Genomic DNA, 144,179 nt, shown 5'->3' on the forward strand with positions numbered 1-144,179 from the left:
ACGTCAGCATCTTGAAGGCCTGGGCTATCAAAAGCGTGTCGCTTTCGCGACACAGATTCAACACACCAAAGCCCCCCAATGCAGGCTTACAGTAAAAGAAAGCGCTGCACGCCCACCTGGGAAGACGCCACGCCACCTTCAAACACTGCAATACCAGTCGATCGAGCTTCAGAAGCTCATACTGTCTGAAGCGCCGCACTCGCAGATGGTATGACGCGGACGGAAGAATGATAGAATTAAGTGCCAGAAGTTTCTGGCTTGGAGTAAGGAAAGATTTCATTAAAGAGGAAATGTGTTTCTCCAGGGTGGAGATGAAAGGTTGGGTAAGGGACGCATCCGAGGCGTAACCGGTTCGAGCGCCAAGATATTTGTACGTTTCGCCTTTGGGGATGACTCGGATTTCCTCCCCGGCTAGGGAGAAAGGTTCCGGGTCGACCCGCAGACGAGACGCCGACGCCTTCCTATAGGATAAGGTGCCACACTTGCGTGGGTTGAACCGTAGCCCGGACCAGGAAGAGAAGGGATCAGTAGTAGATAAGAGGGAGATCATCTGCTCGCGATCGGAAGAAACGAGACAGATGTCGTCCGCATATGCCATACAACGTACTTTGACGTCTTCTTTAGCAGGAAGGTTGTAGCCGCAATCCGTTTTGTCACGGACGCCCCTGAGGAGCACCTCGATGACCAAATTGAATAGCAGCCCAGACAACGGGCAGCCCTGACGGACTCCCCGCCCCACAGGGATACGGTCGGTTTCACCATTGCCACAGCGGACGGTGCAGGTGTTAGCGACGTATATGTCGGAGATGCACTCAATAAGGTCTGTGGGGGCGTCGAAATGACGCAGGACCTCGGCTATGCATTCGTGCCGGACACTGCCAAAGGCGTTTCGAATGTCCAGAAACGCAACCGACACAGGCCTTTTGCGTGACTGTGCATCCGAGAGGATGGTGTCGAGCATGAACACATGCTCGTAGACGCCCTCCGTGGGCATGAATCCCTTTTGCTCTCGGCTGATAACATTCCCCTCCACCGCCCATCGCTGCAGGCGTCGGGCCAATACGGCGGCGTAAATCTTATATATGTTTCGGCAGATGGAGATGGGCCGCCAGTTGCTGACGTCGTGCAGATCACCCTCAGGGTCTTTGCATATGAGTGTGATCCTGCTGGTTCTCCACTGGTCCGGTACACGACGGTTGATCCGGCAGGTCTCGAAAAGGCTGGCCAAGAGTCCCCCTCTTGGGTCCAGGGTCTTCCAGAAACCGTAGGACAATCCGTCAGAACCAGGGGCGGAACCGACATCAAGCGACTGGAGGACCGCCTCCACCTCCCGGGCCGTAATGGGACCTTCACCGTCATCGATGAGGGAGAGGTTTACATTGCCATACTCGTAACGGTGGGCGTTCATCCACTCAGGCATCTGCGAGCAACTCCCAGCTTTAGGAGCGGCCATGTCACGTCGAAATCTCTCCTCAATTTCTTGAGGGGGAATTTCGCAGTGAAGGTCGCAGTTTTTTCCTTCAACGATCCGACGGACCGTTCCCTTCGCATCCCGCGAGAAGGCGGCTCGCAACTCCACTCCCCTACGATATCGGGCTCCGTTCCCGCGCGAACCCCCGCCGTCCGACCGAGGAGAACCCCCGTTCGAACGACGGCGAGCCGCGCGAGCCCGGGCGCCACGATTGAAGCGTGGTTTGCGAGGACGTGTCCTCTTGGGCGGCGAAGTGCCAGCGGTCCACTCTTCCAATTCAATGCAGAACTGGTCGAAATTTATGCCACCCGCTAAAGTAAGGTTCACTAAACTGCAAAGAGCCCGCCTGGAGCTCTTCGTCTTACTTTCCCTGACCGGTTCAACAGGGTCTTGGATGGATCGTTGAGTGTTGGGTGTGATGGACATCCCTGGGGTAGTCTGTGGGAGTCCGGGGTCATGCATGGCTTGGTTGCATGCCATGGTGTCGCTTCGGGGTCGAGTCAAGGTTTGGGAAGAGATAGTGGAATGGAATTCATTGTGGGTGGTTTGGGTAGGTGGGGTAAAGGGTCGGGCTTCGGCAGACAGCGTCGAGGTACAGGATTGTATAGGACAGATGGAAACAGGATTAAAAGATAAGGAGGAGTGAGATGGGTAGTGTTGGAGAGACTTGGAAGAAGAGGTCTGCATGGGCGGCTTGGAAGAGCTGATTGAGTCCCCAGCTTCAGCTCCGGTGGTAGCCGTCCGAGGCAGAGAAGATGGGCGCGAAGCCGGCTTGGATAAACCGAGCGAGTCCACTGCCACGGCTCCGGTGGAGGTCGGCTTGCGTAGAGGTGCATATAGAAAAGGATTCGCACTGACAGTAGGGCCGTAACCGTTCGTGGTTGGGCTATCAGGCGAGGAAGTGGAGGAAGAGGAAAGAGATTTTCTGTTCGACGAGTCGGACGAGTCCCCACTTTCCGACCCAGGTCCGGCCGAAGACAGGCGAGGAAGAAACAGCACATCTAGATCAGGCAAGCTGTCAGCATCAGCTGGGCTGAGCGAAGTCTTGCCTGAATGGGATAGAACAGTACGGAAAAGTTCTGGTATAAAGTCAGGTGGGGGGGGCAAAGTGGAAGTGCTTTCCAGGTCTTGGCGCCAGAAGACTTGAGAGCGGATGACAGAGGAAGAGGAAGGAAGGGATGACCCCTCGACCGATGCGCCTGCAGTCGAGGGCCGGCGCCTTCCATGCATAACAACAGAGGAGTAGGAAGGCTCAGGCTTGGTCATCATAGGGGGTCTGGTTTGGCTCTCCGACGGCGTCGGGTCATTGCTCGGCCAGGGAAGGCAGGTTGGCAATTGAAGGCCCTTGGGGCAGGATCGCCAGTGCTCTAAGGCCCCATCCAGCTTGTAAGCTCGAGGGAGAACACGGCAGCACCTGCTACAGGTGATCAGGAACTCGGCGCGCGAACCATGGAATGCTCGCATATGGTCCTGATACGCCTGCACATCTCGGTAAGGTCGAGATGCCCTCCTGCAAGTGGAGAAAGGACAGAGAAGGGGGAATAGATTGGGGAGGGTGAGGCGAATAGGGCAGACGGACTGCAGTCTATTCGACCTCAGATATAGTGGAGCTGACTCGTGGCATGCGACAGGTAAGCCACTGTGTGGTGTGGGATCACGGATCGGACACTCGTCGCCACGACGAAGCAACGAGTTCGTGAAAGCAATAGAGTCTACCGGTGAGGCTTCACCATCTGGGTTGAGTGGGACTGAGTGCCCACTCACAGGAACCTGCTTCCTCGTCGGCCAGCCTAAACTAGTGGACTCAGCAGACGGGGAGGTAACATCAACACCGGCCAGGTTATCTTGAAAAGTCTTTGAACCTGTGCGACTTAAATGGCGTGACATATTCAGTAGAAAATGTATAAATATAATATATAAAAAGTTGGTTAAGTTTAAGATGTTTCGGAATTTACAGCGACAGCTCAAAGTTTAGAAATTGAAAGTAACGGATTACAAAAACAAAGAACTACTGGCGGATTACAAGAGGGTTGAATCAGAGGTTACTACTTAAAATTTGATAATTATTTTTTTTTTTACATAGACTCAACGTTACTAAATGCAATTAGAATTAGGCTTTGAATATCAGTTAATTACGGTACTGCAAATAAGTTTGATGAGCTAGGAGGTTAAAAAATGCTTTGAGAACAATTGACTAAAAAGTCAATTGTGACGTCACTACTGAAAACTTAAACCAACAAATAGGGTGACCCTTTGATTTGAAGTACGATTAGTTAGGATCGATATAAATAATTGTTCAAAAGACTTTAAAGATAAAGAGAGGATTATTGTTCAAATTATACGGTATAGAATATTAACAAGATAAGGTTATGATTCAAGTGAACACTTCAAGGAGAAAGGAAGTTATGGAAGATGCGTGTTTCAGATGCAAGAAAAGGAAGATTTGGCAGACAACTGGCAACACTAGATTACCAATGCAGGAGTTTGAATGCCGAGATTTCGAAAATTAACTGAACAAGGGTGTTTAAATTGGGTAAAAAAAAGGATTTTCGGATGGATTTATTATTGCAATAGAGGCACAAGTCTACGAATTAATTAATTTAAGTAGCAAGATACTAACTGATTAGAATTAAGGTTAAAAATGAAACAACAAAGTGAAATGGAAAAATAGGCTAAGAATTAATTTAAAACTCGATAAAGCTAAATTTAGGTTAAATAATGAACATATAGCAATTACTGTAGTATACAATTAACACGACATCAATAATTACAGTTTTATATGATTCCTTTCTTGTGAAATGTTTTTCCTTTTCTTCTTAAACCTTGTTCTTCGGGGGAAAAGATAGGGATACCAAGCCCGGGCTGGAATTGCAGATCCCAGGGTTTGATTGGGGTGGAAATAGTTAACTAGGATGGGGGTGGGGATAAAAAAAAAAGGGGGGGATTTTCAGAACAACTCACTTTTTCTTTAAATTCTTTCTTTTCTTGACTGAGATTTGGAACTAAGCATCCGCACGACAGAACGGTGATCTGAATCTAACTTTAAGCTTTCTTTGTAGCCTTTTCTTTATTTATTTCAGCACTTTCGCAAAAGATCACCTGGCTCACTTACTAATCTCTTCACTTTTTCTTTAAATTCTTTCTTTAGTCTCCTCAGTTTTGTCATTGATTTGCAATATCATTCAGTTGCTGTTTTCAGTCTCATCAGTATCGCACTTACAACGACTTAGGAGGCTACATTGCATCAGGTACAAAACGACGTTTTAACTTTTGATGCTCTATTTAGAAAAAATTGCTATGCATTTGTGGAACGCTGCAAAAGATCTATTAATCCACTTTTGCGCAATGTTACGTCTTCTGATTGCCATTTCACTTCTGCATTTCGTAATTACTGCAACAGTATTTTGTACATTGTTTGATGTAGCATGCATGTTGTTGCATTAGTCTGATGATTGTTAAAAATTTGGATTCTATAAACTTTGTGTCTGATGCAAACAAATAATAATAATATATAAATTTAGTAATTTACTCGTATTTTGTAATTGTCCATCCATCGAGAGGTGTCTTGCCATGCTGTCACGAAGGCCCGAAAATCAAATTGATACCAGGCCCAAAATATGTGTAACAGCTTTGAGGGGAAGCAAAAAGAGCAAAATGTATAAAACTGAAAGTTTAATCCATAACAAAGGGAGGCGAAGGTCACCACATGATGGCGCTGATGCGACAATTAACTCAAATAGATATTTTAGTCTAATGAATAATTATTCTTATTTACGGCACACACGGTTTTCTTTTTATACAAATTTTATTTCAATTTCTATTATTCACACAAATCGACAAAACACATAAAGAAAAATCAGAAAGCTTCGATGAGCTTTTACCAAGAAACCAAAGAACTGCAAAACTGGTTCGATTATTTGTTGCTTTCAACGTTAAGTGTGTTGCTGCATTAAAAGAGAAATCTGAATAGCTTCGTTCACACATTGGAGAGAAGCAGGCAAGACAATTTTTTAGCGTCATATTACATTAAAAGCACACACAGCTACCCAGACAGCAACATCCGTCATTTTTACATTGATTCAACGTCTGCAGACATTGAATCAACGTAAAATTGACGGATGTTGCTGTCTGTTTAGTTACTAAGAGAGATTCAGGTTGTTCAATATTAAAATTATTTCATTTCGACGCAAAATTTCTTGTCGTGGTTTCTTCGTCTTGATTTTACTTCGCTTCACAAAAGCTTTTTTTTGAGCAAAATGCCATTTCATTTCGACTTTCTTTTCCGGGGTAAAGTTTCGCTTCGAGCACCACTAACGCTAATTTACACGTGAAAAATACTAATTCTAAGAAAACTCGTGCTTTTTCCAATGTGAATACAAAAGAAAACGACTCAAGGAATGAAAGAAAATATTCTGGTTGTGAATCATTACAAAGTCATTGTTATTACGCACATTGCAATAACCACTAAGTTGAACACATTAAGCAACAAACATTCAACAAATTCAAAAACAAAGATCCCAGCATTCAAGATCAGCTAGTAAAAGTGGATTGTTTTACCTCGTTTCAATGTGTAGCGACTTTGAAACGAGGCAAAAAACGAATTTTACTGGCTGGAAAGTTTGCAGAATTTAAAAGCGGACACCAAGATCAAAACAATCGCACAAGTTCAGTTACATTGATTAGACGTTCTCACAACGCACAATCAACATAAATTAGTGGTTTGCCGTATGGAATTATCAACTTGCAAAAACGTTGGGCAATGTTAAAATGTCTTCCAATAGTCAGCACTAAAACGTGCTTGTGAACGGCACATTCATTCTGGCGAAAAAATCAGACCTTATTGCATTGTTTTAAAGTCTGTAGACGATGAAAAAAAAAATGTAAGAACTAGTTTGCTGGCTGGGGTAAGGCTATGCTCTGATAACAAAGAACCCAGACGGCAAAATCCGTCAAAAAATCAACGTTTGCAGACGTTGAATCAATGTAAAAATAATGGATTTTGCTGTCTGGAAAACGGTAAAAACGGCGAAAGAATACTGCTTCAAATCAAAAAGAGAAGCGAGTCAGCGAGGCTGTGCAATTTGCAACTTCGAGGGAGCTACAAGTTAATAAATACTTCAGAGTTCATGATAGCAAAAGTAAATGCTGCTATAGGACGAGAAAAAACTGAAAAAGCTACGTCAGTTGCTGCAACAATTCAAAGTTCAGTGACGTAATAAATGTAACTCAGAAACGAAACAATTGTTTAGTACTGGGCAGTGCTGATTCTGCAGTGGTCGTGACAAGTAAAAAGCAATTATTGAAAAAAAGGGATTTTTGGCACCTGGCAACGCCAAAAAAAGTAGGGAATACGGCACTGCTGATATGGAGTAAGACTGGGAAAAGGTTTTCACTTTTATGCTGTTCCAACGGCGAATCAGCGAAAGACGACGTTGGATCAACGAACAACAGCAAACGAGTGCTGCGAAAGCTTATAATAGAAAATTGTTAGTCTCGTTAAAAACCTTAACAATAATAAGGCAATGCAGCTAGAAGACTAACGATAGAAAAAACTAAAAAATGCAAATCATTATCAAAGTACAAAATTATGATAGATTATATTCAAGAAAGCCTTTCATTCCAAATACAAGCACATCTTTCAAAATTATAGATAGTTTATATGATCAGTTAGCTACTTGTAGTGGATAACATTCTGTTTTCTTGTCTACAAATTATAAGATGTCCACCAAAGCTCTGAATAATGCATGATTTTTTTGAAAGCTGTATATGTTGAATGATTTTCAGCGTCAGGTTTGGATAAATCAGTGGTCATGTTCTAAAATTGAAACTTAAAGTTTTGAAAGCTTTCTTGTCATAGGCAAAGCTCACCCTGCAATACAAAATATTAGAAAAATTCATGTCGACACGATTCCAGAAAACGTAATAGTCTTTGCACCATTGCCGCGAATTGATTAACAATACCGAAAAACTAAACGAATAAAAAATATAGAGCAAAATTTTGGCTAAAACGAATCAACTGCTAGACTTCGTACCAAGGACGTTCTATAGAAGCAACCTAGGAAATGTGAAATTACAAAATAAGAAATGTGGCATTTCGCAGGACTTGTACACGCAGGAAGCCAGAGTTGTGAAGCCATCTTCAAAATCAAAGGTCGAATCAACCTACATGATCTCAGAATGGAAAGTTGTACAAGTTTCTTGTTATTTAAGCGATGCTGACAATTTTCTTCTCTTCTTCTGACCTCTTGTAGGGAAAGGCGATTCGACGACAAAGACAACCCAATCAGTAAAAGTTGCCGTTTTTATGTCGTTTCGATGTTGATAGACGTTAAAACGATGCAAAAACGGCAAATTTGCTGGCTGGGATGGTCTGTTTGAAGTTAGGGGTGCATGTTTCCTCCCATCGCCCCGTTTGAGGGGAACGAGGGATCGATCTGAGGCAACTGCTGCATGGACAACAACTCTTGGTTGATATATGACGAATGTTGATCAGAGTACATCATCGCGCCGTCCGACGTCATCATGTTGTCTGTGACGTAGGAAATAGAAGTTTAACATTGTTATCGCACTCAGATATTATTTGAAGAATTGATTGGTGGTACAGAACTTCTACTCGCTTTTTTCAGTTGTTATTGTTTTCTGATCGCCCAGTAGCTTATAACAGAATACAATTGAGTTACCTGCATGGCTAGGATATGGTTTTATAGATTGTTGGTAAGGGAGTTGTGATCCAGACACTGATGCCGGATCCACCGAATGCAGCGGGGGCTGGTGATGGTGGTGCATTCCGTGAGGAGAAGAATACACAGAACTAGCTCCAGGCACGTTGCTTCCACTGTGGGGCCTTCTGTTACCCTAAAAAGATCATTTTAACTCGATACGTTATGTGGATAACAGGTTAAAGTCTCACTGCCTGAGATACGGTACACCACAACCTCTACTTTTACCTTTATTTCAGTATTTCTTTACAATAACGAGATACACAGAGAGAATGTGAATTAGTAACCACATTACCATGGGAGGCCTTCCACCACCATCAGATACCGGGGATGGCTGCATGGTAGAGCTGCTTGCTTTATCCTCTTCGCGCTTCTTGATGCAGGCTGCTTTTGGATTTAAGTTTCTCTCTGAACAACAACAACCACGTTATTTGAATTATGACTACGTGGACAAGTGATTGAAGTCGGCAACGTTGTCAGGTGGTTCGAGCGTCTGACTGACGCTCCAAAGGTTGTCGGTTTGATACCCTTTGTGAGCACATGGTTGTGCATTGGCAGTTCACCTACCTTTGATCTAAATCAAGTTTAAACCAAAGACGAAAGTTTCAGAAGCTTCAAGAATGAAAGTTCAAAATCATTTTAAGTCGGTTGAATAGGTCTTATATTTAATGCAGATCAAATTATCTTACAATTATTCATCACTTCATTTTCTTTAAGGTCAAAACAAATTTATTGAGATTATATTGAAGCTGATCAGCTAACACAGTCTGTCGGTCAGCAATTTTGCAGCAATGTCAGTAGATGATTCACAGCAGCACTGCACATGAATATGCGATCTTACTTACCTTTGTTTTTATTTGTTTATACTATGTCGTTTTCAACAGAGTTTTGAAAACCAGATAGTTTCAATGCAACCGAGCACATAGTCACAAAATACGTTCTTTTAAGAAGATTGGGAAGTGCTGAGCAGAAAGGAATTCTTCACTTCATGAGATCTTATAACCTTGGTATGAATTGCTGGGGTAACAAACCCACGTCTTTCGACTCAGATGTGGGCACCCCCCCAGGCGGGTGAGCCAATAAAAACCGAAAATCTCCGACAAACTATAAGAATATACACAATACACATTCAAGTATGATCTCAACCCAGCAATAACCGTGTAGGGTCACAAAATAACAACGCTTTACGTGTGGCAAAAGTGTGCTTGTACTACCTCTGACTTCGTGTTCAAGTGTCAGTATCACTTGCACTGCGTGGTGAAGGATGGTCAGCTTGGTCTGCGGCTTTTCTTGATTCATATGGATTTGGACCATATGGCCCAGTTCCTTGAATGCCTCGTTGATGTCCCGGACGCGTAGCCTCTCTCGCGCGTTGTTGGCCATCCTCCTCTCTTTTTCTCTCTTCTCTCGTTCTTCCGCTGTGAGATCTTCATCGTCTTCATCTTTGGCACCGAGACTAGAAAAGCTGAAAACAAAAGAATTGTTAGTTTTCATGGCGTTCTTGACTGAGTCAACGTTCATTCAGAAGAAAAAAAATTGAACTAAAACTATGTCAAGTAATGCAAACGCATCATCGTCATCACTGTCGGCAAAAATGTCAATCGATTGTATCGCCCATGGATACGAAAACCTGTTTAATGCACTCACACTTCGTCTGCGGTAACCGCATAAAATAGCATTTACTGCCAGCGCAAGTTACTTAAACAAGAATCGCAAATGAACCTTCGCTTTCTTGAACCGGCGGCATCTTTGTCGTCGGGTTTGCTTTCTGTCGGTTTGGTGGCTGCTTTTCGACTCTGCGAGGAAATTTAAAAGTGACTGTGATAAACGTCAGACAACATAGACAGAAACTAAATCAATGCAAATTATACTCTTAAGTTTATTTAACTTAATGACACACACAACTCGACTTGAACCGCTGCTTGATCAAAGTCATGGACAATATGAATGGTTGAAAGTTGGGTGGTTGAAATGTACAAATTCGACTACCGTTGGTTTTGCTTTGGTCAGTTTCGTTGCTTTCGGCTTTACATCGACGTCTTTCTCTTTCTTGATGCTGCCGAGGCTTGACTCACTTCCCGAGTCGTTGCTTTTATCTGGGGCACCTCCGGGAAGGGCGGCACTGTTTTCTAAAAAGTAAAGATTTTCGGTTCGAGTAAGCCGAAAAATGTTGATGGTTTATTGTAGTATTGAATTATTGGAAGCTATTCAATCATTGAAATATATGAACCGGCAGTTGAAATATTCAAACAGCCTGTGAACATCTCGCCACCAAGGTTGACCGTATGAAAAAATGTTGCCAATAAATCGTCCATCTATTAGTTTTGGCTTCCTGGAAATCTGATCTTGTAAATCGCTGGTCAGTCACACACCGCCGTCGCTTGACCTTGTTGCTTTCTGCTGGCAAAACTCGGTGTAAACAGTATGAGCAAGTTGAGCGGGGAAGGGATATCTAAAGAAGGGGATACGAAGGCTCGCAACGATTATACCTTACTCTCACGACACTACCAGGGCGGTAGTTTGTAGCGCGTTAAACATGCAGTTCTTTTTTAAATTGCAGTAAGTTTGTTTGGTAGTACAGTCAGCTACGCAAGCCAGCAACTGTTATGCAGAGTATACCGTATATAAAGAATACGTGTTTGGAAAGACAGTTAAAAAGTTACCAGTAAACTGTTTTTCTTTACAAAACCTTTGCAGTAGGCTAGAATCTAGATGTAAAGCAAGTATACGGGTAGTTGAATTAACAAGTTACCATGGGCATGCAGTGAACATCCAGGCCTGATACTAATAGCGCATTGCAAGTTATCATAACAAGATTTATTAAACCACTATCGGTGCCATTTGTCATTTTACAATAAACAGAGATTATTTACGATAAACAGAAGTCCTTCTATTGTCGGACGTAATAAAAGCCTTCGTACCCCCTTCTTTAGATATCCCTAGAGCGGGAGTATATAAACGGTAAACTTACTTTGTGAATACAAATTTAGGGATGTGGGAACGAGAGTGCCAGTGGTGGGCGCCATGGTATTGTGGTTGAAAGGCAACTGTCCGCCATCAGGAGTGGAGATCATCGTTGAGGCGGGTAATGGAGCCTAGAAACGTGTCAGGATTAGCAGAGAAAATGAACTGCTTCGGGATACATACAATGTTTACTTCAAAATAAATACTGTGTTAAACCGTTGAAACTGAAGTGCACTTCCAACAAAAAAGGTTTCACTTTCAGCCGAAGGCAGTGGTGGTAACACACAAAGTAAGATTGCGACAATTTCTTGTCATTGTGAACTAATTTACCTCTGCCTTGCTTAAAGACAAGTGTTTAATATTTGATGAAAACAAGAAGCTTTTCAGGTCCAACTAACATTAGGAGTTGACAATAACAACAAAACCCACACAATTGATCTAGTTTATGTCAAACTACATAGCAAACATTAAAAATTAAGATCATGTTAAACGGTCGACCCTATCAGTCGGAATATTTCTCATCAAACAACAGGTATTTATTAACGTATATAAAGTAAAAAAGCGGCAATAAAGTTGACGGTTGAATGTGCACCTCCAGGCAATTTTGTCATATTTGAGTGATTTTTCTGAATTATTGATAAGGCAATAGCAAGCAGACACGCACAGGCAACAGCTCTAGATAGAATGTTCGCTTGGTGATCACTAGTAAAGCAACATGAATAATAAATGAAACTTCGCTAAGAATAGAAAAAATAATGTCAACTAATTTTAACTATCTCCAACCGTAGTAACGTAGTGGTTGGGTCCAACGACTATTCTCCAAGTTGCTAGTGGCCCACAAATTTTTTATTGTGGCTTCACGGTGGTTGTCGAACAGCAGATAACTGCCATGGCTAGTTTTGGGGAAGTTTAAATTTGCAAAAATTTGATTTGAAAACCGCTGCCTGTGGCCCTCGAGAAGCCATACAAGGATCATGTGTTGCCTTTTGTTAAAAAGATGGGAGACCTAACGACTTCGATGGTAGAAAATTAATAGAAACAACATCGACAAAGAAATCAGTAATCACAAAATACTGAAAAGGTTTTTATTTTGAAAATCTGATGCCACTTACGTTTTAGCATTTTTGAAGGGGTTTCAAGAGAGTAAATACACGTGGCACTAAGAGCACAGAAATACACATCATTTTAAATTTAGCATACAAAGTCGAGAAAATTTGTTGACTGGGCTACGTAGTACAGCTAAAATCAGCAGCTGTAACTAAAAAAAAGTTCATGGCTTCGTACTTTCGTGTTAAATTAAAGGATAAAGCATAATTAAATTTATAGAAAACTATGTGACGTGGTTTGATTCTATGTTTGTGCAGCACAAGCACTCTCTAGCAAAGCTCAATGTTTTTTTAATGTGCCAACGAAAACATTCAGTGAAGATGAACAAAAATTGCTTTCAAAATTCAATATACTATTTAACACGCGCGTTGCTGATGCAGAGACTGGTGATGGCTGAGAATGATAGAACTCTGCCTCACTAGTCCCGCAGTTGAAACAATTTGCAATTTGATACTTTAATGGCTCATGCCATTTCAGTTCAATCTGTCTCAACGCTTGCACTTTTCTCCTTTTAATTACAGATATAAATCTCGGGTTTACGAAACAAACATTGCGTGTTGCTGTCATTTGTTACAAACCGAGGTCAATAAAAATTCAGCAGTGAAAGGTAATGATGACCTTCAGCGACCAGATCAGGCATCCCATAAATGTTGTAGTTTATTTTTGTCGCTATACAACAGACAAGGCCTTTAATGTCATTACTGCAACCATTTTCACGACTGCTTATTGCCCAGACTTATCTTCGGTGCACAACGCGTAAAAGATGGCACACCTTGACTAGGAGGCCGCTGCTGTGCTGATAAGATCTCAAATCAACTTCAGTAATTTAACTAATCACAAGAGATAATCAATCACGCAAACGACCTACTGCTGAAAATCAAGTTGGTCATCACAGAAATTCAAATCCACTCTGCTTCGCTCACAGCTGTTGCTACCTCAAGACTATTTTAGGAATTCGACTAAAAACCGAGAAGCAAATATTATGACAAACTTGAACTCGAATTTGTAAAAAAACTTATTTTTTAAAGCAAACTATCACATTTTGGAAACGCACAAACCCGAGTGTTCCGTTCCGTTCTGATATCTATATTCTTTTGAGAAAATGGGAATCCTGCGTTGTGAATTTCAGCAAGATGTTTCGAGATGCAGTAAATTGGATTTTTGGTCAAAAATAAAACAACAGTAACTTACAAACTCGGCTGCACGTTGTATTAATATATATGTGACCAGACGATTCATTGGATAAAAATACAATGTATATTTAATTTTAAATAATTAGTATATATTTCAATTTTATATTTAGTCTTAATTTCAATTTGTAGAACCGAAGACAATATTTCATTGAAGAGGAACCGCTCATTGCAGGAAGGTGATTATTTTCACATGGTTTTCTTAGTGGAATTTACACGAAACGTCGTTTCGATTCCAGTCGCCTTTTTTTCATCAAACCGCCGTTTATCGATAAATATCATCATCATCGGTATCATCACCACCATCGATAAATAGTATCATCAATAAATACGTTAAGTAACGTAAGATCGCGGGTTCTGGTACAATTGCAGACAATTATGATCCAAACAAAAACGTCAAAAACCGTATCCTCACAATCGATGCCGGCATTCCAATGGATTGGAAGTCCACGTTTCGACCACTTTGATTTTGCCACGACATTTGGTTGGTGGATGGGTTGCCATGGTAATTGGCGGGTTGTGGGGTTCGTACGTTGCCCATGTTCGCGTGGTCTCCAAGGACAGACGTGACGTCATCGAAGCTCTGAGCACACAACCAGATGTCATCATAAATGCGAGTGTGATCTCACTTAATGTAACGGAATATTACAAAGTCAACGAAAAATAGGCAACAGCCTTATGAAAGGTCTCAACCCAGACAGAAAAATGACGGATTTTGCAATCTAGGAAGTAATGATCAGTAAGTGAAAACAAAAAATATAAGCAAACTCCCAAGAAATTAAGATTTTCAGAACAGAATAAATAAGATCATGTAGGAATATTATAATAAGACATATGAGATTTTTAGAATCATCGGTAGGTTTGAAGAATAAGGGTTTTCAATAACACCTAATGAAACACCAACGGTATGTAAAAGCTTATTAAATACTTGCTTTGGATTAAACAATAGATTGGTTTAAAAACTATTTTTCTTTTTCTTTTAAGTTTAAAGTCTTACGCTGCCAAAAGGATCCATTTTCGTTTTTTTATAAAAACAGCTTGTGTAACAATTTAGTAACACCTTTTTTTAAAAACATTAACATCTAGTGGTGCACCAAGCCTATAAAATAAACAACTTTATTTTGTCGTTAAATGCTAAAAAAGTATGAAGACCAAGCACATACCTGTTGCATGGTGTAGGTATCTTGCTGCTGCGAAGTCGGTCGCCACTGGCTGGCACCTCCAGGTGTCACCATTGCGGATGGACTTTGTTGAAATGTTGAGCGGTTGTCAGTGTACATCTAATCAGGAAACTTCGTTGGTTCAACAGCGAAAGTGAAGTTTCCTTTGTCATTTTACAAAGCAAATTCCACAAAAACAGATTCAAGAAGAATGATATCAGAGTGGACATAAAAGCCACACAGTGCACAAGCGGTGAAATTAACTCTTAAAGCTCCATAGTCCATATGACCTTGCATGTTTGCATGAACTATATTTCCATTAAAAAAAAAATTGATGATTTTGAATGGTGGCACTACGCACTTTGGTATTAATTTAAATTCCAAAAATTTATTGCAGTTTTTATTGCTACGCTTTCTAATGGCAAAAACCAGTTTCATATGGCTTGCTAAGATATTTCCTCGCATGCATATACAGAAACTACGCAATTTATGCCAACTCCAACGTTTCCAATTCTATTGCAGAAAAGATACATTGGTAACCATTTGTTATTTTTCAAGCAACTTGTCATTCACCAACAAGCAACTCACATTTGAGTTGAATCTTTCATTGCTGTGTTTGTTGGTCTGAGATGCATCTGTCATGTCCGGCATTGTGTAGGGCGATGTTAGGTCAGGGTACGAACCCATAAAATCTCCCATCTGTGAATTGACGTGCGGGGATGCGGTGGAATGGTAAGACTGCTGGGAACAGGACGGAATGCATTTAGTCAACAATACAGCCCAGTTAAATGCGACAATGTCGACTTAAAACAAATTCCAATTCTGAGATATCTTTTTAAGCTAAAATTATATAGCAAAGCGTCAATTTTAAGAAAGCATTTTGATATTAAGCTGATCTGTACAAGCAAGGTACCATTCTATCTGTTGAATGGGTGGCTCCAAATTGTGTTGAATTCAGGCCAGATTGGAAATTCGATGACCAGTCAGAATTTCCATGCATGTCATTGGCATCTGCAAAATACACATACTCGTCAACTCATGATAGAAGAGTGTTTAACGTCGTTTGTCCGCTGCAGGTAAGAAGTCAAGAGCTGTTGAGAGCTTTCAATGCAGGGCAATTGAACAACGTGTGAAGACAAAATCCTAACCACACGATAACATATAATAACACAACGGATTGTTAATAGTTTTTACCATCATCAAGTACCCACATAACAAAATCCGTACAGACGTTGAATCAATGTAAAAATAACGAATTTTGCTGTCTGGGTATAAACTCACTCTGCTGCACTCCCGTGTAGCCAGATCCAGGAAAGAATTCTTCTGGTCTTTTTTTACCACCTGAGAACATAAACTATGAAAGAAACATATCGGACAAAATGTATCTACAAGTTTTACAAGGATTTTTAAGACACATTGTAGAGATGCAAATCTAGTCAGTTGGATCTAAATAATTCGGATTAAACAAATCATAGCCTCAGCATAAACCAAGCAAAAAAATGGTGACAAGACATACAAACAACACACAAGCACACTCGTCAGTGACAGCCAAATATTAAGCAATCTTTTACAAAACTTTTTAGAATTATTTTGACAAAGCCAAAGCAATTAAACTTCAACGTAAGCAAACAAATGAAACGGTTTCACTCATTTCACTGAACGAATGCAACAACTTCCACTTTGCACCGGTGGCTAGACCTCAAAAACGCACTTAAAACAACGTATACGACATACGCAAAAATGTTACCATGGCGCTTCATATTTGGAAAAAAAGAAAGGATGAGATGGTAATCTCGTTAACAGCCCGAGTTGCCCTGGCCATCAAATAGCCTCTTTTAACATTGATTCAATGTCTGCAGACGTTGAATAAATGTTGAAGAAGACTGATTTGCTGGACAAGACATTCCGGATGGGCAAACGCATCATCGCTAAGAGAAAAAGAAAGCAATTGGTGGTTTTTAACTAAGAGCGTCACTTCAGGACTTTAGTCAAAACGAAACAAATGAAGACGTTTACAATATGACCAATGCTGACAGCAGCAACTCCAGCCGTTTCATTGTCCATATGCATTGAATCGACTATCTAGCAAGCAATCCACCCAGCAAAAATTTGTTATTTTTACATTGATACAATGTCTGCACATCACGTTACATTTTATCAGGCTTTTCGACGTTCGTTACGCCAGACTGCTGGGTAATCGCATAGCGTCATTTTGAAAAATGCATTGATATTGAAATTCACGTATTTTCATATCAACATTTTGTTAGCAATGCAATATTTAAATAAAAAATATTTAGGTCAGATTTCGTCGATATGAAGTCTGGGACAGGAAGAAGCTTTTACAAAAAAGTGAATTTAATTGCCAATTTATATATATATATATATATTTTAAGAAAATGAGTAGAAACTTATCAAACTCTTAACTTTCCACTGGCATACTCTTAAAGTCAAGTGTATGCAGCGTTGCCATATCATCCATATTTGTAAGATTTGTCGTTGTTTAGAAGGAAAATCTCTTACAAAAAATTGTTGCCTTTATTTCTAAGAAATGTCCTTGTTTTTGACTTGAGTCCTTATTTTCAATAATTAGTGAACAAACTTAGTGAAATGACAGTTAAATCCCTGCTACACATAACTGTCGTGAGATGTACAAAGTATTTTCAACGAACAAGCAGTTGCTGAAATAGATTTTTTCTGGCAAAGACTATGGCATGCGATACGTCATGGCTCGTATTAATTGAATGCAAAGATTTATTCAAAATCGTTGGTTTCGTTTCGTATGAAAACTTAATATATCGGTTGTCCTTATTTTGGGGTCCATGTCGATGGCAACCCTGAGTATATGTGACGGTAAACTAAATTTTTGAAGCTATGTCTGTAAAAACTGACGCTCTGTGACTTTCAAAACTAAATTCTTTAATTGAAAAAGCCAGTAAGACAGAAAATTGTACTCTTGCACATTAAAACAAGATGCAGCCAAGTCCAGGCAGTTGATTGCAATTCAAGGTTAGAGCCTGAAAGGAGCCCAAATTGCTCAACAAACAAACAGCTACGCCAAAAAGTGTTATAAGGCATCTCAGTACAATTTATCACCTCATATTACAGAAGCAGAAAAATAAATGTTATGGAAGCGAAAAACTAACTGATCCGACCACTAATTTCACTGCAGTGGTTGAGAGATAGAAAAAATACTTTCAGCAGAGTGGTTCCGCTGGCCAATAAAATATACTAACTTTTCTAAGAAACAACGATGCAGAAGAACGGAGCTGCATATTGCTGAAAGTAAAGCATAATTGAAAACGTAGACATTTCTGAAAGCACAATCTTACTCGATGGCAGTTCTCCCTGGTGTCGCTTTGTAGGAAAAGGTACGTTGTTGTTATTGCTGTTGTTCGGTGAGGAGTTGCCAGGTTTGTGGACATTCAGCATCGCATTTGACTGCAAGAAATAATTTCATATTTGCATTACAAACTAATTTCTGAAAAGATTAGCAAACCTAACCAAAAACACTAGTGCTATCTTGGGTATCATTCAGCAATAGACACATGTCACATACATACCCAACGAAAAATTAGTCTTTTTTACATTGATTTAACGTTTGCAGGCTATGAACATTAATAGAACAACAAAGGTTTCAATGCGATGAAGTAAATCTGATTATGGAGAGTTTTCTTCACAAAATGCAATTCTTCATATACCTTGTCGTGTACAAACATAATCTCTTGTTCACCATAAAAGAACAATGGCAATACAACGAAAGAAAGAATACTCAGTATGGTTTTAGATCGAAAAATACACAAACACCTATTTTGAGTTTCAATGTGCATCATTTTGCATGCAAAAGGTAACAATTGCTAATAATAGGATTTTTTTTGGTAGAAAGATTTGCTTGCTTTTATTAGGTTTGACGTTTAGGTAGGCTATAGCATGAATATGCGTAATGCATTTTAAAACGCACGTTACAGCTATGTTCAGCAGGCTTACAGTAGGTTGGGCTGATGTTACTTGTCCTCGGTATCAGAAAGGATTCCATAAAAAAAATAAAAAGTATCTCGAGGTTGAGATAAAAGGATCGCGCAGTGGTCACAATATGGAAGAATTAATTTTGCCAGGGTTTGGGCAAAAATGACACTATAAAAATTCACATTTTCATATACAACTTTTAAATAGCAAAATGAAATCACTCTGTCTAAAATTGTAAAACAGGGTAGCCTATAGTAGCTATGTAACGGTTTTACTGCGTTGGTTAGATGAGGTGCTCATGAACGCTCAACGGGGTAGGAGATTTTTCACGTACCGGGTTTTTGTGACGATATCTCAAATCACCAAAAGTTGAGTGCACCAACAGTATATTTTTGAAGCTGCTGATCAAGCTAACTATCTGATTAGTTAATCGAGAATCAATTTGTCCGAAGGTCATCTGTGAACCCGTAAAGCGATATTAACCAGTTGATTACTGTTTAGGGCACAAAAAATATTAGCCCACTTATTAAGCTGTTTAATCAGTGGATAGCTAAATTCGATGGATGATGTGCTGTTGGTGAGCCAATTCCCAAAAGTCACAAGGTATATGCAGGATACTCAAATTCTGACTTCAATAAAAAACAGATGGGTGTAAGAAATCTTCATGTTCAGATACCTTGCCTTCTTTCATCAACAAACAAAACATGAGTGCTAAGAGCATCAAAGGCTATTTTGTGTCGCCAAGTGGGGCCTTTTGTGATAGGTGTCAGATTTACTAAATGTTCTAAATAGCATTGTCATTTTATTCTTCACCAACACAAAAGTATGAAACAGCACTTGCTTGCAGATTTACTAACAGAACAAAAGAGCTAAGAAACCACATTGATCGAATTGTAAAGAAAGCAGTGGAGAAGAGAGAGCCAAGACTGAAAAGTAAAGTGCCATGCTGTGTGAATAGCACAGCAAAACAGTAAGCAGCCACAGGTAAGCAGACACACAGTGGCATAATCAAAACTAGGTATTTTTTCATTAACTTAACGTCTGATGACAATGAACTGACGTCAAAAAGAATTCGTTTCGTTCACAATTTAAAAAACGAAACGAAGAGACTAGAATGAGAATAACATCCACGCCTCGCTGGTTTGAGCTCTTAAATGTTGAGTGAGTCACGAACGGAGAAAAAAGCTTTCGGAAAATGAGTAATACACCTAAACTCAAAGCTCTTTCATTAGGAGTAACAAAGAAACAAAAAATCCTCTTCTTTGTATCTCTTTAGTAAAATCTAACACGCCATCTGGGACCCGACATCATGGTTTAAAAAAATCAAATAAAACCGTGTCAGATGAAGGGTCGAGCTAAAACACGTCAATTATCACCAGTAGTTTTCGTCTATGTTGGATTGGTACAACGTTTGCAGACGTGAAACTCCTTTAGCCCAAGCTTTATGTCAACTTGCAACATTCCAATTCACGTCTATATGTGTTAAATATAGATGACCGGTCACAATGAAGACGATTTTGACGCAGCATTGCAAATATTGAAAGTCTTCCTAGATGGCATTTCATCATTTTATAGCTCAGTGTATCAAGGACAAGTTGGCGCGGTGCATATGTGTGGTGTGAAGGACATACTATTCATATCAAAGTTTGCATGAAACTGCAGTGAAATTCAGCAAAAACTATTGAAATACCATGGAAAGGTGTTGACAACTACTCAGAACGAGCAGCCAAACAAAAATGGAAAATATGCATCATAGTCCACAACCACCGTGCATGAGGTATTTAAAGACTCATAAAGCCTGCTTTAGAGCGGTGGAGCCGAAGTTGGAGGGGTTTTGGCGCTTCCGGGTCGGTTTCTCGCATGAAGTACTACACTGGAATGCATCGCTACTTCGCCAAAATTGTGTCATTTTCCTTGTTTGCAACAGAAAAGATGCAAACGCTTTATGTTTTCTCTTTTTCAAAATTTTAGCCTTTTAATGTCAATTTTTAAGCTACAATTATTACGCTGCTGAATTGTCTTGCATCTGCAGATTATAACTTCAAAAGAAGTTCTTATGTTAAACTGTACCGGATAAAGCCAACATGCATGTAATGCTTCTGTCATCCTAAACTTTCAGTTTTCAGGACTTCTGCAACAAACCGTTTTATTTTTCTACCAACATCCAGGAGCGAAGCTACCATTTCCTGGGTTTCTATTACCAGTCCTAATTTACGCAAAGAATAATCAAAAAGTCCAAATGGAGTAAAAAGTGTAATCAGCAGATCAAGTTGAAAATTTTGAACTCTATGCTTACCTCACTTTTAAAATTATCATCTTAAAACTTTCGTAAAAATTAAATGTATCATACATATACCGCTATAAGTATAGTCATGGTTAAAATAAAATACTCTACGACAGTTCGAATTTCATACAAAAAGCGATGGAGCAGTATAAGGCAGTACCCACAAAAATGCATAAAGTTTAGGGCGTCTATTTCCTGGCTGGTGTAGGTGAACTCATACATGTGCGCAGAGCATCGCAGACAAAGACTACCATGATTTAAACATTATGAAACGTTGAAATGAAGCACAAAATTATTTCGCTAGCGGTGAGAAGCCAGACTGACAATAGAACAAACAACAATGACTGAAGATAATCAGCAAAAGCAAACATGACCAGAAATATGGGGTAGGTTATATAGGTAGGCTTTAATTAGCAATCTTTGCTTTGAGCGATAAGAAAGCTACACTGCTTCGTTTACATGCTGCACAAGGTGAGACTTTTGTGTGGCGTTGATAACGTATCAGATCAGTGCAAGCACGTATTGCAAAATTACTGTTTATTGTTATTTGACATCGGTTGATGTTAAATAGACGCAAAAACTAACAGCATATGTTGTGTCGTTTGTATCGCCATACAGTTTGCAACGTAAAATGCGTTTGACTATTTCACAAAGTAAAACCACATGGGGCAACAATCCAGCCAGTAAGAGTCGCCGTCAGTGCCTTTAACATTCTCTGATCATTCGAGGGTCGTCTGTTCTAGCACCTAACCAAGGGACCATGGAGATCTTATTGCAAATGTTCAATACACTTCCACCAGATAAAAAAAAACTGAAGCAGCTACAACTTGTAGCACGCAAACAGAAAGTAACATGAGATATTCAAAAAAATTATATTCTTTACTTGATGTTGCAAATAACGTAAAACGATATCAAAGCAACCTTCACCAACTATGCCGCAACGTTTCCTTTTAAAAAAGTATGAGCAAGACGGAGTTTTCATTTGTGGCTTTGAAAAAAAGTTTTTGGTTTCCGTTTTTTCCAACGGAACCGATAAAAAAACTCGAAGCGCCCACAAGAATATTATCACCATTAAGCCTCATTTTAATGTTGAAAACCTTCCCGTGAACTATCGTAGATAGTCCAAATAAGAACATCTTATATACTTGCATCATACTGTAGGCAGTTTTGATCGCAGTTGTATCAGCTAAGAGTTAAACTTACACGAAGGCAAAATCATAAAACAGGCAACTTTTCCATGACGAAGACTCTTGTCTTCAAGTCTTAAACCGCCGGTGTGTAATCTCACAACATCGAAGGAACATAGAAACCAAGTGCAAAAAAGTACTAACTGCCAAAAGTCCGACGTTCTTGGAAGGGCAAGGAAGGTACTAATGAGTTTACCAGGGCGTCGAATGCCAACTTCACATTAGTTTTTATCTTATTACTTCATGTTGGTACAAACAACGTAAAATTGTGTTGGAATTTTGCAACAGTCAAAAAATGTCATGATAAATTCCAGACCAAACTCTCTTCTATGATATTTTTTAGCCTTAAAGTAATGTATTCTTACATTGCAACAGCATAATTTAGTACTGAAACTCTGAGAGAAGTCAAGTGACCTTAACATAAATGTCTAATAAAAAAATGAAAATCCGCTCACCGATAGTTCTCTTGCATAAGTGTACGGTCCGTTGCTTGCTGCTTGTGTGCCTATAAATGTAAACAAAAAACGCTTTAAGTCTGGTTACTCTTCAGTAAATTCAGTATTGTACAAGTAAGGATTTCTTAATCCTATCACCAGCTGAACCACAAACAATCTGTAGATGGCCGAAGACAACTACATCCTGGTCGTGGGGGCGACGTCTTCATCTTCCTCGTTATTACAACTAATTCGCCGCCAGAAGTGTGGTCAACGCCGGATATTGCCATCAAACAACACAAAAATGAAAGAGAATTTAGTTGAGGAAAGTTGCTTTATCGTCACATCGAATAAACGTTTAAATCAACGACTTCTATTTGCATCAAACTTGTCGTGCAGGCTCCAATTGCAAAGAAATTGGCAGACACAAAATCTTGAAACAGTGTCATGATTAGAGATGTAAATGCAAAAAAAACGAACCGTTTTTTTTAAAAAAAAAACGTGTTTTTTTTCAAAAAAAAACTTGAGCCAAAAAAAACACTCGTTTTTTGGTTTTTTTTTATATTTTTCTGAAAAAGTTGCAATTTTTTTGCAATTTACAGCTTAGTTTCATTATAGTGCTCTTGAAACACATTAAATTACTAAAAATAGTTTTATTGGTGTGCTGAAATTCCTAAGTGTTTGTGTTTGGCAGCATATGTTCTTGCATAGTCCTATGAGGACCTATGTTGTTTCGCTTTCTTCTTCATTCTCTGGCATGTTTGTGGCAGTAGACCTGACAAACATTGAATTAATGAAATTTGATACATGACATAATGTAGATGAGTTAATTTCTTTTTCCTTTTATGGAAGTTAGCCTATGATGTTAGTATACTGTGGTACTGGTTATTCTTGTACACACTCAATGGGTTGACGAAATTTTGACAAAACAAGGTGGCAGTATTCAGTACACACATTTACCTTGTTTGTGGACGTGGTAATTTACTAATGCAAGCTATTGCCAATAGCTTGTTTAAACATGTTTTGTAACTGATAGCTTGCCAACAATGTATATGCTTTATAAATGTTGAAACAGAAGTATTCTTTTCGTGTGTTGTAAGATCTTGGATTGGACACTTCGTCATTGATGCTTCTTGCAGATTATTTGGGACATATAATGCAAGAGACCTTATCACTGATATTTTTAGCTGTCAAAAGTTAGTGCATTTGTCAGAAAAGGTTTAGGTTAATGTTCCTTTCAAATGCCCACCACCCATGTTGACTACTGCTAGTAACTACCATTCTACCAACCTTGAATGAAGAAAATCTTCCTTTAAAGTGGTGTTTTTCAGCACTGCTCAGTGCTCAGTGTTCACATAGTGAATAAATGCTTTATAATGCTTTTCCTGACAAGAATAAAGTTTTACCCATATTCCCACAATGCAGGATAAAGATACAAAACAAACATCAAAGATGAAAACTTATTTTATTTGAGAACTAGGCCTACTGTTTTTTGAGATAAAAAGAAATTGACCTCTTGTCGTTACGCACCAATAAAACCATGATGCAAACTTTAATTTTTTTTATTGGGCAGAGGCAAGATTGACGAAAAGTTAGGCAAAAACAAAAAAAGTGCTAAAGTCTCAAAGTTCTGCAAACTAGTTCAAATTGGATGGATTAAGTGCAACCAATAACCATACTTCTTTTAAACATGTCTATGACAGCACAATGGTGTGATTAAGGGAAAACAAACATGACTATGACGTCACAAAGGATTATTGAATCTCTTCAGGGAAAATAAAAAAACATCAAAACGTTTCCATCTTTCACTACATTTAAATGTGATTTGGGCTAAAAGTTGGGACTTTAGCACTACACTGCTTTTGCCAAACTTGTCATCAATCTTTCTTCTACCCAATTATTTTTTTTTTAATTTACGCACCATGGTTTTATTGGTGCGTAACGACAAGAGGTTAATTTCTTTTTAGCTCAAAAAGTAGTAGCCAAAACTTGTTTTAATATTCATAAACAGATAGCCCACCCCATAAAACATGGGGGTAGAGCTAAAACTTATGTAAATATGTTGAGCGGTTCTTGAGATATGGCCGTTTTTCTATTGCTCCTTATCTATAAAGCCACTTAGTGGCTAAGGTTATTTCACTTATAACTCGAGAACCGCTTGTGTGATTTTCATCACGTTTGCACCAAATGCACATCAACTGGAACAATCTCTTGACGTTGTACTGGTAATGGTGTGGTGTGCTGGTGAAAAGTGCCTTTGTGAAGTAGAGAAACAGGACCCTGACCACCTGGTCCTAACGTAACATGCCCATTAACCAAAATCCCAGGTGGCTTCGAAACTGTACACGAGTGTGGTACTGCATTTAACAACTGGCTGAACCAAATTACAGACAATACTTGAGATGTGCCAACCATAGGACACTGTGTTACTATTTGAGACGATGAGAAACCTTTATGGCTCGTGTGTTGAGACTTGAGAGACATATTGTCTCATTTGAAAGATGTTATACGAGTTATGAGACTATTTTTTTGTTGAAAGAGACGCTATTGCAATGAGTTTACCCTAATTGCTGCATATTGTGACATTTAATAAAAAATAGGTAAAAAAAACAAAAAAAACCGTTTTTTTACATCTCTAGTCATGATGCATTTTCTCAAGCTACAGTAAGTAAGTACATAGTACAGCAATATTGCAATCCAAAACTGTCTTGCTCAAAAAGGCCTTCAGACTAGTTACACAACAAATGTCAAATACAGCATGAAACTTCGTTCTTACTCACTGGGTCATCTGCTGGTTAGAACACAACTATGGTTCATTCATGGTTTTGTTGGTCACACACTGTTTATTCTTATGTGTCAAAAAGGAGAGGTTTTTTGTTAGTGAAGTGCAAATAAGTAAACTGAGTCACAATGCTTGAGCCAATGGAAATGATCAATAGAAATAGTGAAATCTGGTGTATGAACCAGTTAACAAACATTCTTCAATAACGAGATTATGTACCAGCAACAAGTTAGCAAGAAAAAAACAACCCTCCACATTCCACAATCTCTTACGGAAACAAATCAGTTGACATCTCATGGAAAATCAGCAAAGAATTGTAAGAAGGGGTGATCACAAAAAGACCACAAGCATCATGCTACAAGGAACAAGCAATTTGAAAGATAAAGAAACACAACTCAACGTCACAAGTGGTCAAAGCTTTTCTTGATTGAGTTCAACTTCCAGGTTAAAAAATTAAACAAAAACAAATATGTTACAAGACAAAACCAACAAACAACGCAAACAGTGGCATAGAAAGGCGCGAATCAGTATGGAATATTGGAAATTACAAAGTAGGCACACTGCCTATTCCCCTCCCTCCGTCTTTTTACCCAGGCGTAACCCAGGCTTACGCCTGGTGATTGAAGATTGAGATTAAGTGGATGGGAAAAAAGGAGCCATCTTAATGTCCACCTTCAGGCATGCCATTAAGTATTTTGTCAAAAGCACAGTCGCATGCTCCTGAGTAGTGTCGAACCGACATTCCGACACCCTTTCGGGTGTTGTACCAGGACTCTCACCAACTAGCTATGCAGTCAACACTTCCCCTTTCATGGTTAGATTAAAACAAAACACAAATAAAAAACAAACGATGAGCGACTTATTAAACTAACTTTGAACGTATATTTTACGCACCATAATCATCTGCAGTTTTGCTGCTGGTAATAGCTACACAAAAACATTCCTGCAAATGTGGTAAGGTTCGAATACGAGCATGATATGGCAACACTCATAAACAGCAACACACCACTTAATTTATGAACTCTCAACGCAGCATCTTCACAGGTGTATTGTTGCTCGTTGATGACGTTGACAACAATAGATACTTTTTTCCTTTATTGATTGTACAAAATAGCAAAGAGAACTGTAGATATATTTCATGATGATTTAAGATATGTTTTTACCTCGACATGTTTTCAACATAATTCTCCGAAAGGTTTTTAGTGACTGGTTAATTGCATTTGATGTAATTTGCTCTGGTGGGCTTTTTTGCTTGGTATTTCAGAGCACTTTTTGTAGACTATTGATAGTATTCATTGTTTAATTCTCTTACCTATTTATATTTTTTGGTAAAAAAAAAATTATTCAGAAATCAATCAATCGCCAATGAAATGCTCCAGCAGCGTGTGCGATACTACAACTCAGCATCCAACAACTGCTTCAGCAACGTAGGCCTACTGGCATTTTTGTCTCAGCTGCTGGTTATTGGCAAACACGAAACAGAGTAAATAGCATGTGTGTGTGCACAGAAAATTTAAGCCTCAAATGTATCAGCTTTCAAACCTGTTTCAACAATTTGTTCTATTTTTTTGCTTCATTTAAGTCAATAAAAGTTATTGTTTTAAAATGAAAAAGCCACTATTCACGTTTACTATAAAATCACTAGTAGTTTATGTTGCTCCCAATTAGCATTTTCAAAACACTAAAGTTACCGGTACAAAGTGCAAATGAGGGCAAATAGTCCTTCTGTTAAACGGACCATCGACTGATACTCTCGTTGCATTAACTATGCACTCACACAGCAAACGGCACTTAAAAGTAACCAGATGACGAAAAGGCAAAGTAACAGAATTCCTTCAGCCTTCCATACTGGACAGTGCGACACAGCGAAATTGGTCACTCTAATGTCGATTGAACGTCGGCAGACGGGAAAAGAGTGGGGTTTGCCTTTCGTTGTAACAACAAACACATTTTCGAAGCATGCCTGCATGCATGCCAAACACATAAGCTTAGTGTGTTATCAAAATCGCTACATGAAAACGTGTCCACTTTCCATCGGTTTTATGTCAAAAATGATTATTACACATAAGCGATAGTACAGTTGAACTTGGATATGCCACAAATAACACGTTAATGTTCGGGTCTCATCTGCCACCCAGATAGCAAATCAGTCGTTTTTTTATATTAAACGACTGATTTGCTGGCTGTGATGCGGAGAAAGGCAGTTACAAATCATGCCGATTCAACACTAGTAAAAAACAGCCTCACAGCAAAAAAAGATGATTGAATGAATCTTTATCCTCGGACTGGGAAAGCTTCTTTGATAGCTTAATCCTGGCAGTTTCGCATACATGTAGTTAGAGGCTTTGAACCACTGACGCAGGCCCGGTCACCGAGTTTGAAAGAGTGAAGTTTCCGATTGTTGAAGTACTGTTGCCGGGGAATTATTCCATCCATTAGATGCCGCTGAATGGAGAGCAGTCCTCAACGTGCGTTGTTCAAGCGCACACCCCGACCCAGAGAGTCGATCCAGCGCCGCTTGATCCAAAATGCAACATCGACCAAAAATTTTAACTCTTCTTGCGCCGCAGCGATGTGCCTATTCGCGGCCAATCGTGCACCAGAGGAACAGCTTTCATGTATGAGTTAGTTTTACTTCACAAGAAAATGTCTGGTGTTAAAATCCATACCACGAACTACTTCATCAATTGAATGGTATAATCGAGCCAAACAGCGCCATGCACATTTAAAGGATAAAAGACACAACGTAATCAACAGCAAGCCGTTTGATAATAAAATGTAACGCGCATTGCTATCTATCAACTGTTAATAGAAAGAAAATTGATCTACTTTCGCGATAATTCAATTTGAAGGTGCGGAAACCAACATCAAACAAACATAATAACCGATCGGCAATTGGAAAAGCTTTGAACAAGTATAGCAAAAACATGTCTAACTTCATATCAGGGCAAATAATACTTCAAGAAACCGGACAAATTTCCAACCAAGTGTAAGATAAAGTTTAAACGACAATGGAGTAGCGGCAGACTTAGCTGTACAATTTAACAATACTAAAAAAAAATGATAGTACTGAATGGCCATCCCAAAATAATAACTCGTTAATTCCACATTTTGATACAATAACAATGAAAACGAAAGCTCTATAAGTCTATAGTAATCAGTTGCCAGTAAAAATTCCAGACAAAGCGAAACACATAGTTTACACACTAATGTATAATATGCAGTAAAGCCAATACATTCATGAACAGTCAACCGTGACGGCAAAGGCATTCGAGATGAGTTAGACAGCAAAAAGTAATCGAGAGGTTAAACACAAATTACAGACCGTCGTTTCTCGTCACACCTGTCGACTGTTACGGAGTTACCAGTGACAGCTTTTTGTGATCTTCTGAACACGCTTATTAACTCGTAGTAACGTTTACCACCAACCCACGATTTTTTGTTTACAAGAGATGGCAGCTGGGTTTAGAAATGTCTCGACACATAAGTGAAGTAAAAAAATATCAAACACAATTGGTGAAAATTACTCGCAAATGGAAATCAAAACGTCAATACGATTTCACCTTGGCATCAATTTAACTTTTAGGATATATAATTCACAGCAAGAAAACCTGCCATTATTACTTTGATTCAACGTTTGTAGACGTTGTATCAGTGAAAAGGACGATTTTTTCGCTTTTCAGGTTGAGACGATATTGGGATAACACCTGAATTGCAACATTTATTTACTATGACTAACTTTTTAATGTCAGGTCATTTCGAAGTGAAAAGGTTTAACTCGATGTCTTGCTGTTGCTTTGGAACAACTTTCCTGCGATTGCGATCAAACTTTATAAAATCTCATCAACCAACAGTTCTCTCTGGACATCAAAGACCACCTTAGTTATGTCCACTATGTCCCTGACTGGATAACGGATTCACGTTAAGACGAAAGAATTTGTTCATGTATCTACGGAGTAGTCCATAATACTTTGCTAATGTCAAACAATAGTGAACCAGGCAAGTATAAACAATATAAAACATTACAATACAAATTGTCAACACTAACCAGTGTCTGGTCAAGTTTTTGACAAGGTAGACATTTTTCTCTATGAATCTTTGCTGAGCTCGCTGCAACCAACCTTGCCGTAAACTCATCCGTGAAGCTTTAACCATTAAGAAGAGTGTCTGAGTGACAAACTACTCAGGAAGACGAAATTCAACAACAGCCGAAAAATAAACTACTGATACAATCTCAAGGTTTTCCACCACATGTCTGACACGTCCCAACATTTTCTATGCTGCTGAAATGGATTTGAAGCATCTTCAAACTGGCCGCATGGGAATAGGTCCATAAATATCACCGGCATTAGAAAAAAGAACTTATAAAACGACCAACTAACAGTTTGCCAATTACTACCGATCGGTTACACATCAAAGATGTGCATTAACTCGTCTGCATTCCACTGCTTACGCACTGCTGCGAAGGCCGTGGTTAATGGTTACTTACGTAGAAATATAAAACATGCGTCTGATGGCACGTTGGGCTGGAGCCAAGCCATGGCTGGAGCCATTTACTGCAATAAGTCCGAAAATATCACTGAACAAATGTCACAGTCATTGTAAAATTAAAACTAACCTTAAAACAATTTGCCAAGTATCTAAATGGCTGTTAAACAACATGATATCGAACAGCAATGAGTCGATAACTCTTATTGAAACGAACAATAAAGCGTTTGCACTACAGTTAATGTTCTCATAATTAGGTTTTAGCTGTGGGTTCCCTACAGCAGTATTCCGGTGCCCAAAGCGGCAGGGAGTCATAAGGCTGTAGCAAAATGCCATGAAGCTATGACGTTACAATAATTTATTAGAACATTTTCCGCAGACATACAGTTCGGCCATTCGCAGTACACTGGTTACGAATAACTGAATGACGCGCACACAGAGTCTCAAACGAGTTTGAAGCTAATTTTGATCGGAAATAGTGGCCACAGCAAAATCCGTCATTTGTAAGTGCCTTAAAAAAAGTTGCTTTTCTTAAAATCATCACTCACCACTGGGCCCGCCTGGTTGGCCTACTACAACGTTGGGGTTTCGCACAACGTGATTGTTACTTGTGTGGTTTGGAAAACTCTAGAAAAACATGAAATATGATGAACATGAGCTTACGAATGTAATAAGATGCATGTTCCATTATTGCAAGCTTTAAAAAGACGACAGTGTGATAGAAAACTTTTTTTCACTTTTTATATTGTTTTACAAGTTCCGTCAAATCATAGTGAAAAGAACGAGTTTTGGTGGTTAGGGTATAGTAATGGTAAAAACAAAACAGAAAACAACCTTCGGCTCGCATCAACTACGATATGAGAATCGTTATTCAACAGCTTTTGTTCTTCATGATTTCTTTCCCTTACAACGAGCAAAACTGACAAAACATGACACGGACAAAACAAAACTTTAAAAAATTAGCCACAAAATTATGGACAGTTAATTTTTTTAGCATCAGCTTTCCAACTTTGTGTACAAACCAACGTTTGTCTACAAAGATGAATAAGTATTAATGTATAATAGCAAATTCTATCTGCATGTAACAATCAATGTAAAGAGATATATGATGGTCGTGCAAACATCGATGTTTAGAAGTAAACGGATGGAAGCAAATTAGCAGTACGAACTACCATGGAATGAAAACCATCGTAAAACTCATCCACTTACATAGGAGAGTTGATTGTGATTGCTGTCTGACGGTTCTCCCTGACTATGCCAAGCTGAAATAAACATTAAAAAATATAAACCTGCCCTTCCTTATCCGTCCTGCAACTGATGAGAACCACCACACTGTACAATGATGGCTTATTCTTAAAGAAGATTTAATTAGATGAGAAAGTGGCATAATAATGAACTGAAACTTAAATACTTTAGTACGGTATGTAAAGGTCTTGTTAAAACGAATACTGTTGTGAAGAAAGTGATTGCTTTGATGTAAACTTGTTTTTTGTCTCATTTGTGACTAGATTTGCTCACTTCAATGAAAAGTCAAGTCATGTGATCAGTTTTAAAAGGGACAAGACTGCTATCTTCCAGCAAGGCAACACAGTCAAATAGGTCAACCATGCTGGAGTAAAAATTCCGTTTACACAGCTGTCTACCAAATTATGACCTTTTGTTGACAGAATAAATCTCCTTCAACTAAGAGGTTTTTCTCTGTTGTACAAGAAATAGTGATGGCGGCAAGCCAATACAATGTTGATACTTTTGCATACTGCTTAACAATTCTAGCTTGTAAAGTTTAATGTACTTCAAAATAGGTAGCATATTTTATCGGTTTCTGCTGCTTTTTGGAACTGTAGAAGTTGTTTTTCAAATTAATAAATCAAGTTGTAGTTAATCTGTTGATTCACAAAAAATTGGTTAGAGAAGTAGTTGACATTACTTGATACCGAGGTCCAAGTGAAAATTGAACACTAATTACCTGATGAGCCGTTGTCTATGCTGGAAACACTACTTTTAGAAGAAAACATCTGAAATAAAAAGAAACATTTAAAATCCAAAATAATCAATAGCCTATGAGTGATTATTTGCACCATGCTCTGTTAAGGTGCTACTCAGACAGCAATACCCATCATTTTTACATTCATTCAACGTCTGAAAATAAAATTAATACATGTTGCTGTCAGGGTAGTACAAGCCTAGGTAGCTAACTACATGGTTAGTAGAAGTCTTTCCAACAAGGCACTTCAAGTTTACAGCTTGTGTTCACAAACTGTATTCATAATGAACGTTTTCAAGGTTGCCAACCAGGCTTCAAGTGTGTGTGACATATATACTGGCATTTAATCAAAGCTCAGAGAAAGTATGCTTTGGAAAAACTAAAATTATGTAGGACAAAAGAACAGGCACTACAATGAAAATTGAAAGGCAATGGATCAGTGTGTCAAGTATTTTCAGTCGCTTTTACATGGTTCTACAAAAATGCATTGACCTTGTAAATACTTTATTATAAGACGGTCTGCAGGCAATAACTAACTCCACTTCCTCAATTGGTTGAAGCAGGAAACACTTGCAGGTCTACGCTTCCAATTTTGACATTTAGAATCACTAATGAATAATGCCAACCAAAAAACACATGACCCATTGCAGTTATTAACAATTAAACATTGCAAGCAAAGGTTGCCTCTGTATTGCTTTGTGAACTTTAATACCATTACCAACTTAAAGAAGCCTTTCCAGAAAGATCACAAAAATAAAAACTCCTTAAACTAAATAAAACAATGGAATTCAAGTTCACTCATTTAGTAGTTATAAAAAAAAGTAACAAGGCTGATTCTGACAACATGCGGTAAACACAAAAATGAAGTTGATACTGAACTGAAAGTTAAAGTTGTAAATGAAGGCCTTATATTTAAAAGTCAACACAGGCCAACCTTATATTTTAATAAAGACTTATATACAATTTAAAAGTGACAAACTCGTTACAGTTGTGCATACATTTCTCATAATGCAGTAAAAATTGTACGGCTTATGTCTGATAGTACAATGAAAAATGTGCACAATTTTTGTGACAGGCCTCACGAGGCTAAAAACAGTGGATGTGCTGGAAAGTGCTAAAATAATAGAATTTTCAACAAAGTTTCTTTCTATCAAACCAAATATATTTTTCAAAATATAGCAATGTGCTAACCGTATAAATAAGAAAACTTCTTAACTGCTCAGCTTGGCAACGTCAGGTCAATGGAATCTCATCGAATGAACTAATCAAATTAAACCTTACAAAAAGTGTACCTAAATAATATGTAAGATTTTATTATGAAAAAATCCTTGTCTTTCTTTTTCACATACCATGTGTTATTTTTGTGAAACTTTGTTATTTATATTTGTTTAAACTTAAAAAGTATTAGGTTCTATCTGGATAGATATAAAACAATTCTTTATTAGTAGGGATAACTTGTCTGACTGAAATAAAACTACACCTATAGTCCTATATGTATATATAGCAATACTATTAATCAGATAGGTATTGCTTAACAATGATTAAACAAAAAATTCACCTTATTTAAATCAAACTTGAATGAATATTTGTCAAATTTGACATTGCTACACACCAGCTAGTTATTTGATCAAGCAGTTTATGTTTTAGTACTTACCTCCAATAGCCTATTTGAAAAGTGTAATAATGCGTTAGTACAAAATACTCAAATTTGAGACAGGACTTGTACAGTGCCTACAAATAAAATGTTTACAAAACAAAATTTGACAAAAATCATGTTTTTATGGAAGAAAAATATTTACACAATGTAATTAAGAAAAAAATTGGTTTCAAAGCATTACAAGTTTTGATCAAATACGGCAATTTTTTTAAATATTCAATGTTTATGGTAACCCACAACTTTATCAGCACTTTTTAAAGTTCATTGATATTTGATGGTTGAGCTTATTGGAACTAACTGTCATGAAGCTAAGGATTAAGGTCTGGAAAATCACCTGGTCATTTTAAAGCAGGGATATTTTTTTGAAAATATGCCCTCATTAAAACTAAGTCATGTTTCACCTCTGAACTGCCAAAACATGACAGCCCTGGAAACCATGTAATTTAATCACAGCAACACCAGAGGTGTGAAAACTGGCATTACGTCTGTATACCATACCTTTACGACCAAAGACCATTCAGAAATGAGCCACACAAAGCAACAAAAAACTGTATGCAAATCCGCATGTCAACACTTTATTGGGCCGACTTATGAACACTTCATTCGCGGCACTGTAGTTACTTTAGTTACTTTTAAAACTAAAAATTTTGAGTGTCAAAAACTTAAAAAAATTTCTGGAATCACTTTCAAAATAAGAAAATAGGCTACATAAACAGAAAAGTGTTACTCAGCCTTTACACTGCAATGGCCCATTCCATTGACTTGTTAACTTTGGCATAACCAAACCAGGTGGGGTTCAGCTTTAAAAAATAATTGAATTGAATTTTGGTCTTGCAAAACAAAATTATACAAGCCATATAAATACCAAGTGAACGAACAACTATAGCAGGTCTACTCTATCAGAAGTGCTGTGTACCAGAGTTGGATCAATTACAATTGTAATTGAGATTGTATGTTGTTGTGTAATTGTAATTCGAAAAAAATTGGTCCAAATTACAATCACGTTTGGTAAGTTGCACGCATAGGCTATCAGTACTTTTGCTTAGCCGCTAGCTGGGGTTTAAAAGGGCGGAATGGCCCGTTTCGGTGAGTCCGATCCCTTAACGGGGTATTTTTTCAATTTTTTTTTTTAAATTATCGGGTACCGTAGCCTAATTATCATTGTCGTTTTAGGGTTAGGGGTTAGAGCAGACATGGGCAAACTACGGCCCGCGGGCCAAATCCGGCCCGCCGGCTCTTGTATTCTGGCCCGCCGGATGTTATCGACATGTTGCAAGTTTTATTATTGTGAAGTTTCAATAGGAGGATTAGATACCTCTTGTCTCTAAATAGCGATACAATGTAGAATGTAGAGCATTATGATGTCACAGGTACATTTGTGCGTCGCTTGACGCAACAGTGCTTTCTGCTTTTAACCAGTAATGTCTCGTTCTGTTGCTCAACACAACAAACAGTTTACCAGCCTCATTTTTTTTAAAAAATGAGGCTGGTAAACTGTTTGTTGTGTTGAGCAACAGAACGAGACTATAGATAAGAGACAGTCAACCGCTTCAAGTGGACAGTTTGCTGGGAGGTTCACTAAAAACAGAAAGTTTTATTAGTCAATTTAACCAGTAATGTACCATATTTCTTAGTTTAGTGTTTTTATCAACAGTTTCGTCAGTGTGGAATGCTAAGCGAAATAGACATTGCTAAGTTGTTAATAAATTATATTGTTAAAATGAGTGCAGCGAAGAAGCGTAAAGTCGATAGTGAGCGCAGAGTGTTCAAAAAGGAGTGGACGACGAAATACTTTTTTACCGAAGTGGGATCAACTGCGGTATGCCTTATTTGCCAAAAAAACGTTGCTGTTTTGAAAGAATACAACATCCGCCGCCATTTTGACACCAATCATGCAAACCATCATAGCAGCCTGTCAACTCAGCAAAGAAAGGACGTTTCTCAGAGATTAGTGGCAAATTTTCGGATTCAGCAAAGCACTCTTTTTCAGCAGAGTGCAGTTTCTGAGTCAATCACCAAGGCAAGTTTTTTACTGGCTTTCAAAATAGCACAAGCAAGCAAACCATTTTCCGATGGAGAATTTATCAAGCAGTGCATGGTAGAGACAGCAAGTCTCTTGTGTCCAGATGCAAAAAGCAAATATGAACAAATCAGTTTATCACGCAGAACTGTAACTCGCCGTATAGAACAAATTGATGAGCACTTAGCTAACGAGTTGAAAGGAAAAGCAGATTCTTTTGTATTTTATTCGTTAGCGCTGGACGAAAGTAATGACGTAAGAGACACGGCACAGCTTTTGATTTTCGTCAGAGGAATTAATGACAAGTTTGAGATAATAGAAGAACTTTTAGCAATGGAGTCGTTAAAAGGGACTACTCGAGGAGAGGACCTTTTTCTTAAAGTCACTAGTGTGATCGACAGGTTTAAATTACCATGGAACAAACTTACGAATGTCACCACTGATGGATCACCAAATTTGACAGGAAAAAATGTTGGACTGCTAAAAAGACTTCAAGATAAGATGAATGAGGAAAATGCTGGGGTGGATATAACTTTTTTGCACTGCATTATCCATCAGGAAGCCCTGTGTAAATCTGTACTGCAGCTCAATCATGTAGTGAAGGCAGTAGTAAAACTGATCAACTACATAAAAGGGAGAGGACTTCACCATCGCCAATTTATCAAGTTTCTTGAGGAAATTGATTCTGATCACCAGGACTTGCTTTATCATTCTCATGTGCGCTGGTTAAGCTTGGGTAAAGCATGTAAACGAGTCTGGAACCTTAAAGAGGCAATTACCTCATTTTTGAAGTCAATCGGGAAAGCTGATGAATTTCCTGAGCTGGAGGACAGAGATTGGCTCTGTGATTTTGCTTTTTCTGTCGATATATTAACACATATGAATGAGCTGAATGCAAAGCTGCAAGGGAAAGAACTCTTCGCTCACGATATGTACACAAGCGTTACGGCTTTCAAATCAAAATTGGCTTTATTCTCAGCACAAATGTCCAACAATTCTTTTGTTCATTTCCCCACATTACTGACGATGAAAGAAGCCCCTAAACATGCAAATAAATACAGCAAATCACTAAATGATTTGCACCACGAATTTTGCCGTAGATTTCTTGATTTCGAAAAACTCCAAAAACCATTTCAGATTATTTCGGCTCCACTTTCACAAGTCGCTGCAACAGCACCACAAGAACTGCAGTTGGAATTGATCGATCTTCAGAGTGACTACGTTTTAAAGGAGAAATTCGAAGCCCTGAAGCTAAATGAGTTTTACGCATCGCTAAGCAACACCAGATTTCCAGAAATTCGAAAGGTGGCACAAAAAATGCTGGTATTGTTTGGTTCCACATATATTTGTGAACAGACGTTCAGCTTGATGAATTTTAACAAATCTAGCCACAGGTCTCAGCTGAGTGATGCGCACCTCAAATCTATCCTGACTATCGCCACAACCAAAATGATGCCAAATTTCGATGCTTTGGCAAAAAATAAAGCTTGACAATCCTGTCAGACGTCGTATTTAAATTCGATTTTGTTTTTTGGTTGTATTTTTCAGTTATTTGTTAATTTAATCTTCCGTTTTTTTTGTCCCTTTGTTATTCGTGTGACAAACTATATGTAAGTGGCGGCTCGATCACTTGGCCCGCCAGTCTAAGAACAAAATAATTTTGGCCCCTAATTCAAAAAGTGTGCCCACCCCTGGGTTAGAGGTTAGGAACTCACCGAATCGGACTCACCGAATAGTAGCAGACCCTCAAAAGGGACTTCTACAATCACTGCAACCTAATCTTTATCCAATGCAATTCTAATTATTTTCGAAAAAATTAAACTGTACAAAATCATCAATGAACATAAATATTGAAATATATTTTTGAAACATGATGGAACGTGCAATAATTGTAACGAAGTTGAACAGAAAATTGTGTAATTGACAGAGGTGGGCATTTGCTACTTTGAAAGTAGCATGCTATCGCTACAATATGCTGAAAAAATCGAGCTACCGCAACCAGTCGACAAAAAGTAATATGTAACAGGCTAACCGCTAGTTTTGTTTTAAAATGACATCAGAAAGCTCTCTTCAAGTAGCTTGTAAAGTTAAAATGAGCTTAAAAACGAATATCACCTTTCAGTGCTATTGCAACGTCAGTATTAGGGATGTCCAAAGTAGAATAATGCCATGATTCTAAAATTATTCTAGAATTTATTTTCATATCTAGAATTTCGAATCCTCAGCGTAAATTTTTAACCTTTTCTCTTTATTGAGAAAATGAAGTGAATAAACTTTTGAGCAAATGACCTCTTAATGCACGTGGTAATCGTTCAAAAATTTTTGGCACACGTTTTCTTCTTGCTTTTGTTCTCTCAAAACAACACACGCACACACACACACACACGTAAGGGACTTCTGTTTATTACATGCAGAAACGGTTTGGCATGTACGACGCATGTGACTTGCAGGCGTTTTGCGGATCGGCAGAGCATTTTTAAAAAAATTTTTTTTTTTATAATTATTTTCCTTTCTCCCTATTATTTCTAAATACAATTACCAGATAAAAAAGCGGTTTTTAGATTCAATTCTGGATGAATTCGAATCTTAAGACATTCTACTTTGGGCATTCCTAGTCAGTAGGCTATGTAAAACAAGTTTTAATTAAGTGTATGTAAATTTATTTTTATGCTCCTTCTTCCTTGTGCATCACGCCTGTTTTAGGCTTAGGTTTTTTTTTCGGTCATTTATCGGTCATTGACCAATTTTTTAGCAAAATGTCCGAAAAAAATACAGTCAAATTTGATCAAAATGTCTGAAAAAATATATAGTCAATTCGGTCAAAATGTCCGAAAAAAACAACATTTCTCAGTGAAACTTAATATTGTAGCTAGTCAGGAAGTGCAAATTTTGGTTTGTATCAGCTACTTGAAAGGAAATATTTTCATCAGAAAAAATGACCAAAATAAATAAAAAATGACCGAATTTTTTCAAGTCATTTCAGACAAATGAGTGAAAAGTCTCAGCAAAAAAAAAAAACCCAGGTTTGTACATAGTTCTTTCCATTTATTCCAGTATTTGACAGTATTATGATCCTTATGTATTTCCATAAAAAATCCGTAAACACAGTTTATTTTTTTCCACGTTAAACCGGAAAATAATAAATAACGAAATAACGACTAAAGCAAATGAAGCGCCTTTCCGCTATATTTAAAAAGTAAGTGTTGCTACTGCAACCGCTACTCAAACTAAAATATAGCACTACTACCATAACAGTAGTGCGCTTCTGCCCACCTCTGGTAATTGGACCAACTCTGCTGTGTACCACCTGTATGGGTCTGCTACTATTCGGTGAGTCCGATTTGGTGAGTTCCTAACCTCTAACCCCTAACCCTAAAACGACAATGATAATTAGGTTACGGTACCCAATAATTAAAAAAAAAAATTGAAAAAATCTCCCGTTAAAGGGATTGGACTCACCGAAACGGACTCACCGAATCGGACTCACCGAAACGTGCCATTCCGCACCTGTATACCTCATCTATAAGAATGAAATTGCAAAAATTAAGCTCAATACAAAAGTGAACATCTGCTATTAATCTCGTAATTGCCCGTTTCGGCAAATCCGATTCAGAAAAATCCCAATTCGGAGACAGCCTTTTTTGGATAAAATCCTTTTCAGAGAATTTTCGAAAATCCAACAATGCCTTCTGTTTATTTAGAGAATTTTGTATCATTTTATACCACAATATTGTTTCTTTCGCATTTCGACAAACAAAAATAAATTGAATTGAAATTTAGCAAAACATAAAAATAAAAAGCAAATTAAATTTATTTTTGAACTATTATTTAATCCTGCGTCACCGTCTTAGTTGATTATGTCAAACGCTATTTGGTAACTGTCTTTTTTTGTTGACACTTTTTCGCTGAGACTTTATCTCATTAACCTCCATTGTTAATCATGAAACGCTGTTGGAGCAAATCGGTGTTGCAATTGATCGGCGAAATGACCATTGCATTCACAAGCGCGCCGCGCCAGTCAGTAAAACAGTCTTTTTACATTGAATCAACCTGTTCAGACGTGAAATCAACGTAAAGAAAAACAATAGGCCAACTGAGTGATTCAACGTATTCAGACATTGAATCAATGTAAATACGAACTGTTGGGCTAATTCGGTTCTTTGAACAAATCGAATGGCTTTTGTAAATGCTTTTCTCAGTTACAACGTATCCTAGTCAGCAAAAGTTCCCTTGTGTACACGATTTCAACGTTTGGCGATGTTGAAACGATGTAAAAATGACAATTTTGCTGGGCGGGAGCTAGGCTACCGTACCGAAGTTGAACTTGACCAATTTAAATCATCCCAATTTGGATTTATCCCACAATCCTCATGCACAACCCAACTTCTTGAATTTCTGGAAGACATCACATCTATTGTTGATAAAGGTCAATGCGTTGATGTTGTCTATTTGGACTTTTCCAAAGCCTTCAATTCGGTTCCACACGAAAGACTAATGAGGAAACTGTCGGCTTTGGGTATAAAAGGCAATGTTTATTCGTGGATACGTTCCTTCCTTTCTGGTAGGAGTGAAGTCGTTGTGGTGGATGGAGAGAAAAGTGATCCGAAACCCATGATATCCGGTGTGCCTCAGGGAAGTTGCCTTGGGCCTCTGCTGTTTATTGCCTATGTCAATGACGCTGATGACTACATTAGTCACAGCACCTTGTTGAAATACGCGGATGACATGAAAATCTACACAGAATTGAGCAGGGATGATCCCGATCTTGCCTCATCCCTGCTACAAACGGACTTGAAATTGTTAATGGACTGGTCTGAATCCTGGCAACTACAGTTTAATGTTGACAAGTGCTCCACTCTGCACTTTGGTCATGGCAACTTAGAGCATCAGTATGTTCTAGGTGACATGCCAATTGCCCCTAAAAAGAGTGAAAAAGACTTGGGCGTTATGATAACGACTGATCTTAAAACATCCACCCATGTCTCGTATGCAGTTAAAAAGGCGGAGATGGTCCTGGGTGTTTTAAAACGAACACTGGTCAGCAGGGACAAGCATGTCTTTTTAAGATTATATAAACAGTTGATCAGGCCCCACTTGGAATTTGCAGTGGCGGCTTGGAATCCCCATTCTGTTCGGGACATTGATTTGCTAGAGAGGATGCAACAACGAGCAACAAAATGCATTCATGGACTGAAAAACCTAACCTATGAACAAAGACTGTTTGAACTAGACCTTCTCTCGTTGGAAAAACGGAGATTAATTTTTGATTTGACAGAAGTTTTTAAATTAGTAGGCTACACAATGTTTCGGTATCACCATGTTCCAAATATTTCCTTTTTAACTCTAATTCAACCAGAGGCCATAATTTTAAATTGCATAAACAGTTTGCTCAACTGAACTGCCGTAAATTTTCCTTTGCCAATAGAGTAGTCGATACTTGGAATAATTTACCATATTCTGTAGTCAATAGTATGTCTATTGCGACATTTAAGCGACGTGTCGAAAACTATTTATGATAGTGTCTTATCTTTTTCGTTCCTTGTGATTTTTGTTTTCTCTTCAAAATTTTCTTATTTTTATTTATTTATGTTTTCTTATCAATTGTCATCTGCGAGTATGTTAATGTTTTTCTCTGTAGTACCATGTGTACTGGACCAGAATACATTATTATTATTATAATTAGGCAGTTGGAAACACATTTCCTTTTGATGAAACCTATAGGCTACCACGTTTGGTTTGCATTTACATTACATTCAAAAGTTTTGTTGACATCAAAAATTCTTTGACTGTTTTGAGTTACAGCATCTTTATGTGAAAAACGTTGTTTTGATATACAACAAATATTTTGAACAGTCTGTTCAAAATACTGTACTAACTTAACAATGACATTGACAAGCTTAACAGCTGGTAAAATTGTAAAAAATAAATTAAATCTCTCATAGGCTACATCAGTGTTCTCCTACGGTGCATTATAATGCCCTGGTGCGTTGTTGAAAATTTTAGGGTATTGGACATTTTAAAATGATGTAAAAAAACAACTTTTGAGTTAAATGTCATTGCTGGTACTTTAAAACCATTTAGCTGTAGTTATCATACTTCACTCTTTTGATTATTATGGCGCCAGAAAAGCAAAGAATACAAATATAACATGTGTGTTGTGGACTATCAAACTTAGTTGCTTCATTGTATGTCATGATGATGTGGCACTTGCTAGGTGGTGGGGAAGCAAGAAAATTTAAAAAAATTAAGCATTCGATAGTAGGCCACATGCAATACAACGCAAAGACCTCTCTGCCTAAAACAGTGCTAAACGTATTTTTTGTCTTGTCGGATGTATATATGTATGCAAAGTATTTCCTGTTGTGGCTGTGATTGAAACGTTAATATTGATTAAAACTGAAATATCTCAAAAGAGAAAGAGAGTAGCAGTATCACAACTTCTAATAAGACTTGAAAAACTTTATAGCAAAAGAACTTTCACAATTCACATCACATATTTTCAGTGTGTTCTTTGCTTTCCTGCTGTTTCAATAAGTAACACTAGTTAATATGAGTCTTAGAAAGTTCACCGTTGGTGTGTCACAAGGAAAATAGTGGGGCATTGCTAATCAAACTTAAAAAAACTCTCAACCAAACAGATGCAAACATTCACAGTAACTGTTTTAACCCTGTGCCATTGTTATTTTTTTTCAAAACAGAAGCTTGTTGTGATGCAAAAGTTATCCAATTTGTTTTTAGACAACACAAGCTATGAAAAAACTCTTCGGACTTGCCCGTTATGGCAAGTCCGATTCGGCGAGTGCCCTGTTCGGCGAGAGCCCTTTTTGGCGAGTTCCCTATTTGGCAATTTTTTCATTTTTTTTTTTAAATTATTGAGTACCGTAGCCTAATTATCATTTCCGTTTTAGGGTTAGGGGTTAGAGGTTAGGGGTAAGGTGTTAGGGTTACAGTTGGGAGTTAGGGGTTGGGAGTAAGGTGTTAAAGGTTGGGGTATTATTTTAACGTTTATCGTTAAAACAATGTAACAGCGGCAATGATAATTTAAAAAATAAATTCAAAAAATCGCCAAATAGGGCTCTCGCCGAAAAGGGCTCTCACCAAACAGGGCACTCGCCGAATCGGACTAGCCGAATTGGACTCGCCGAATAGTAGCAGACCCTCCTGGTGCAGTGTCTCGATAGTGTATTGTTTGTGTGTATGTTTTGCATGTCTGTAGTATGCTGTACATTCGCCTGCATTGCTGTAATGCTGTATTATGAGTAACTTATTATATATAATAACTTTTTGATTTCTTTTCAATGAGTACCCTTCTTTGTGCAATATTACAATTTTTTGACCTTTTAACAACTGATATGCTCTTTTTTTTGCCCATATTTTTCAACAAAAAATTGAAAAAAGTTGAATTGTTTGGTTTTAAAAAAAACAAAAACACTTCATTTATCATGGTTGGGACAGAATCATCTGTTATTTAATAGTATACTTACACCATAACATGATATATGACATAGCATAAATTTGGGATAATTTTTCTACCATACTGTAAAAATCCTAAATTTTGACAGGTGGTCCTAAACTTTTGAGCGTGACTATACTTTGACACTTTAATTTTATCAGTTATTGTTTGCTTAAATTTGATATCCGTTGAGGCTGAAATGAGAGGTCAACAATAAAAAAATTAGGTTACACAGTTGGGTGTAAATGCGCTACGAAAAAGATATATGTAGTCACAGAAAATAGTAGGTATCTAGGATGACATCTTGAAAATAAAAAGATGGTCACAAAATATTTTAAACCAAAACAGCAGATACATCTTACATTACTTTAACTTATTGCCATGACTTATTAAATATTAGGAGTGTAATCAAAATTTAATTCAAGTTATTGGAAAATCAAGATCAAATCAAATATCAAAAGAAAAATATTAAAATATCAAAAATCAATAGAAAAATCAAATCAAAATTCAAGTTATTGGAGTGTAATCAAAACTTGAGATTGTGTTGTATTTAAAAGTATGTAGTCTAAGTCGGGTGCAACCTAGTTCGTACCCTGAAAAAATCGAGAGAAAAAATTCAAAAAAGCCGAAGTTGCTCTTTGGAGTTTCCGCAAACAAACAAACTGAAAAGATCGATAGAAAAAAATAGAACAAAGCCGAAGTCGCTGATCGCAGTTTCGGTTTTTCCACAGTCTTCGCAAACAATTTAAAATTTTTGGTAATGATCATAAGAGTTTGCCGCAGTTGCTGATCGCAGTTTCTGCAAACATTTTAAAAGTGTTAGAGTTAGGTAAAGATCGAGAGAAAAAATTAAAAAAAGCCGAAGTCGCTGATTGTAGTTTCCGCAAACATTTTAAAAGGGTTAGGGTTAGGTAAAGATCGAGAGAAAAAATTAAAAAAAGCCCAAGTCGCTGATTGCAGTTTCCGCAAACATTTTAAAAGGGTTAGTGTTAGGTAAAGATCGAGAGAAAAAATTCAAAAAAGCCTAAGTCGCTGATAGGACTTTCCGCAAACAAACAAACAGAAAAGATTGAGAGAAAAAATAAAACAAAGCCTAAGTCGCTGATCGCAGTTTTGGTTTTTCCGCAGTTTCCGTAAACATTTTAAAATTTCCGGTAAGGATCCTGAGAGGTTTTGTTTGTTTGTGGAAACTGTGATCAGCAACTTCGGCTTTTTTTAATTTTTTCTCTCGATCCTTTTAGGGTACGAACTGTTCAGGTTACGAACTAGGTTGCATCCGTCTAAGTCTATGTTTTCAGACAGGACAACTTATTTTGTAAAGTGTTTCATTAATCGATTTGAGAATGAATGACCAAGAAGATTTGTTTGTTAAAGTTCTTTAAATAAAAATTTGTTGTTACTTGTTAATGTTTCTTTAGATAAAAACTTTATTCATGTTCAAAGAATGATCTATGTTGATTGGATTACCTCTTTCTCGCCAGCATTGAGAACAAAAAAATAACCTACTTGACAACTACCAGTAAAATTCCAATGTCAAAGGTGTAGAATATGTTGAATTTGGTGTATTTAAGCAGGTAAAACAATAAACCTGAAATTATTTGGCAAAAATCAGAAAATGGCTTGCTCTAATGTGGAAAACAGCCTGTCATATTTTGTTGTAAGGCCCTGGCTTGTTACCAAATAAACTCATTTTTTCATGACAGTTTGACATCAGCCTACCTATTCAATCTAAGCTATGGTTTTACTCGAAAAGAGCACCTTAACGATTCAAAGGATTTGCGTTAATCATATGCGACAGAAGGCTTAGTTACCTGCACTACATTATTGAGTAAATTCTTACAAAATCAGACCTCTCTGTCCTGAAATAACTTGTTGAAAGATGAAAATCTATCGAACCAGAGTTGCCAACTCGTTTACAATAGAAAGCAAAAAATGTCAAATGTGCACAAGCAATTTTTTTTTTTTTTTTTAAATCTTTATCCTGCATTGCGGAAAAGCGGACTTGAGCGCTATGCATCGGTGTACGCCTTCTGACGTACACCTGACCCCACGCCGCAACCGACTGCAATGTCTGTTTCCGGTTGTCTACTCTACTTATGACTTAAATTTTAAAATGAATGCTAAATAAGTCAACTGCCAACTGGATGTCTAAATCATACAAAAATGAAAATTTAAAAAAGAATTAATAATCAAATAAGCACAAATGTTTGTTTTTTGGGTTTTGTGGCCATGCTAACTACAACCGTATAGCCTACTTCATATCTACTGTACTATTCAGGCAAGTTTTAAACCTTTCAAGGTTTTGCCACCTTTTCCCGTTCATTGACGTGCTGGTAGGCCTATATCGACTATTGTTGTTGGTAGTATCTGTTTCGTCCCGGACGCGTTAATGACGAAAATTAAAATGAATGAATGCTTTCTTAGCTGCACTAATTTTTTTCGTTAAAATGAAGCCCCTTCCTTGCAACTTCGATAAATTTGCTCATATGCATCGTCAGGGAAAGTGGAGCTGGTCAGTGTTACAGGGCAATATTCTAGGCAAGCAAGTGAATCTAGTTATTTTGAAAAACGTTTTTCACATGGTTTGAGCGAGAAACCCATTCAAAATATATCTGCTATTCATTAAGACATAGCCTAAGCTATACTAAGACTAATGTTTTGCCAATTTTGATTTTTGTTGAACAGTTTCACCATTCATGATTAAAGATTAAAGATTCATGATAAAAGATGTGTATCACGCTTTGATTTACTGTCATTTGCAATATTGTATTTCAAGCTGGGGAAAGGCCTGTGGACAGTGCACTGGATCCATTAATAAAATTACAAAAAAAGGTTATAAGAATAATTACGAAACAAAATTACTATGCTCACACTAATTTTTTATTTTTCAAAATGAACATCTTGAAACTAAAAGACATACATAACATTGAAATAAAAAAACATATGTACATAGTTCATATGAATGAGTATCCGTCTACGTATTGTGATTTATTTACAAATGCTTCATCTATTCATCAGCATAACACAAGATATCAAACAGGCAACAATTATTTTATAAACAGATCAAACACAGAATTTGGCAAGAAGTCCATGCAGGTATTGGGACCAATGCTCTGGTCAGAGGTTCCAAGTAGGCTATGCTAAAAAACTTATCATTTCATTGTTTCAAAAAAGAGATCAAAACGTTAATTTTACAAAGCTACAGTGCATCGTAAGTGATATGTTATGGAAACCAACTTGTCAGTTGCTTCGGAAACTTTATTATTCTCTGCTTGCTTCATGGAATTTTGTGTTTTGGCCTACGTTATCATCAATATGTTTTTTTTTGTGCGTATGCTGTTGTTGAAGCGCGGGAACGTTTCAATTATTATTTTTCTCTTGTAAGCTTATTTTAAATGGCAAAATCGTAATTTCCGTAGGGTGGCAATTGACTAGTAGACCGTATGGTCGTCTCGTTGTCTCCCTGTCGGTATGGGAACTTGTGTAACTTTTGTACTGTGTATTTTGCATATTTCAAACATGTACCTATGTTCCTGTTACTGACAAATAAAACATTGATTGATTGATGATGTGGGCCCCTGTGGGGGTTCCTGTGGCGTTCTCGTTCCGTCAGGTTCCCAGCACTCCATTACGAAGCAAACAGGACTGTTCTAAGAAATCGGTATATAACGAGAAAGACGATATATGGAGTATGCCTCTATTTACAGCTGAAATTTAGCCTTGTTGGCAGATGTGCTTTGCGTAAGTGTTATTTGGGAAGGGGCTTACTTAGGCCTATTTGTAGCCAGGCCAGTAAGAATACCAAGATAGGCTATGTATTTTTTGAATAAGCGTTTGTAAATGAAGCTGCACGTGTCAATGGGCTGTCATTACTGTGACACAGTGAAAGAGAGACTAGAGTCTGATTTTATCATGTTACAAATTGGCGTATTAATTGCAAGCTACGATACCATAGGGCATGGCGGCTGCAATAAACATGTTATAAAACGGTAGCCTACTGATGCATTGATACAGAACAAACGTCTGATACACATTGCACAAAAGCAGTAACGTTGACAGAGGGTACTTTAGGACCCGGGCCTAGAGACGCATTTAGGGGTCCGTAACCTTTACAATGCTCTCGAAAAATTGAAAAAAATCCAAGTATTTTGTGAATATAATGCGTTTTTAGAAGTGTCTTGATTTGGAGCCCGAAGATCTCATTGGTACCAGAACCAAAGTTCTGCACAGATATTTGTTTATTTTAATTTTAGTTACCCCAATGAAATGTTGTCTTCCTGAGTGTTCAAAGCCGATAGATGGATTTGTAATTATTTGTGAGTTGCCACTGTAGTCAGAAGATACCATGTCACAAAGTGATGAGCTTCAGCTAAACTGATTGCAATCACATTCAGTAAGTCGGATCCCGTGCATATAGCAGTTTTATTGTCCGGTGAGTGACCACGCCATTCAGTCGTATCCAGGCTTACGGCCAGTTGTTGAAGATTTATATTAAATGGACGGGAAGCCAATCTTCGTGTCCACCTTCAGGCATGCCTTTGTCTTGCCAAAGACACATGCTCTTGAACAGGCGACCTTTCGAACGCGAGCCAGGGGTCTCATCACTCGGCTATGCAGCCGACACTGTGCCATTTGACGTGACAATTTGTCATTAGGCCCAGGGCCGTGTGAGCACCATCTCCCACCCCGAAATCCACTAGTGGGCTCCTATGTTTAGTGATTGCTCTTAAAAATAGGACCAGACAGCGTTTAGGGCCGCAAACTGTTTCTATGAGGGTTTCAATATTAATTATCAGCCAGCTGCTTTGGGAGGAGTGAGTAGATGATTGCATTGATGCGGTTTACAATGTCATCGGGTCTTACAAGGAATTGTCATGTCTAACTCGATTTATAACTGACGGACTCAAACTTCAGTGTTACCAGACATTTTTTTTTAATTTTGCTCTTTTTCATTTTGTTAAAATTTATTATCACTGAAGTTGCGATCAATATTAAAGCGGGAACTTACACAAAAACTGACAATAAACTAGCTGTTCTTGCATTTAAGTTATTAGGTTTGAACTGTCTTGACACCGTTTCCCCACACAATCCCATTTGTGATCTGAAATCACAATCAAATGGAAGTTTGAGTGCTTGCGTTTTTACGTTTGTTTGCTGAAGAACTTGAGTCATGTAATTTGTCATGCATCAAATTCCTTGCTACTGGCTGAAGAACGTCATTTTAACAAAGTAGATTACATCTTTGAACTTCCATTCATGCAATCTGTCACACCACGTGTAGTGCTAACACGTCAGTGAAAGCAATCCTTGCGGAATGCGATAATTTGTTACTATTTGATGATCCGTCACCTTGTTTCAGCGCAAGGTTTCTTAAGTCTGATTGTCGTTCTTTCACAACTGAGAAAGGAACCGTTTACTCTTCCAGCGTGGTAGATGAATAGGCGAAGGGGTTGTCAAAACATAGTTGGATGAAAGAACCGTGTATAGATTATTCATATTGCGTTGTATAGATTGGAGTAAGTCACGAGTAGCATCTTATCAGAAGGCAAAGAAAAACAAGCAGAAGGAAAAATCTTATACCAGCCCGATCCCAATGTTACTTCAACTTTTTTTTATCAGAAGTTTTGCAGTAAACCAGTAGGCTAAGAGCTCAACTCAATTTGTCGTGGTTCCACAACACAAACACCGTTGCTTTGCGCGTTGTAATCTGCTTATAGGCGACAACAGGCTATCGTAGACGGGAGACAGCAAAAATCGAAAATATAAGCATGTTAGTCATATGGGTGCAGCTTCGAGACAACGCTGTTTATGATTGGCAGATAAATACAGGAAAAGCGAAATTGACCAATCAAACACTGGAAAAGGAACGTATTTCACCAAGCTTCGTTTAAGGCAACTTCAGTAAAAATGACACACTCAAAACGAAGAACAAATTTCCAGCAGCCAATACACAATAATATTGCAAAAAGTAGAAGTAACAATAATTTTTGTTCTTAATATTAAGAAAATGAACTTTTGTTGTGTTGTTATTGTGGCGTTCTCTTAGGCCGACCAATTTGAGAAAAGTTGCATAAAATTCATTTCATTCGATCCTAAAAAAAAAAAAAAAAAAACGAGAAAAAAGTGTTAACTATATACAGAAAATTGACAAAGAACAGCCAACTTTGCTACGGTGTGGATGAGATGCAGACAATCTCGCTTTCGCCGTGGAAGTGACGGAAAAATGCGTCACTGCTAATTCTGCCAACATGACAATAGAATTATGAACACAAAAGCTACAAATCTATTTACAAATGTGAAAGTTAGAACACTATGACAACAAGTTTTAGGGAGGCCTATACGATTCATTTGTGGAATTTGTACAGCATTTCATCTTGAAGTAAATTTAAATGAAAGTTGATGGACACGCATACAATGATTGGATTTTGGTACGCAGCAACATGATGCAAAAAGAAACAACTTAATGTAATAATTAGAAAACCCGGTTACTGGAAAATATTCATAATTTTAGAGATATAATACGACATACTACACAACTATTGCGAAAATTCATCTGCATTTCAATATTTTCTTTACAATGGATAGGTGGCGTTAAGTAGGCTATATCTACAACACATCACAGCAAGCAATGCAGCAATCATATGCCTTTTGTGAGCGAGCTTGAAAGTAAAGCAGTTTCCGACAAAAATTTCATTGTTTTTTTACATCAACTTAACAAAAGAAAATTTTACTCCACACGCACGGACGAGCGACAAGCTTTCAGCGTGATGCGGATCACAAGGATAACAGCATCTCATCAATCCGATTCAGAGTCATCCTTGTAACGCATCCTTCTAATCTGAGCGAGTTTCTGCCTCGCAGATTGCAGCTCTCGCTCTTTACGGAGGATTTCCTCTTGCGCCATCATCTCCTGCGCAATTCCTCCAACTAAGCGGGCGTTAATCACGACTTCTTCCTCCTCATCGGAGTGAGCAGCGTCTGTGGCCGCCTTGACAAGATCCTCTGATGCGTGCTTCACTGCGTTACCAGCGATCTTTCATGGAGAAGAGAGTGATGAGGAAAAACATGCAAAAATAAAAGCAAACAAATTAAAGAAAACGATCATAAAATTTAAACTTCTCACTGATGAAGCGTTAGATGATGATTCGTAAAATAAAGGTTAACATAAAGCAACCATCTGGAATCAGTGGTCATTCGTTAGCGTCCATGCAGGAAAACAAGGTTTAAATCATTCTGTTACACAGCGGAAAAATGTTTTTTAATACAGCTTATCTCATTGCACACAAAATAATAAAATGAAAAGATTTCAATGGGATCCACCTTATTGTGAATGACTGACAGTGTCTTTGATGACTGAAATACTGGAACATGATTGATGACAGATGACTTATTAACAGTGGGATCAATTTGTATTAAACAAAACCTTCCGTTCCGAGTTCTGTTGCTAGACAACTGTGTTAAATTGCTTCGGGTTGTATTTGTTGGTTTAATTTTCAATGATAAGAAGAAATCTCGAAAGTAGGCTCAATCCACCTCAAAATAATATTAGGTTTTTGTTGATATATGATGCCTCAGTGTACAATGAACCGATGTATTGTGTAAAGACGTAGGCGCTGAGGCAGGGGGGCTTTAAATATTGAGAATTTTGTTATGTGTTCAATTAACATGTTTTCTTTTTTTAATCTGACATTAAAGCTAAGTTGTTGTAAAATTAATTTCAAACAGAGTCGTTGGAACAAAAAGCGGTTGGAAAATCAGGCCAGTCAAATAAAATCATGCATTGTCGTCGACCTGCAAGTCAAAGTGCAGCAGCCCGGACTCATGCTAAGAAGCTGGCTTCGGCTGCAAAATAAAAATGACTGATTCTTTGCAAAGTTCTGAATAAATAAAAGAAAAACAAATGGTTCTTTAAATACAAAGTGGAGTCTTCAGTGTTTGACGATATTCAGTGGTAGGCGGCGGATATGGATGAAGAGGATTTACAGTAGAGTTGTTATTGTTGCTGGTATTTCTTCTTGCGGATGTTGAGGAGACGAGATTGAGCTTCTTTCAGCTCTCTTTCCTTGGCCAGAATAATTTCCATGGCCTGCATCTCTTGAGCGATACTTTGCACCATCCCTCCAGGGATCTCAACGTTCACCTCCTCCTGCTCCTCAAAGGCAGCTTCCTTCGCTGAATCGACTAACATTTGCGTGGCTTTATTGACCGCGTTTCCAGCCGTCTTTAACCAAACGTTACAAGGTTAGACAAAGACATGCATGCCGCATATAAATTAAACAGCGTTGGTTTTCAACATTTAAGATTGTTGCTCCATAGAAGTTAAGTTTCAAACAAAGTTGAGCAATTCGCTTTTTTGTTATCACATACATGTGTTAGAAAAAAAACATAGCGATTGTAAGAAATGTTTCAGCTGTCGTTACTGGTTAATCATAGAGGCAATTGTTAAAGTACGAAAAGGTGAAGCCTTTGCTTCAATACGCATGTAGCTAATTCTTGAAGCATTAAGCACAATATTTTGGCACAATTTCTTAAGCGTTAGGAAATGACAGAAAGTTAATAAATTTGTTAAACTTGTGTCCAATACCTAAAGCTTGCAACTTAAACTGTTAATTCTCGGCAACAACAAGCCTACAGGTCGTAAGTATAAACAATATAAAATTTGTCACCTGCAGGCGCTTCATGTTTTCACTGTTGGGATCAGCCTTGACTTTGCAGGCGACAAGCAGCTGGGCTGTTGAGGAAGCAACTTGCTTAGCTGATGTGACTAACTTCTCTTCGCTGGCCTCTCCCTGCACGGCTTGATTGGCAGCCTCGCAAAGGTTGCCTGTGGCGCGGGCCACCATCTGTGCGGCCGATATCAAACCCTGCGACCACTGCCCGTCATCGTGACGTAACGCAGCCACCGCTCCAACCTGGAGATTATATAGTCGGTGGTCATTGTGTTTCTTGAATATTATGATCGGAGTTTGGCTAAATTACGTGTCAGTCGCATTAGGTCAGGGGTTCTTAACCAGGGGTGCACGCACCACTAAGGGGTGCGAGACCTGTGCCTAGGTGGTGCGGGGATGCTGAATTATCAAGGTTTGTTATAATATGACGTAAGAAGCAAAGTTGTTTTACCAGGTTTCAACAAAAATTTGGAACTGCAGGCGTCTATTACTTTTCAGCCAATCCTAGGAGGGGGTGCGAGAATTAATTGGTAATTTTGAGGTGGTGTCGACAAGGCAAAAGGTTAAGAGCCGCTGCATTAGGTTGATACCGGTACCTAGCGAGTCATTTTAGAAACGATACAAACCTTTCCTTGGAGCACTAATTCCTTCTGGGCAGCAGAAGCAGCTTTAACAAGGGCGGTGGTTGCAGTTGCGATTGACTTTGCTGCTTCTAGAATTTGTTCTTCAAAGTTCAAGCTTTCGTCTGCACGCTACAAAACAAAACGTGGATTGTTCATCCAAGAACGATCACCAAGTAGATTTAAACAGAACACAATAAGCTATTTTTTCTTCAACCGTCCCGTTCTGTCGTTTAGATGGAAAACCTGTGGTCAAAAGCGATGCTCGAAGTTTAATGCTAAATTTTGAACTGAAGACATAAAGTTGGATCAACGCAATGACCATTGTAATAATCTTCCAAAACATCTTTTAAGCAGCCGGTGGTCGCTACCTTCGGCATCTTCCTTGGTCGCAGCTGAGCAAGTTTCTTCGCGGCTGCTTCGATGGATGCGGCAGCGGCGAGTAGTTCCTGTTCGGCGATGACGTTCGGGTCATTGGGGTCAACCCAGTCCGAGCCTGTTAGAGGTAAGGTTTCATTTTTAGGCGAGAAATTGTAAAAAAAAAACTTGAAAGTCAGTATTTGAGCAACAAACATTTACTTTTCCGCACTAAACTAAATATACATTTCAAAGAAATCAACAAAATTCTTTTCCAGAAGACAACGCACCTTTCATGCTTTCACCGGACCTGACCAAGTTGCTGACGGCAGTCGCAACGTTCTTCGAGAGCGGCACCAGGTTCTTCTTCAACTCGTTGTTGCCGGGTTGCTGGCTGATTGCGAGCACGTTGCTCATCAACGAAGCGTACGACTCCGCTACAGAGCGGCCGAAGTTGAGAGTTTCTTGCTGCTGCGCAGGGTCCTCAGTGTTGGCAGCCGACGCCTGTGGTATCGTGCAAATGAACACAATGTTTTATTATTTGCAAGCAGAAAAACAAAACTATTTTTTTTGTGGCTTTTGTAAAAGCATAAAAGTAACTTTTTACTAATAGTTTGCAGCTTACAGTGACCCCACATTATGAAACTTGCTTTCTGTATTCATCATCATAGAGTCTACTAGATTAAATGGGCTATTTTTGAGAAACAGTCCAAATGCACAAATCCAGGCGACGATCTCGCACAAGCTAAAGTATGAAACACAAGCAGCTGAGAAATCTATCCGTTCTTTCACAAGATTTCTTTCTCAGGTTGCAAAATCCTTCCTTTTTTATTGATTTATTGTTTGCTGAAAAAGGCATCAAAAAATCGATGCAAAAAGGACGGATTGTGTGAGCTGGTTTAACCTTGCGACCAGCCTACATATGCTGGTAGTGGAATAACGCGAGTTTTAGTTAACCAACCCTGCAAATGTGGATCATGTCAAAGACAGCCTTGCGACCCATGTTCGCGCAGATGATCATGTCCTCCTGCCGACACGACTTCCCTGCGGCCACAGCCTTGGCGGTGGCGTTGGTGATCGGCTTGGTGACGTGGATGAGCTCTTCAGGAGTCGCTCTTCTTTCTTCTCCTTCCACGGATTTGAGAGACTGTGAAAAAATTTGGTTGTCATAAAATCGAAATTGTGATGAAATATCTTACAAACACATACTTAGAAATGGAAATCTTCAAATCTGGCATTTTGTCACTCGGTATATGGAAAAGTCTACACGTCGACAAAGCTGCTACAAGCTTTTTAATAAATGATTTGTTGAGCAGCATGACGAGTAGAAAGTAAAGTTTTGAAAAATCACCTAATCTTGAAAACCTCCGAAAAAAAAAGACAGTCAATAAGAAATCGCAGCAGCGTTTCATGATCAACTAATTGGACAGCAAACAAACAATAAGCACTAAACAGCCACTGACCCGTATTTCCTGCTTGATAGAGTTGATGGTTTGTTCCAAAGCTCTTGGTCCCTTCACAGCTTCGTCCTCAACCGATTTGACGGTTTTCAGCAGTGACGTCACGTTCGTTACCATTGCCTGAAAGTTGTAACGAATAAAATTGATATGTCAGTAACTATTTGTCGACATTTGTTGAGCGTTTTTCATGAACGTGATGTTAGTGATTTGAAAAAGTAGAATACTGAACAGAACAACAAAAGCAACGCCTTTTCTTAAACATAAAGCGACAATTTATCAAAAGATTGTTCGTCGAAAAGAGTCGGTTCTGCAATTTGCCAAACAAGGTTCCATGTAACCTATTGTTACTGAGGACCAATCCATCGGTGCGGCTACCTGGGCGGACCACCAATGGAGCTCGGAGTGGAAGAAGAACTCCTCAAGACTCCAAAGTTTCATCTCCGACACCAGCAACCACCCAATCGGAATGCATTTTCCAAGGAAGGCCTGGGTGCGGCTCAACCGCCTGCGTACTGGCGTCGGACTATTCCGCTCCAACATGCACAAATGGGGGATGGCTCCATCCGCGATTTGTGAGTGTGGCAAGGAGGAACAAACCGTAGACCACACCATTTGTAATTGCGCCATCTACCATGCGCCAAATGGTGTGCGTGGTCTGCGTGAACTGGATGACAAATCAATTGAATGGCTGCTCGACACCTGCCCAAACATCTAGACCGCGTCGCCGCCACTGCCCAAGGGTGGTAAAAGGCAGAGCCCCTCGACCCTTGGAGTGGCGAAGAAGGTTCAAACGAAGAAGAAGACTGAGGATTGTTACCATACGAGATATAAGTATCATTGACTGCAAGAAACAATGTTTCGATAAATCGACGTGGATCTAAACTAAACTAATGCCTGCAACACTCCGAAAGTCTTGGCTGCTTTTTACAATTGCCACTTTGAACAGACGTAAAACAACGTATCTCAGTCAAACCTTCGCTGAAGCTTTGAGATGGAACATGGCGTTGTCCGATGACGATTTCCCAGAAGCGTCCTTGGTGGCATTGATGAGGTCAGCAAGAGCGGAGGCTACGTCACGCACAGCATTGATCAGCACAACCTGGAAGAAGCGATGGGTTGAAGCTGGTGAAGCGTTTGCCCAAAGATTAAAATTCAACCTTTTTGCATCAATTGAAAGTCTGCAGACGTCCGATCGGTGCTGCAAGGAACATAAGATCGACACCCTTCGAAAGCACACGGTTGTAGCTCAGTGATATGCTTAAAAAGTGGACCGAGCAGTTGGCTTCATTGCTTCCCATCCACTCTATATAATTCTTCAGCAAACAGACATAAACCTGTACACGACAAAACATTGTTGCACCTGAGTGTCCGGGTCGTCGGATCCGAGACTGGTAGCTCCACGCTTCACGACATCGGCAAGCTTGTCTATGGTGGAAGAAGCAGATTGGGCTGCAGTGGCAAGCTTCTCATGGCCACTTGCGGCGCCATTCACCAGTTGCTTGGTGTCCTCAACCAAAGCCTTGGCAGTCGAGAGTATTTTTTCTCTAAAACAAAAAATCGATAGATAATTTACTGGTCACGAAACAAATCCAATGCCTATGACGTCGTTCAAGTAACTTGTAGAGCGATACGTCAAAACGTAACCAGCGTAAAACGTGTTAAATAAAAAGTCGCGTAAAACCATAAGCAATCACCAACCTGTGATCTGCAAACGTCTCGCCATCCGACTCGGTGTTTAAAGCACCAGAAGAGACAAACATGAGAGTTGTGTCGAGATCTCCAATGATTCCTTGGACATGGGTGTGCGCAGTGATGCATGCTTGCGTGCCCCTTCCACCTTGCTGCAAAGATGACATCACGTACGACACCTGTGGAAAAATGGCGTCGGTTGAAAAGGAAAAGTTACGTCAAATTCTTAACGCATAGGTTGAGTCTAACGCGAGCTGAACTTTACCAACACGTTTCAATCGAGCATATAATATGAGACACACAAAGAGCGTAGAAACAATTCTTTAAGATAGGTTGGTAGAGATGACATTTGATTGTTTGATTCTGTATCTCACCTTCTCTTTAATATTCCTTCCTGCTTCATTTAACTCTTTCTTCGCATGAATGTCTCTTGGATCTCCTTGGACTTGTCCAGAGGCGTTCATCAGCTCTTTACACGCTCCTCCTAAATCTTGGATGCTCTTCTGAATGTGAGCACTTACCTGCACAAAATTAAAAGAATAAAAGTAACATAAAACTTTGTCCATTGTTCAAATACACAATCACAAAGGTAGCAATACCACAACCACATAAAGTTTACTTGAATATCTACGACCCTCTTACACACGGGATGAAAGGAGGTTAAAGGTTTATAGCAACCACCAAATTTCTTAACAAAAGACTTAAGCAAAGCATGATTGCCACAGACCTCGTTGGAGTCAGCAAGAGCCATCGCATATGCGCCATCGGTGGTGAGCGCTCCATATTCCTGGGCGACCTTCTTGGCGAGTCCGCCCAAGTCCTCCGGTCTGTTGTTCATCGCCATACCCATCTCACTGCTGGCCACCACAATGGCGCGGCACCTTTCCACGATGTTGGTCTGGTAGTTGGCGAACGTGTCGTTCTCGTCAGGATGAACGTTCTTGTTAAGTGTCTGAAATGTTGTTCGATATTAAAAAAGCATCAAACGCGTCATTTTTTCAAAATAAATGAATTTATTGCTCTTCGCAAACAGCAAAACTTTCCAGCTTTAGTTATCTCGACATCCGGGTTACCTCTGTTGCCAAAGCAACTGAATCAACGAGACCGCTCATCAGCGCCTCCGGTGCCTCCTGCACAGATTTGAGGAGGTCCTCGATCGCTTCCTTGGTCGCATCGGCCGCCTCGTCGATGGCTTCGTGGGTGTTTTCCGCCTGTTTTTGTGTTCACAGCAGAACTTTGTTAGTTTATGCAAAATCAACGTCTACGACAATCAACATGTTTAAAAGGGAAACTTCAAGAATCTGTTATCACGTGGTCACGTTTTACTACAATTTACGTCACTGGACTCAAAACTACCTCAGACTTTTTACATCCACTAACACTGCAAGCGTTAAATTTCTAGATTAATTAGAATCTCAAACAAACCGTATTATAATAAAACTTTAATTGCAACTGCCAAAAGTTTTGTCAAAAAGCAATAAAAATACATTTACTGGAAAATCAAAGATTTGAACCAACACAAATTTTAAAAACAATGTGAAATTTACTGAGAAATCACATCATGATATAAAGAATGAATTAAAATTTTGAAAAACTATGCAGTCACCATTAGTGGTTCTACAATTACATAAACGGCGACTGATTGTTGTAAACATGGCAGTTAGACACTTAGATTCATCAATCAAGTTAACTTCACTCCATTCCATGAATTTTTCTTCATGAAACTGCAGCAGCAGCAGCGATTCTAGCAACAACTGAAATTTCACCGAAATTAAACAAATTCGTATTAAATTTTCAAGGTCGTTGTTAAAGCATCGTTATTTCAGAATACCGGTGAGCAATCACAAAAGGCCAGTCATACAATTTACTTGGATTTTATCATGCAAGGTGAAAAGTGCTGCAGGTTCAGCAATAGCATTGGTTGAAAAAAAATAGGTTTAATCTACATGGTCAACAACAGCTAAGAACTACAGTACAATGCGTGCTTAGCATAATTTGCTCGTTTTCACGTTAAGCGTGATAATTCAAAATGACAAATCTAACAAAATCACGATGAAAATCACAAATGATGACCATGAGTCATGAACCAGAATCACAGATGATGATCATGCAAGAAAAATCACGCTCACATTTCGTCAAAGAATTCTCTACTTATTGTATGTCACACTGGTCGTAATCTTCAAATTCGATTTTCACGTTGTTATTATGTATTTATGAGCATGTTGCGCAAAGGATTAGGAAAATGTAAGAAAGTTCCGATGTTTGCAATTTTATCCTTGATCATTTAACAAAGAACTTGAGATTTCTGAAAAAGTGGGAAGAACTCACGATGCATAGAAAGTGGTTGAAACCAATTAAAAAAAAAATTAGAAACAATTCATTTTCTGGAAAAAATGATTAGTAACTGGATTTTACTTACTCCAACAAAAGTCGTGACAAATCTTGGTTATATTTTTGTTGATCAAACGTAAAAACAAACCAGTTTCATTGTTTCAGAACACTGATCACCAATCAAAATAGAAAGAAAAATTTGAACAAAAACGACATGAAATAGAAACATGTACCCAACCTTTCTACCTCCTGACCCATGAACGGCAGGCTAAAAGAAAATGCTTTCAATTTAGAGTTGGCATTAGGTAAAATTTGTTAATTTGTACTTTAAAAGCTGTGTACCCAGCTAGTAAATCACTCATTTTTTTCTCACAAAATTGAACGGAATAACAAATCTAGGCGTAAAATATATGCAAAAAGGACTTATTAGATGGCTGGATACACAGAGTGATAAAACTTGTATGCTCTTCAAGCCTTCAATATGAAACATTCCAAAGAAATGGTTGAGTTGCTACTTGGGTGAGCTTCTTACATACAAGTCGTACGTTAAGAGCACGCAAACATTTCTACAAAATTGTTAAGTTAGTATTACGGTTCTTACAAAGTTTAGTATGAGTCATACTTCCAGTGCTAGGTTCAGAGCAATAAATCAACGTCTAATGCCAAACTACAGAAGTCTACCGCATGCAAATTATTGGAAAAGACAAGAAATTAAACACAAGAGTCACCAGACGAGTCGAGTATGTCAACAGGTACATATCAACTCGCTGAGGCGTGATGTTAAAAGCAATGTAAATTACATTCAGAAGTTTTTAGTAGAAGTTGTTTTTTGGGAAAAAATGGCCAAAAAATAACAATGTTGATCTTGGAAGCTTGAAAAAGTTATTTCTTGTTGTTAGAATTACAATCAAATTTCACCAATTTTGGATCAATTTACGAGAAGTTGGTACAAAATTGTGAAACAATCTACACAGCCCGGTTAGGGTAAGCAGCGGTCGCATACACACCAGTACGCGGTGGTTTGGTTCGTGGCGAACAAACTCGCCGCTCGCGTTATTGTGCATGTGCAACTGAGGGTCCTGTTGTGCAAAATCAATAAGAGATTAAAACAATGGCTCCTCCTGAAGATAACATCTTCCTCAACGAAGAAGACATTGGGAATTTATAACACAAATGGAGCAGAAAGCGTTCTTTATAAGTTACAGGGAATATTTCTTAACGCCGATAACTGTTATTGTTGGAAATGGTTAAACCATGCTTCAGCAACTGGACGTAAAGCAGCTCCGATTTTTTTTTTGAAACTATTGTACTTTGGTCACCTGTTATTACAAGTAACTTCGTCTTACAGAAATAGCATATTGTTCAATCTATTCAACTTTCGAAAACCTATTTAGAAACCAATGAAAGTTGACTTTTATGTTTGTTGAATGTCGTTGCTATTTAATGCATGTATTGCTCATAAAAAGCATGAAAAAACTACAGCATCCATTTAAAACTTAAGGCTGTTCAAGTGTTCAACACACACGATATATATTTGCATAAGCAGTTAAGCATACATTCAAATGTCCACACGACAACACTCAGTTGCGTAGTATAACCAGACGCCAATATGTCAAGACGTTAATCATGTCGTCAACCATTAGTTTGGTTATCAACCGCCCTTCAACACCACCAGTGCCTGGTATGTGCTCAACTGGTCGTAGCAGCGTATCAGCTCAATGCGGTTAGCAGCGACAGGCCGGTCTGCCATTGTAATGCTCAGACATCGCGAGTCGACGCCTTCGACAAAGAGTGGAGCCGGGTTAGATAAGTTAAAGAACGAAAGTCAACGACAGTAGACACATTGTCGCGAGAAGATTTCGTGAAATCAACCCACTCCTCTGTCAAACACTTCTCGTCCAAAGTCTTGCAGAAGAATGCAACCGAAAGTTGGCATTATGACATCGTATGAACGTCGCTAGACGTTGACGTCAAAATGGCAATTTTTGCTAGGTGGGAAACTACGGCCATACTGGTCCCATTCGTCATAGTAAATGAACGACTGTGATATTACCAAAAGATTTAAATTTATAAACGGAGCGAAGCAATGAAATAAGAAATCACCTTCGGGTTGCCACCGCCCTCCTTGGCAGCGTACATGAGTTGCAAGGCGGATTCTGCCAAGGTCTTGCTGTAGTCTAAAATATCCATCTGCCTCTGGTGGTTGGCCGAGTTCGAGGCAGCACCGATCGTGGCGCTAGCAAGCGGCTCAAAGTAACTCGCCATTTGCGCAACCTGCGAGAAAAAGCGTTTGAGCTCTGGCACAATTGGATTTACCATTTCATCAAAAAAATTCTTTTCAGATTGACGACTAACGCAGCACAGACGTGGAACGAAGCTCATGAAGGGCAGTTTCCTTGATTGACAACAGCAAAAAGACCCTATTGTCGTTGCTTATTGTCATCTGGAGTTCAACGATGATGTACACAATTACAAAAGAATTGCAAAGAATTCCCGACAACGATGCATAAAGAGTGGACAGTGAAATGATCTTCAAATATGAAGGTAAACTGATATGAGACCCAACAGAGGCAGGGTTATGCAGTGGGAAAAAAACTATCGAAGGATGCCAATGGCCGCATGCGGGTTTGACTTGGCCGCATTCTTGCATAAGTCAAGCTCTTAATGCCGAATTCAACAGGCTATTGCAGAAATAAGAACAACTCTACCAGAAACTCAGGGGAAACAATGACAACCATTCTAAAATCTTTGAAGAAGGTAGCCCAGAAAAAGTGTAGACTCAATTACTGTCCGTCAAGTTAATGGTTTTCATATTCAACTCACCTGCCGTCCAAGATGGGCGGCGTCACCCTTTGCAGCATCAGCCAGCGGATCAATGCAGGTGCTGATTTGGTTAACCGTGTCCACTACCTGTCAGGTTAACGTTGTTTTAGTAAATAATCACTAGTTTGAAGACTTAAGTATGCTCAATTGCTCAAGCTAATACTACGTCAGAGGAAAAAGAGCAAGAAACACTTTAAATTTTTATTGACTGCAACTTTGTGTAAAAACTTTGTGATTACAACAAAAAAAGATTCTTGGGTATTACAAAAGGAGTTGCAAATATAATGAGAACGACACTCTATCCAAATTAGATAACGTACCAGCAGCGTTGATAACAACCAACACAGAAAAGAAAAATCGAAACTGGCCTGATAAAATTGTGCCAAGCAGTTGGATTTCCAGAGAATTAATCATTCTGCTTATCGTAAGAAAGTATAAAACTTAAGACAGTTTACCATCGCTTGGAATCCGTTGAGTGTGTTGTCTCCTCTCGGTGGCAAGGCTTGGTCCATAGCGGCGAGCGAGGCGTGGTTCAGCTGCTTGATCGAGTCGTTGATGACGTCAATCGCTTCGTCACATTCCCTCTGGCCTGGGGCGTTGTCCCTGTGTTTTGTATGAAAGATGTCGAAACAATGTAACCGCCATTTTTGTGTCACTGCTCTCGGTCAACTTTGAACTGGCACATCGCTACCATCTACGTTAAGACACGTCATGATCTTTGGCTAGAATCAACTTCCACAAAATACAACACTGAACCTGTGGCTATTTATTTACTTGCTTACAGCTTTAACCTTGTCCAATCAATCAGCAAACGATTTCTGGCGCTGGACAACTGTAGAGTTCTTGCATCACTCACCTGATGTTAGCAATGAGCTTCTTGATGGAGTCAGATACCACACGAGAGTGGCCAGCCATCACTTGCCAGGTGGGGGGATCCTTCGGGTTGTTGGCGAGCTTGCGGGCGGTTTTGATCAAGTCGCTCGAGCTCTCTAACATTTGCTGTCCGGACTCGATGATCGGTTGTTGAGCTTCGCGAGCCTGCATGATGACGTAGGCTGGTTAGTTGCTTTCGAAAAGATTCTTTGATACAAGACAACCAACATAACGTCTAGAGACGTTGAATCAATGTAAAAGCGAGATTTGTTGTCTGAGATGGAGCATTTGTAGCCGAAGGGCGTTCAGTTACCATTCGACAAATTAACACAAAGTTGCTTTACGCAAGTTCAACGTTATTAGACGCTTAATCAACGTGACTTTGAAAAAAAAACGCACATCGTCGCTGATCTTGGCCGGTACACTTGCAAACTCCGGGTTGGAAGCAAATGTGGTGAGATTCTCCACGGCGTCGGTGAGAGGTCTGGTGGCTTGTGCGCAATTTGCTCTGTTCTCCTCCGAGAAGTTGCCATCGAGGGCCTGGTGGATACAAGAGAAAGATTAGCCAGGTATGTTACGATCTCACTTATTCTTTTACAAAAAGAGAAAAAAGTTGGTTGTGAAAATTGTTACACGTTTATAGCAGTTTTTACAGATTTGATACCGTTGTAAATCTGATGAGTTAAAATTAAGCCAAAGTGTTGCGTTTTATGAACAGCGAGCTGGTGGCTTTCTCAGTGTCTGCAGACGTTGAAAAAGAACAGAATTGCTGGTCAATTTCCAAACCAACCAAAAGTGCCATCTTAGGCGTTTCACTTGGCTAAGTTTTCCATCGGTTTGCTCATCCGTGTTACACAGACCAAGAACAAATTATTAACGTTAACAAACGTTTAAGATACAATCATCAAACTATCTTCACCTTGATTGTCCGTACGAGGTTGGCGGTGGCGTGGGCGACCTCCTTGGCCGACTGCACAAAATGCTTCCTGGCCACCGCGTTGTTTGTCTTGTTGGAGGCCACCCGGCATACGTTGCACAGCGCGGAGGTGTGCTTGGCGACGATGGTGGCAGCAGAAAGCACCTTTGAAAGCGACCAAATTGAAATTAACATCAAACAGAATACCGGAGTTCGTTGGTTGTTACAAGCAAAAACATTTTAAAGAAATATTTCATTTTTACGTCATAAAACAGTCGAGATTGCAATGAAAGAAATTTTGAAGTAAATTGACGCAAAACATCAAAAATTGCAAAACGAATCCGTTACTTGTGTTTGGTTGCTGGAAGGGTCAATAAGGCTTTGACAAGCCATCTGTATGGCCTGGTTGGCGCGAGCGAATTGAGTCTGGTCCACTAAGCCTTGAGTGCCTGCTTCACTGTTCGGATCTGCTATGCCTACCAGGTAAGCAGCCTGAAAGTAAAAATTAATTATAACAAAAAAGATCCATCCAAGCATAGTCAGGTTAGAGGTACGTAAAAGCGTTAGAACAATATACTGCATGGTGTATTAGCACGGTAGTGGCTTTAAAGATTGTGAAAGGCTAAAATTTCATTTTCAGTGCAAATGAAGAATACTTCGATTAATCTGAAGTTAAACCTGAGCGGCGGCTTCAGTGAGTCCAATCAGCGACTTCTGCGTCGAGACAACCGCTTCACCAAAGCTCTCTAGCTCGCTCGCGCGGGCGTGTTGAGTGATGCCGCTCATCGATTCGCCGAGCAGCTTGGAGTTGTCCATGACGCTCTCCAGGCAATCGAAGTAGGAGAAATCGTTTACTGGCTCGTTTGGATTTTCCAGCATTTCTTTGACCGTCTGGAGAATATGTTGCATGAAAGGATAACAAGGCTAAAACAGTTATTAGTCCAATAAAGTTTTAAAATTGTATTATCTTCTTGCGTACTAGACCGCAGCAGCCACGCTATTCCATCCAGGCGCAGCAACCAGTGGACAGTGTTGCTATCAAGAAAAAAAACTGTACAATGAATAAAGTTTGCTACAGCACACGATATATGCAATCTGATGTGCATGGAGGAAAAATGAGTTACGTTGCTAGCAAATAAGTCCTTCTTACATTGATTTAATGTCTAATCAATGTACAATGGAGTGATTTGCTATTGCTGGCTGGGTAAAAGTATCAAGTTGAAAGCGAACAAACAGTTGCCTTGAGTTGGCGTAAGGCGTTGTCGCATTCCTTCTGTCCCGGAGCGGTTTGTGTGCAATGAGTGATCAGATTGTTGATGCTTTCTGTGACCGCCCTGTGGACGACAACACCGATTCATGATAGTGGTGAATGGCAGTCAACATCCCAGACGGCAATATCCGTCGTTTTTACATTGATTTAACGTCTGCAAACGTTCATTATAAAATGACGGATTTCCCTATCTGGGATATAATGCTAGTTAAAACAAAACAGTCTACATATGGTGACGATTTGTTGAACAATTACTCGCATGTTTTGTTTAATCAAGGTTATAACAAGACTACGTTACTAACACTACTACTTAAGACTGTCTTTGCATTAGCAGGATGTGTGAAAGCCGAAATTGTACGAGAAAAAGTTGGTAAAGTAAGATTTCACTATTCAAATGTCATGTTAACTTCTTATCTAAGCTGAGATCCCCACACTGTAATGTTTTAAGTGACAATCAATAATTTTCACTTTACCGAGCAGCTGCAGCCAGTTGGTTCTTGGCATTGGGCGCGCCAGGATCAGCCGAGAGAGCCTTGGCGGCCAGCAGAAGTTTACTGGAAGCCATCGATATGCTCTTCAAGTTGCCAACCACGTGGTTCTGGTCGTCACTGTCCTGTGGTACGAGATGATTGTATTTGTTGTGACGTCATTTGCTTATTCGTAACAAGGTTTTGACGCATCAATGATTCCATCGCATTTACAGACGACGTGCTCACAAAACTACAACGTTACAGCCACTTTTCAGCAAACGTCTTGCTCTTGCCACCTTCTGTTGCAATAAAATTTTAAAGCAAAAAGAATCGATTAAGAAAATATCTACTCACTATGTGAAATTAACTCAATATAGTCGCTCTTTTTCAACTATAGATAAAATATCTCACTCTTGACTGTCCGGCGACGTTGAGACCGGCGTCGAGCAGCTCCGTGAAGCGGTCGTTGTAGTTGTTGCTTGAAGCTGCCAGCTCGGTCGGCGTGCCACGACAGGCACCGACCAAGTCGTTGGCCGCTATGTTCAGTTCCTCAGCAGTCTTGTTCAACTGGGATTGCGCGGTTTGGAAGTTCGATGACGTGGCGGGAAACTGTGAACGATTAGTCAGCAATTCTTGAGCCGTGAGTCATGAGTGAGAAAGTTTGAAGAGAGTTTTGAAAAGTGAAAAAAAGTCAAGATATAGAGAAATGATGGAATAGAAAAGAGAAAATGAACCTGTTGTTGAAGTTTGGAGTTTTTCAAGCGAATGTGTTTCTTGTTTCGCTTCTTCAATTCATCATGATACTGGATAGGATGAAACGGTATCAAAGGTAAGCGTACGTGAAAAGTAAAAATGAAATATGACATCAAGAAAAAGGAAACTTTACAAGAACCTTCAAATCAACATAAATGATAAAAAAAAATTAAATAAATAAAGGTCCATGAATCTTCAAAACTTGCAAACATGATTTGTCGTTACAATTTCTATCTTCTAGTTGAATCATATTGTTAAAAGTGTCAAATACCTGGTTAGCAAGCAGTCGCTTGCTGCTATCAGCAATGTTCTTCAGGGCCTCATCAACATCCCTCTGACCGGGCAGACAGTTGATGCAGTTGTTCAAGGCATGCGACACGTCTTTAGCAACCTGCGAGAGAACATCAGCATGCTTTAATGATTTTTGCGATTTTTGCTCCGCACTGACATATAGAGCTTCACTATCGCTTGTTTGCATATGTTATTGGGAAGTGGGAAGGGCAGCAACATACATCAAATGAGGCGATTATATCATATTGTGCTATGCTTGCTACAGATGACACCTCCCTGGCTGAGTGAATATAGCATGTCTCAGAGTCGGTAAATGAGAGTTCGATACCCTGATAGATACACTAGGTACCTTATGGCACTAAATAATGTAAATATAGTTCTCGTTAATTTACACAGCAATAAGGAAATGGATTTGGGGTACAAACGCAAGCAACTGCACTGAAACTATCTGCTTGTAAGCAATGAGCATCACGTACGTTTGCGCTGTACACACGCTGTTGTTAGACCAGCGTTAGCTCAACGTTTATTGAAACACTTTACTATTATTGGTAGTAACTCAATATCTGGCCAGATTGATTGCGACATGTGTTTATGTGACAGTGCAATGAATGCCAATGCAAAAAATCGCATGTTCTCAGGCTAAACCTGCCACACGTACCTGAGCGAGTCGCTGCCTGTTCTGAGGGTTTTCCGGATCTTCAACAGCAAGTTTAGCTTCTTGCATGAGATTGACGGATTTCTCCATCACATCCCGACCGGTCTCCAACAAGTGAAGCTGCGAATCGAGATCGGGAAGATTGGCGGACACACCTCGAGCTGCTCCGACCAGCGTCCGAAGAGCATTGGCTGTGTCCCTGGCAGCCATGCCGGTGTAGTCTTCATTTCCCTTTGAAAGCAATCACACTTGACAAAACGTGGACGTTTCACAACGCTGAAACGATGTAAAATGGCAACATTTGCGAGCTGAAAAAACATGGAATTTAGACACTTAAGTCCGTACCTGAGCTGCGGCGGTTAAAAGTTGAGCCATGGAAGCTCCAACTGTTTTAGAACTTGATCCCAACTCTTGGGCGCACGACTTCATGGTCTGGCCGGGTAGTGGTTGGAGTCTGTCGTCCCTGGCGTCGCTGCAGTAATCCGACAACTGCCTGTCCAAAGCGTGGACGGTCTCCAAGGCCGCATCTATACCGCTCGGCCCACACACTTCGGCAGCCTGTGGTTCAGTTGATTTGTTGAAGTAGTGAAAGCGGGAAATACGTTTGATAACTGCACTCACAGCTCTTCAGTTAGCTTGGTTTTTAACGATTTGACGAATTTTTGTTGTTGGTCTGATGATAACTGTCTTATACAACATCTATTGACCGCATTAGAATGTTAAAGTAATGTTTTGTCGGGCAGCAGTCTATCATTTACCATTTACACTTAATGGGTTGAATATTAACCCTAACCACTATACGTATAAGAGTAGGATAAGATAAAGTTGCAGAATGGCGGCCAGCCGGCCACTGACCTTAACTGTAGCGTTCTTCAGTTCGGCTATGGAAAGTGCCAGCTTCTTGGTGCAATTGGCCAGTTGCAATGCAGTGGACTGGTCATTGACGGTCGGCACGATGGCCTTTGAATAGCCAACCATTTTTGTGCCAGGCTGCAACAGGAAGTAAGTTAATACTGAATAATAAAAGTAATTTGCGTTCTTCTGGTGACTATTTACTAGGTTACCTCCTGATGTTAAAGATGATAACTAGCTTTTGTATTTCCGACGTTTCGTCAGTCAGCACGACTGACTTTATCAAGGTGGCTAAAACAGGTTAACACAACCTGTTCAGCAACGATGGCACAACACAAAAACGTACTGATAAAATGAATAAAGTAAGCAGCAAGAATCAGAATTAAAACACGCAACAAGACACCTAGAGGTTAAACTGAATGCAGTGAATGCCTAAAACCAGTAGGCTGCTTTCCAACAGCGTAAATTTATCTATCTATTGGGCCACCGTCAAGAAACATTGAAAAGTCATCAGACAAGACAGAAACCAAGGGAATTGGCAATAACAATGATAGAGAAGACGCACTGAGAATGGAAAAGGTGAAGTTAAAGTTAAAGTAATTTTTTGTACACAGAGGGAAAATTCTGACCATCTTTCTGGTTGAGAGCATGTTGTGCTTTCTGGTTTATGTACCACTTTTCTGTAAATAATCTTTTTGTGTAATCCTTTTCAGTTTTAAGAATGGTAGCGTTGGTCCAAGTAATTTTATGGTCTGAATTTATAGAATGTTTGCAAAGAGCGGAATGCTCCGGACGTTGAAATTTAATAGCTCTTTGGTGCTCGTTGATTCTAGATTTAAGGTCACGTTTTGTCTGTCCAATGTAGATTAAATCACAGTCATGACACGGAACTTGGTAGATCAATCCAGAAACTTCACCTTCTTTCATGGGGTCTTTAGCCGAGGGAAGGTATTTACCTATTGTCAGATAGGGTTTCATCGCAACTTTGATTCCTATGCCATAAAGGATACGCTGAATTTTGTCGGTTACCCCCCTTATGTAAGGAAGACAAGTAAAAGATTTATAAGGAGGAAGCGAAGGTTTCGGTTTGGGTCGCTGTATGCAAGCAAGTTTTCGTGGTGACTGACGAAACGTCGGAAATACAAAAGCTAGTTATCATCTTTAACATCAGGAGGTAACCTAGTAAATAGTCACCAGAAGAACGCAAATTACTTTTATTATAAAATGCCTGGTGAACAGTCTCTCTCTGTTTTAATACTGAATGATGGAACATTGAGCAAAACTATTCAATAAAATTAACAGAATTTTGTGTTACTGGCGATATTGGAAGATCTGTGAATGGACGAGCGGGTAAGAATGAATTGAGCTCTAAATTACAAGACCTGGTGTTTCTCGTTGTTTTCCACCAAATGTTTTACACTGATTCCTTGCCCGACCAATACGAAAGCAAGCATGAGGCGGTCATACATGCCAAAACATAACCTTTCGCACATTCGCGTTCAAGCGGATTGACAATTGTCACGCCAAGAATTAAGGAAAATCAAGGAAGGTCTATAACTCATCACATTAACGATGTTAAAGATCATAAATACAAAACATCCATGCCGCATGAAATTACCGGCACGAAATCGTTTGAAGCGTTTATGAGGTTCTGTTGAGCAGTGGCGCTTTCCGGGTCTTCATAGGCTTGATGTATGCCTTGAAGGAGCTTGGGAATGTGCTCTTGTTGGAGATTCTGTGTTGTAAAAGCAAAATATCTTATTTCGTTTCAAAGCTATAAGATAAAAATGATGCAAAACCAGATTCCTTAAACATGAATTTGAATTAAAATTGTCAAATCCAAATGTGACTCAGCCAATACCAAGTTCGATTTGCCGTTATTATACCACCACTTAAAATGTGGGTAACTGCGGGTGGTTCAATTGTTTTAAGATCAAACTCACATCAGCCTACGCAACATCGGCCCAAAGCGAGCTACTCGTCAAACGTGTAAAAAAGCATTGGAAGCAAACGGCGTTTCCTGCTTTTCTATGCATTTATTAACAGAAACAGTTGACAAACCTTGCTGTGGGCTACAAGCTGGTGCTGACTGGCCTTGTTGGTGTTGTGAGGCTCGGCAGCGTTGGCAGCAGCAATGGTCTGGGTGGCGGCGACGGCAGCTTGTCTTGCGGCTGCTTCCAAACGATGGACGAGTTTCTTCCGCAACTCATTCGACGTGGCAGCGTTGGTGGCCGCGCGGAGGTTCTCGGCCGCCGCTTTGAGATTCTGCTGCTGTTGGGAATCGTGCGGGTTGCCTGCTGCACCCTACAAAAGAGCGGTCATTATTGCACGTCTTACGCAGGTTAAGTATAAGTGTAGAAATCCGTTTTTGGCCTTAAAACTTAAACTTAAAGCGACACAGATGAGCTTCAATTGTTGAATTCAACGCACTCGACTACGCGTTTACATGACTGTTACTTTTATCAGTCACAGCGTTTCCTTTTTTTCGAAGAAAAATGTGCTGGTTCCGTTTAATTTCACGTCACAATAAAATACGCATTTCAAACGCATCTTTTACCACAGCGTTCTACAATAAATTACTATCAGTATTTAAAAATATGAACAGTATTTGAACCATAAAAGTTTACGCAAACTTTTAACAAAATTGAACATGGTTTCATGTCAAACAAACAAACACTTAGCAATACCTTGGCAGCTTCAACCATCTTGGCAGTGGCATCAGCGAGTAACTTGGCAGCTGCGAGCAGTTTCTTTCTCTGGTCATCGTCTCCAACCTCCTCCGCTTCCAACTTGAGCATGTTGACAAGGTCTGATGTGGTCTGCCGGAAGATATCAAGACAAGCATTAGGTTGGTAGCTTTCACAAAAAATAGCACATTATGCCAGATCGCAAAAAGTGAGCTTGATTTTGTGACAATCATGAAACAAAACATAATTAAAATGTCACGGTTCTTCTTGGAAAACAAATTACATTTTAAGCGAAGCAATACAACGCAGTTTCATTGTCGATCGATAAAATCCCGCGTTGAAAGTCAGGTAGGTTTGAAAGCAGCCATCAATTATTGTTACCAAGACAACAAAAGCTGATGTCAGACAACTGCTGCCGACTAGGTGGTGAGAACAAATCTACATGACAATGGAGTTCAAGAAAGAAATAATGAAAGATATCGATTCTGCCATCGATTTATAGACGTGGACAACTTGCACTGAAGGCAGCGGGTGTTGGATTTCAAAGCGATGGTAATGTAACGAGAGGAGTGGAAAGACACTTCTACCAATCAAAAAGGCGTCGACTTTTGAATTTGATTACCCTTACAACATTGCACCCTTGAGAATACACACGCGTTTGAAACAGGACAGTCCGCCCATGCAACTGCCCAGACAGCAAAATCCGTCATTTTTACATTGACTTAACGTCTGCAAACGTTGAATGTAACAATGATGGATTTTGCTATCTAGGTCACACCAGTGTAGTAAACATACCTGTCCCAGCAAACGTGCTTGTTTGACCATGACCACGGCATTGCCCATGCTATTGCACAGCTTATCTGTGGCGTTCAAGATGGCCTCGCACTGGTCGTCATACTTGCCGCCAGTTTGGTCCGATCCCTGCCGACACAACGCGAATATCAACATGACGAAAACAATCAACATGATGAATTAAAAAAACAACGTACCACCGCACAGAGATAATATAAATTAGCTAAGAAGGATTTAAGTTTTCACCAAACACAAACGCGACCTTCTACAATCCTTCGACATGCCATCCACTCTTTTTGTTTACACAAGTCATCTCGCCTAAATTCGCGCAAGCGCGTCACAGCTTGAGAGTTAACCAAGTAACCGATGACATTACCCGCTTGATGTGGTTGATGAGATCGTTCAGTGCCTTCCCGACACCGGTGGCCGCGTCACCGAGCGCGTTCATCAGGTTCTGGTCGTTGGTGGCGAGCTGCGCGGATTCCACGCACCCGTCCACGGCCTGTGACACCTCCCTCGCCGAGTCTATCAGCTGTTCTTGGCAGGTCGGGTTTGCTATGGTAGGCCCAACCACCTTGAAAAGACGGGCGTTATTACGTTATTTTTTCACATGACAGACGTTGGTTTGTGATTTGTCAGTAGGGTTGTAACGAAATCAAAAGTTTTTTTTTTATATAAATCCATAACGTCAACAGCGACTTGTGCACTGCAAGCAGCATACCTTCGTGCAGGCAACGAGTTGTGACGTCATACCTTCGTGCAGGCAACGAGTTGTGACGTGGACAGTGCACACTGGGTGGCGCTGGCAATCACTTGGTTCTGAATGGGCTGGTCGTTGCTCCTGCTGGCCACCGTCTTCGCCTTCATGACCAGCGCTGCTGTTGCGTTTGCCACTTGCTTGGCCAGGTTCATTAGAATGTCCTATGAAAAACATTTCTTTGGTTTGCCAAGCGATGGTTATTCCGGGGAGATCGGTGATGGGATGACTCACCAAGCTAAATTTACTTACAAAAAACAATATAGTAAAAAGTTATTAGTACAAGCTGAGGGAACGACTTCCTTCTGTCGTTTCCCGTAGGCAGTATCCGCTTCGGGTGGGTTTGCAAAATAAAAAATTTATTTCATATCCAGCCGAACAAAAACAGGCCTAAAGTTGTACTGGTAGTGAAAAATACAAAAGTCAAGTTTTCAGAACTTATTTCCAAAAAATAGGCCGAGTCGTTATTTGTTTGCATGAAGACATAACAAAAATCACATCACTCGTAGATGATATTTTCAACCTACTTGGAAATGGTCGTCGCCCCCCTCTCCGATGTACTTCAATATATCGTGGCTGGCGTCGCCCACTTTGCCGGCGGCATCAAGAATATGTTTTCGCGGCTCTCCGCTACCGGGCTGAGCCACTCGCAGAAGATCGTTGATCGCCGCGGTCAAGTCCCTTGCAGCCTGGAAGAAGGGTTTCGTTGAATACAATCGAAACTAGTGACGTAACTACCAACTACTGACGTAGCTTTCCGAAGGAAATCAAGACGCCTTGTGGTGTCAAGAGAAACCAATAACGCCTGGCTCGTCTAAGTAAAGTTCAGGACTTTTCAATATCAACCAGCGAACTACTTACAACACGCGGAAGAATATAAATAGTTTTCATGGGATTGTAATCACCCGGAAGTCACCGCTAAAATAAACAAGGAATTGGAAAGCGAGTGACTCAACCATCAGACGTTTATTAATGTGGCAACTAAATGTATGCTTGATGGCGGGGAAATGCATTGAAGGTGGTTTTATAACATGTTATCCTTCGCAATGACGACATAGTATTGTTAGGCATGCATGAGTGACGTACAATCTCACGACAACCTAATTGAACAATGCCTAATTACAGATTAACACACGGCGAATTATTCAAATTGAGTAAAAAAAAGCCGCTTTAAAATAGGGCGTAAATATTTAATAAAAAAAATCTAAATAATGATTGAGCTCAGTAGATTGTACGTCTGTACGACGTACGTTGAAACAAATGTGTACCAAAATATTGCAAGAAATTAACAAAAGCGTGAAGTGTTCTGTTTTTATCTATGCAAAGTATGATAACATTGAAACTAAACGACTAACAAGTGAAAAGTATACCTTCATTAGGTTGTCCGAATCATTTTCGTTATCAATCAAGGCCGCCATGAGCCTCAGACCTCTGGTCATGTCGTTCAAGTTGGATGAGATAGTGGTCACTGCAGAACCCACCGTGGTGTAGTTGATTGCATCAGGGTCACCTGTAAGGATCCAATTCGAGGACTTCAAAAGACAATCTCAATATCCAAACGTCTGCAGACGTTGAATCAATATAAAAAACGATTGATTTGCTGTCTGGGTAGTAACAGCTCATTTGTAGTCATCAAAGTTCTTTTTAAATTTTACATCCGCAAGCGTTGAATCAATGTGAAAAAAGGTCTGATTTGCAGATGGGTTCATGGCTATCGTAAAAACATAGGTCATAGACCAGTATGAGGTTACAGATGAACTCAACAAGATCTTTGGCAGCTTGCACTGTTGGTGGTGTAGTTTAGTCAAAGGTCACGAACTGACAGCTTGCAACATCAGAAAGAAATAGCAACAGCAAATGTTAGGAGCAAAATACAACAGTGAGTTCATTAGGAACCGCTGCATCGAGAGACATTTTGGTTAGCTGTTAGAAAAAAAATCATCTTTCTCCAAGGAAACGTCAAGAGTCCATACAAAAAGCCATTTTCATTGATACGTCATCGAGTGACGTTGAATTGACGAGCTAGTAGGCCATTAAATACAACTCACCGGACGTTTTCGTTATGACAGTCGCTGTGGCTGCGTCAATGGCGGCGAGGTTTGACTGGATGTTATGACGATTTTCCTCAATCGCGTTCAGCTTCCACTGCTTGGCTGCCTGCGTACAAGTGAAGACTTCCTTCATTGACTCACATCGAACACGGTTAATGTCACAGCAAGGTTTATTACTAAGGGTTGGTCTGAGTTAGAGACGCGAAGGCAAATATCCTTTGTCCTACCTTCAAGCGTGTTGTTATGTCAAACGTTTTTTTTTTCAAGACATAACCGAGTGCTCATAACGGGTATCGAACCAACGTCCTCACGAGCGTCGGGCGGATCCTCTCACCAGTCGGCCACGTAAGACCAATGACATTTTTCTGATGGATCTCTTCTACAGTTGAGAAGTTAATATCGCACAAGTTATGGTCTTGATGGGGTTTCGTGTGGAAATAGTATTTTATGAACTGTAGCAATGCAACAGATAGGCTACAAAATACAAAGCCATATTCCAACATTTTTGACTTGGAAAGCATCCTAAAATTTCAACTCATTGCAAATCGTGTACGGTGTAGACATATTGGCTAAGCTACTTTAACACAACCCAATCACATGTTATAGCGTGTTCACTTACTGCGTCCGATCCGAGAGGGGGCAGATTGGCTTTGCTGCTGAATCCTTCATGCGCTGCACGGCAGGCATTGAACCCGTGCTCTATGTTTCCCATGAAAGCTTGCTGGGCGGCGGTCTGTTCGAAACATCATTTTGTTATGATGACGTTGTTGGCATGGAAAGGTTGAAGCCGAAAATGAATGAAGTTAAAGACAAAGTCAACCTCGAGCTTTCACAAGGCAAATTTATCAGTCCATAAGCAGCTGGTGTGAGTAAATAAGAATGTTCGCAAACACTGCTTCAACAAGGTTGTTGTTGAAAGTGTGCGGCAAAATAAAATGCTTAACACTTACAAATGCAGGTAAAATGAAGTGATTGGTCGATTACGAAGCCAAAGAAAGTCGGTAAAATAATACTAAAAACATGCGTGGCTACTGGCTATGCAAAAAAGCACTATGCTGTGCATTTATTCATTTATACAATAATTTGAAAATCAGCAACTTCAAACAAAAGCGTGTCAGAAACAAGAGTAACTTAAATGTTTCATGATCCAACGGGTCGCGCCAAAACGTTTACAAATTCATTTTCACATTTAATCGGAAGATAACCACTTATTGCATTTATAGTACATTGACAGATGAGTGACCATGCTAAAAGGAAGCGCAAGAGCATACAATATCTGAAAACGATGATGTGCCAATCAGAACACTTTCATTTCCTTGTCAAGTGAGAGGTTCACGTGAACGTAGTGCCAATTGAAGGCATGATGCGATCAATGCAAAACTGTAGTGTATCCTCAGATGATTAGCAGCAAGATCAACAGTTTCGCCAAACACAAGAGGCGCACACTCGGAGCTTATATTATTGAGAAAATGCAAAAGTCCAAGAATGATCGACCTGATGCTTTTTAAACTGTGAATTGTGACGCGTGTCATTTGACGTCACTTACAACGTCGAAGCTACGACGTCACGGCTGTGACGAAAGGCTTCGAAATACTTACCAATGGCTTTCCACCGTAGGAGAGGTTATTTCTGGTGGTGACTTGTGTGGGAGGTTGCATAGCGCCCATGGAGTAGCTGTCTGGGTTGGTGTTGGGATTGCGGATCACTCCCGGCATGGCTACAGAGCCGGAGTGGAAAGAACCAGCAGATCCTCCGTGCATCGCCACCATTTGTGCTCTGTGGAGGTACAGAACAAGGTTTTGAAAAACTAATGGCTTGGTAAACTGTTAGTTTATGAGAGGTGTTTGATTTGCATGGTTGTTACAGATAGTCACTTAACACTCTTCGGTTTGAACGACGGGATATCAGAAACAACATAAGAAAATTTAGCAGCGCAAACCAGAAAGCAACATTCCACAAAACTGGATTGAAAGCTTTCGCTTGACCTCACAGCTTAGCCAAAACATCTTTCTACTCTAAAGCCTTCCACATTAAGCATCCAGAACGATGTGTTTGAGTAACAGCAAACAGTCAAAACAAAAACTTTAACCGAAACTCCATATGGACTCGTTACCTGTGGGGGGATACAACATCCTCAACCATCGATGAGTCTTCATCCATGTCCGGACCATAGTTATCTTTTGCATGCCTCTTTTTCAAGATGATATCAATGTATCCAGCAATAAGCTGGGCTATCTGGTCTCCTTCTGTTGTCTGCACGCTGTAGTAACCGTCTTGGTAGTCGCCAAAGTCCTAAGAAAATTATGACAAGCTTAAGTAACAGTAAAAACTAAGGTATTTTCACACAATATAAACAGGTTTGTACTTTGGTATACAGAGGTGCAATACAAGGAAGCAAATATCCAGACAAAAACAAAGATATAAAATCAAAAAATATCACTGTTTTGCAACACTCACAAGCGTAAACGATTTTGGGGATGCGGCCCATCTTTTGACCGATGTAAGTGGCCAGACTTTCAGGATGTCCTTGGTCCGCTCGTCCACACGCATCACCGACTCTCTAGTGACACCCATCAACCGGGGAACCAATTTATTGCGTCCCTTCATCTTTTCCTAAAAAGCAACGCAACAATAAGTTGACGTCACAAAGCAAAACAGTTGATTGGAAGCTCATGAAAGTGCTGCAAGCTGGTAATTGTTAATGAAAATCGAACAGAAAATACCGCAGCAGGAAACGTCTCAAGACATTTGACCGAATTGACAATCGGGTTTGTTTTTATTAAATTCAGATAATTCAAAGTTGTGACAATATATCATGGCGGTGATCACATAACACCATAATTCTGTCGTAAGTAGCAAAAAATGAGCGATGCAGCTTCTAGAAATTCTCTTTCATGTGCAAAACGGCTAACTGACCAGCGCGCTGCATGCTTGCATGAAATATACAACATGAAACTATTGCAGCAAGGCTAAGGCATTGACGGATCAGCTGAGCAACGGACACTACAGCAAGAGGTGACGTCATTTAGCGAAGGAGCGCTTTTGTTAATTCAAAAAATTGCAACAACGTTTGTCAACCACTCAGTTTTGATGCGCACCTTGACGAGGAAAAAAGTCACTCCGTAAGTCTTCAAGTCTCTGCAGTTTTTCGTGTATTTTACTTTTGATTCAATCTCGTTGAGGCTTTCTAATACTTTGTGCTCGGCGAAGATTCTCTTCTCGATTCCACGAGTTTTCACGTATTCCTTAGGTAAATAATCTTTTAATCTGAAAAATATAAACCGCAAAATTAGCAAAAAAAAACGTCTAGAAATAAATTCAACTTGTGAAAGCGACGTTTTCAATGACACGTCAACATAAAACACCCAGTCTTCGAAATTAGCCTCGGCAATTGCCGAGGTGACCGCCGACGCAGATGCATGAATGGCGCATTAGCGTCGGCAATGAAAATTGAAAATGCCCAGGCCACACGAGCAGTTGTAAAGTTAGGGTTGGGGTTAGACATTCCTCCCAGTCATTATGCCACAGCCATAGATTTGATCCTTAGTCAACCCACACGAGCAGTTGTAAAGTTAGGGTTGGGGTTAGACATTCCTCCCAGTCATTATGCCACAGCCATAGATTTGATTCTTAGTCAACACCCTGATGGAGCTCTGCGAAAGAGGCGTGTGGATGGGTATCAAAGCACGAAAGTCGCAAAACGTGGACGCTCCATTGCGAACGGCGAAGACAGTGTAGATTTACAGCCAAGCGATGTGTCTGATTCCAGGGATGACGCGACAACCTCATCCTCCGATACAGCATCTGATGATTCTGACAGCTAGTTCTGTATCAAACAGACTTTGTGTTGCTCGCAGTATCCCAATGGTGCCGAAATTAAGTTAGTGTAACGAAAAGCGAGGCAATCTTCTCGCAGGGAGCTATTAATTTGTTATTGGTACCTGGTTGAGCAATTAACGGTATTTTATGATAATTCAACGTCACTAGATGTCGAATTAATGTAAAACAAACAAACGTAGATTTCTTATTGGGCATTGTTGTTACGCAATATAACCCACCGGGAAAATTAAATCGATTTGTACTGACTGGAACGTTGAATCAACCCAAAATTAACTCCCCCCCCCCCCCCCCGTGAGTTATTTAACGTGAATTACCGTATCAGCGTACGTATCGCATTGCTCGCTTTATCGCTACTTTTGGTATTATTACATCACAACAAATCAAACAGTGCGGCGTGATAGACTACTCTAGTATATTTTTCGCTTCTCGTTTTACATGTTTTGGTATAATTTTTTCGTATTGAACGTTTACAGCAATTGCCGAGGCAATTTCACCTTTGCCGTTTGGCCTCGGCAACGTTTTTGCCGAAGTAAAAATATGCTAATTTCGAAGACTGAACACCTGAAGGGTTTTCAAACAATTGTTGAAATCTTTAAAAACGATCAGATTATAAAGAGCCAAATATAACTTTCGCATCATAAAAAACCCTTTGACAAAAAGTCACTGACTCGATATAGCCGGGCTTGTGCTTCTTCTCGTCGTGCGGTCCAAGTTGTATTTGACACTGAAGGGCAGCAAAGGTAATAGCGTCTTTCTCGCTAACCGGATATTGGCCCTTGATGATTCCGTCTCTGGACTGTAAAATGGCGAACGAGTTAGAAAGCACTGTGACAAAAAGACCAAGTCGTGTGTTTATTATCCCGACAATTAAAACAGGTAGAAACAAATCCTCTGAGCTTTCAATGAACTCGCATCGCTGGCAAAGATATTATAGCACAAATGAAATGATATTACAGAGCGAAGGTATTATAACACTGTGTATTTTTCTTCGGTACATGTGGCATCAACCCCGGGGTTTACAGTAATGAAAGTAAAACAATACTATTTTGCCAAAAGCCTACTCAGATAGATCAGAAGAAGTGAAAAATACACTTAAATTTTTTCATTGAGGACACGTCTTTCGACGTTACGTTTTCATAACATACTTGCACGTATAGGAGATTGAGTTGGATAGGATCTCTCGAGTCGACGTTTTGATCAGAGTAGAAGTATTTTCGTCGCAAAATCAACGTCTCTGTCTCTTCAACGCCCTGCTCACGCAAGGTCTGCCCATGATTCATCCAATTCACTAAAACAAGCAGCGTTCATGACCAGACGACATTCAAGCGAATGTAGCTACGATGCTTCCTTTTCGAGGATTGTTTTGTCTTTGACGTAAGTCACCAATTCACCAAGCATTAGGTTCACAAGCAAATCATATCATGGTCAACATAAAGCCAACCATGGTGGTTCACCACTTTGTATACAATAGAGATTAATATGGAATTGACACGCGGTGGTCTTGCAGACAAACCCAGTCAGCTAATCAGTCGTTTTCTTACATTGCTTCAGCGCCAGACGTTGAAGCAATGTGCAAAAACGCATGACTTGTTGTCTGGGAATAGCCTTATAGGTCATCAAGCCTGGAAGTTTTAGTTTGATCATGATACTGGAAGTTACAATTATGGTGAAGTTCAATGCGCATTGCTCAATATTCAACAATTGGCAAATACAGAGTACGTGAAAGCGTGGACGTCGCTATAATATTATAGCGACGTCCACGTGAAAGTCTAACAGAAATCGTCCAGCTCAGACCAGTCTACAAGCGGATGTCAGTCTGATTAAGTTACTGCATCAAATATAAAAGCTGAACTTAAAAGTTACAATTACCATCGAATGAATATAATAAAGAAATTCTATCAAGTTACGTAAATCTGACGTTAAAGCTATATTTGCGAGTATAGAGTCTGATGAATGCAAGCATTAACCCGACACAGTTAGCGCCTTGACAAACACATGAGGCATTCAGATGAATGGCAACTCACGCTCGTCATCTGTGTGGAGTTTCTTTTTCAAAGTTTCGAACTTCCTGTCGGTGGTTCCTGGACGGAGCAGTGTGCCAGTATCCTGCAATGTTGAGTGGTTATATTGCAACGGTTTGCTTAAACTTGGCCAGTGGAATTTGCTACCGTCAATGCTCTTAAGTTTTCAGGATGTGCCCATCACTAGTGGCGACGAGCTTGACAATTTCTTTTGTCAAATAACGAGGGTTTGTGGTTTTGGCTGGGTTCTCAAGTTAGCAAAATGCGTTCTTTCTACATTGAATCGACGTCTGCAGAGAGAACTGATTTTGTTAGCTGGGTCACTGCACAGTGCACATTCTGATTACAGCATGGAGGAAACGATACATTTTGAAATTTAAACGCATTCCTCTGGCAATCTGGCATGCACAATTATCGATTTATTGTGTTGTGGCAAGTAGTAACTTCTGTCCTTAAACTTTATCATTGATTTCGATTTCATCTAGTTTGCTGTGGTGAGGCCAGTTAAAACATAATAAGTTGTAAAATTTCAGGTTGAGGTTTGATAATTGATTTTGGCTTCTTCTCATAATCAGAAAAAACTTCATTTTACGTGATATTTATTGAGCTATTTACAGTACATAGAGATACAACTTACACTTCGAGGTGTTAAGTAGATCTTTACATTAACCCGGTCTAAGTTTCACCTGATGGCTATGCAGGCGTTATATCCTAAAACCGCAGCTCGCATAGTTGTAAGATTAAACGAGCAAATATTTGTGTCAAGTTTAAAGTTACTTAGCAAAATCTATTCTTTTTACATTCATTCAATGTCTACAGATGTTGAATCATTGGAAAAAGAACAGATTTTTGCCAGACAGCAGTATCCATTTTTGTCCATGCAACGGCCAAGCGGTGGTGAAATGAACTTTGCCTCATCATAACAAGGAAGAAGTCAGAAGTCAAATTAAAAAAGTTTGTTTGCTATCCATAGAGCTGTAACCGTAACAAAGTAATTAGCGGTTTGGGTATAAATCAGACGATGCAAACTGCTCAAAATTTCCCAATATATATTTACAGCTATATTATCAGCTAGGCTACACGCTGACTCTTGATAGTGCTCTGGCATTGGATAAATGTTGAAGACATACTACTCTGCAATAACAAAGTTAAAAATCAGCATACTACCTTCTTCTGAGCAGATGGTTCCTCGTTGATGACATCTCGCACTAATGAATATTCCTCATGATTTACAATGCCTGGAATACCAAAAACGAATAACTCGGTGATCGCATCAATGGTTGTTTTACAAGCCATGTTGTTTTACAATGGTCAAACTCAAGCAAAGCACGGCAGGTCTGAAGCAGGAAGGCAGTTGTTGAAACCATGTTGAAATGACTTGCGAGACAACCACGTCGGTTTAAGGTTAAGCTAATGAGTGTCAATTTATTATGTCCTCATATATCAATCGAAGTAAAAATTTAATTCTGTAGCTCCAAGATTATTAAGACTCTTATAAAATGAAATCTTGTAACCGTTTCATTCTGTCCTGTCATGTTGTTTCCATTTCACTTAAAAAAAAGTTTCACTGAATTGTTTCTATCCTAGCTTCAATTACGTTATTAAAACGCAAACTTGACCCACTGATTGAACTCACCCAATCTTGTGCAAATTGTTATCATGAGCTTATCAACCGTGTTACTGTCGTCGATCTAAACAATATAGCAATGTGTCAGGAAGGTGTCATGACCAATCACAAGACCAGCTTGTGGTAAGTGATCTACAATAGACTTCATTTCACATCCGCAGTGGCAAAAGAACCGGGGTCAACCTTTGTGTTGGTGCTTGGCTAACGCCAATTTCCTCCAAAATTTAACGTTTCGTCATTGCTGGATGCTCAAGATAAAACCTTTCAACGGCATTTTCTATTTCATAACATGCGAGCTCGGAACATTTGCTAACTTGTGTGAAGGTCAGGTGGTTTGGCACAAAGTCGTTTTCGCAATATTACTGTAGGATTGAAAATTTTACAACATAACCTATTAGAACGATCACATTACATCTCCGTTCAATCTCAATCAACAAAAAAGTTGAAAACATCACATCCCATACGAACAGGAATACATTCAGGAAGTCTGATTAGCCTGTACTTACCATAACAGTTTTAATGGATGCGTCTAATGTCCGAACTTTCAACGGTCTGTGCTTCTGCTTGTATTCCAAAACATCCTGCGCAAAACAGACGATTTAGTGCAATCTGTTTGTGATTGGCTGACCGTGTAGAATACATCGCAGCAATGGACGTTACCCAGCCAGAATATCAGTTCTTTTTTATACACACCTTCTGCAGATGTTGAAAAAAGAACTAATTTGATGACTGGGTATTAGCAAAATTCGCTATTTTTATATTGATTAAAGACGTTGAATCCATGTAAAAATGACGGATTTTGCTGGCTGGGTAACAACTCGCTGTCTGAGACTCAAAAATCACATTCAGTTGGTTGATGGCCACCCGGAATAAAAACTTCAAAAAAGTGTAAGTTGAATGTAAGAATCATAAAAAGCGACAATTTCTTGGTAATGGTATGAGAAGAGCCCGTGTTTTAGGAAAGCAATGCGATGTCTTCGCTTTTTCATAGTACAAACAACAAAGTTATTAACGTTTTTAGAAAAATTTCAATCTAACTCTTCTCGCATATTTGCGGCAATAGAATTTTTTAAATACGCAAATAAATCATCAATCATCTCAGTGAGCAATGTCACAATAAATCAAGACAATGTGGTTAAGTATACCATTGGAAAACACATATAAATCTTTGTTACGTCAAGATAAAACTTCAGCAAAAAAAAGGAATTCTGACAAATGTCATGAAAATACAACATTTGTTCAACCAACGGTTATCTTGGATTATTCTGTTTGTTCCAACAAAAAAGCAACTTAATTCACCATGTTCATTATATTGTCGGGGACAGACATTTTCATTGCAAATCGCCAATATGCATGAAACATCACGAAACATTAGTTGTTTAAAGTCTTGCATTCTATAGTGCTAGTTGAGAAAAGTTCGAGTATTGTATTTCTAGCCATATTGAGCAATGAGCTGAGGGCACGTGATCAAATTAGCAAGACTGCAAGAGTGTCATGATACAGTAACAAACGTTTCCTGTCCGCTGACGCAACCGCCTCAACCCACAAAGCTGGCAATAGAACAAGAGCTATACCCGACGCTGTGGAAACAGCCAACCAAACGCGCCGTCCACACAGCAACAGATTCTTTTACTATTACACATATCAGTGTAGTACGAATTAAAGGTAGTCGGCGATAAAACTAATGTTATGGTTTTATTTATAGTCGCTCTACCAATGCTAAGGTCTTTCAGCAAAAAGACTCATTTTTAACTTTGTATCATAACTTACGATGCCACCACATTATTTCTCGACATGTTTACTGCGTTATGCAATAAAGAATATAATCGATACCGTTTTTTAAAGTTTTTTTTGACCCGACCTGGAATCGATCTCAGACAGACCTACCAGCACTAGAGCCCAAGGCAAAACCTCTCGGCTACTGAGCTGGTTGCGGTGAAACTCACATTTCTTTATTATTCAATAAACACTTGAGATTCACGAAAAAGGGTCCAGTGCATTCTTAACAACATTTTGGTAAGGATGAAACACAATGCATTCGTAGATTAATTATGTGCTTTACCCTGGTAGTATATAAGACAGTATCCAGTGAGATAAACCTGCATGATTAATAGAGATTTTCTACCTGTCTGTGGTATGGTTTGATGTAAGTTATTGAACAAAAAAAAACAAAGAGAGCAATGTTTTATCATTGTAACATTTGGGCTCATTATAAAACGTTCCTGGTCAATAACGTTTATGAAATCAATGCTATTTTAGTTTGTGGATACACGTGCTTAGGGGCTCACGGGAATAACTTAGAAACCCAAATCCCACAGCACAAAAATACGAGATGACCATAAAAGGAGCAGTTGATTCGTAGCCATGCCATAACATTTGTAGAAAAATAGTGTTATGGGATACAAGCAGGCTACAGACATCTGATTAACCTGCAACAAGTGAGCAAGAAAAAGTAGTGTAAGCAGTAATCCATCACAAAGGAAGCTTATTTCAAATAAAAACTGAGTAACAGCAAACACCACAAAACAAATGCCGCAGTAAAGCAGACTTTTTCACGTTTGTTTCGGAGGTTTTTATTAGTTTCATAATCCTAAGTTTAACGGGTTTTCACATAATTGCAGTCTTTTGCTACAAAGTACAACAACTGTAGCACAACCAATCTCGTAAAACTTTGTAGTATGTGGATAACACACCTACTCTCTGAATGTGACAGATAGCAGTAGTAGTAAACTGTATTGTTATGGCAATGCTACAGTTAAAAATACTCAAAAAGTTTCAAAAAACTTGTTAGAATTCTAACTGTAGTAATACATATCATTGATATCAAGTCTATCGAATTTGAAAAGTCTAAAAACGTAAAAAGCAAAGCAAGAAATTGAAATGAATTACCCCATCTCGAAGAAGGTAGTATTCTAACGGCCTTCCTGACTCGAGCCAGACGCCTTTCTTGGGATCTTTATCCGATAGAAATAAACTGTAGTCTTGCGCTGTTGAAAAAAGTTACATAACTTAAATGGAGAATCGATCTTTGATATGCCATAGAGAAAAGTTACAAAGTTTACTTGAAGTTAAAACACGTAATCGTACCTTAAAAACTCGATTTTAATCTGTTAAATCAGCGTGGTCCAACTACAGGCCCGCGGGCCGCATGCGGCCCGCGAGCTTTCACAGTATTGATTTAATTTGTATTTATGTTACAGAAAGTAATTTTAATTAGAACAAGTATAGCATTTGGACAAAAAGTGTCAAAAATTTAATTCAAAGTTGTAGACAGCAGGGCCTATACTGTTTCAACCTATCAGGTCTCGTCAGTACAACTGGGCTTCTTAAAGGCTGATATATACCTAGTGTTAAAGGCTGATATGTACCTTATGTATATACCTAAACTTCCTGTGCAATCTTGCTTTCCTTACAGACATGACAATGCACATGAATGTGTTAAACCTAAATTTGCAGGGGCAAAATGAAACCTCAGAGTGCTTCTGGAAATTAGTCAGCAAGGATAGATTTCCCAAACTGACAATTTTGGCATTAAAAATGCACTCAATGTTTGGAAGCACATACATGTGTGAGAGTACATTTTCTAGAATTCAGCAAGTCAAGTATAAAAATAGAAATCGAACGATAGACGAAACACTGGAAGATAGTCTCCGACTTGCTACCACTAACATTGAAATTGATGTAGAAACGATAGTATCAGAGAAACCTCGACCACAGGCATCTCACTGATAGAGCTTTGAAATAAATTTTAATTTGCTATTAATTTTAACAATTTCGATTTTTAACAACTTTAACAATTTTGATTACGCACTCACTATCATTTTATTGGAAATGGCCCGCATGTTGTCACGTTTTTGTAAAGTGGCCCGTAAGTTAAAAGTAGTTGGACCACGCTGTGTTAAATCATTTTCAGCTAAGCTTATGCAAATAAAATCAAGACCATACAATATGTGAATGTCAGTCAAACGCATTCATCGCATGGCCAAGCAGGTGATCGCTGGTGGTAAAAAATCTATGAAGTGCATGCTAAAAAATTGTATGTGTGTGTTTTGTGTATCTTATAAACTTTAAACGCAAACAAAAATGTCCCTCTTTTTTATTACTTTGTAATTATTTGATGAGAGCTTGTTGAAACGACACTTTTGTGGCAAAAATTGTGGTAAATAATAAAGTTGTGTGACTTTACCATGATGTGATCGAATTATTCTGCCGTTAAAAGCTTGATATGAACCACATGATAAAATAATGCGGTGTTATTACAGTGCTGCACAACAAAATACACAAATTGACCAATATGGTCACCTAAACATGACTGTCTTAAACCAATGTCAATCACGCAACTTTGAAACAAAAATCACGCAGTCTGCTTTGCAAACTACATCAGAAATAAGCAACTCTGGTTTGATTCAATGTAATCCCATCAAAGGACAAGGTTTGTTGTATTGGGACAAATAACTCCAGTGTAAGTGTAACAGCGCAAGCGCAGTGCCTAGACAGCAAAATTCTTCATATTTACATGGATTCAACGTCTGCAAGGTGCTTGCTGTCCAGGACGTGTTTGTTCTGAGAGCACTTTGATGTGGTGACCCTTTGAGAGCCACTTAAAAAATAAATATGAAACAAACTAATCTGACGTTGAGTAAAGGCGATTCGATGTGTGATAACGCAGAAGCGACGAAGAGAAAGCTGAAATCTGAAGGAATGACTGATCCATGAGTGAAGAGCGGGTTGTTTTTACACATATTGAACAGATTTTCAAAAAGTAAAGGCTCAGACAACGCCATACATGGATAACTGCATGACAACAATGAGATTGTGTGAGTGCCCACACACCTTTCATAACGCGACAAAATTGCTTCAAGCACATTGGCAATCATTCAATGAACAATCCAAAAAAGGCAAAAGCGGCCAAGCTTGAGCAACCAGGCATGTGCGTGACCTTGTTGCGTCACACGCAGTCGCAGAGTTCGCGCGTTAAAATATGTCGACCTTGCTCAACCAAGTGCAACGCTGAAGAAAAACGCTGTAAAATTGAGAAGCGTTAAATTTTCCTTTTGCATTGCGCACGTTGTTTTGAAGAGCAGCAATCCAGGCAATCTAACATTCCAAGAGAGTAGCAGCAGCATACCAGTTTACAAAGGGCGGATTGTAAACCGTGACGAAGGAATTCAACTCCTATGAAATCCTTTCTCGTAACTGCAGCCACAGCAGATCGCTGTCGAGCGCCGGCCGGCAAATAACCCAGCCAGCAAAAGCTTAGCGTTTTTACATTGTTTGAACGTCGCAAGACTATGTAAAAACAAAAACTTCTGTTGTCTGGAAAAACACAGAACAAGCCAATGTGGCAGTTGTGACACCATTGGGTCAAAGCCATAAAACTGTAACAAAATGATTTTAATTCGTTGTTGCAAGGCATCAAAGAGGAGCATGTCCGAATGCAGTAAAGCTTTGATTTGGCAAAATACGCTTTGAAGGGATGTGAATTTAATTGAGAATGTCATTACACGTCACTATAACCCACTCATAACGTTCGTCAGAAAGAGCATCAAGATTGTCTTTGTTTAAGACAAATCTGATGGTGGCTTCAGAATCTAGATTAACCTTGCAGTAAAGCACTAACAAACCTTGGCCTTGCTGTGCCTCGGGCGTCTTTTCTCTGATGATTCGGCAAGCATCGTAGACAATGCAGGCCGGGTCGAACTGCATGGTCTTGGTCACATTGGACTGCTTGATGAGCACTTTCAGCGCCAGTTGAACCATTGTGCTGCTTTGTATATTTCAAGTAAAGCAGAAAGTGCGAGATTCACAAAAAAGAACTGTTCAGTATTTTTTGTAGTTGCACAAAACGTCTAAAGATTAACAAATCAAGCTAATTCTCCATGATCAGGCATCTGAAACAAAAAAAAAATTGATGTGTAAAAAAACCAAGATTATTGTTTTAATAAACAAAAATGTTGATTAATAAAAAGCAGATTATCACCTTACACAACCTGTGATAGTTTAGCTTAGTTTGCACCAGAAGAACGGATCACGTTATGTAACTAAATGCCTGGTGAACACTGAACAGCCTCATGTAATTTTTAACATTGCAATTATATTGATTCATTAATCTGTTTTTTCTTGCTTATGAGGCAGCACTTCAGGCAACATCTCTGAACTGCTGCAACCAGTGCATTGTCTCAGGGTTAGGATACATGTGGTCCACAACTCCACATGCACAGTTGGTCGAAAACCTGCACAATGATATGATGTGCTGTTTGAAATCTCCAAAAACAAAATTTTGCAGTCATAAAACACCTAATAGAAAGTCAACAAGTTGATCCAGCCATAGCAAATGATTTTCTTCATGACAAAAACTTATGTTGTTAAAGATGAAATCTGTTAACATTTTAAAATGTTTGCTAAACTATGAGTTTAGTTATCTTAATATTTTTATCTGGAATTGCTGCTTAAAACTTATGTATGCAATTTCATGATAGTAAAAACAAAATTAAGCAAAAACTAGAAACAACAGTTGAGATGCAATACAGGGCCCAATAATAAGAATCGTTATCATGAAAACCCTTGTTAGCTAAATAATAACAAAGAGATTAAACATGTAAAGTATCATACTGTGTGTTCAGGAAGTGCTCATGTTTACAGTATAAATACTTAATAAAGCACTCAAGCATTTCGTCACTACTTATAGCATTTACTACAGATTTGATTCCTTGCTTACAACTAGAACTATGCATATATTGCAATGACTGGTTAAATGAATTTGTTTGATTTTATAATGTATGAAGTAGAAATTTCCCAGTAGGCTTTTCACATTCAACTCTGGCTTAAGAAAAATACACAGCCAAAAAATTTGATAAATTGCTTAAATTTCAAAGATTTATCATTTTCTATGGATTTGGTAGATATTAAAGTCAGATCTGTAACTTGCTTAGAATTTGAACAACCTCAAGCCTGGACAACAAAACGTTTCTGAGCAATAAAAATTCTTGTAGAAACAATTAAAAAAAATCACATCACTTTTAGCAATTAAAGCGTTTTATAAATGAAATTAGTTCTTGAAGTGTCATATATTAACTTACATCATTATACCAAGTTGGTACCACATACCACTCAATGTGATATTGCACAAAAATGAATAAATTATTAGCATTACCAACATTTTTAAAACGACCAACACAGTCATGTAAAATGTAATACTGTTAATCTCAACAACCCATGGAAACAGCACAATAAATAGTATTTGATCAGTACCAGACCTTGAAGTCTTTTAAGTGCACATCTTTTATACAGTCTTTATACAGTCAGATAGCTGCATCAAACATGTTGAATGAATGCAGGATTATCACTTGTAAAAGCTTAACTGATGCACACAAACAGACTTTATATCATGCTTGAAAGTTTTGTTACTCTCTTAACTGAGGATTAGGATGGGCTACAAACTATTTTTTTCAAAAATCAAGACAATTTTTCTCTTTAACATCAGTTTGAAAGCAACTTTGGTTGGAAATCTGTTTGAAATATGCACAGAGAATTTTTATACGATATGGTACGGTACTGAACTTATATTTTTTGAGCACTTTGGCAAGGTTGGCAGTAGTACTATTTGTGATGCTTACTTACCACAAATAGGAAAATGTCACATGGAGGTATATATCCCCATGGCCATTCCAGTGTACCTACTGCACTGAGGAAACCGGAAGGTCGAAACGGTGTGCACTGTCTGCAGTTATCATATTAGAGGTAGCAATAAAACCAGCATAGACTATGCAGTGGTTCTTAATCTTTTTTGTATGTTTTACCCTTTTAACAAAGATGAATATCAGATTTACCCCCAATAGATAAAATGGTATAATACGGTATATATACTCATTTATTAAATAACGAAAGTAACAAGCTCCATCAGTTATACTCAATGTGACGGCTGCCCTTGCTTTTTGGCAACAAGTCGTTCATTGTCTGGTAAAGTAGGATATAGCCTAATGCACAACATAGATCGGATTCAACATGAAGTTGGTTTTGTGCTTTAGATTTGATAGTAAGCAATGCAGAGAAGTCGCGTTCGCATAGGTAAGTTGAAGAAAACGTGACCAGAACATTCAGAGCTTGAATACCTATTACCTATCCTTCGATAGCAATGTTATATTTTAACCCAAAACTTTTCTAGGTTGCAAGAGTGAAACGCATCTTTTGCAAAAGAATCGTTTGTTAATTCTATAAATCTTCTTGGATTGCTTCAGGAACATTTTTCACTTTACATACAAAAAGATTTCTCACTACTTTCATCAAAACGCTGCCAGTATTTATCTCGGGAAAATATCATTCAAACTCCTCCTGCAAGTTTTGAAGATAACTGATGATGTCATCCTTCAAGTTTTGATTGAGATTATCTCCAGTTATCTCCGTCAAGCAGTGAAATGATATCTACAATACCAATACCTATAGCTGGCACAAATTTTCTGTCCCGTCAACTGATGTGGATATTTTGATTGATAGCTCATTTACCCCCCAAAACGAGGGAATTTACCACCAGGGGTAAATTTACCCCAGTTTAAGAAATGCTGGACTATAGTATTTTTCTTAGGCTTCCTTGTACTCAAAATGCATTATGACCAAATGTAAAATTACAACTCGGAAGATTTTTGAATACTTGTGAAAATCAATGATGAGATTGCCACCACATAAGTGATGGAACAACCTCCGGCTCTGGCCAAACTCCAGCCACTTTTTTCAATTCCGGCCCAGAAGTGTGTGTGCCAACTGTGTGTACTGTATGGCTGTGGTCAAGTTCATACCTTGGATAAATGTAATTTTATGTTTCATTGTGGTATATATAATTGTAGTAATGCAAGAATATACTACAGTTACATAATGTTGGCTGTAACAGTGGTCTTAAATGTACATGTAAGATTGAAAATGGGTTCAAGGAAATGAATAAAAATCTTTTATATCTTAAAAACAATATACTACATCAGGTGGATAGAAAACACAGCCAAATTTGAAATCTACCCAAATGTTTACTCTAAAATGAACCCGTTTAAACGACCGTAAGCATTGCCATAAAGCCATTTCTTTACAAGTGCCTGGTTATCGCTTCACTGAAAGAGTGGTGTACAAATTTTATTATATGCAAGTTATACTATATCACAAAAAGCACCACAAAAGCAAACAAACAACACTTCAAATAAATTCATCACAATTTACAATAAAAGCACAAGTTATAAAATCAATGCAAGTTTTCTGAAGGTAAGAAGACATTACGTATATACATCTCAACTGCAGTATTGCAAGTTATGACAGCAAAAGTCATCACGTGACTTTTTAAATTTTTAAGAAAGGGTTTGGATTTTTTGCTAAGTTGTCATTTGTGAATGAAATTGAAAACATGATCGACAATGTGAAACTGCAAAGCGCCATTTCAATAGATTTGAATATCAGTTTAAAGCAGACTGCTTGCAATGAAGAACAAAATAACAAGCACCAAGACACACATAATAAATATTTTCAATTAAGAGTACAGAAGAACAATGAACTAATATTTATATTCACTATTCACATCCTGGCATGCCATCACTGTAAACGTCCTATAAATATACAGCCATGTGTTGATGTTGGGCTAATATAGGTCGAGTTAATTTCAATAAGTCAAATCAATCATATAAATGACCGTTAAGATTCGAGATAGATCTAAAGAAAGTTTTAAAATGAACAACACTTTAATGAAGTAGCCTATCATAATTATATATATTATATTTTAATCCTACAAGAAACTGACTGTACTACACCAATCAATTTTGCAAAAATGCTATGGAGCAAAAATGGCTTCATGCTTGAGCTGCATATCATAAAATCTATTTTTAAAGAACTGCAACACAAGAAATCAAAAATATGAATTTCTGTGTCATAATGAAATTTCAAGTTGCTGGTTTTGTAACGATTAGGTCAAACAAGACAGATAAGACGTGTCATACAAATTTACCTCCGATTAATGAATGTAAACTCTTTCCTATTCTGCTTCAAATGTTCTACTTTCTCCTTTTGCAATTATTTGACAACATTTCTCTTGAAAAATTCAATGCACTATGATTCTACAATTATTTTAGTGAATGCTTTAAACCTACGGTAGTTTCATAGAAAAATTACAAATGCCTCATTATGATGTTGTGCTGTTGTTGTTGCCAATACAATACTCGTGCATTGATTGCAGAAAAAAAAAGGAATTTGAATTACATTATGTAAGTTTAAAGAGCAGAGATTGAAAAGTTCATTTGCAATGAAAAAAAAATGCAGAGATTTGTTTAAGATTCATGCCTTCATTCAGTGCATGCCATTCAAGGACCACATTGTGGCCCCTCCTGCTTTGTAGTATCAACAACATCTTACAATATTTAAAATCATGTTTATGAAAAAAAACATATATACATCATAATATTTAAAACATATTAAAACTGAAATCACCGGATTAAAACTGGACTACTACTACTACTACATTATGGTACCTAATAAAAATGCACCAACACTCTAAAAAACAATGGGCTTGCATGCTGTAATGAATGAAAAGGCTGTATTTTATCATAACAATATATTGGATATGTTGGAAAGCAGGGTGCTTATTCATCTCTTAACCATATACGCTACAGTTTAAACGAACTAATAAAGATAATAATAACCATATTGAATATCTTGTGCTGATAGCCGGGAAGAACGCCCCTTTCTTCACAACCATATTGAAATTAACCGTGAAATACTGTAAGACAGTAGCATTGACAAAAGGTCCAGGGGGTACTTTTGGACACAGGATGATATTAGGGGTCTGGATACTTTTCAAGGGGCCCGGAAAATTGCAAAAAAAAAACACCAGGAATTATTAGAATACAGTAAACTTTTCTTAGAAGTGTCTTGGTTTGAGACCAGAGAATCTCATTGGTGCTGAATGCAATGCTGAATAGAAACAAAAGTAATGTTAAACAACAATAACAAATTCAGCTTTCAAGTCGTGTCTTTTCTAATCGATAGAACAAATAAAGGTTTAACAAATGATTTTGCAACGTTTAAAATGTAACAAGTTTTTCTGATACATAATTCTTATATTTCATACAATTGTCAAAAATGTCATTTTCTTTTGAAATGTTTTCCCACTTGAAAGTTTTATTTACTGTAGATCAGGGGTCACCAACCTTTTTTGCATGCGGGCCACTTTGGCACTAAGGAGAGCTGTGGCGGTCCGCACTAATAAAATTTTAGGTAGGTTGACTCTTACGCTAGAAAAGAACACATTTCTTACCCAGTATCCAGCGTTACATGTTGTTAACATTTATCTTAGAATACCGCAGAAACAAAATTAGTCAAACAACACTACTGCCAGGCCAAGCTCCTTTAACAACACTTTTGACATCTTTAACAATGTCTAATAAACGAGGCCACTTGTTTGCGCACTTATAGCGAGGCGAACGGTTTCATCAGAATATTCATCGTCAAGTCAAGCATGTCACTTCGTTTTACAAATGATGTCTTGCAATTAACAATTTCAGTAAACAAGGAAATATTTGACACATCGCAATACAGGCAACAATAGTGATCTGCAAACATATCAGAGAAAATAGGCTCCAATAACAAGGAGAAACAAATCAGGCACCATGAAAAAAACGCTTGTGGAAGTCACCGAAAAAACGTTTCTATTGTACGTAACTCATGAACAGCATTCCTTTTAAAAAAGCAATGAGTTGGTTTTTCATCCTTTTAGTGAGAGTCTATAAAACCGTCTTTATTATTATTAGACAACTGTCACTTGCGGTGCTTTTCAGCATGGCAAGAATTGTTGATTAAAAACATTTTTGCAGTACTAAGCCAAATATTTTTCAACTTCCAGAAAGCATAATAATTCCACTTTGTACGCATTTTAATCAACCACTGGGACAGTGTGGCTGGACATCGCATTGGAATAACTTTAAGCGACCCCTACCTAGAACTACAATCTGATTGGTCAGTCGGTGGAATTGTATGCGAATATATGCTTCCCGGAAAGTATTTTTTGCATTCATGCTCTTTACTCCTCAAGAAAAGTATTTTTAGATATATATACTTGTACGCTGATACCTCTCGCAAGCCGCACATAACAGAGTGGCGGGCCGCCGGTTGATGACCCCTGCTGTAGATGATCATATATATATCATCATTATTATAGTTAGCTGTGTGGCAGAGTAGTGAGAGAGCCTGTGCAATGCTTGATGAAATGTCAATTCAATTCCAGTTGAGAGCCTTTGGCCATGTCTCGGCAAAACACTGAGAGTATGGTAGCTGACTAAATGTTGTACAGTCTCTTTCTACTTCCAACTATCATTTGTGTTGCAGCTATAATTATTTTGTAACGTATGTTGTAATAAAACAAAGTTATTATTTCTCAGTAGCAAAATTGTTGTTATTTATCAGTAGCAAAATCAATTTTTTTTATGGCTAAAAAAGATTTTGCATCAATTTTTTGGTTTTTTACTGTTTAAAAAAACTACACTGCATAAAATTATTCCTCTGTCCACCAAAACTTGTTAAACAACGTCAAATTTACTTTTTATTGGCGAATACTGGTTCAATTTATGTCCATTTTTCAACTAATCTTTGCTTTCACGGTTTCACCAACGCCCAAAACCCTGATTGAAGACAGTGTTGCCAAACGTATAAACAATAAATGTGCGCCAATAATTGAAAATGTGTTCAGCAGTCGAGTGTGGTGACAATGAAAATTATGACAATTCAATTCAATTTTTTTATTTGGGACCAATGAAACTTAAATATAAGAGTATGATATATTGCAAGGCGGTAGATTATTGTGCCGCCTTGCCAATGTGCTTTGTTCGTCTAGTAGTTTATTGGTATACCCATCAGCGGATGTACATACGCTGGGGTTGTCATTACTCACAGTCTTTTTCTGTCAGCAATGGTGTCAAACAGGGTGGTATTCTCAGTCCTTACTTATTTGCCGTGTATATGGATGATCTATCGACTGTGTTAAGCAAAACCAAGGCAGGCTGTTACATAGGTAATACACTTGTTAATCATCTCATGTTTGCTGATGATATTTGTTGTATTTCTCCAAGTGTTCATGGTCTGCAGAGTATCTTGAATGTGTGTGAAGATTATGCGCTTTCTAACGATGTCATTTTTAACTGCAAAAAGTCATTTGCTATGTACTTCCAAACAAAACACTTAAAGTTAAATATGAATCCAATTGTACGGCTCAATGGAAGTGAGATCAAATTCGTAGACAGTGTCAAATATTTGGGTGTTTTTCTTGACACGGCAATGTGTGACGACAAGGATATAAATCGACAAGTGCGATCAATCTACTGTTCTGCCAACAAGTTAAAATCCAAATTTTACAAGTGCTCCAGTGATATTAAAAATGTTCTATTCCGTTCTTATTGTACTCCAATGTATGCATGTCATCTGTGGGAAAATTATCATCAACGTGACATTAATCGTCTGCGTGTTGCCTTCAATAATGCGTTTAGAATTATACATAATTTGCCTAAACACTATAGCGTACGTGAACATCAAGTCTTGTGTAACATCATAACATTTGATGCATTACTTCGTAAATATGTTTTTTCTTTTGTTGGAAGATGCGAAGTATCGTCTAACTCTATTGTTGCCTCCCTGATGAGGTCTGATTGCCATCGTATATCAAATTACCGTCTTCATTATAATAATTCTATGTATGCTATTAACTAGTTTTGATGGCTGCCATGTCATCTGATTGTTTTTATCGTTCTCAATACTTTCAGTTCTTCTAACTTGTAACGCTACCGTACCATTGTCTGTAAACTTGTAACAGTAGATAGCCTATTTATTGAGATTTTGTGCATTTGCAGTTTGTGTATTATTTTGTTATTTTTTGATGTTATTTCGTTGTTGTTGTTCGTTATTTGTGCATTTGCAGTTTGTGTATTATTTTGTTGTTTTGTTTTGGATATGGACAGCTTTGTCTGATGCAAATAAATTATTATTGTCCAATAGGCTATATTGCCGAGTACGCAGCTGAAGGGCTGCTTGTTGGCACAGTAGATTAGTAAGGTGTTAAAGGGGACCTGAAACGAAAAATTAAAAATTTTTTGGTGATTCTTTACTGTTTAAATATTATATTTTTCGAAACTTTTTTTTGATATGCCTTTTTGTTTGGGAGATATAACCAAATGAAAATCGGCCACCTGATGGCGCTATGTGTCTTGTGACCTCATCGGCTGGCACCCAAGTAAACAGCTTCATGCATTTGCCTTAGAAACGTCGCATAGGTCATTGTATATTGAGTAATAAAAGATCAGCACAAACAAGATGTCTGAAACAAGACAAGGATTTTCTATTGAACCAAAAAGACGGCGACTTGACAGCGAAGAACATCATTCTGATTCGTGCTATGACAACACCAGTTCGGACAGCAGTCGGATGGAAAATTTGCATTGAAAAAATGCAGGAAAATAATTTGCTTGAACCAAGTGGTTTATATCAACTAAAAGTAGCCTATGTATTCAGAGTTGCCTAATATGCCTACCCTGCCAATGTTTTACTGTCCTACTGACCTGTTTCAAAGTCTTGTTGTTTTCTCGCTTTGCTATTCGATCCAAACGCCCGATCGTACGCACAGACCTGTACCTAGGTCGATCGAGTTTTGTGGGTACTGTATTGACAGTGGCTTTCACATATCTTGAAAAATCAAAGACAGAAGAAACAGCTTCAGGGATGAGCAGGTGTCTGGACCTGGTGCCTTGTAGCTCTACTTGTAGATCACGTCGATCATCGCTGGCCAGAAAATGATTGCTGCACACACGGCAGTGCTTGTTTACAGGTGGGTTTCTGAGTTTCATCGCTGAGATCCATTTCTTCAGCTTGTCGTCATTATTCAGAGGTAAACGATGAAAGGATACCCCTTTGACGATTCCCCGGTTAGTACAACCGGGAGCCATACAAGAAGCCACCATTTCAAGGGCGTAAAAACTCCCTTAGCACAAAATTGTTCGCTGTTTCGGTAGCCTACACGATTTGTTTCTTGTGTTTGCATGTGGTCACAGCGGTAAACCATAATTTCTTCGTGGGAAAATTGTAACTTAAAGTTCCCGGATCCTTTCGTCTGCATATAATGACCGAAGAAACACACACTTGAACTTCTTTTCAAACAGTGTATTTCTGTAAAAATTAGCCCACGGCTACCAAAAACGAGGGGGTGCAACGCGTACACCACTTAAACTGTCACTACACAACAGATTACTTGGATAAAAGACGGAACTTTTGTCCAGCTAGCAAGCACTAAGCCAACAGTTAAATGTGCGGCCAACTTTCAAACAATCATTTTACGAATGACCAGAATAGATAGCAATATCTCAAATTCACGTATGCAGTACTGTGACGCAATAATGAAAGACAATTATGAAGTCATTCCAACAGGTGTTTAAAGCTGATGTAATATTTCCTGTTTAAACAGGCCCAAACAAGTCCAAACAGGTCTTATGAACGCTGGTGCAATTTTGGCACATGCTTTAGGAATTTCCATGACGTAATATTCAGTAGACTTGAACGGTTTTTATATGACGTTTGATTTGGTGAAAATTGTCGGGAACATAGCGGCCCCTAGTTATGACAGTCTGACATGGCATAACTAAAAAGAAATGACGACAATTGTGAGCCAATGAATAAAAACACATGATACACAAATTGTTTGAATCACTCACGTTTAAGTTAATACGCAAATACAAAGGGCATGCAAAGAATGAACAGCAATAAGAATAAACACGACGATACATGAAATTGGTACCATAGGTACACGCTAAATGACGCTATATACAATGGTTGCGCTAATAACCGACTGTTCCGGGCTCAGACAAGGGTCGGCCACCGCAGACAAAACCAGGCTCAAACCCTAACACTTAGGTGTTCTTTACGGGGGCGAGGCACGAAATATCCCTCAACACGTAGTCTACTTTCACTTTCCCCGTACTCTCATCATAGTTGCAGACGGCAACTTTGGCTCTACGAACCACAGGCTTCCCTTTCCTAATTTGTGGAACTACCTCATGCACCCTCCCAAGTTGATACTTCCCACGTTTACCAATGTCTTGGAGAGAACCTACCACTACAAGTTGACCAGGCTCCAAATTCTCGGCCATTTTTAGCCATTTTTTCCGGCCCTGAAGACCTGGCAAGTAAAAATCGATCCATTTATTCCAAAACTGCTGAGAAAGTGACAAATTGAACCGATAATCCCTTCTTAATTGGTCACGATCATGTGGTTGCCCAACAGCACAGTATGGGTCTAAGTATGGGGTCAAAAGTGAGGCAGGGGTGATGACAGTAAAATCCCTAGGGTCGTCACTCAAAGGTACCAAAGGGCGTTCGTTCACGATCCGAACGGCACTGCCTGTGTACGTAAGCAGTTCAATAAAACTGGGCTTACGTACTGAAGAGTCAAAAATGTGAAAAAAGTATTTGGTCACATCAGCCATGAAACCAAATCTTTCAAGCCGAAATCTAGCCAAGACATCTGCCAAAGGGTTTAACAAGTCAGACAAATCAGGACAAGAAGACATTACATCATTAACACAAGTTCCTCGAAATTCAGATTGTTTTAAAGCCTTCTCCGTTAAAGCAGCAGCTCTATCTGACGCCAACACAAAATTGTTAGGTAGATCAATATCTTCCTTCAACGGAACAGGTATCTCAAATCGACCATCTTTCAACTCAATATTCGGTTCGACAAGTTCTCTAGCCAAAATATCATTGCGAGACAATTCACAGGTTTCATTTTGCAAAGTCAAATCCTGAATGACTTTATTCAGGTCTGCTATTTCCATATCACGAGACTCAATTTTACGCTGAAAGCCAGAGATGACATCCGACTCTGAAGACGTCTGCACTCTGCACACTTTAGCAACGCTTTCAACTAAGGGTGACTTACCACCACAAGCCAACCAACCGAGAGGAGTGAGCAAAGCATGCGGTTCACTACGATTGTCACCAACACGCTCTTCTTTTGCACACATCAAATAAGCGTTGTCGTTGCCAATCAGTACATCTACAGTACTACAATCATTCAAATGAAACATATTCACGTCATGAAAATGACGGAAACTACTTAAATCCTGCTTATGTGGTAAAGTCTTAACATCGTCAGCCCAAGCTGGGTTAACCACCGAGGTTATATCACAAAACAGTTCATCAGTCTCTAACGACTGGATGTTGAGTTTAACAAGGTCAGCACAAGTAGGTTTCTGACCAGCCAGAGTATCTATTTTAAACGACGCTTTATCATACGGTTTAAGACCAAGTTCGCACACCAAGTCACTCGAAACAAAGGTCAACTGCGAACCAGGATCATGCTGACAATACACCAACTTCGATTTGCCAGTCATTGGATTCAAAACACGAGCAGCAGTAACGCGGTTAAAGGCTGCTTTAACATTTCCAATCTTAACATTACGCACAGGAACTCTGGCACCAGCCTCATCTTTACCGACCAAATCCAGAGAATCACGTGACGTCACATAAAAATCTTGCAGAAGAAAATAGTGTTTCCTATCGTTGGTAGGTCCACACTTACGACAGTTATTTGCATGATTACAGTCTCTAACCATATGCTGGCGCAAACAATTCAAGCATTTGCCAGCTTTCACAATGACATCTCTCCGATCTTTAGGTGTCAAGCGCAAAAATTCTTTACAATTAGACAAAAAATGATATTCAACTTGACCACGTGACGAACAACAAAAACACGCCGGTATGTCACTATGTCTGGCCACACCGCCGCGCGGTGCGCCAACAGCAGTCGAGTACTGCGAACTCCCTGAAATCACATTATCATGGGGCTTTACCGACGTCTGCCTAACCGGACATGAAGGCAATTTTCCTTTGCCAAACTTTTTAAAATGCTGCGACTCACCAGAATCGCCCATTAGCATAATGCTAAAATCAGTCGACTTGCGCGTTTCCTCCCGTACTACAAAATCAAACAAACTCTGAAAGGTAGGTTCCTCAGTGCTACCATACTGATCACCTAAAAAGTCAAGATAACGCTGCTTAGCGTCAAACGGGAGTCGCTTAGCCAAATCCAAAACAAAACGTCCTTCTAATTTATCACGCTGACCATAAGCTTTCGCGTAAAGCAAACACTGCGACAATTCATCTTTAAACTCTTTCAAATCACTGGAAGAGATAGAAGTCAATTTGCTACCATAGCGATACTTTCTAATTTCTGGTTCTGCGAAAAGACCTCCACGAACCCCAAAACGTTGGGACAAGCGAGCTAACGACATTTCTATCCTGTCTTCCTCTGACAAGCCAGGAGTGTCAGAAACCAAATTAGCAATCGTTTGTGCAGCTGTTCTAACACAAGCTGCTTGCAACAAAGTCAAACGAGTTCCCTTAAAGGGCGAAGCTGCCATCAAGGCCATAACACGATTTTTAAAGAAGACAAATGGCATATTATTACCATCGTAACCAATCAAGGCCGCCTTATCGAAGAACGTCCTACTATTTTGGTATTCAAAAAAAGCAATCCTGCTGTTGAGAACTCGATTTAGCGGGAGAAGACAAGCTATATTCCTTAATGGGCTGAGTGGGCTCAGTCACATGCACAGCCCGATCACGATCCTCACATACGTTAAAATCAGGAGACACGATACGCCTCTCACAACCACCCAAATTACGTGTAGCTGGGCGATCAAAAACTAGCGGCGCTGAAAACTGTGAAGGGGGCAAAGCATTACTGCTAATGGCGGCCCCGTGACCTGTACGCTCTGGGGGAGGAGTTCGGTTGTAATTTGCAGACCTTGGCTCTACAGCCTTCGGAAGATCCTTAGCCGCGGCCCCGAGACCTCCTGAAACAGCTGGAAAACATGTGGATTGTACAGGTCCACTTACGGATTGAACAGGCGTGTGGAAAAGGTTAGGTAAATTAAACTGTGATTGATGTTCACTTCTGGAATGCCTAGAAGAGCCCTTCCTAGAGCTACGCCGGGAGCCCAACTCAGAACGATATTCAGCTAAAACTACCTCTTTACGTTGTTCGGCCCTCAACTGAGCGTCTTTGAGTGCGAACTCAGCAGCTCTAGCTTCGGCTCTCGCGGCGGCCTCAGCAGCTCTCGCTTCGGCCTCAGCAGCTCTCGCGTCGGCCTCAGCTCTCGCGGCAGCCTCAGCTCGTATGGCCTCAGCTCGTATGGCCTCAGCTCGTATGGCCTCAGCTCTTGCGGCAGCCTCTGCTCGTGCGGCAGCCTCAGCTCGTACGGCTTCAGCTCTTGCGATGGCCTCAGCAGCTCTTGCTTCGGCCTCAGCTTGGATCTGGAGCTCCTCTCGTCTTAACTGTAGGTTAATTTGTGCAACTATCCGTGACGAGCTCTCAGACATCCTAGTGCTTACATTTGAGGCGCTATCCTCAGGATGTATGTCAGCATCCAACCTATCTGACAACTCACTTTCTTTTTGTTCGAAGTTATTTTTTAACGAGTTAAATTCGGGATCTACCCTATCACGAAGTTCTGCCAAGATTGCAGAGTTAACAATTTTACTCAAAAGAGCATGGAAATGCCGTAATTCCTCTTCTAAAGTAGATAACTTAGATCTAAAAATTAACAGTTCCTGCTTATCACTCAAAGAACCTAGGGCCACAGAAAGTTTCCCAATTTGAGTCAAAATATCCCGTCTAAGATGCCGGGCCTCTCGAACTGACTTAGCCTCATCGTTAATGGGTCCCTCCCCAGAATGGCCTGCCCGACCGCAAAGAACATCATCAGGCTTAAACTCAGTCGAGTCGACGGCGGTCGAGTCCCTGTCGCCACCGAGTATAGACATATTAAATGTTAGGGCTAAATTTAACAATTAAAAAATTAAGTTACACAAACACACAAATTACAGTAGTTATAAAAAACTTAACTGCAAAGACCGTAAAAAATACAAAAAAGAATTTAAATGCACGATACCGTAGCTGTACGAGTATGTGAAGTCCAAACGTCCACAAAACTTGCTTGGATTCTTCCACTTGAATCTTCAAGCACAGATGGATTGCCTTTAATCTTCTTTCTTGCCAATGAATGTCAAAGTTATTTTTTCTTCTGTACCAAACTGAGAAGAAATGTCTTTACTTTTTAGCTTAAAGTTCTTCAGTTGCCTACCGAGAAGAAATGTCTTTAATTTTCTTTGCTTCTTTAGACTACCAACCAACAAGATCTTCTTTTATTATTTCTTTGCTTTTGTAGCCTACCAACCAACAACTTCGTCTTTTATTTTTTTTATGCTTTAATTTCTTCTTGACCTACCAACTGACAAGAACTCGTCTTTTATTTTTTATGGTCACAGCGGTAAACCATAATTTCTTCGTGGGAAAATTGTAACTTAAAGTTCCCGGATCCTTTCGTCTGCATATAATGACCGAAGAAACACACACTTGAACTTCTTTTCAAACAGTGTATTTCTGTAAAAATTAGCCCACGGCTACCAAAAACGAGGGGGTGCAACGCGTACACCACTTAAACTGTCACTACACAACAAATTACTTGGATAAAAGACGGAACTTTTGTCCAGCTAGCAAGCACTAAGCCAACAGTTAAATGTGCGGCCAACTTTCAAACAATCATTTTACGAATGACCAGAATAGATAGCAATATCTCAAATTCACGTATGCAGTACTGTGACGCAATAATGAAAGACAATTATGAAGTCATTCCAACAGGTGTTTAAAGCTGATGTAATATTTCCTGTTTAAACAGGCCCAAACAAGTCCAAACAGGTCTTATGAACGATGGTGCAATTTTGGCACATGCTTTAGGAATTTCCATGACGTAATATTCAGTAGACTTGAACGGTTTTTATATGACGTTTGATTTGGTGAAAATTGTCGGGAACAGCATGCAAAACAGTAGATCTTGGATGCCGCTTTGCCAGCCAATGACGTCATCAAAAATTTTGACCAATCAGAATCATTCAATTCAAAAAAGTTTTTTTTAGTTTTTTTAATTAATGGTAGGCCCATGGCCAACTAAAGATACGGCCTGATTTGTCACATTTTGCAGAAATTTCCAGGTTTTTCTAACTTTAGGCCAAGGTTTAAATAAATTTTTCTAAAAATTAGATTTTTAGGCCTTCTTTACTGTTTTCCTCAGATGACACAATAGGTTTTAACATCCTCACATGTTGAAAAACAAAGAAAATTTGATTTCGAAGATTTTAGTCAGACTGTTAATTTTCAATAACAGTCTGATTTTGCGTTTTTCAACTTACTTTTTCTCATTTGCTACTACTTCCCAAAGGCAAAAAAAAAGTTTTATGTCATTAGGAAACCGCAAAAAGTAAGAACATCTCAAAAAATGTCAGTCAAGCACTAGCAGTAGCTGTAATCAAAATCTGCAAAATGTGACAAATCAGGCCACATTTCCAGATGGCCATGGTAGGCCTAATACAAAAAATAAAAAAATTGTTGAAAAACGTTTTATTTCAGAAAGATCTACAAATACAAAAGCCATGTATTTTCGTTGCAGTGCACCTTTAAGAGTATTGTTTAGGCACAGTCTCTATATTAATATAGAGACTGTGGTTTATGTATTTATTTTTAAGGTGTTGCGACCGTGCCACTGATTTTCCTGCTTTAGTATCATGCACGTTATTATGTCCCCGTTTTGTCGCTTCTCTCTTTTTCTAGATCTCTATTTTTGGCATATATTATTCGTTTACTATGATTAGCAATGGTGCAGACGTGCTGCAAAAGTTTTGCAGATGTTCCAAACAAGGGAATGTTTTTCTCCAAGCTCTTCGCATAGCTTTTGTTTCAAAAGTTATGTGGAGTCAAATGTTAAGCCTTGAATGTACCAGAAACCATGAAGCATTTAATGCTATCTTTACCCATGTCTTTAATTGCTGTGGTAAGAACTAGATAAAGTGATCAGCAGGCCACAAGCTGAAGAGCGACCACCAAAAGTAAGGCAAACAATTCAAAAACTGGCCTCAAACGTCAGCATGTAATAAGTGGACATTAAGTAGTGTAATAATTAATTCACCTGCCTTTAGCTCTAGGTCATAAAAGTGTTTGTCGTATTTGTAGCCTATTCCATTTGTACAGTCATATTTTGTTTATTGCTAAAAAATTGTGAACAGTAAACAAAATAGCATTTCTCATAGATTAATTAGCATTTACAATCCTGTAATTATAAATATCCCTGACTTTACAGAGGTAGCTATCAGCAAGTGTAACCAGCATACATTTAGATACCAGTATAATATAATAAGTATTTTATGACAGTTGCCAGTGTTTTGTTTGTGATTTCAAATCGTTGCTGCTTTGTTTCATTTCTTTCATTCCAAGCAAAGATGAAGCTATAACTTGATAGACCTGTGTTTACTATTAGTTATATTTCTGCTGTGTTCTGTCCACTGCTGGGTTGATGGTTGTTTATGAAGTTATAAAAGTTTAATTAGGTAGTAGTTAACCGGTATTGTGCAGTAAGCATTACGACATTTCATTAAGCACCAGTAACCTATGAAGGCTTTCTGAGTTGTCAGTGAGTAATGAAGCTGTTAGACCTTACCTAACCTATTAACTAGTGTTACACTGTAAATATTGGTCCGTTTTGTTAAAGATCATAGTAATTTTCTTATGTATGCTGTGATTCCTGTGAAGTAGTTGCAACATGTGATGAAGTTATTAAACTTCATCTACATAAGTCAGCACTCATGCACCGTTTCAATAACAACTGTTTTTTAGCATGACCAATGGTGTTTGCATAAGAAAAAAATAATTACATGTAGAAAAGTTAATTCAACAGTTAGATTACAGCAACTGCTGTTCATAATTGTGCTTCTTAAATTCAGCAATCATAATGTTTCATGATTACTGTTCGTTGGAAAATCTCGTATACAATTCTATGAAGCTGACAATTAGTTGTAAGCTACTAATCGAAGTATTAGTCTTGTTTGTGTTTTCTTTTTTGATTGTAACCGATTTGTTTAATTGTTGATTAGTTTCATAACTCAAATTATTCTTTATGCCAACCTTCCATTATATGTAAAAAAGTCAATACTTCCATAGATTTCAAGGAACCATGAATAAACTCTGCTAGTTCAAATCCAAGTGTATATTTTGCTAGTGTTTCCAGTATGAAATGGGCCCAATTTCCAATCTGTTAGAGAGATTTTTTATCCAATAATTTTTGTAACAAGTATGAGAGTGTTAATACTGTTAGAAAGTTGTAGATAAATTGGCGAAATTAACATTTATGAAGTTATAGTTTTGCTTGAACTATTTGTTAGCCCATATTTCATCATTCGCAGAGACTACATGGTATTGCGTCGAAAGCGATTGCCAATAGGGGCCCCTAAACTTAGCTGTGCCTCGGGCCCCCATGAGCTTTAATCAGGCCCTGCTTATGCTAATATTGCATTTTGCCTTCGCTTTATCGAATGAATAGCTTATAGTTTGAAGTGAATCGGCTACAAACAGCCAAAAAGCATAGCTTAACTTTGTTCTTTCGTTGTTTGGTTTCCAGAAGCATTACCTACCAACGTAGGCTACTATTGTTGGTCATTGCTCATTGGTAGGGAGGGCCAACATAAGTAATAAAATTAATTCTTTGCCATGTTTAAAGCTATGAAACGTCTGCAACTTAATTTTTTCAGGATGATACTAAAGTTAATGAGTCAAAACATCAAAGAATATTAAATAATAATCATGTTTTATTTTAACCCATTGCGACAACGTAGCCTACAGTAGGCCTACCGGTAGCCTACACTGCAATCACAGATGCCATACAACAGACGACCGGAAGCAGCGAAGGGACAATTAGTCTTCGAGTCAGCTGCTCCCCTTATTTTAGCATCCAGTAAAGAATAACAACCAATGCACTGTGAAAATGCGACGAGATGATACTTTGCCACATTTGCACAGCCTGCTAAAAGGTAGAGTTTCCAAACTTTTTTGGACCGTGAACAATTATTTGCGAATCTATTTTGTTGCGGATCCCAATGCTATTTCGCATCAGTTTTTCCATCCAACATAAACCAAAACGAAAAATAAATTACAGTGTAAAGAAGCATTCCAACATGAGTTTCATCTTCGGTTTAGGCTACAAATTTAAATAAACGTTAAATTATATTTATCAAAAAAAAAACTGACAACATTAGTGGGACAGATGTGATTGTGTCTTATCGCACAATTTATCAATTCTCGGTGCTATTTGTGTCGAGAAAACGGGTAAGACAGAGTCCACGAGAAGTATAGACCAGTATTTTGTCACCACGTTGCCAATTATAGTGGACAATGCACGTAGGCGTAGCCTACTGTAGGCTACAGTGCAATGTAGCCTGTATATTAGAATTTTTTTTAATTTTGTTGTATCGTCACGGACCACTCGTGGCCCGCGGACCACAGTTTGGGAAACCTTGTTTAAGGTAGCCTACCGGTATACACAAGCAATCTCAGTGTCTGGGCAGGAAAAGTAACTTTTCCATTTTAGAAACAAAAACTCTTAGGCTACTCAAAGAATGAAACTTTAAAGGCAGATGCCTGGAGCTGGGGAAACTAAGTGTCGAGGAAGACCAATAATTCTTTTCTCTCATACACCAATTTTTGAGTTTTATTCACATTTCCTAGGGCTATAGGCTATATTTCTCAAAGTGTTGCTACGCTGCCAAAACGTGTCTAACGTCCAAAATTGTTGTATTTAGTGAAGCATTTCTTTCTCTAGCACGTTTTAAGGTTTGGGTTTTTTCTCTTCCACCTTTTTCCACCCTTCACCGATGCTCTTTCAAGTGATATTGTTTTTTGCTGTTGTGGTCAGAAATAAAAAACATGAAACTAAAAACTAATTTTTTTTTCTACATTGTTTCAAGTTGATGAAAACGTTCATAAACAAATGTTCAGGCTAATATGAGAAGAGGTGTCAAAATTATTCAGTAAAAACTTCAAAATTTGTTGTTAGGTCAAAAGTTGCCAAGTGTAGCCTAATATCAAAGTTTCAAGTTTTTAGGTAAAAAAATAATGGTTTTCAAAATAACTAGCATAGCTCACTAAAGTCAGTAAGCTCAAAACTTTTTCGAGAATTGGTTACGTCATCAAACATATTCTGTACTAAAATTTGTATCGGTTGCTCAATTCTTTTAAACAAGCTTTATAAATTAAAATAAGTAAAACAGTTAGAATAAGACAGTTAGAATTTAACAACACTCGAAAATGCTTGAAAAAAGGTAAAAAAGATACATTAGGCTAAGTCTTTTGACACTTTAATTTAAAGTGATCCAATAAAGCAGGGGCGGATCTACCGGGTGGGCCTGAATGGTACAGGCCCACCCAAATTGACAGTGGGCCCACCCAAAATCAGATTCATAAAAAAAAATATTAATGCTTAACACCAGAACAACCAAGCGGTACTGAATTGTCTGTAGCATCACTATTTCACACTGAAAGCTACACATGCAACTTTCCGTAAAAATTCCAAGGGTGACTTTGATGACTTGCTCAAACTGTCAGAAGAACTGATGGTAAAACATGTGATAACTAACTGGGACGTGGTTGCTTCTCGTGAAAGCAAGCTGCCTTCGAAGTTTCACAAGTCTGTTGTCGCCTCAACGCTGGGAAAAACTTCGGCTGTCAAGAGCAAGGAGGATTTAAGGGCGCTGTGGAACTGTATTCTTGACAGGCAGACAACGGAGTTAAACTGCCGCTTTATGGACGACACTTTGGTGGATTAATGAGAGCAGCGGCCTCTTTCGCACCTGGATCTACCACTTTTGGCGAAAAAAAAACATTCTAAATAGTGTGTATGCACTGTGTGGCATTGAGATCGCAGATGCTGCACATGCTGTATTCATTCAACACATCAGACGGAAAATGGATCAGGAAAACTCTCCTACATTATAGAAGTACTGGACAGCTGTCCTGCTGACATTTTCCCTCACATGAACAGTGTTTTAACACTTTGCTCCTCAAAGGGAGGCCGGATTTGGCCCCCCCCTCATATTTCCTTTAATTATTTGAAGCACAGTAACGCCATGCACTTGGTTTTTCTTGACTTTTCCTAAAATTGCCAGGCGGATCTGATGATATTAAATTTGATGCTAAAAGTTGTGTAGTTTTCTTGTAAATTCAAGATTTTGGTGAATTTTTGCTATTTCTAGCTAACTTCCAGCAAAGCGTGAAATGGATTACATTGCGATGACAAGCCATAAGCTCATAATTGCTTCGTGCATCGATATGCGCGAGCAGAGAGAAGCATTCTCTTGCTTTCTTTTGTTTGGTTTGACCTCAATAATACAAAGCGCGTTATTTCTTATGCTACAAAGAAAAGCCAGTGATCGCAAAGCTGTTAATTAGAAACAATAATAGCAAACGTTTTTTGCGTTATCAGCTCTACAAAGAAGAATAGCAATCCACGATCAAAATAGTAGACTATGGAGGCCACAAACTATTCAAAACAGTTGTTTCAAGCAGATAATATTCATTGACGAATAAAAAACGTTACAATAAGAAATCTTCTCTTGGATAAAGACACGAAAACTTGGTTTCGAAATAAACGTTCTATGGAAATGCTCTCATTGACAAAACTTGCAATTGAGGAAATGTATCACTGCAAATGCTTTTGGGAGAAGCCGGAGAAATAGCGTTTTTGCAAACAGTAATTGTGAGATACTCAAAATTATGAGATAGGCTTCATTTACACGTAGCAGCTAACTCGATGGCGTCCCTTCACTGATTTATGTCGCCTACTTGTTGTTATGTCCTGTATTTTTGTTTCACAGTGCACTGTGTTTTGTTCCAAAGAGCGCAAAATAAAGATGATAATGCTTCATCTACATTACAAAATATTTTGTAATGTAGGCCTACAAACAAAATGTACAATGTACACAATGTACATTACAAAATATTTTGTACTGTAGACGAGGCATAAAGTTAGGCGTCACATAAGACAAACAACAAATCAGCTTTCTTCATCATTGATTCAACATCTGAATACGTTGCGCCAATGTATAAGAGGCCGGCTATTGTGAAGACCCGCCATTTAGGCTATAAACGATCCGATTATACCAAAAGTGGGACAAACTAGTGGATCAAAGAATGAATAAACAATGCTGAGAAAACTAAATCTAAGTGACGAACAATACCGATGTCTTCATTTATCTTGGAAAAATGCTGCCCAAACTTATCAACAAAAAATACCGTAAATAACGGCAAGGATCCCGAAAGCAGAATTTGCTCAACTTTGGCATGAATTTAGTCAGACATCTACAGTAATAATTCCACACATACAATAACGGGCTCTCAACTGCTGTAAGATAACACGATGGTTCTGGTTCTGGGCGATTTGTGTAACAGTTTAGGGGAAGACACTACTTGAAATGATGCACCACACAAAAGATTTTCAATGAAGACTGAGTCTAAAAACCGATGTGGATTGTGCTGCACAATGACTTCAAGTTCAGGACAGACAAGGCACAAAAATATCACGATAAAAATAAAGACCTTGTGGGAGATTTTCGAGAATCATAACACGATGCAAATACCAAAAACGCATGGTTTGCATGCTGCTCTAAGCTGGCCGGCAACCACAAAGGTAGACAATACAGGCAGTTTATAATTCGATAACAGCGCAATAAACATTATAAATACGTAAACCGACAATTTTCTTTTACAAACGTTTTACGTCTAATAGTAAATTTTCCCTCAACAATTTTTTGTGAAGCACTTGCAAACCACGGTTTTATAAAATAATTCATCATTATTATTTTTTACTTCTCGGATATTGTAAAACGTCATCAGCAAAATCACAAAAAAAATTTCATTACTTCAATGTAGTAGGCCTAAGAATTTCTTATAGAATTGTAGCCACGTTGTTTCAACAAAGAAGCCATTTTTTAGCAATATAGAGTTATAGAAAATAATTTGCAATCATGCAAATGGTTGGAAAGAATCTAGGAAGTCTTCTCACAATCTGGCACAAAATGATTATGTTTATTGTATCTCTGTAAAATGTTTTACGACAAACTTTGAAGCTTCGTTATAATCATTTTTATCTTTGAAGTCAAAAGTTATTTTTTTTTTTTTGGCCAGAAACATAATCACTGCCTTGCTGATGTTGTCGATATTACGCGTATTTTTAGTGCTTCAAACAATAAGGACCCAGTCAGCAATCCAGTCCTTTTACATTGATTCAACATTTGTAAACGTTAAATTTATGTAGATTTGCTGACTGTGGGTTATTTCACATTTCCTTTGTTTACGCACGTTCCTCAATTCGCTGTTGCATTATTTCGACGCTGGCGGCAATTCGCTGTTGCATTATTTCGAATTGATTGACACAATCTTCAATAAAAAGTGAGCTTCGAACTTAGCTTTGTTGATATAAATGCTGTATTTTTTGTGGATGTAATTTATGAGTCATGTTTATAAACACCCGTAAGCGAAATGACTTATGATGTGGCCTGCATGATATTTGTGATGCGACTTGACACAAATCCACAATTTCAAAAGCACCTAATTTGAACTTAGAAATTTCAGATAATTTCAACAACTTGTTCAACTGTCTTCTCTCTACTAAAAATATTCATACTACAAACTCAATTGTAGACCTAAATACACAAACGAAGATGTAAACAGCTATTCAAGCAGGCTAAGGTGTTACTTATGAGAAATTTGGTTCCATAAAACTAGAAGCTAGCCATGAGTTTGGGAATGCATTAGTTTAGGATAAAAATGTAAGACAACAAACGCAGTTTTGTTTTTTTTTCAAATTCGTGTAACAATGTTACTTTGATTGTAACTATTTTAGAATCAGTGAGTAGCTTACAATAAGATTTGCTCGCAAGTCGTAAATTCTAATCAATGCAATGATTCGGCACACCGCACACACACTTCGTGCGTTCGATCGAGCTCTTTGTTATTCAGAAGTTTGCATGAAATCGGATTAGCACGGTAATTAAATAGCGGCAAGTTAAATCAAAATTGTCGTTTTTGGGTACCTTTGCAAAAATTGAAATATCAAGTTTAACATATAAAATTTTAAAATAATGACTTTTCAAACTTATATACAAATGATTTGCTTTCACACCAGTGCAACTTCTGTTCAAATAGCATCAGCGGATAACACGTAACAGCTGATTGAATTTGATCCAAAAACGGCCCCCCCTTGAGCAGTTAACTTCCAAAAAAACGTTGAAAAGCAAAGGGTTAAGGACCATCATAACACTGCCTTCCACGTCCTGCAGCGTTGAGAGACTTTTCTCCGCAACAAACAGGATCCAAACGCGCTTATCATCCATGCTGACTGGACGCCTTAACAACTTGACACTTTTGTCTTTTGAAAGACAACTCTTCGACAGTTTGGATTATGATGACATATCAACTTTTTTAACTCGAAACCTAGGAGACTCCGCCTTGTGTAGAAGCTCCGGTAACACTAAGTTTTTGTATGCTGGCACGCCGTGACATTATTGGTGAAGGCCCACCAAGATATTTCTTAGGCCCACCCATAAATTACGTTCTGGATCCGCCACTGCAATAAAGTATGTTTCTTTTTCAAAATAACTATCCTCACATCGTTAAAATATTTCGTCAAAAAGAAAAACTTCTTGACATGTTAAGTTTAAGTTTTTGTCATTATAGTATACGGTGGCGGGTTTTTATTGCGTGAATGGTTTTCACTTATTTGTGCACAATGAGGTATGGTATGTGGCAATCTTTACTTTTCATACCCAACCTACTTAAAGTGAAATCGTTTGTTTTAAGGTACGATAGATTGTACAACGTGACTACGAAGTTTTGAATTTTGTTATCTAAGATTCTAAGTTATATCAACTCAATGAAAGGTTTATAACATCTTTGTCACTATGCCTTGACTCTGAACATACCCTAATTAGTAGTAGGCCTACGTTACTTTGCTGAAAGCTAATATGCATTAAATCGAAATTGTAGCCTACCACTCTGCTTAAAATCGCTAAGCGAAGAAGATTCTAACAGAAATGTGTAGCCTAATTCAACCATTTCTGATTCTACCACGGGGTCACACAATGATTTCGCACAAGTTTCAAGCTTATATGTTTAGCTCCATGCTTGTGCATGACAATATTACTATGGTCTGCAATACAGTATTTATTTTATCGTTTTGTGATCAACATAGGATTGTGTGTATGACTCTTGTGTACAACGTGTGCATATCTAAAGTAAAAAGAATAAAAACAAACGATTTTTGTGTGCGATCACAATTTTCACAATGGACTTATTTTTTCTCTCAAGTTACTTTTTAGTGTTTTTACGCTTTCATTAACTAGAAATAAGCGCAAAATTTCATTGCAGAAACGTTGATAGTAAATCTTCGACAGAGAAAAAAGTTGTCTGCCAGCGGCACGTTGAGCTTAGAAAAAGAAAAACGAAAAGTTTTATTCTCAACTTTCAAAGGCTTTTGAGCTATGCAGCTATTTTACAGGTGGGTTGGTCTAATCTTGAAAATCCGGCAGTGAAAGTCAACAGCCTCTATAAGAAGTCAATTGAATATATCCTGTTGGTATAGTAAGGTGTAAAAAAGATTCTCAGATCTTTAGACCTTCAAACTGGTTTCTAGTAATTTTTAATTAAAAAAGAAAAATTGTTTGTTTGTACGTTCAAAGTTGCTGCAAGCAGTTTATGTTCAGGCTACGATTCAACAGCGGCTAGGCAATCACAAAGATCGAATAAAAATGAAAAGATTATGTTAAAACTGGGGAGACCTGAAATGACAACGTGCCTTGTTACAATGTGAACTTGTTTTAACGTTTTTTATACAGAACTTTGTTTTGTATTAGATTAGCTATTCTATCATTTTACTCTAAGAAGTTCAAATATGTTGCCTTGTCTTTGTCTGATATCAGTTTTGTAAACCAAGGAATTATGCTTACAAGAAGTCAAAGATTTATGTGAAGCAAGAAATTTCTATTCATGGATTGTCGACTAAAGAAATCTAGTTGTATTGTTCTTTTGTTCATTTTTTTACTTTTTGTTGATTTTATCCATGCAAGTAAGAGTGGAAAATTCAGACGTCGTCGATTCAAAAAACGAACTTTCAGAGGCACAAATTCTCAGCAAAGAATTGGTGGTCTTCGAAATTGGTAACAAAAATATTATATTTTTTTAAGTTTTTTACTAAACGAGCTGATTAAATTGTACATAGAGGTGAATAATAATTTGTAACATATGTAATGTAACCTTTATCAACTTTTTGAAGTCGTATCAAAGAGCCTAATCAGGAGTTTTGAATTAAGGACGTTGATTTGGCCGAGTTTGGCGAAAACTATTTTCGCAAGAAGGTCTGCACTAACAAACGTATCACCTGTGATGTGCCGCAGATCCAAACACTAGACAGCCGAGCTGTCGTTGAAAGTTAAAGGAAAGTCTCAAATACGAGAGGATTAAGACACGTAACGGCTCAAGTAACTGCAATCAAGCAGCAACAAAGTCAAAACAAAACTACTTCCAGTAGCTGTATTGAATAAGACAAATTACGAAGTACCGATTACAAAAATGTGTGAATGTAACCCACTTGGCCCAAAGCGTAGACTTAATTCTTTGAGGGATCTGTTTTAACTAAAATGCATCACCACTCAGTTCCATGGGCTACGAGCCTATGCTCAGAGAGTGTGAAATCGTTCGTGGTGTGATTTTTGCTGAGGCTTTTAGGGTTTTAGCTAGCTAGAGCTAATCGCTTTCCACTGCATGAAATCGGTTTTGACAATGTTAGCATAGTTTGAGAGTTTACGTTTTCGTTGAAGCGTGATGCCTCCCCATTTACGGGTGTTCTTCGAATCGCTGTCTGTAAGCGTCAAATAGCTGTAAAAAGTGGTTGCTAGCCAGATTAACTTACGACATCATGGCATCGTGTGGGTATCAGTTTGCAAAAATTATGTTTTCTGACTATGCTTTCATACCAAATAAATTAATCAATTAATTAATGCAGGCCAGTAGTTTTCTACATACTATTACTAATTTTCTAGGGTTTATGCTTGTTTGTGGGGACAATATTTAAGACAGAGTAATTTTTCAACATTGTTGCATTTTTTGACGTAAGTTATTATTGTACCGTCTGGTTCCAACAGCCCAGAGTTGGAAATTGCTACAAATTTCAAGACATATTGATATCGTTAAATATGTATTTTAGTTGTCGTCAGCAGCGTTATCAGGAGACGTATGAACTTCACCCGTAACCACTTCTTTGAAGTATTCGTGATGCCACAATAATTGCATCAATTGTAATAATAACACGATTTACTATTACTACTATATGACCGATTCAATTATTGTTACGTCACGTAGGCTATGTCTCAAAGGGGATTGGTGATCATAGCGCCTGTCGGCAACGCTACTATATGCAGCGTAATCACTTTCATAAAATGCGTCTGTGGCAGAAAATTTTCGCATTAAATCTGACAAGACTGTATCGTGTTTCATAAGACTTACGAATTATGATATTGGATTTACGAACTAAACTACTGTAAGCTTGATGTCACATCAAGTGCAGCATTAACTTGCCACATTGTAAACGTAAACTTGTAATGTTGCGTTTTTACATAAAGCAACGAGGCAAAGTCAATGTAATAATGTGGTGACATTGTGAAGATGATACAAGATGGGAAATCGTCACCTAAAGACCCCTAAAAAAAAACTGTTGTAGGGCGACACATATAAATTTGATATGTGTCATGTTATCATTGATGGACGTAGTTCTTGTTTTGGTTTTAGTTCTTCTTCTCGCAGTTCTAGGTAAACCCCGATAGAACTTGACAAACTAATTCAAAGTGCGATAAAATTCGATATTAATTGAAATCTATCAAGCTATTCGAATTTATGACACAGAAAATTTAGCTTTTGAGATTGAAATCAAATAAAAGTCGTCTATTGCGTTGTTGAAATTTTGTAAATAAACGTATTCCCGGTGAGTTTCTGTTGATGGCCTGTTATACTTTTTGCAATTAGTATCAAATAATTGATTTTAACAAGAGTTGATGCGTAGTCCACCTTTGGCCTGAATAGTCAAATGTCCGTTCGCAGTGACTTCGATGCGGGGTATTGAAATTGAACCGTGTTATATGACTATGTTTTATTGGTTTAACTCACGTTACCAAAGTGGAATGCTGACATATACCTAAACTAAAAGAAAAATATTTATTGTTTTATAACACGTATTTGCAATTTCTTTTTAAAAATTCGCTTTTAAATTTTGAAATTAACCTAATTGATAGCGACATAAACTAACTCGTGGTTCCAGGTTGAACAACCACTACTTAAATTTTTGTGTTTAGGCAAGAAAAACGGAAAAAAGCGATTATTTCCTGCTCCAAACCGATGGAAAACAAATGCCATGATCTTTATGAAAGATGCCGTTTTGCCATCTTGACAAAGAGAAGTATTCCGAAAAAATGTAAGTGATTGCAAGTAGCCGACAGAAGAATGTTGTTTTTATAAAGTTTACAAAAAGTAATTATTGCAACAGAATACGAAGAGAAAAACTTTGAAGTCGGTGCTGCAATAATATTATTTATCACCATTTTCTGTTCTCACCTCAGTGTGAGATCTTTTTTGCTGAATAGTGATTTATGCTTCACACTGGGTGAACGTCTCCAGTCTATGGTCTCCATCTTCAATTTTACCAAGTTAAAACCGCACGATATATCATTACAAACTGGTTTGTTTTAGAATAGGAAAGAATGACGTTTGTTAAGATTAGACGACTTTCAATCACTCTTATAGGAGTTGACTTCGCTCAAACAAAAATTAAAAAAACAGGCATACATTAGGCTACATTAGGCAACAAATTTTTTTTATCTCGAGTTTGAAATGTTTCTTGAGTTAGATTTGGTTATACTGAATGCGGATGTGATGTCAGTTTTTTTCTGCTGTAAGTAGTTTTTTTTGAGATACTTGCTATGTTTTGTTTTTCAGAGTTGGCTTGTTTTATAGCGGCAAATAAAATTCATGCCTACTATGTAAAAGTATCTTACGGTCATATCAGTAGAAGCATTGCATGGAAGGTATAAAATGACTTTTGCAGAAACTTTAATATCGTGGAACATTAATGTCAACCACCTAAATAATTGTTATTTTTGTGTAATAGGCCTAAATCACAGAATAAACAAAAAATAAATAGCCTAAGCTATACCCGAGCATACAATTTTCCATTGCTCCACATTATGAAAGTCTACCGATTTCTGCGCTTCCTTTTGTTAGAGTTACCGTCAATATAATCTACTGTAATGCTATTGCAGTAAACGAGGGTGCATATTTTTATGAAAACTGTGCATGTACAGAGCTTCATAGTCTTAATCAGTAAAAAAAGGGCAACTTCTGCGAGACATGAACCAGATTTTTACAAAAAAATGCAAAACGTTTTGAACAAAGTATCCAGTTAGGTTGATATAAAAACTCGTTGTTGAAGCTTTCTACAGATTTTACAGTTGTACAACGTCGTTGTGCAAGTGCTGATCACTATCAGATCACAATGAGGTGAATTTGGGTGTTTTAATGGAATTGATTACAAAGCTTTTCAACTTTTATTGGCAGTTTAGCTAAAAGTTCTTAAACTGTGCTGCTCCACAATGCCAACGAATTTCTATGAGTTTACATAAGTTACTCTGTTCATACAAAAGCAAACATATTATATAACATAAAAACATTGTTTAAACCAGGGGTGTGCAACGTGCGGCCCGCGGGCCAAATACGGCCCGCGAAGAAAAATTGTGCGGCCCGCAAAGATGTGCCAATTTTGAATTGTGTGCGGCCCGCGAAACATGTTTATAATTTAATTTAGTCTGATACGTGCGAACAATTCATTATAGAGTGGATTTATTGTACATTTCGCACCTTCTGTTAACCATTTTAGAAATCTTCCACCCGCCACCGTTCATCCGATTGTATTTAATTATTTGGAACATCAGTGGGCTACATCAGAGGCACAGAATTGCACAGAGAATAGCTCAAACTATGAAACCGTATTCTGACGGTAATTTTGTGAAGCAGTGTCTTATCGATGTCGCAGAAGAAATGTGCCCTAACTAAAATGAAGAGTGAGTTCGAAAAAATAAGTCTGTCACGGTGGACGATAGCAAGGCGTATAGATGATCTTGCTTGTGATATTAGTGATACTCTCAGGGATAAGGTGAAGAACTTTGTTTCATGAAGTTTTGCGATCGATGAAAGTACGGACCAGAAGGACACAGCACAGTTGGCCATATTTGTAAAAGGAGTGGACAAAGACGAACGAAACGGAAGAGCTTCTGTCACTACAGTCAACGAAGGGCACGACAACTGGTGCTGACATTTTTAATGAAGTAATTGATGCTTTTTGACAAGTTCGAACTGGACTTGTCCAGCTTATGCGGATTCGCAACTGATGGTGCTCGATCCATGTCCGGAATTGGCATTATATTCATAGGTCTCTTGAAGTCTGCCTTGTGGGAGAGAAAAATCGATGATGACATAGCAATTTTTCATTGTATCATTCACCAGCAAAACCTGTGCGAAAAATCCTTGAAGTTCAAACACGTCCTGAGCCCGGTTATTAAGGCAGTAATTTCATTCGAGCACGAGGGCTCCAACCATCGTCAGTTTCCCAAGGTGCTGGATGATCTCAAAAACGACACATACAGATCTACTTTACTTTTCCGAAGTGCGCTGGTTAAGCAAGGGCTGCATGTTGCGACGATTTTGCGAACTGCGGAAAGAAGTCGTGAATTTTTTGATTTTTACCGAAAACATCTCAACCAAGATGACTTTCCACATTTGAAAAAATTCATGGCTTTAAAAATGGCTCTTTTTGGCTCAACGTATTTATGCGAACAAATTTTTCCTAAAACGGGCGTCATAAAATCTCCCTATCGATCGGTTCTGACAGGCGAACACCTAGAAAATGGACTTCGAATTGCGAGCACTTTCAATAAATTTGGAAAAAGTCGTCGGGAAAAGAAACCAGCTGCAAATTTCTCATTGAACTCGTAGTCGGTGTGACAATAAGTTTGAATAGCAGTTTTCTTCAGAAATTTATGCGTCTTAACTTATTATTTCTGCGTGGAGATAACCTCTAGTAATGCCATAAGAATAACATGAATAATAAAAAAAAATACTTTTTTGTGCCTGCAACTACTAGAAAGCATATGCTAAATAAACGTGCGGCCCGCGGTTTCACACAGATATTTATATGTGGCCCTCCTGTAATAAAGGTTGCACACCCCTGGTTTAAACAATTGGGAATTTTGAGTGAGTTTGAAGATGATAACGTTTTTACTTCAGTCATTAAGGATGTTGCATTTATACTTTCATTCCTTATAAAATACTGTAGTTGAGCATCAGCATTTCATATGAAATTAAGTGGCCTCCAAAAAAGAATTTAACTCCTGGATCACACACCCTTTAGTTCAGAGAGAAGCTATTTCATTGTGTGATGATCTGCAGTCTACACATAGCGAGAGATTTAACAGTTTAAAAAAGATTTTAAAGTTAGACTGTGAAGCTTTTACTTCAAGCATGTTTGTACAGACAATATTTCCAAAAGTTTCAAAAGAAAAAGTTAAAAATGGTGTTTATACTTAAGACAACTGAACAGTAAAGTATTTGGCTCCGATCCAGTAGAAGGCATTGGCAAAATGTCTGCTTCAAAAAGAAATTCTTACCAGACAGTTAGCTGTTGTAGGTAGGCTTGCATGCCGTTCTAGTCTAGACAAAAATAAAGCGAATAATTACAAAAATTTAGTAAAAAAACGTACCGTACTACAAGTTTGGATCATGCACTGTTTGGATACAGTTTCTCACAAAAGTGCACTACCTGCATTCATGTTCTTTTTGTGTCAAATTGGGCAAATGTGAACGAGGAGGGCAGTGAGCCGCTGCACCAAGGTTACTCAGATAAATGAGAAGAAATACCAACAAAAGATGACACGAGCTTATCGTGGGAATTATGTGTAGACCTTAATTTTAATGCTGCTCAATTCTCCAGTTTTTTGTAATTACTGAGCGTCTGCTGCTGGCTGAAATGTTTGTTCTGTAACTCTAGGCGTACTAGGTCAGTGTTTCTTAAACCTTTTTTACCTCATGGCGCACCTGCAAACCTTTGAAAATTTTAAAGTTATTTTGGGTATGCCGATATTTTTCTTCAATTGCTATCAAGTTTTTATTACATAAGCTTCGTAGTTACATTAACTTTAAAGTGCTGTATGCTCATAATATAGTTTTGGGAGAGAGTTTTTCTCATTCTCATTTTCAGCCTTTTCCTTTTGGTTGGAATTTAGTTTGAGTTAAACATGAAGCATTGCTCGTCCATTCCGTATGTGGGAAAAGAATCTAAAACGTTTGCTCGTTAAATGGGACAGTTTATGAAAAGTAAATTTGATGTGGACGTTTTTCCTATTTACAAAACATTCAAGCTTAGTTCGTATTTTCAATTAAAGTCCCAGACACCTTGGTCTCTATGCTCAAAATGTCCGTGTCATTTGGCATTGACGTACATCGGTATGTCCACCAGACATTTGACTACGAGAGTACGGGAGCATCTGAACTTTAGAGACTTCAAGAAAAGTGCCATCAAAAACCATATCACGGAGTGTTCTTTTTGCACAGATCGAAAATTCTCTACTGACTCATTTAAAATTTTACGAAAAGGCAAATCCCAATTTGACACAAAAATTCAGGACTTATTTGCTGGAGGCTCGTCCATTCTCCTCAACATTTACTAGATGTATCACTATCACGTACCCCGTGATTCTTTTGTAGTTATGTAGTTGCATTTTCGTAATGCAATTTGTTTTCCGTCTGTCTATCTGTTTTCCACACTATTGCTTTTAATCGCTGCGTGTTTCTTGATGCTTATAGTCAGTTAGTTAGTTATCTTTAAGAAGTTTAAATTTATTGTATTTTTATAAATATTTTCAGATTCTTGATGAAGGCTTAAGTTAAGCCGAAAACGTTTGACTGTTAAAACTATTTGTAAATATGTAAAATATATTGTTATAAATATAATGCTCAACCCTGTTGTATTGTTGTGTCTTGCCTGTCTTTGGTTCAGAGAGATAAGCCAAAAAAAAGTAAAAAAAAATACAAGAAATGAAGCCTGTGATATTGTAATAATTTCCAGTGATAAAAACATACAATACGACTTATGGTGGAAAAGAAAATTGGCTCTGCTATGACTAACAAAATATCACAACATTTAATAAACTAAACTGCCCACTTCAGTGCCGCAGATTTATAGAACACATACTCTCTGTACTTTCTGTTACTAATTCTACAAATAATACAGATTTTTTGGAATATTTTTATAATTTTCCTGCGGCGCACCTGGCAACTTTTCATGCCGTGCTGTATCAAAGGGGGAGGGGGAGAGAAGGGGGCACCATCTCAGACGACCCACAGATAATATACTTTTGCGTTTCAGTGACAACATGTTTACCGTACTACAATATGCTACTTCAGACTTTCATTCTGAAAGAAAATGAAGCTATGACTTGATGGACCTGTGTTTGTTATTAGTTGCATTTGTGTTGTTGTCAGTGTTGGAAACAGTAACCTAATAATGAGCATATTTTTCTTTGTAAATTTACCACCATCTAGTGCCTGTTTTTCCATGCATGTTCTTTGTTAACAGTATTCTCTAGTAGGCCTATTCTTGCGATTAGTGATGTCAGGAGTCTAGTTCGGTCAAAGTTTTTTTGTAAATTGTTTGGTGCAGAGTCACTTGCAGCAAGGATTGAAGTGAGTGCAGTGAGAACACACACTATATTACCATAGGTCTTCTTGCCGATAGGGACCCCAAAATTATTCTGGCCCCAGGGTCCACAAAGGGCTTAACACAGCACTGTTTCCATGGCGCACCGGTTAAGAAGCGCTGGCCTAGGTGGTAGCCTATAATGTTGCTATCCTGATCTTTTCTTATTTCTTTCAAATTAAACTGAATCGCCAACCGTAGTTAATCTGATGTATATTGTATTAAAGAAAAGTTATATTATTTCAAGAAAAATTAATTTGCAAATCGCATGAAAACGACTGATACTACGAAATATTGAAGGTCATTTTCGAACTCAGCGCTCCAAACATAAACCTGAACATCAAAAAATAAAAACAACAAGCTAAAACTTTGTGGCCCAGTCACACTTATATGGAAAAATCAATTGGCCCAATAACAAAGAATGGACTGTACAATCATCTGATGCATTTCATAAATCGCAAACAATGGTTTGCAAAAGTATCATTTTGAACAGCTGCCACCCAGCTTGCAAAATTCGTTCATTTGACAATGATTCAACGTCTGCATACTAATATAAAAGTACCTATTTTGGAAGCTGGATATGTTGTGAAAACTGCGCTTGAAAAGTTCAAATAATTTTTATTTCGTATTTCCGCTCTTTGTTTTTCTAAGACTTACTCTCATGGTGATGTGCAGCTTACTCCTATACTTTGAACAAACATCCAGCGATCTTTGTCAAGTGTATGTAGCTATGCTACTAGTAGGCTACAAGTTCAATAACAGGCAATAATATGCTATGATACTTGTCACACAAAGCTTGTCCCATTTGCCACAGACCATGCCACAGACACATAAAGTTAAGCAACATTTCAGGATTCGGCAAGCGGCATAGTTATTTTCCGAACACACACAAAAAACTACATGAACAAAGATTCAACAAACGTTTTTTGACACGTCATAGTGTCCTCATCAGGAATAATACGATAATAATACAATTTGGACTTAGTCTTTTATATAGATTTAACAGTTTTACAGTAACAGCACTTTATACTGTAAAGCGAAAGCAAATCTTTTAACTGTCAGCTGACCCATGGTAGTCAGTAGCCACCAAGAAACTTTCGATGACGCGTTTCCATTCCGGAAAATATTTATTTCGATCAATCAAACCGACGATGGAATTCAAACTTTATTTCCGGATATCTAATCGTCTATGTTCTAAATTTCTAAAAGTCAACAATGAACAGGTGTCAATCTTATAATGATCATGTTCATGAACGTTGAATTTCTTGCTGGCATTTTTTAATTTCATTCCTTAAGTAGAGAAGGCTTGACAATAGAATATTGTTTTAAATGTTCATGAGCAAAACATTTTAAAACTTAAACATCTGTAGACTTGGCAATCGACTACAGGCACAACATGATGTGCCGATGAACCGATAAAATCAAGCCTTGCGGCGATAAAACACTTTCCACTTTGAATTAAATTTGTAAAATTTGTATTTATTATCGATATTTAAAAAAATTAGGGTGATGCTACCAGACCTGGTGGCCATAAACACAGCGGCGGCAACTATGCGTGAAATTTCAATGTTGTGTTAAATTTTATAGGGAGTTCGAGAAATCTGCGAAGGAAACGGTTCAGAAAAGCCCGTCGTTCAAGAATAAGGGCAGAGCTTTTGAAACGAAGACGCCAGAAAAAAATTCAAGTCCAGATGACTTGCAACAAATGCAAGAAGTGGTGCTGGTAATAATAAAAAAAAACGAGCATAAACGTGCTTTTTTCGTAAAAGAAGAGGTTGAACCAGTCCATACGAAGCTTTGAAGTGCTTCAAACTGTTTTCAAAATAATCCACGCTGCACTCAAGAAATTATGACTTCAACAAAAGCAAAAAAACAGTGTTGTTTACTTGTTTTAACAGAGAGCTTGTGCGGAACGTTTTATATTGTTTTAACACAGAGCGTGTACACAATGTTTTATGTGCAAAATCCCAAAAATGTTTTACAATGTTTACAAACAATAATGTCATGAGCCATTGTTATATTGATAGAAAATGATATCAATTCGTCTACTTCGAAGTGAGAACGTAGTTAATTTTGCCCTAGATTATATTGGTGCTTTTCTAGATTATGCTGGGCTTTGTAATTTTACGATATTTTTAACATCTTGGCATACGCGTAAATGCAATGGTTTGTTTGCTGCCTACTGTAAAAGATGTGAAAGTTATTTCATCTTCGCAAGGAATAGCCAATCGACAACTGAATAAAATAAATCATGTTTTAAATCAAAGTTAACTGTGTTGCCTTGAACCACAAATGTGGTTATTCTGTTAACATGCATCGACACTTAGGTTTTGATCAAACGGTTTCCCACAAGGAAAAAAAAAGATGATGGATGCTTGTTGATCTTTAACCGATTTTAACAGCTTTTGTTATCAGCACCCAACCAGCAAATTCTTTTACAATGATTTTGAGTGCTATACGTCAGTGTAAAGTTCTGGTTTGCTGGATAGGAGATTCACTTTTGTTGGTGAAAACTGCAGTGAAGAATTTAAACGTCAATATTGGGCCTTTGTTGGTTGAACGCTATTGTACTGTACTTTTTAAACACAAAGAATAAGCTCAGAACAGCATAGAGAACAAGTCCAAAAATAAAGCGGTGTCTATTGCTGTCAATTCTAATTACTCCACACTGCTGAAATTGAATAGAGTGTTTTATATTATTTTAGCATTATCTTGCCTCACATCGTAATTGCGTAAATAACAGTCGTTTTTTTAACTGCCTTCAATCTTTGGATTAAAAACTCGCCTTTCCAAAAGCCCTTTCGGTTTTTCGAAGACTTTGGGCTTTGCGTCGCATATTTGCAATTTGTAAAATTGACCCAGACAGCAAAATCCGTTATTTCTGCATTAATTCAACGTCTGCAGATTTCGCTGTTTTGACGAGCACTTTTACTTTTATGTTATGTGTAATATGCAATACTAAAAAAATAAACACAAAGGGATTGGTGGCGATGTTTGTGTATTTTCATTTCCAAATTCTCTAAACAGTGTAACTCAAAAGGGATTCAAAGGTTTGCTACTATTTTTATTTGAAGCTGCAGGCCAACATAAAAGCATCAATCTTAATTAAAGTGTGATCCATATTACTTGTTCTCTAAGACTTTGAATTGGTTTACTCAGTACTAAATCTACAAGTTTATACTTTAAAATAACAATTTGAAATGTATGTCCGATGGTTGAGTGAATAAACAACTAAATTTGCAAACAAAGATGCGACAAAAACCTACCTTTTTTTTAGCTTTCTGGCTGTGAGGTCAGCAACACACTGAGCATTCTTTACTTTGCCGCACCTTGTGAATGGAGAAATCAAGAGATTTATTAACATAAACATCAAACTGTGAACGTAGGTGACCAGGCCTGCACCAGTCCATACAGCGAAATCAGTTGTCTTTACATTGATTTAACGTTTACAGACGTCTGAGGTGGTCCAAAGCTTCTATATGTAGGAACAAAACCGTTAGTGCCATGTTCTCAGAGCGGAATGGCCCGTTTCGGTGAGTCCGTTTCGGTGAGTCCGATTCGGTGAGTCCGATCCCTTAACGGGGGATTTTTTCAATTTTTTTTTTAATTATCGGGTACCGTAGCCTAATTATCATTGCCGTTTTAGGGCTAGGGGGTTGGGGTTAGGGTTAGGGTTAGGGGTTAGAGGTTAGGAACTCACCGAATTGGACTCACCGAATCGGACTCACCGAATCAGACTCACCGAATAGTAGCAGACCCTTCTCAGAGACTACCTCGTATCGAGATTGACGATTCCCACAATCAATCTACCAAGGTGTAAAAACTCTTTTATTAGTTTTACTTGTCCAATATACGTCCGTCAATTTTATTGATTTGCAAATTATTACATCATCGTCACGTTGCAATGCAATCTGCAATAGCTTGATACATTATTCGAAATTACGTGTGCAGAAAGACAGGGCAAAACTATTGCAGTTGTTTTATTGCAAAGCTTGTTTGCGTTTATCTAGTGGGCGTCCAAGCACTTTTGTTAGGTATGTTTGTGACTATGTTTCAATACAATACCGATAGCTCCGTCTTCACCTCCTCGCTCCGCCCCGATAGATCAGTTGGTTAGCGCTCTTGGGATGTGAACTTGAGCAACGTATTCTAAGGACAACTCTCCATTCAGTTGCAACTGCTGGATGGGATAATTCCCTGACAACAAGACTTCAACAATCAGAAAGTTCACTCTGTCAAGCTAGGTGACCGGCCCTGCGTTAGTGGTTCAAAGCCTCTACGTCTACAGCTACAAGTATGCGAAACTGCCAGGATTAAGCTATCAAAGAAGCTTTCCCAGTCCGAGGATAAAGATTCAATCAATCAATACAATGGTTGAAGCGCCAAAGTTACTGCATTATGAGATGTACAAACCAAACGACTCTACTACTAATACTTACTTTTATATTATTGTTGTTTTTGAGCTAATTGGTTATGGAATGATGAATGAAACGAGTGGAGCCAAATACCATTGTTTTGTCGGAAAATAATATAGCTGTAGATAAGTTTGGAAAAATCGATGACATAAATAATTGTAGGCTAATATATAACACAATTAAAGGAAGTGTAAAAACACTATGCCGTATTGCAACTAAATAACATTTTATTAGAAGTGTAATTTATTGATAAACAATTTATAAGATAATAATTCATACATGCGCCGGTTGGGTGGTATTTTGTCACGTTTGCGATGAGTGGATAAAGCATTGATAAGCACAGATGTTTGTACAAAGTGTATGAATGCTTTACCGCAAACCAAAAAGCTTCTTACAACGTCTTGTGTGTTGTCCATGATCTTAATTACAGGACACTCATACAGGAATTTTGTAAATCACAAAAATGGCATGTTCAATGTTTGTTTTTGCTGTAGGCTACATAAGTTTTCTGAAAATTTTTCGACAATTTTTTCAAGATACGTTGGTGTTTGAAAACAGGTGCGTGCATAGCCCACAGACTTTCATCAGGCAAGTTTCGTCCACAGGTATTTGCCTTGAAAACTCTGAGTGGGACAGTCTGAGTGAAAAGATATTAAACAACTAAAAAATGCTGAATAAAAAAATGCATAAGTCTGCGCAGGCTATTACCAATCGAAGTATTTTGATATCGACCTGTCGTAAAAGCATATAAGCTAATGAATGATTTTGAAAATACTGGTAATCAAAATAAGTTGAAATTTTATGTCACCTTCTTTTGAGCAACATTCCATTATGCACGTAACTTGTTTTTTTTCTAACTAACGACAAACAGAGCAAGTTATGTCCAACTTTGTTTCAAAAAGTTTACAAAGTTAAAGATTAAAGAAGGTCTTCACGTCGACCAATGTCCACTTTAATAAGATTTTGGTTTGTGTAATTCCCGATACACCAACTTTACCTAAACAAATCTTCTAATCTTAGCTAATTAATCACTGAGTATATTCTACTAGGAGGCAAGGTGGCTTACAATGCTTTTTCAGCTGTCAACGGTTTGAGGTAAACCAAAAGCTTTATCTTTTTTTTTTGATAAGTGTTATAGTCGTCATCTACGTTGAATATATGTAACTCGTGACCAGCGTCACTACATAATCACAGTTCAGCGTTTTCTGGTACAGACGTTGGAATTGATTACTACCGCACTGCGCGTGTAATCAATTGAGCGTTCTGTACCACGTTCCTTAGTTGATTGTTTTGCGTTTCTTTCTTACTATATATTGCGTTGCTTTTATACACTGAATCAGTAAGTAACAAGAGGTAAATGGTTTTCTCACTTGGTTGGCTATCGCTACAATTATCATTGTTTATTTTATATTAAACGTCTGGAAATACAACAGACATTTAACTGGCGTCGCCGGCAGGATTCTTTACAGAATTTCTACAGGATTTTAGAAACATGGAGAAACTGATCGAAGTCCTGCAACAACAAATTGCCAACCAAGAACGCCAGACGAAGGAGCAAATTGCCAGGCAAGAAGAACGTCACCAAGAACAAGTACAACGTCATCAAGAACAAGTACAACGTCACCAAGAACAAGAACAACGTCATCAAGATCAAATTGCCAACCAAGAAAAGCGCCACCTTGAACAACTACGAGAAATACGAGCCCAAACTTCAAGACCACAACCAACAACAATACAACAACAGGTATCTTTACCTAAGTTCGTAACGTTCGATGCCACCACTGAACTGTGGGCAGACTATTGGAAGAGGTTTAACACCTTTGTAGCAGCACAATCAGTCGCACAAGACAAAATGCCGCAGGTTTTTCTCACCAATCAATCACCTACAATCTACAAAATGTTAACAAATTTGGCTGCGCAGGAAACAAACCCAAAAGAAGTCAACGATCTCACCATGACGGAAATTACAAATTACATGGCTCAACAATTCGACCCAAAACGCTTCATCGTGAGGGAGCGATTCCGTTTCTGGAGCGAAATGAAGCGCAAGCCCGGTGAAACAGCTCAAGAACTAGCCATCCGCATACGCCAGGCAGCTGCCACCTGTGACTTCTCGTCCATTTCAAATCCATTGGACGAAGCTTTACGTACTCGTTTTATTTGTTCAATAGGTAACGAGGCGGTGCTTAAGGCGTTATTCAAAATCAGAGCTGATGAACTTACTTTCAAACGTGTGGTGGAGGTTGCATCAGAAACCGAAGAGGCAGCCAAGGTGGCCAAAGAAACTGTTTACGGCACTCCACCAGTACCAGTTGCGAAAGTAAGGACCATCAGTAAACCTCCAAAAACTAGGCAACTTACAGGTACTTTCTTTTCTTCTAAAAATAAAGAATGCTATCGCTGTGGTAATTCCAACCACAACGCCAATGACTGTAGGTTTAAGAAAGCCACTTGCTATTTCTGCAATATTACGGGACACTTACAGAGTGTTTGTCGAAAGAAAGCTAAACAGTTCAAACCTTCTAAGGTAAATTGTATCGAGGAAATTAACATGCTTTCTAGTTCTTGCAGAAAACCTCGAAATTCAAAGTTGGAAGTACCGATCTCCATTAATTCGGTAACCACACACTTAGAACTGGACACTGCTACAAATGGAAATTTCCTTTCCAGCGACGTCTGGACTCGGGTAGGCGCACCTCAATTGCAAGCACCAGTGTCGCAGTTCCAATCTGCTACCAAGCATCTAGTACCAATCACGGGTTCTTTCACGGCCCAGGTAACTTGTCCTTCCACGGGAAGGTCAGATAATATTTCTTTTGTAGTCACGACAGTCAAAGGACTAAACTTGCTAGGTCGTGATGCAATTTCGTCTTTAGGAATTTCTATCGATAAATTCCTTCTGTCTAACTATTCTACTTTACAGAGTATCCAGTCATGCGACAAGCCTGATAAGAGTCTGGAGAAAGCATGCTCCCTCTTATGTGACGAGTTCAAAGATGTTTTTAAGCCTGAACTCGGGTGCTTACGAGATTATGAACTAGACATAGATTTTAAGTCTGATGTTAAACCTGTTTTTCTCAAACCTAGGCCTGTACCTTTCGCGCTAAAGGAGGACTTAGCGCAAGCCTATGATTCGGGAATTGCACGTGGTGTATGGACACCAGTTCAGTTTTGCGATTGGGGCACACCGGTTGTTCCAGTCCGTAAGCCTTCAAACACTTCAGAAGCGAAGGCCAAGTTACGCATATGTGGCGATTATTCAGTCACGGTGAACCCTTCCCTGGAGACCCATCGTCACCCGTTACCCTTACCAGAAGACTTAATGCAAAAGTTGGGTGGTGGGTATGGTTTCAGCAAGATAGACTTGGCTGATGCCTACAATCAGATTCGACTTGGTCCTGACAGTCGAAAACGACTCGCATTAAGCACTCACCGTGGCGTACTTTTACAAAATGTTTTACCTTTTGGCATATCTTCTGCTCCAGGTTATTTTCAGAAGATCATGGACGACCTTACAGCCGACCTTCCAGGGGTCGCAGTCTACCTAGACGACATTCTTGTCAGTGGCAATACTGCTGAGGAGCATCTCCAGAATCTTAGACGGCTCCTCGATCGACTTCACTCAAAAGGCCTGAGGTGTAGGAAAGACAAGTGTAAGTTTGCACAACCTCAGGTAGAGTATCTCGGACACATTTTGTCCAGGCAGGGCATCTCCAAAGGTCCCAAGGTAAACGCCGTACTGGAGATGTCTGCCCCCACTGACGTATCTTCTCTTCGTTCGTTTTTAGGTTCCTTACAATTTTATTCGAAGTTTCTACCGTTGAACGCTTCTACTGTAGCAGAACCACTATACCATCTCACGAAAAAGGACATTCCTTGGAGATGGGGAAAACAAGAGGAAAACTCTTTTGCTCAGCTGAAGCATCATCTATCTACTGATGAGGTTCTTACACATTTCAATGCGTCACTTCCGGTAGGTATCGCATGTGATGCTTCTAGTGTGGGCATCGGTGCTACTTTGTTTCACCGTTACCCAGATGGCACAGAACGGCCTATAGCAAACGTTTCAAAAGTATTAACAGCCTCGCAGAGAAACTATAGTCAAATTCAGAAAGAGGCTTTGTCGATAATTTTTGCGCTAAAGAAATTCTATCAATATCTTTTTGGTAGATCATTCATTTTGGTCACAGATCATAAACCATTGCTTAGTCTTTTTGGCCCGACCAAATCGACACCTTCTTTGGCAGCAAATCGTTTGGCTCGTTGGGCACTCTTTTTATCGCAATTTACATACACTATTGAGTACAGGAAGACGAAGGATCATCAAAACGCTGATGCTTTGAGTCGCTTACCAGCAGGAGGGGATAAAGTCTTCGATGAAGAGGAAAGTGCGGATGACATTGATATCGTCTGCGCTATCGATGCTTTGGATTTGCAGGTCCAGACCCCAAGTGCCGCCTCACTGCGTAAAGAATCTTCTAAAGATCCTATCATTTCCACGGTAATGCGTTTCATTCATGAAGGATGGCCGGCCAAGTCTTCTCCACAAGACCCGGTCGAACCGTTTCGTAAGTACGCAGACTCTCTTTCTACTTGTTACGGGTGTCTACTTTACGGTTCCAGAGTGGTCATCCCTTCCAAACTTCGTCCTTCCTTTCTTCAGTTGCTTCATGAAGGACATTTCGGCATTGAGAGAATGAAGCAGTTGGCAAGAACGTCCGTCTACTGGCCAAACATTGACCGAGACATAGCGGAACTTTGTCACAAGTGCAGTACCTGTGGCGAATATCAACCGCAATCTAAAACCCAGGTCCAATCATGGACGGTTCCAGAAGCACCGTGGAGTCGCTTGCACATAGATCATGCGGTAGAATTCATGGGTTACCATTGGTTACTCAGCATTGATGCTTTTTCTAAATACCCATGTATTCATGCTACTACTTCTTTATCTTCAACAGCTACTATCAACCTGCTAGAAGAAGATTTTGCTCATTTCGGCTATCCCCATACTATAGTTACCGATAATGCTACTACTTTTAAATCCACAGAATTTCAAACTTTCTGTAAGGAGAGGGGTATGGTACACATCACGGGTGCACCTTACCATCCGGAAACCAATGGAGCGGCGGAGCGCCTCGTACGTACGTTCAAGCAAGCACTTCGCAAATCTTCCCTACCCCCGAAGCAGGCCGTCTTGGAATTCCTACAGCAATATCGACGCACGCCCACTCCGAGTGGCTACTCTCCAAGCCAATTACTCAACAATCGTCAGATTCGAACCAAGATCGACACGCTTCTCCCTACACCGTCTCAAGTGGTACCCCGACAAAACCCTCACAACACCGACGCCTCCGAAGGTACCAAACGACATTTCAAACCGGGAGATCCCTGTTACGCGCTATCATTCACTCCACGACGGAGCCAGGATCCTCGTTGGGTTCCAGCCGAGGTGATCAAGCGACAGGGTAGCCGAATCTTCCTGGTACGTCTGCTGCCACATGGTCCGACGTGGAGGCGCCATATGGACCAACTGCAACCTCGCTATGCATCATCGGAGGACCAGGAGCCGGGAGATACTCCTGCACCAACAATCGACTCTTCCGCTGTCTCCACCTCAGCCCGAACGAATTCGGACGACTCACCGACTGTACCGGAATTCGGGCCACACAACCCACGAAGGTCGAGCCGTCGCCGCAGACCTCCGGCTCGTTTCGGACTTTGAGTTTTATTGTTAATTCGGTGTCTTGTTCATTTTTTATGTTTGTGTATAAAAATTATCGGGGAGGTGTTATAGTCGTCATCTACGTTGAATATATGTAACTCGTGACCAGCGTCACTACATAATCACAGTTCAGCGTTTTCTGGTACAGACGTTGGAATTGATTACTACCGCACTGCGCGTGTAATCAATTGAGCGTTCTGTACCACGTTCCTTAGTTGATTGTTTTGCGTTTCTTTCTTACTATATATTGCGTTGCTTTTATACACTGAATCAGTAAGTAACAAGAGGTAAATGGTTTTCTCACTTGGTTGGCTATCGCTACAATTATTATTGTTTATTTTATATTAAACGTCTGGAAATACAACAGACATTTAGTGTAGTGTAGTGTACATTTAGTGTACATCAGACATAAAGTGTAGAATAAAACGTCTAGCTGCATTGGACTTACCGCTCTATAATTTTTGCTACAGGGAATTCAAGAACGTACCGGGAAGCGCAACTTGCGTCATCTTGGTTGTAAGAGAAGGTTGACTTATGAAAAGTGTTGCCAGATTTGTATGCATTTTCAGACAAATTTTTATTTTTAATCTTGTAACTCAAAAATCAGTCAATCTTTTCCAATCAAGCCACGTGAAAACTTTGGAAAAACTGTATGAATTAATCTAAAGTGATGTATTGTCCACTAATCAATCAAATGCAAGCCAGCCTGGATACGAGAAAGAAGTTATCAAAGTAGGTCTAGCGGCTAGCCCAATGGTATGCCACTAGTATTCATAAATTTAGACCAATGATTTGTAGAAATGCAACTTAAAAAGAAATCACAAATGTAATAAATATTACACTCGTAATTTGACTTCTTCAGTAATACTACTCTCAGATAAATTGATGATCTTGTACAACAGTGGCTTATTTGGTAAAGTTTACTTTTTAGCTGTAACCTAATTGCTTTAAACAGCTTTAAGATTTGCTATTACAGGCCCGTAATTGCCGGGGGGCTTGGGGGGGCAATGCCCCCCCAAGCTCAAAGTAAAAACTCTGCCAGGCAAGCTACATTTGGTTTTCCAATTCCAAATGAGTAGCCTACGGTAATCCCAGACCCAAGACTTTCTATATTTAATTATTTTTGATTCTCATATGTCACTTTGTACAATTATCTTGCTTGTAATTTTGTAGTTGTTATGTAGGCTACTGGTGGAGTAATAGTTATAGGGTTATTCCAGACAGATTGCACGATAATGATTTTTAAATTTGGGTGAGTTTTTTTAGCAAGGCATCTCAGGTAAAAGCAATTACAATGGAGTAAGATGCTAGTTTTGGAAATATTGTCCATGAATATCTCTTAAAAACAAATAAATCAACATTGGTATCAGCTTGGATAGCTGTTAATGTTTTTTGACGTTTACTGCCGAATATTACACCCAGGCGCGGATCTAGGAGTTTTTTTCGGGGGGGGCCAGAAAATTTGAAAATCAATTAAAAAGAAAGAAAAAGATAAAGCACATATGAACAATAATGATACTACGACATATAGCCTAGATATGATATAAAATAGACATTAAAACAACCATTTTCATCAATTGTGAATGTTTAAAAAATAAATGTTGCTTCAATAAAAATTGCTAAGCATGCAAAGTAAACTTGAAATCTGGTTTAAAACCCTGCATGGAGTATCCATGACCAATTGGATATATTTTATGTTTGCAGGCATATACGTAATTGATGGAAATTATAAAGAAGACTAAAAACTATAAAACAGGCATTCCAGTGGCGTGGCTAGAAATTTTGAAAGTTTTTTTTTTATGACGTCGGGCGGGCAAAGCCCGCCTGCGTGTTCGCCTAAGACGACACCCCGCAGCGGAGGTCTGGGGGGCCTCCCCCTGAAAATTTTGAAAATTTACTTTAAATTTTGTGCATTCTGAGAGCATTTTCAACAAAAATGTAGGTATGAATATTCCTATAAAATGGTGCTGTCCGGTGGCATAACAAAAGGATAAGATCATGTTTTCTTCGGCATTTTTCGGAAATAAAGCTAAGTCTCTATGTTTTCTTGTTGCTAATTCCTGGCTGAGATATTTGAATGTTTGGTATTGGCAAAACTCGCTCATTTAATGCAGTTTCATTTAAAGTTAAGTAAACTTTGTTTTAGAGACATAAAGAGACTGAAAGCATCATTCTCAATATCGTGACGTCACACGCGTGCCAAAGGGGGGGGGTTGAAACCCTCAACCCCCCCCCTGGCTACGCCACTGAGCCATTCAGGGGTTTCAGATTGTTGCAACTGACGCCATTTGGTTCAGCGTTGGTTTCAGCTCCAACAAATGTTACTATTAAAATGTATTTGAAGTTGTATGAAATAAAATAACGGAGTCTGATCGATGGGTAATTTCAACCATAATAAAAAAAAACCTGTCCCCCCCGTGGTAAGTTAAGTCCGCCGTGGGACTAACATCAGCTGTTTAGAAGCATATCAAACCATTTGATGCGGAAACATACAATTTCAACAATTCCTCACAAAATTTCGGGGGGGGCCCGGGCCCCCTGGGCCCCCCCATAAATCCGCGCCTGATTACACCCCAAAGGGGATAAATCGGTTTGGTGGAGACCTGTACCAGACAAAGTCACGAGGGTCATTCCTGACAAAGTTGTGTGTTAAAAATATTGCATCCAGTGGCGTAGCCAGGGGGGGGGGGGGGTTGGGGATTACAACCCCCCCCCCCCCTTTGGCACGTGTGATGCTTTCAGTCTAAAAAGAAATTGCCTAATTTTAAGCAAAACTGCATTAAAAGAGCGAGTTTTGTCAATACCAAACATTCAAACATCTCAGCCAGGATTTAGCAACAAGAAAACATAGAGACTTAGCTTTATTTCCGAAAAATGCCGAAGAAAACATGATCTTATTCTTTTGCTATGCCACCGGACAGCACAATTTTACAGGAATATTCATACCCACATTTTTGTTGAAAATGCTCTCAGAATGCACCAAATTCAAAGCAATTTTTCAAAATTTTCTGGGGGAGGCCCCCCAGACCCCCCGCCGCTGGGTCGTCAAACCCCCCCCCTTTACAAATTCCTGGCTTTCGCCACTGATTGCATCTATTCTATTCTGCAATCATTTTGGCTGGAATTACCCATGTTTTGGCTGGAATTATCCCAATCATTCGAAATTACTGCTATCTAGCACCTTGTGACTTTATAACATATGCCATGCCTTTGCCCGAAAAACCGCAAATTAGACTAATTGCAACTACAAATGTTATGTGCATAGCCTTTTACTTCGCAACAGCTTTGAGCCCCCCCCCCCAAGCTAAAATGTATAATTACGGGCCTGTGCTATTATAACTACGCTGTTTTGGAATTTTGTTGTTTGTACATTTTAGAATGGATTTAACATACAAGCACTTATTTAGTTTTCAGCAAATCAAGAATAGCCTTAATGCTGAAAAAACACTCGACATCAGTCACTATTATTTATCGTACCGTACTCTAAGAAAAAATAAGTTTCGCATCCAATTCCTGATTTTGACCACTGCGGCGAATACCTGCTGGGTGGACTGAACGATGCATGCTTTATCCCTTTCATTAAATTTCTTGTTTTTATTTAGAATTTTGTTACATATCAAACCTTTCGGACAAATTTAGTAAGATATTATTGGCGATGGCAAGCAAAATTTAAGTGATTACCGGTTGTAAAACATTCAAAGAAAAATCAGCAGGATGAGTTGGTTTGACCGCTACAGCAATAGCTTCTTTTTCACACATAATCCAAAAATAATTATCAAACAATAAACAATACTGAATTTGTCAAAACACTGACAACTTCAAGTAATACCTCACATGAATATTCTTAGAGCATGTTGTACGAAACAGAAAATAAATTCAACAAAATTTCTCAACAGCCAAATGACTGAGGGATATAATAAATATTTAACAAGAGATCAAGGTGAAACTTGATCGACTTCGAAATTCCAACCTAACTTGTGGTGTATCAAATGCGATAAAAGATGAATTAACAATCAAGTTGTGCGATGTGCATTTTACAATCACGTTGACATGTTTATTGTTAATGAGACAGATAATCCGTTGGAGAAGTTTGGAATCTTTAAGTGATCCGTCAAAGGGATTCAGACCATAATAATATGTGCTTGCTTTTAGTCAGATGATCTTTCAAACCTTTAAAGACTAATCTTCAAAGTTAAAAAGTTATTTTAAGCGTCTAATCAAAACAGTTTTATTTGGTTGTTGTCTGTAGAATAGGTGTCCTGCAGACATGCTTCAATATATGATAAACTATGTTATGTTACAGCGCCATGCACAGTAGGCCTACTGGTTAAGTACTTTAGCTTTGGTTCTTTTTTAGTTTTTCAAAAGCTTGTTGATTTTGAACCGTATTTGGTTATGATACGGTAGGCTACTTAAGCTGTTTGAAACGTTTTTTTTTTGTATTATATTTTCTGTATTGTTAGTTATTACCAGCGCTTTATGATGAAAGCCCATAGTATCTAAATATTATGGTCATGCTAGAAACAAGCATTTTCCTACCTAAATAACCGTTCATTTCACATCTTTAACCCTTCTCAGTTTTGCCACCTTCTCCCTTTCGTTGCAATGCGTTTAGGATAGGTCTATCGCTTCAGTTCATTTTGTCTCGATTTCTGCATCACAGCTAAAAGCAATATTAGCAGAAAGTAAAAAAAAGCCAACGTCCGTTATTGTAGAGCTACAGTCATGCTACAGTAAAACTTTTGTTCTGTACCTGTCAATAACAAACAATGAAATGCTCGGATGTCAACAATGGTATTTCTCAACAGTTTGAAATGTCTTGAGAAATACCATTGTTGACATCAGTTTGAAATGTCTTTGCTCAGTATGATTAAAGATACAAATCGTTTTTTTTTTTTGTCATAATAAATACAAACATTTGTTTTTTGGGACAATTTGAAAAAAAAATTGAATGCTGCACAAAGATTGAAGTGTTGCAGATCTGAAGTAAGTAAGATATTTACGAGGGAACCAGTGCCAGGTGACTCAACTGCAGGCACTCTAAGTAGTAAGTAGGTTTAAAAAACATCGCTCACATTACAGTATATGCAGTAAAATAAGTAAGTAGCCTACTGTAGAAATATGATTTACAAAACCAAATTGAAGTTAATCTTAATTCAAAACATAGGCTAGTAATCAGTATCCATCATTTTGCAGTTCGGCTTTTCCTTTCACTTTCACAGTTCTTCATATTGAGTGTTGAAAATGATTGTGGGTAGAAAATTTATGAAGTAATTGCAAATAGTATAAAAACTATAAAAAATGTACAAAAAACGACATAAAGAAACAAACACAAAAGTGGGGACAAACAAAAACGTTTTTTAACATCCATAAATATGACGCAACTCTTCTTGACCTTAAAAAATACGCCAGTGTATTGCAAGCCCTGCAAAACAAAACTTATTTTCGTCATGCTTCTGCAGAAAGCAGTTTCACCACTTTAAATCGTCATCGGTTTTGTTTGGTGTTTTCATCGTGATGAAATTTAACACGAGTCACTTCATGGCCTTGTTACGCCACATGCTTTGTAACTTTTCTTGCCTAAGCTTTCAATACGTCTCAGAAGGGGTCGGCCGGTTTGCAATAATCTTATTGCAGATCTGCACAAACACAAGTATATTTTAAGTCAAGTTGTGTTAAGTTTTAAACGCACTTGATGACCGTAGCTTCCTTTTCTCTTTTTATTCTTTCATGTTTTGATCACTGGCCCACGAAAATAGTTTTTATTGTAAACCAGTCATCAGCGAAAAATAACCTGTCAATCACTGGCCACGACATTTGCCTTCGTTTAATTTTTGTCATCAGCAACCACATGCTCACTTTTCTATCTTGCTCACTTACTCTACCTTGTGACTGTGGCATCACAAAGCTTTACAAGCGGCTTGTTTGCAACGTTGTCAACCATTGAAATACAGTAATATTATTTGGCCCTTTCAGTCAAATATTATTTACCCCTGGTCACAGCGGTAAACCATAATTTCTTCGTGGGAAAATTGTAACTTAAAGTTCCCGGATCCTTTCGTCTGCATATAATGACCGAAGAAACACACACTTGAACTTCTTTTCAAAAAGTGTATTTCTGTAAAAATTAGCCCACGGCTACCGAAAACGAGGGGGTGCAACGCGTACACCACTGAAAACTGTCACTACAGAACAGATTACTTGGATAAAAGACGGAACCTTTGTCCAGCTAGCAAGCACTAAGCCAACAGTTAAATGTGCGGCCAACTTTCAAACAATCATTTTACGAATGACCAGAATAGATAGCAATATCTCAAATTCACGTATGCAGTACTGTGACGCAATAATGAAAGACAATTATGAAGTCATTCCAACAGGTGTTTAAAGCTGATGTAATATTTCCTGTTTAAACAGGCCCAAACAGGCCCAAACAGGTTTGACACAATTCTTATGAACGCTGGTGCAATTTTGGCACATGCTTTAGGAATTTCCATGACGTAATATTCAGTAGACTTGAACGGTTTTTATATGACGTTTGATTTGGTGAAAATTGTCGGGAACAACCCCCTTTCCGAAATTACTGGTGGGCCCCTACTTTTAGGGACTATAAATAGTGACCAAATAACATCAACTAAATAGGGACACTTTTAGTGATCAAGATTAAAGTGTTTTACGATATACGATGTTGTTTCATAAACCGTTTCTCAAAAAAGCATCAATTTAGAGGGAAGGGCTGGTCAGTTAACACACTTTTCACATTTTTTTATTTTGCGCAAAACAAAAACACGATAAAAGCTTGAAATTTTTAGGTCTAGCGGAATATTATCTCATCTATTGATAGCAATCTTTCAGAATTGCATATTCTACAGTTTAATCATAGCGCGCAAGTTAAAAGTGTACTCAAGTGTGTCAACTCCCCTGCCACGGCAGATCAGTTTGTACACAATGGAAAGTCAGTTGATACACTTCTTAGACTCCACATTGTGCTAAAAATTAACTTTTAAAAAATAATGTAACTTGCATCTTTATAACATGTTTTGCACATACGCAAAAAAAGAAATTATAGGGCAATAAAAAAAAAATTAAACGCTGGCTTCTTGGACTGATACATTGAGGATTAATAACAAAATGCGTATTTTTGAAGTTTACCCGTGCAGCGCAGGTAAGAAAATAAAAATTTGCTTACTTTAAAACCTTTGTTCTGATTAAGTTAAAACACTATCTCATTTTATCTGAAAAGTTTTCTGGTTTTTGCACAACGACCATAACAAATATTAGAGAAAATACTATTTTTTCAAATTACACCATAGTCTTTCCGGCAAAATCATTTAATTTTGTTTTCACTGTAGTTTTTCATACAGAATTATTGCTAGCAAAAAAGTTTTATTTCTTTCTGGAAGGGAGATGTATCAACGGACCTTCCGCACCAACTCACACGCTCTTTCCTACTGGTTTTGCATAATTGAAATGGTCATAACAAGTGATGACCGACAATACCAAAGTGTGTGATGTGAAATGTAAGCTGTTAAGTATTGAATTTTTGTGGCATTAACTTTTGTACCATTTTATCTTTTGTATTTACAAAAACCAATAAAACCCTGGACCGACTAAAAATAGGTAGGTCCCAATGCGGTGGTGGGCCCTCCGGCCGATGGTTACTGGGGATTGTTAACAAGGTCATGGTCACAGCGATATACGTTCTGGTAAATAAAAAGTAGATCACATTATAACCACAACAAAGACTACGGTGAAAAATATTTATAGAAACACGAAGTGTAACAATTTTCACATTTACAAATTATTGTCAAAACGATCAGTTTCCTCACTCTTAATTTGCTATGATGATATCATTTAGATATTGAGGAAGAAATGTAGGCTAATTGATCGCCAAAAACATCTTATAACAGAAAGATTAAAAAAGGAATGGTTTTGAAGAAATGTTGTTAAAATGCTGACCATGGCTCTTGAAGAAACCTGTGAGACTGCGCTTCAGCAACATCATCACCAACAATAGTGTCATTGGTAACTTATTCACATGAAATGCCGTTGTTTTTTTAAAACTAGGCCTATTTTTGTTTCTTGCATGGAGTAAACATAACCTAAGCCAGTGTACCACAGGTTAGTGCGGCCATATTAAACATAAATAAATTTTTACACCTCCGACAAGTTGGCAGCTCATTGCTTTCGTAGGCTGCATTATTTTTTTAGTCGTCCGAATCATTCCATAAAATAAACTGACTTTCCAAAAAAAATTCAGACTCCACCGAACCATTAAATTTTGTGACCCAGCGAACTTTTTTTTTCATTGATTCAACCTGCAAATTTTAGAGGCTGGAACTTTTATACCTAAGCAAAAGTTTTTCAAACACTACCTTGAGAACCATTGCCTAGCCAGTGGTTCTCAAACTTTTTTTTGTTGCGACGCTTCTGGAAAAGTTTTCTGGACTTGCGACGCACCAGCAAATAAAAGTAAATGAAGAAACTTATGATTAAAGTTTTGTTTATTGATACAACAACAAAAAGAAATGCATATTATTTAATGTGACGTGTGGGCTTTTTAGTTCATTGAATCTTGGGAGAATTTTTGAAATTGCCACTCGCATTTCTCTTTCAGTATTTATTCGTGATCGATATTTGGTTTTATCACCACCAAGGCAGAAAATTTTGCTTCACATAAATACAACGTAGCGAATGGGGTAATAATTCGCAGTGCTTTCTTTCACCAAACCTGGATAATCGTCATTCATTGAATCCAAAAATTTGCCGGATTTCCTACGACGCAAGGATTGCGAATCCATTCGTAGTTTGAAAAATTTTCCCGGAAATATTTTACAAATTTTGACTCGAGCTTGGACAAATGTAAATAAATAAGCCTATGCTTCGCAAATTTGAAGGGAAAAAACGCACTTGCAACCTCAGCTTTTCACTGTGTTTTCAAAATGAAATTACACCAAGAAAAATGATTCAGAGCTTTTAATTTTTTTTTTTGAAAGATAGACATCCAACACTACGTTAGGGTATCAGCAGTGGCAAATATTTAGTTGATTGCGGTGTAATCAGCTAAATGCATGGGACACATGTGTCCCAGCGGTCCTCAAAGGTTTAACCTAATTTTTATAATCTTAAACTGAGTTCAGCCAAGAAACGGAATTATTCTGCGACGCCCTTGGAAAAGTGAAACGACGCACCAGGGCGTCGCGACGCACAGTTTGAGAACTACTGGCCTAGCTCATTATTCAATCCTTCCTCTCAATCCGATTTTCTTTCGTTCTTTAACACCTCCATTTTGTCACGATTTCTTTCTATCTCTTACCAGAAAAAAGACTTGGAAAGATTCAATGACGTAGTTTAATGGGTTATAACCGAAAAGCAGTCAATTAAATTCACGGATAGTTCTACTGGTGAGATGATATATAAAAACGCTTGAAGGACTCCAACGAATGGTTCACCACTTCCAACAATTAATCAAAGTAACAGTAAACGGCAATAGATTCCAATGCTTGCGACTATTGATCAAGTTTAACGTAATCCACTCGCAGCTTCTCATACGATTCTAATTTCAATCAGAAATTATATTAGCATCAATTTGCTTTCTTCTTCTCTCGTTTGACTAGTAGTAGCTTAGATTGGCAATGCCTCCTCGTGCAGCCAAGATACGGTAGTTGGGTCCAGTTGTCGAATACCAGTGATTCCACTTGGGGGTCGTAAGATGGGACATTCGTGGAGTATGCAATACTTCAACTTTTGATCAACAATAATCTTTGCTTCTATCACCAACTGCTACTATTACAGCAATGATCTCTCATAACCAACTCATCATAATAATCAACTCATCATAATACAACTCCCATAATAATATAATCAACTCAATAATACAAGGCCTCGCGTCGGGCTGCTTTGCATCTTGACAGAATGTGCTGTTTTCATTATGGAATTCTGGTGCGGTGTGTTATTATCGGTTATGACCTGAAGTAACCTTTGTATGAGAAATCTGTATTATGTAACATATTTCTAGAATTGTCTGTAAGTATGCAACTCTGGAAGATTCTGTTGTTTTTCATGATTTCTGAGCGTCGTTTGTCATGACGTCATAAGGTTGTTTATCAGTGGATGTCCGACTGCGAAATATTTATTATGTAAGGATCTTCTACTCCTACGTGACATTCTTTAAACTTCTTTGGGCTTCTGCATGTTGACATTTTGTGCAACTTGACAGAACAATGTGACATTACGTAACCTTCTCGATGTTACTAGACCGAAACAACTTTCTATAAATAGTGGTGTAGTTTGCGTAATGATTATTATTGAGTTGATTATATTATTATGGGAGTTGTATTATGATGAGTTGATTATTATGATGAGTTGGTTATGAGAGATCATTGCTGTAATAGTAGCAGTTGGTAATAGAAGCAAAGATTATTGTTGATCAAAAGTTGAAGTATTGCATACGAGTAAAGCAAGTTGATGCTAATATAATTTCTGATTGAAATTAGAATCGTATGAGAAGCTGCGAGTGGATTACGTCAAACTTGATCAATAGTCGCAAGCATTGGAATCTATCGCCGTTTACTGTTACTTTGATTAATTGTTGGAAGTGGTGAACCATTCGTTGGAGTCCTTCAAGCGTTTTTATATATCATCTCACCAGTAGAACTATCCGTAAATTTAATTGACTGCTTTTCGATTATAACCCATTAAACTACGTCATTGAATCTTTCCAAGTCTTTTTTCTGGTAAGAGATAGAAAGAAATCGTGACATTCTGGGGGCTCGTCCGGGATAACCGAAAAACCGAAGATTTACCAAAAGAATAAATCAACAACAAGTTGTCAAAATGTCGGATACCGTCAAACATGAGATGATTGAAGACTTACGGAGCATGGCTGAACGAATGGGGCTGAGTGACAATGATAAGTCTCAGTTTGTGATGAAAGAGTATCACAAGATAATGGCCCAGAAAGCTCAGCGAGAAGCTGACGAAAGAGAAGATAGAAGAGCTGCTCGTGAAATAAGGAAAGCAGAACTTGAAGCTGAAGAAAAGCGAGCACAACTTGAAGCTGAAGAGAAGCGAGCACAACTTGAAGCTGAAGAAAAACGAGCACAGCGTGAAGCTGAAGCAGAAGAGAAGCGGGCGCAGCGCGAAGCCGAAGAGAAGCGGGCACAGCGCGAAGCCGAAGAGAATCGGGCGCAACGCGCAGCTGAAGAAAGAAGAGCGCAATATGAATTGGAAACGATAAGACTTGATTTAGAAAGACAAAAACTGGACATTGGTGAGCGATCTGATTCTACTAATGATAATGCTCGAGATGTTATTGTGGCGCAAGTTAGACGTCCAGATTTGCCATCATTTGTTGAAGAAAAATATGAGTTGGATAGTTATTTGTTAAGATTTGAAAGATATGCTACAATAGCCAAATTGGAGAAGTCGACGTGGGCTACCCAGCTAAGCATGTTATTATCGGGACAAGCTCTTGATGTATATTCAAGACTTTCACAAGAAGAGGCCATGAACTACGACAGATTGAAGTTAGCTCTGTTAAAGCGATACAATTTTACCGAGCATGGATACCGTCAAAGATTCCGTGAGGCAAAGCCTGAACGACACGAAAGCCCAGGTCAATTTATTGAACGTCTAAGAAACCTTTTGTTAAAATGGTTTGAACTTTCGAGGGCCGATCAATCATTGGACGGATTGGCAAACCTTATAGTTAAGGAACAATTCACAGATTCATGTTCAAAAGATCTGTCTGTTTATTTAATGGAGAGAAGTCCAAAGACTCGAGAAGACATAGCCAGTGTGGCGGAACAATATTTAGTTGCCCATGATGAGAAATTGTCGACCGAAGAGATGTTGTCATTCGATGATGACGAGGAGCAAACAGATAATTTTAAAGGAGGTGCGGTTCCAAGAGAAGTACGTTGTTTTAATTGTAATGGCTTAGGTCATAAATCTGCTAATTGCCGGACTAAGACTAACAGAAATCATCAGGAATCGAGGAAGTGGTGCAATCGTTGCAATAGGCAAGGACACGAAGCGAAGGAATGCAAGAACAAGTCGTTTTCCCTATCCAATCAGTCTGGAAAAGATAAAGACACGGACGTTTATCGAGGTGGTTGTGCGATAATGATTCATGAACCAGCGCTTGACGAGGAGAGACCGGATGAAGATGTTTGCGAAGAAATAATATCTGAAGATTACCTGCCAGTAGTAGATGGAAAAGTTGGAAACAAAAAGGTAAAAGTTTTACGTGATTCTGGTTCTACGGGTATAATGGTGAGGAGAGATTTGGTTAAAGACAGTCAGTTAACGGGAAAAACTGGAATTGTGATGTCGATAAATAACACTTCAATCCAAGGACCGTTAGCGAAGATATATATCGAAACTCCGTATTGTAGTGGGACTGTGAAAGCGTTATGTTTACAAAACTCTTTAGTTGATCTTATAATCGGAAATGTTATTGAGAGAAATTCTGAAGTTACTTGTTATTCTTGTGGCAAGAATGGTCACTTTGCTCGAGATTGTTCTGCAGATAATCAGCAACGATCTCACGATCGCGGATGCTACGAGCGCGAAGAACCGAGAAGAAGAGGCAGGCGACGACCATTTGGAGTTTGCTATAGATGCGGTAGACGCGGACATTTCGCCAGGGAGTGCGTTGCTGACGGCGGACATTCAGAAAACAGACGTTGCCGTGACAACCATTGCTACCGATGTGGAGAGATTGGACACATAGCCGAGCTGCCCTTTTGATGAAAAGGCTTGCTACAACTGTCACAGAGAAGGTCATCTGGCCAAGGAATGTCCGGAGAGGAAGTGTTTCCGATGTAAGAAGATGGGTCATCTTGCTCGCCGGTGCACTGAAGATATTGAGGACGTTGGAAACTTTCACAGTAAACGTGATTATTGTTTAGAGAAACGCTGTCGTTGGTAGATCATGCAACGATGGACTTATGAGAATTGATTTATTGAGTAATTAATTGTTTTGTAATATGTTTTGTATTGATTGTGCTGTTATATTGTTTGCAACAATATTCTAAGGGGGGGCGTATGTCACAATCAATGTGCAAGGCCTCGCGTCGGGCTGCTTTGCGTCTTGACAGAATGTGCTGTTTTCATTATGGAATTCTGGTGCGGTGTGTTATTATCGGTTATGACCTGAAGTAACCTTTGTATGAGAAATCTGTATTATGTAACATATTTCTAGAATCGTCTGTAAGTATGCAACTCTGGAAGATTCTGTTGTTTTTCATGATTTCTGAGCGTCGTTTGTCATGACGTCATAAGGTTGTTTATCAGTGGATGTCCGACTGCGAAATATTTATTATGTAAGGATCTTCTACTCCTACGTGACATTCTTTAAACTTCTTTGGGCTTCTGCATGTTGACATTTTGTGCAACTTGACAGAACAATGTGACATTACGTAACCTTCTCGATGTTACTAGACCGAAACAACTTTCTATAAATAGTGGTGTATTTTGCGTAATGATTATTATTGAGTTGATTATATTATTATGGGAGTTGTATTATGATGAGTTGATTATTATGATGAGTTGGTTATGAGAGATCATTGCTGTAATAGTAGCAGTTGGTAATAGAAGCAAAGATTATTGTTGATCAAAAGTTGAAGTATTGCATACGAGTAAAGCAAGTTGATGCTAATATAATTTCTGATTGAAATTAGAATCGTATGAGAAGCTGCGAGTGGATTACGTCAAACTTGATCAATAGTCGCAAGCATTGGAATCTATTGCCGTTTACTGTTACTTTGATTAATTGTTGGAAGTGGTGAACCATTCGTTGGAGTCCTTCAAACGTTTTTATATATCATCTCACCAGTAGAACTATCCGTGAATTTAATTGACTGCTTTTCGGTTATAACCCATTAAACTACGTCATTGAATCTTTCCAAGTCTTTTTTCTGGTAAGAGATAGAAAGAAATCGTGACAGTCGTCCGAATCATTCCATAAAATGAACTGACTTTCCAAAAAAAATTCAGACTCCACCGAACCATTAAATTTTGTGACCCAGCGAACTTTTTTTTTCATTGATTCAACTTCTGCAAATTTTGGAGGCTGGAACTTTTATACCTAAGCAAAAGTTTTCCAAACACTATCTTGAGAACCATTGCCTAGCCCATTATTCAATCCTTCCTCTCAATCCGATTTTCTTTCGTTCTTTAACACCTCCATTTTTGTATCGTGTTCTTGATAATTTTTTATATTTTCCATCTCTCCAAACTTTTATTGCTCCTGTTTCTTGAAAACATTATGATCCAGCAGAGAAAATTTTATATTTCTTAGCTCCTTCCCAGGGAGGTCAATCTTTTTTAATTTGTGTTATTTAATTTTATTTGTGTTCAAACTACATAAAAAGTTTTGGCCAAGATTCTTTGTAAAACAATTTTCACAAGTTGCAAAGTTAAGTAATAGGATATTTCATAACAGCAGCTCAAAATATTTAGCTGGGTGGTGTCGCTCGAGAGCTTTCAACGTTACGTATTTGTTTGGGGTGTAGTCACTAGTCATGGCAGAGTCACAGCAACCCATCTTCTTGCAAACAGACCGCACACCACAACACAGCGTATGTATCATCTTACATCCACCAAATATATAAAATAATCTGCGTTTCTTGGATGATAAGACTG

General features: G+C 38.6%; 3 protein-coding genes and 1 pseudogene across 5 annotated transcripts; 2 read left to right on the forward strand and 2 right to left on the reverse strand.

Moving 5' to 3' along the window:
• Window positions 1-5,268: 5,268 nt before the first annotated feature.
• On the reverse strand, window positions 5,269-33,027 carry LOC145775986 (uncharacterized). Its single transcript, XM_082587397.1, has 18 exons — window positions 32,925-33,027; window positions 31,716-31,764; window positions 30,959-31,011; window positions 30,298-30,376; window positions 22,501-22,550; window positions 17,941-18,049; window positions 15,893-15,952; window positions 15,525-15,622; window positions 15,200-15,352; window positions 14,615-14,731; window positions 13,867-14,034; window positions 11,162-11,285; window positions 10,180-10,319; window positions 9,913-9,986; window positions 9,405-9,655; window positions 8,486-8,598; window positions 8,152-8,326; window positions 5,269-8,000 (listed from the first exon to the last, which is right to left on the reverse strand). The coding sequence occupies exons 2-18, from the start codon at window positions 31,762-31,764 to the stop codon at window positions 7,852-7,854; spliced, it is 1,962 nt and encodes a 653-aa protein (XP_082443523.1). The 5' UTR covers window positions 32,925-33,027; the 3' UTR covers window positions 5,269-7,851.
• Window positions 33,028-35,110: 2,083 nt separating this feature from the next.
• Window positions 35,111-36,901, forward strand: LOC145776106 (general transcription factor II-I repeat domain-containing protein 2 pseudogene; annotated as a pseudogene).
• Window positions 36,902-48,546: 11,645 nt separating this feature from the next.
• On the reverse strand, window positions 48,547-86,500 carry LOC145775247 (talin-2-like). 3 transcript variants are annotated; one of them, XM_082586500.1, is made up of 51 exons: window positions 86,292-86,500; window positions 83,557-83,654; window positions 81,174-81,248; window positions 80,677-80,731; window positions 80,208-80,278; window positions 79,044-79,125; window positions 78,165-78,307; window positions 77,688-77,815; window positions 76,278-76,446; window positions 75,637-75,792; window positions 75,293-75,471; window positions 74,778-74,955; window positions 73,799-73,912; window positions 73,177-73,285; window positions 72,499-72,638; window positions 71,656-71,817; window positions 71,125-71,292; window positions 70,748-70,945; window positions 70,375-70,500; window positions 69,580-69,711; window positions 68,954-69,196; window positions 68,511-68,627; window positions 66,896-67,030; window positions 66,386-66,598; window positions 66,044-66,271; window positions 65,366-65,485; window positions 64,753-64,950; window positions 64,345-64,484; window positions 63,842-63,935; window positions 63,280-63,492; window positions 62,950-63,093; window positions 62,605-62,766; window positions 62,085-62,225; window positions 61,669-61,850; window positions 61,268-61,415; window positions 60,813-60,899; window positions 60,093-60,263; window positions 58,228-58,257; window positions 56,732-56,869; window positions 56,386-56,610; window positions 56,033-56,179; window positions 55,668-55,837; window positions 55,330-55,513; window positions 54,943-55,068; window positions 53,973-54,089; window positions 53,471-53,656; window positions 52,800-53,013; window positions 52,524-52,648; window positions 52,159-52,284; window positions 51,530-51,775; window positions 48,547-49,896 (listed from the first exon to the last, which is right to left on the reverse strand). In XM_082586500.1, the coding sequence occupies exons 1-51, from the start codon at window positions 86,425-86,427 to the stop codon at window positions 49,660-49,662; spliced, it is 7,626 nt and encodes a 2,541-aa protein (XP_082442626.1). In that variant the 5' UTR covers window positions 86,428-86,500; the 3' UTR covers window positions 48,547-49,659. The 3 variants fall into 3 exon arrangements, with proteins under 3 accessions (XP_082442626.1, XP_082442627.1, XP_082442625.1); XM_082586499.1 differs by lacking the exon at window positions 58,228-58,257 and adding an exon at window positions 58,997-59,068 and having other exon boundaries at window positions 49,756-51,084; XM_082586501.1 differs by lacking the exon at window positions 58,228-58,257.
• A 24,950-nt stretch (window positions 86,501-111,450) lies between these two features.
• LOC145775900 (uncharacterized) lies at window positions 111,451-122,511 on the forward strand. The gene is made up of 3 exons (XM_082587297.1): window positions 111,451-111,759; window positions 113,947-114,065; window positions 120,984-122,511. Exons 1-3 carry the CDS (start codon window positions 111,590-111,592, stop codon window positions 121,121-121,123), a joined length of 429 nt encoding a protein of 142 aa, XP_082443423.1. The 5' UTR covers window positions 111,451-111,589; the 3' UTR covers window positions 121,124-122,511.
• The last annotated feature ends 21,668 nt before the right edge of the window (window positions 122,512-144,179 follow it).

Source organism: Aplidium turbinatum, chromosome 8, assembly GCF_918807975.1.
Source record: "Aplidium turbinatum chromosome 8, kaAplTurb1.1, whole genome shotgun sequence".
NCBI classification, from domain to species: domain Eukaryota; kingdom Metazoa; phylum Chordata; class Ascidiacea; order Aplousobranchia; family Polyclinidae; genus Aplidium; species Aplidium turbinatum.

Bases quoted from the DNA above. Each gene is read 5' to 3' on its own strand.
- LOC145775900 (XM_082587297.1), top strand. From the start codon at position 111,590: ATGGATTGTCGACTAAAGAAATCTAGTTGTATTGTTCTTTTGTTCATT. The intron at 111,760-113,946 runs GTAACAAAAATA...TTTTGTGTTTAG, and splicing joins ATTGGTGGTCTTCGAAATTG to GCAAGAAAAACGGAAAAAAG. The intron at 114,066-120,983 runs GTAAGTGATTGC...TAAATTTTATAG, and splicing joins GAGAAGTATTCCGAAAAAAT to GGAGTTCGAGAAATCTGCGA.
- LOC145775986 (XM_082587397.1), bottom strand. From the start codon at position 31,764: ATGTTTTCTTCTAAAAGTAGTGTTTCCAGCATAGACAACGGCTCATCA. The intron at 22,551-30,297 runs GTGAGTGATGAT...TTACATTTATAG, and splicing joins CCAACCAGGCGGGCCCAGTG to GCACACAAGCAGCAAGCAAC. The intron at 14,732-15,199 runs GTGAGTTGCTTG...TTTCCTGATTAG, and splicing joins ATGAAAGATTCAACTCAAAT to ATGTACACTGACAACCGCTC.
- LOC145775247 (XM_082586499.1), bottom strand. From the start codon at position 86,427: ATGGTTCAACTGGCGCTGAAAGTGCTCATCAAGCAGTCCAATGTGACC. The intron at 62,226-62,604 runs GTGAAGATAGTT...TGTATCCACCAG, and splicing joins ACCTCGTACGGACAATCAAG to GCCCTCGATGGCAACTTCTC. The intron at 55,514-55,667 runs GTTGGTGATTGC...TTTTTGTTTTAG, and splicing joins GAGACGTTTGCAGATCACAG to AGAAAAAATACTCTCGACTG.